This window comes from Kogia breviceps, chromosome 6 (assembly GCF_026419965.1).
Source record: "Kogia breviceps isolate mKogBre1 chromosome 6, mKogBre1 haplotype 1, whole genome shotgun sequence".
NCBI classification, from domain to species: Eukaryota; Metazoa; Chordata; class Mammalia; order Artiodactyla; family Physeteridae; genus Kogia; species Kogia breviceps.
In genome coordinates this window covers 56475666-56619844 of record NC_081315.1, presented here as the reverse complement: position 1 = coordinate 56619844, position 144179 = coordinate 56475666, and the positions used below count along the sequence as shown (strand labels likewise).

Genomic DNA, 144179 nt, shown 5'->3' with positions numbered 1-144179 from the left:
TTAGAAATAGTTAAAGCAAGAGACCACTGTGTTTCTAAGACAAATGCTCTCATCATTACTTCATGTTTGGGTGATAAAATAGAATCATTACCATTTAAATTTCTAAATATTATTTAGAATTTAATATTATGTTAATATTTGGATGATGAATTCTTGTTGTAAGTGCAATTGTCAAAAAGAATATACATTGATAAGGGCTGTCATTAGGGCCTGTAATTGTGGCTTACGAATCAGTCACAGGCCAAATGGCTATGTTCCTTATTAGTGGTTTTAGTGCCAGGTCTGTGATTTTCTCTTTAGTTTTCCACTCTCTCAGTGTGGATGTCCAAACTCTAGGGTGGTGAACAGAGGCTGTCCTTTTGCCTCGTGCCATCTTTGCTGAACTCAAGTGATAAGTGGATGGTAGGTTGGAGGGGTGATGGGTTGGGAAGTGGATCAGGAATGAGGGCAAAGAAGGGAAAGTGGAAACCTTTATACAGTAGAAGTCATCCGCAACGCCTCCTCCCCTCAGTCCACTCTCCACATCCAATCCATCACTTGACCTGGCAAAATAAAGCTCACACCCACCAGTCTTCCCCATCCCACCAGCCACCATGATCTCCCTGGACCACTGTAATAGTTTGGTAGCTATCTGGAGCATCTTCCCTCTTTCATTCTCAACCACCTTGATCCATTCCTTAAACTGTAGCCAAAGTGAACATTTAAAAAATGTAAATCAAACTGTCCTTTTCTTTCTTCAAATCGTTTCATGGTTCCCCACTAAACTTATGATATAATCTAAAATTCTTAGAGTGTCCCCCAAAGCCCTTCCCAACCTGACTGCTTCCCAGACTCCTTTACCAGAGCCCTCCCTTTTCCTCTTTACACTCCAGTCACGTTTTCTTCAACACACACAGGCTTCCCACCTCCAGCGGGGGGCGTGCTGCTCTCTCTGCCAGGATGAGCTTCTGTTCTCTGCAGAGCTAATTAACTCCCACTCCTCCTCCAGGGCTAGGCTTAAATGTCACTTTCTCAGAGGGACAGTTCCTAAATTTATTGATCTAAATTATCATCCTCTGTTATATCCTCACACAATGCTTTTCTTTATAATCCTTATCAAAATTTGTAATGTCATATTTATTTATGCAATTACTGTCTCCCCTACCAGCCAGTGGCTCCAGAGGGCAGAAGCAGTAACCACTTTGTTATCATTAGCACATGTCTAGCATGTGGTAGATTGGCAATAAATATTAGTTGGAATAAAGGTAATATAATTTTTATTATAAATTAAAAAATATATTTTTTCCTGAAAAATCTAACTTTTAGAGGGATCTTTGAAGAATTTATCATGTAAGTCTTCATATAAAAGACATTATTAGATAGTACAACAGACAATGTATGCAGTTTGGATTTATAAGAAATATGGAAATATTCATTAAATTGATATTAAGATTAAATATTGGCTATATTTTAATCATAGAAAGAAATACTTGTGTAATTGTTACCATGAAGAGCAGGACTCTTGGGATATAGTCAAAAAGTATATTTATTTTTTATTTGTCTGTTTAAAATATATTCAATGGAGGAAGTGTTTCCCTGCCCTGGTTTACTTTTACATACTAACAATAAAAAAAAATTGTACAATCACAGCCTCAGTTTCAATTCAGAAATTAAGACATCCAGTTCCAAGTAATGATCTAAACTCTGGGCTCGATTTAAAGATGAAGTATTTCCACTTCCCTGGCTGGTAGTTTTCTTCAGGCAGGAAGGCAGGGAAGGGGAAGTTTCACCCTTCTCTCTCCTTTCCCAAATTGGGCTTCGATCCCTCCTTTTTCCATCCCTCTCTCTTCCCTTTTTGAGAATTCTTGGATGCATATCCTGTGAGGTGGGCAATACACATGTATGTATGGAGAGGGAGGGGAAGAGAGGGAGGGAAGGAGAGGAAAAGAGAGAGAGAGAGTTATTTTAAGGAATTGGCTCACGTGATCATGGGGGCTGGCAAGTCCTTACTACTTGCTGTCTCTTGTCATTTTGATGATAGTCATTCTAATGAGTGTGAGGTAATATCTCACTGCTGTTTTTATTTACATTTCCCTGATGATTACTGATGTTGAACCCCTTTTCATGTACCTGTATGTCTTCTTTGGAAAAATGTCTATTCAGTTCCGTTGCCTATTTTTGTAAAAATAAATTTATTTATTTATTTAATTTATTTATTTTTGGCTGCATTGCTGAGCACAGGCTTTCTCTAGTTGTGGCAAGTGGGGACTACTCTTTTTTGTGGTGCGTGGGCTTCTCATTGAGGTGGCTTCTCTTGTTGCAGAGCACGGGCTCTAGATGCATGGGCTTCAGTAGTTGTTGCATGCAGGCTCAGTAGTTGTGGCCCATGGGCTCTAGAACGCAGGCTCAGTAGTTGTGGCCCATAAGGCTTAGTTGTTCCACGGCATGTGGAATCTTCCCAGACCAGGGCTTGAACCCGAATCCCCTGAATTGGTAGGTGGATTCTTAACCACTGAGCCACCTGGGAAGCTCCCACTGCCCATTTTTTAATCAGATTGTTTGAGTTTTGCTATTGAGTTGTAAGAGTTCTTTATATATTTTGGATTTTAACCCCTTACCAGATATGTGATTTGCAAATATTTTTCCCATTTCATAGGCTGCCTTTTTATTTTGTTGATTTTTTTTCTTTTCCCGTGCAGAAACTTTTTAGTTTGAGGTAGTCCCTCCTGTTTATTTTTGTTTTTGTTGCTTTTGCTTTGGGTGTCCAAAAAAGTCATTGAAAAGACCAATGTCAAGGAGCTGACCCCCTGTGCTTTCTTCTAGGAGTTTTATAGTTTCAGATCTTAAATTTAAGCCCTTAGTCCATTTTGAGTTGATTTTTGAGTATGGTGTAACATTGTAGTCCAGTTTCATTCTTTTGCATGTGGCTATCCAGTTTCCCCAATATCATTTATTGAAAAGAGTATCTTTTTCTCATTGTATATTCTAGGCTCTTTTGTCATAAATTAATTGACTATATATCCATGGGTTTATTTATGGGCTCTCTATCATGTTCCACTGATCTATGTGTCTGGTTTTATTCCAATACCATACTGTTTTGATTACCATAGTTTTGTAATATAGTTTGAAATCAGGACGTGTGATGTCTCCAGCTTTCTTCTTCTTTCTCAAGGTTATTTTGGCTGTTGGGGGTCTTTTGTGGTTCCATATGAATTTTAGAATTGTTTGTTCTATTTCTATGAAAAACACAATTAAAATTTTGATAGAGATTGCTTTGAATCTGTAGATTGCTTTGGGTAGTATGGACATTTTAACAATATTTGTTCTTTCAACCATGAGCACAGGCTATCTTTCCATTTATTTGTGTCTTTTTCAATTTCTTTCATCAGCATCTCATTGTTTTCAGTGTACAGAACTTTCACCTCCTTGGTTCATTTATTCCTAAGTATTCTACTCTTTCTGATGCAATTGTAGATGGGATTAAAAAAAAATTTTCTCTTTCTGATAATTTGCTATTATTTACATATGTCAAAATCCAATCAAAGATTGAAGTCATCTGGATGGGGGTTATAGACTCTAAGCTAACTTGAAGATTAATAATAATATGAGCAAATTTAGGGGATGTAGGTTATGTGGCCTTCTTTTTAAATTTTGGCACCATTAAAGCATTTACTATAAATAGAACCCTTCCTATCAGTATAAGACAAAGATTTAGTCCTATTTAAGTCTGATGTCCTCTGGTTATTAGGAAACTTCAGCAAACTAGGAAGATAATCAATGTTCCTTCCCCCCAGTTATTTGGAATGAAACATTTGCTTCATTGCTGGATATGCTGGCATGTTCTCTTATTCCCTGTTTACTCTTTTTTTTTTTTTTTTTTTTTTTTTGCGGTACGCGGGCCTCTCACTGTTGTGGCCTCTCCCATTGCGGAGCACAGGCTCCGGACGCGCAGGCTCAGCGGCCACGGCTCACGGGCCCAGCCGCTCCGCGGCACGTGGGATCCTCCTGGACCGGGGCACGAACCCGTGTCCCCTGCACTGGCAGGCGGACTCTCAACCACTGCGCCACCAGGGAAGCCCCCCTGTTTACTCTTGAGGCTCATGTTTCTCTTCTATTCACTTTACTTTGTGTTCTAGGAGGTTGAGATCTATCAACTGGACCAACCAGGCTCCTTTCCTTTCTGAAGTGCAGAGGGTGCCAGAGGAGATAGAGGCAAAGTTTTGTTTTTTGTTTTTTTTCCCCATATCTCCCTCCCTGCCAGGCTTTAGGTTGGTAGTGGCCGAGTTCCCTACCAAGGCCACAGTTCCTGTCAGGTGACTGCCCAATAACTACAGGTCTTACTGCACTCCGCTAACTGCTCCATTTCTTTAGACCTAGATATGATAGTCAACCTCTTGTTGCTAGCCCTGTGGTTCTTCACCATTCTTGTGTGTTACTACCACACTTTTGTCAATAGTGTCTTAACTAAACTTTTCTCCATTACCATGTTTGAATGTGCCATCTGTATCCTGCCAGCACCCTAAATGGATTACATAATTGGTACCAGGAGGGGCTCCTATAATCAGCTTTTAAAATGGGTTTCTGGAACTGAGAGTCTGACATATTTGATGAATATATGAATAAACTTTTTCCTTGCTGGGGGGTAATGGGACATTGGTAATCCATAGTATGTGGTGCCAACATGATTACTCAAAGTATCACCAGTAGCAGCATATAATGGAGTACAGATAGAGGGCAAGGTACTGGGAGACCAAGTTATCCAATTCTCCCAACACCATTTATTGAATAACCCTATCTTTCTTATTGATTGAAATCATCTTCTTTACCATAAACTAAATTCTTTTGTGTACTGAGAACTGTTCCTGGACTGTCTATTTTGTTCCATTTATTTGGGTAAGTCTCACATGATCACTTTATTTTATTGACCCTCTATGTGAGTCAAGGACAGAACACTGATTCGTAATAATAATACCCTCCACTTCGATAGTGCTTGTACCAGGCACTGTTCTAAGTGCTTCATGTATATTAACTCATTTCATCTTCAGAACAATTCTATGAATAGAAGCTGTTATTATCTATGTTTTGCAGATGGAAAATGAGATACAGAAAAGTTAAGTGACTGGAACCAGATCCCACAGCCTGAAAGCAGAGGAGCTGAGATTTGAGACTAGGAAGTCTGGACTCAGAGCCTGCACTCCTAACAACTATCCTACACTACCTCTAACCATGAGTGAGGGCATCTCTTTCGGGGACTAAAAGGATACAGTCCAGGTGCACTGCTCCTGATGATTTAAATTAATCAAGTAGAACTTAGATAACCTAGAAAAATTGGTAGGTTATGATATGTCCTAGACTGTCTCTTTCAATTATCTGTTTCTCAAGTAACCTTCTAGTTACTGTCGGACTTCATCTGCATCAGACTAGCAAATCAAGTCTAAAACATTTTATACTTGACCATCTTCCCTGCTGTTCATATCACTGAGTTAGCCAAATAAATTCAATATTTTTCTATGGCAGGTTTCTCACAAATTGGGATTGGCATCTGTATATTTATGAAGTTTCTATTGCATTGCTAGTTTCTCATTGTATTATTATAATAGATCACAGATTGCATTGATCACAGACTGCACATGATGAGACACAATAAACACAGTCCATTTTTGATGGGGTTAAAGTTCTCTTTAATTTTCCTGGTCTATAAAACAAGGATTAGAACAACTGACTCATAGTGTTGGGGTGCATATTAGAAGATCATGTATGTGAGTGCAATTAATAGTGCCTGGCATATGGTAGGTATTCAAGTAACGTTGGTAGAGTCTGAATCATTAGAGGCTACAGTTATAGTGCTCAAGCAAAAAGCAGAGAGGAGACGTGGAGTGAATCATACTTATTGAGCATTTCCCATAGTCCAGGCACTATGCTTGGTGGTTTATATGCATATAGTCTGATATGGTGGAATTGGTAGGTGCTTTTATTAAGATGACATCCCCATGTAGTACAAAATTATGGTCCAAATATTATGTGCTACTTTGACATCTGGTGAAAGAAGAATGCAAGGGGGGCCCTCAAATATCCTAACCACAAGTTCCCTTCCAACTCTACTCCTCAGGTAAGCTTCCCAAACCAAACAACCCTCTTTAATAGCAAATAGACCAAGTACAGTTCCCATTTATCCCCAAGTAGCAGGTTTCAGTTCCTGGCCAGCCCACAGAATTGTTCAAACAGCCAATTGCATCTTTCAATGGGAAACAGAGGGTGCATCACTCTCTTGATACTCAAAGCTTATCTCCCAGACCCCCTGGTTATTCACTCTGTCACTGAGTACAACCCCCATGTGGTCTGTAAGGCATGTGATGTCTTCCTGCATTGGAGCTCTGAGTATATGTGACTAACAAACTGCTGTGATTCATCTGTCCAGGGTTGGGTGTTGGCCAATCCCATAGCCTTAGGACCAGAATTCCTCTTTCACCAACAGAGTGAATAGGAGGTGGTCAAAAACCCTAGAAGAAACTAAGCTGAATGAGTTCCACTGATTGCCCTAGATCATTGCATCTCAAACTTTAATGTAGAAACAATGACCTGGAGATCTTGTTAAAATATCCATTCTGACTTAGTAGGTCTACTGAAGGTCTTACATGGGGCCTGAGATTTTGCCTTTCTAACAAGCTTCCAGGTGATGCAGCTGCCCCTTAGATCACACAGTGAATAATAAAACCCCAAGGGAAAGAGAATCCAGGCCACGGAGACCTGGAATGTTCACTGTATCACTCATCAATGACCTTCCAATCATCTGGGAATCTGTCACATCAAGGAATGACAGATAGTACCTTCTAGGAACTGAGATATTCAGCCTGAGGGATTGGAAACTGACTAAGATCTGTGTAAGATGAAACAATCCACTGGAACCAGAAGAAAGAAACTTCTTAGGGGTCACCTGGCCAGGAGACCCACATGTAGCTGCGAGAAAGGGACTTATCGTCTCCACCTCGCTCTGGCCACTCTGTGATCCAATACTACTGCTATTTTAAAGATGGAAATACTGGTCTCCATAAAGCTTATCAGTGGACTTTTTAGTTCTTTAGGGTTAAAGAACGTTGCTTATTTCTATTAATTTTTTTTTTTTTAATAAGTTTCAGAAAGGAGACAAAGGATTTGTTGCAAAGGGCCCTACTAACAAGCAAGACAGATACTTGTCATTGAGAAGGACAGGAGGAGAAGGAGAGAAGCAGAAGAAGGGCTGGATGAAATCAAATCATGTTTTCTCCAGGAAGCCTGACCTCAGTGAAAACCCCAAAGCAGAGGCTCCCAGGAGACAGTGCAGATTACATTGGTTTTATGCTTAGCAGACAGGCCTTGATGCTAATTTCTCTTGACCTTCTTATGTGATTCTTGTCAGCCTGGCCCTCATTTGTTAAGCTTGCTTTAATTATGTGCATAATGGCTCATTATTTTTTATCAAGGAAACAGCAAAGGAAACAATTATGCAAATGAATGAGGTTTGTTGTTTACCGTAGAGTTGTGGGCTAATTGGGCACTGGTGCAAAAACACCATTGTCAAACACAGTGCCAGAAATAATCCCACTAATCTCTACCTCTGAGATCTCTTTCAGCACATCAGTACCTACAAGATAAACTTAATGTCCAAGAACAAATATGAAATGCCAGAAGAACTCATCTAGTGTATTCAGATAGGTTAGGGGGTCCCCTAAGAGAACCAGACATGGCTTTCTCGACCCAAGAGAAGCTGTTTTGGCCTAGGCCATTTTGGGATCTAAGCCTGGCCACAACGCCTTCCCTTAAACAGGTCTCAGTAATTAATGGCCTTGGGGAGCAAAGGAATGCAGGAACAGGGAAAAGGCAGTCAAACAGGAGCACAGTGATAAAAGCAGAGTCCTAGTTCCGAGCTCATATATACAATAACGGAATGATGATATTGACCCTCCTGACTTCAGTCAACTAAAGCTTGGACTCTGTTGACCTTTGTCCTACTTCTATGTTGAATTCTCCTCTGCTCAATCCCCTTCTCGAATATGCATGTTCCCTTAGCTTAAAACGTCCCCAGTTTTGCTGTTTGGGGAGACACTGCTTCGGGGAAGATCCCTGGTGTTCTTCTTACTTGCTGCAAATAATAAACCCTTCCTTCTTCTGATCTTCGGCTTCATTGTGTCTATTGGCCTGACACCCACCAAGAGGCAAACCCAGTTCTGGGGTAACACTAGGGCAGGGGCTTTAATCAGAACAGCTACTCTTCCTCGCTAAGGCTGAAGGCTTCCCAAGCTGTCCAAGATCACACTTCTTCAACTAGCACCTCTCCTTTTTGGTTTGGTCTTCCATTGTTGTCAAGCAGAAAAGATTTGTGTGTTTGGACCTGGTATTCTTTCTTCTGGTCTTTGCTTTGGAATGTCTCATTCATTCACGCATTCATTCATTCATTTTGCCTGTTTTTGTTCCATGTAGTTAAATGTTTACCCGAAGGCCCCTGCATTTGGCTCCTTCTTGTCTTATCCAATGTCACTTCTTTTTGACAGAGCTCACTCATTACAGGTGGCCTTCTTTCAGCCTTAAATATTCCAACCTTCTTTGATCTTTGTTTTTTTACCTATAATGGATTAATTTCCCTCCACCCTCATGTAACCCCTAATTCTGATTTATTAGATTAGATCAGGAATAGATGTCATATGCTTCCATGCTACCCTGTATTTCTCCCTTAGGGCATTTATAACATTTGAAATTAATTGCTGTTGTAAAATGACTTGGGCTAACTTGGTCATTTATAATTAACATATCTTCTCCAGAACTCACAACCAGCAGGGATAGTACACTGAAGGCAAGTCCTCAAATGGATTCTGCACAACAAATATCATCGGGCAGGCACAAAACACATCACACAGCCTGTTCTGTAAGCTCAATGAAATCTTAGCATTCTGTCTTTTCATGCACCCAGACAAGCTCTTAATTAAAAGGTTCACTTGAGGCAAATGTGAAAATAGTCTAGCAGCAGGACTCAGCTAAATTTCTACTCAGTATTAAATACTGCCTAAATGGTAGGATATGGAACCAGAAGAAATACCAAGGCCTAGGGCATCATTTCAAAGATATAAGGCTACTAGATTTGCTAGATTCCTAGATTTTTAAATGTAATGGTGGTAGAGTCTATACAATATTCTTAGCCATTTCCTAAAACTGGAAGATCATTTATTTCACCAAAGAAAAGTTATCTCCAATATCCGTTATACCAAGTAACATTTTCTGCTGTTGATCAAATATTAAGGTAACTAATTTTATGGTAGCTGTCCTTGGAGTGTGGATTTTGATTAGAGTTTTTCAAATACCACCCCTGGAATGTGTATTTCTGATTAGAGTTGTTCAGATATTAACCAACCACCCCCAGAATATAAATTAAAATGTCCATCTATATATCACACAGTATAAGTAATACAAAGTAAATTGCAGACAATATAGCAGTTGTTAAATTTGCAGGTTCATGTCTGGTTTGCTTACTGGAATATAAGTTCCATGGGGGAGGGGGGTGACATTCATATCATATACCCAGAGCCTGTGCACTTCTAGACCCAGAGCAGGTAACCAGGAAATGTGCTTGGAATAAATGGAGCTCATTTGCCAAACTTTCCCCCTTCCCTCCCAATTCTGCCTTTTTACTTCTCATTTTCTTCTATCATTCTTCCTTCCTTCCTTCCTTCCTTCCTTCCTTCCTTCCTTCCTTCCTTCCTTCCCTCCCTTCCTCCTTCCCTCATTTCCTTATCTCTCTCCCTTTCTTTCTTCTTCTCTCTCTTTTTTCTCCCTTTGGGTCTCTCTCATCTTCCCCTCTCCCTTTCTCTTTTGATTTGTGTGGGAAAGTCACGTGGCTTCTTCAGAATTCTGACTAAGTATTCTGCCATTGAAGAACTAGTGTTTGAAGACTGGCTTTAGCTTGATTTAGTTGCTTTGAGGCTTTGTACTTTCTTTGTTTCCTAATCTGTAAAAGGAGACTAGCAGTGATGGCTCAGTCAGAATGTTGTTTTGAGAACTGGTGGAGTATTGCCAGCACACTTAATTCTCTCCCGCTACCCGCCTCTAATTTAGCCTTAGCCCCCCTTTCTCATTAATGATTAGATTAATTTCCTTAGCCATGATGTCATTCACTTCTTTCTCCACCTGGCCTTGAAAAGGTGAAAGTGTAGCATCTTTGCTGGTTGTGTTTGTGCATGTGAGGTGTGTGGGGCAGGACTGGCAGTCAAGGAGAAATGTTTTGCTCCACTCTTCTTTCTTTCCAAGCTGAGTTCTCTTAGATGAGCCAGTTAATTCCTTTCAGCTTTTGTTCTCCTGTCTGTGAGAGGGAGTTACAATGCCCATCTCACATAGATGTCATGAGGATAGAATGAGATTAGTATACGTGAAGACAGCTGGTCCAGATAGATGCTCAGCAAAGGTGAATAGAACTGAAACAATCCTTTCTAACCAATTGTAACATCAGGCTTCAACCAGGAAGCTGACTTCTCTGAGCTATGGGTAAGGAATAATTACAAGAAGCGGAGCCTATAAATTGTAGGAGGCTGGGGAAGTGACGGTGTGCAGGGTGAGTTGGAGGATCACAGGAGACATCAGTCAGTCAATCTGAGAGCCAGGCATAGCCAGCCGCCAAAGTGAGACTGAAAGGGTTGCTGATGGGAGGGCTGTAGGGAACTATTCTCTCTGGATCCACAACCACGCACCTTTTGAGGAACCTGGGATCTCTGTTAAACAGAGGTGAGCAGTCAGGTGGAAGAGCTTGACCTTGAGCGGAGGAGAGTGACAATAATGTGGAGCCCACTGGCACCTGCCTCTGTCTGTCACTCGTGTCTAAACTTGATGACCTTAGAGATAATGGCTGATGCTCTACTTCCATCTTCCAAATCTCATGCAAATCCCAATTTTGACCAACTCTAACTCTGTATAATACCCAGAATTCTAGGAAATATAGTTTCAGCTTTACCAAGTTGACCTGGAAAAACCACCATACCAGTGTTTTCCATTTTACAGCTAACTCCTTTTGGCTTTGATGTAAATTACTTTTTTTTTTTTTTTTTCAAGAAATGCTAAAAATACTCCTTAACCATGATCTTAAGTTTATGGAGATACATAAAGTAATATTCTAATCGGGTCAGGCCTTCTACTTTGCACTTGAAATGCAATGTCACATAGGAGAAGGATTTTTAATGTAACCTGTATTAGTTCCCTTACAGGTGGGAAAGGGAGATTTTTACTGAGTATAATTTGGGTTTAAATTTCAAATATACACTAGTAATGACCATATCTAGGGTCTGTATATTTTATTCATTTGTTTGTTATTTGTCTTCACCACTAGATTTTAAGTTTCATTGTCTATCTTGCCATCTCTTCTCTGAGCCTCTTGGGACTGTGACATGAGAAACCTGGACTCTTTCAAACCTGTTCTTTTATATCTCCAGTGGGCCCAGAACACTGGGATGTAAAGACTAAAATAATAAGTACCACCTCTAATTTGTTGAAGAGAAATAATTGTTAAGGCTCTTAAGTACTTCAGGTTAGGTCCTCAAAATTTTCTTAATATAATTTTCTTCCCTTTCTCGAGGCTAATAGCACACCTGTGAGGCTGTTTAGTTCAATGTAGTTTAAAGCATTAATCATCTTCCTTGTTAAGCAGTGGAGACTGGAAAGAGGAATAAGATGCTGGCACTGTCTCAAGGGATTTAAAATCTGGTGTGTTTGGAGGGAGGGGGAACAAAAATGATAAGAAAACTTTATGAGTGAGGTACTCTGGAGAAACACATGGCCAATTCTTAGGGAGGAGAGGGCAGAAGCCAGGGGCAGCAAACCAGTTGTCATTCCTCTAAGATTTCATTAAGCATTAAGCACATTAAAGAAAGTAGGCAGGGTGTTTATTCCCAGTAGAGGAAACTTAAGGAGAGCTGAACATTTAATTAACCTTTTAACAGCCCTGGTTGAGTGAACTGAGAAGTTTCATTCTTATTTTAACAACTTAAAGTCTGACAAGCATGGATATGGTAAAAGAGAGAGAGAAAGCAAAATAGAATGAGTAAATGGTTAAGGGAATGAAGTTTATTTTTAGCATCACCATTTATCTTCTGGGGCCCCCAGCTCCCTTTGCACTAGGGTCTCAGTGACCTTCTGCTATCTCTGGTCACTCCCCCTGCTTTGATGACATTCCTTTGACTCACCAGGACCCTTTCCACCATTAAACCTTACTTTACCTTGTCAACTGCATTATTATGAACTTTCATCAAATCTTTAACCGTGGTCATTTTAAAGTCTTTTGTCATTTCCAGACACTTCTGGGTGTACTCTGATGCTTATGCAAAAATGTTCCTATAAAAGCTTTCATCTTCAAGGAATTCATGGAAAAGACTCTGACAAGTACAGGTTTCTGGTAACTGACTATACTGCTGAATTGAATGAAGAAGCATTTTCAGAACTCTAATGGAAAACTGATGAATTCATAAAAGTGCTAACAAAAGATCAAGATTAAAAAAATAATTACATGGGACTGAGTGAACTGATGAGGATGATTATAATTTTTGTGACTTTCTGTTTGAACAACAAAAAAAAAATCCCACAAGGACTCAGAGGCAAAAAATATACAAATCAATTGTCACTGCAAAGTAAAGGAGCTGTTACAGTGGAGGATTACTGGACTGAATGTCAATATTATGACATAGTATGAGTGTGTTTCGTGTTGGGTAATTGCAATCATTCTTGCTTTTGTTGTGGTCATCCATTTACAATGCTTGGTGTCAGTTGATTTATCTCTTGTAAAAGTAAAATACAGGGCTTCCCTGGTGGCGCAGTGGTTGAGAGTCCGCCTGCCGATGCAGGGGACGCGGGTTCGTGCCACGGTCCGGGAAGATCCCACATGCCGCGGAGCGGCTGGGCCCGTGAGCCAGGGCCGCTGAGCCTGCGCGTCCGGAGCCTGTGCTCCACAACGGGAGAGGCCACAATGGTGAGAGGCCAGCATACCGAAAAAAAAAAAAAAAAAAAAAAAAAAAAAGTAAAATACAGTGTGTATGTGAAAAAAAAACAAAATTAAGAACCTTACTTTACCTGTCTTCATCTTATTCTTTTGAAGCTCTGTTTATTAGAGTACCTCTTTACCAGGCACTCACTATCATCATTCAAATACCTTACATTCGTAGAGTTCCTTAAAGTATTCTAAGTGTTTTTAAGTATATTACATCATTTAATCAACTGATTTGAATGGATTAATATATTAACAAATAGGTCTCTCTAGGCAACATATTGATATGTTAACACGGGGCTATTGGAAAGAGTACTATACTCTCCCAGGTCCCTTAGATTTGCATAGCTTTTTATACTTTGTAAACCTATTTTTGATAAGGCTCTGGGGTAGTGGGAAAGGGGCACTGGGGAGATTGGAAGAGAAGGTTCTTAAGGCAGAGGGTCCTTTGGGGCCAGAGCCACCGCATTGCACAACCCCAGGGCGTGCCATTGACGCTGTTGACCCTGGGATGGCACCCTTGCAGCTGTGCAGGGCACTACCTGTGAGTAGTCAGACATAGCAGCTCTGTTTGTGGTCTTCAGTTCACTCCCCTGGTGCCTCTGCCTGTGCCCAAAAAATGTTGGCTTACACCTACCAGCCGGTAATGACTAGGAAGGGGCTGGATGGAGGGAATCCTAACCCTATACTTCCCAGGATGGAATAACTAAAGCTCCCATAGTACGCCCTTCTTCCAGGGGCAGTCATAAAACTATGCTTGGCAGAGACATTTTTCTCTCAATGCTCATAGTAAACCTTCTTGGAGTTACAATTAGAGCAGAGGCCAGACATATAAATCCATATAAAGCACAACATGATTTTTTCCTTTTAAAATACAATCCCATCTCTTAGGTAGCTGTTGTTTACAGCCCAGCTACTACACTCATGTTGCTAAGGACCTGCACACAGGCTGCTGTGATTTTCAATTTTCCTGATGAATTCAGAAGGTACCTGCGCTTTAGAACTAGTTTGTTTGAGGGCTATGTACTGGCTGTTGGAGTCCCTTCTTATCAATCTTTCACACCAAAGTAGTATTTTCAGGGCTTCTTGGTTCTTCTGCTATAAACTTTCTCACTGTGACGTTTCTGCTTCATAGGGCCGGGAGGTCTGAATGGACTCCCCAGAGCACTGGTTGGCCCAGCAGTTTATCAAGAAGTCTTCAGAAAGTGTGACACCTTTATAGGAAAAGGCAATAAACATTTTGTCCATATCTATTTCACATATTTGCAACGTAAGATTAATTATAGGCTTCAGAGAGATCCTTTTATATTCCTAGCAAACCAAAATATTCTAAAAGCATTGCTTGTGTCAAAAGTTCATGTGAGTCAGCTGTCCCTGCTAACAATTGGTTCATCTTCATTACTGTGTTTGTGCTGAGTGTGAATTTCAAAAAGTTTGCAAGCACTACTTCACACAGACAGATCTTGCCCCAGACCACATAAGGACCAAAAATAAATGGCAGAAGCAAGAGTTCTTTAAACATTTAGGCATCCCCTCCTTCCCACACCTCTCTTTGCCCAGGTAGAGTATATAGAGGCATGTGACCTTTTCTTAATCTAGGCTGGAAGCATGGAGACCCACAGAGATAATGTGATAGAGCTATGAGGAGCTTATAACAAGTGGATACAGCAGATGCTCCTCACGTATACTTAAGTGGAAAGTGTCCATAATGCCACTTGATTTGAGGGTGGTTTTGAGAGTTTGAAGGGAGGAGGGTCTGTGGTTGTAGAAGGCTGACCTGTAGTCCCAGGTGCCATAGCCTTGTCCAGAATGGAGATTCCATCCTCCTCTATCTGTTCACAACTGTTTTCTTTGAACTGTACTCTAACATTCAATTCCTGTGAACACTTAAATGGTTTTTACTTAATATTACAGATTGAAAAGTATGTACATATTATCTTAGTCATCAACTTCTGATCAACGTTCTAATTAATGTCATTCTTTGTCATCATCTTAGGTAGTTTACAGAGGTGAGCTTATATTACACACATGTGCATACCTTTGTGCTCTCACACCAAGAACTTCTTACTTTACGCTTGTCACACTCCCAAGCTCTCTATCCACCCCACACCTAAACTGGATGGGAGACCATTACAAACTATTATGCATAGAAAACCTGGCAAGTTGAATGTTTTTCCCCAACCCCTCTTTACAACTGCGTTTTATTTGGTGTTATTGTTCATGTTTGTTATTTTTGATTTTCCAACCTCTCTTTACAATTGCATTTTATATGGTGTTATCGTTCATGTTTGTTATTTTTGATTTTGACTGTTGTGTGATACCTTGATTTGACCAAAATGGTGCAAAGGCTTAAAAGGACTTATCAAAGTATAAATATAACGATAACAATAGCCACGTCGATGCTGTAACTCAGAATATATGAACAGAACTTCTCAACAGAGAAAGTGAATATCATGAACATACACTGTGAACTTCTATCAACCGGGACAAGAAAATCCATGGGAACAATGAATTTTCACACACACAAAAAGGTATTGTTAGAAAGCATAACAATAATTATCTGAAATTGGAGTGCTAATGGACTGACAATTTCCTCTAGTACTTACTGTATTATATATTGAAAAACATCAAATAGAGACATGAAGACATAGTAGCCTTTGCATCTTTTTAAAACAAAGTATTATAATATATCCACTAGGAATAATTTCAGCTGGATTTAAGAAATTAACCCCAAAATAACAGTAGCTTATTTGGAGAGATATTAATTTCTTTTTCTTAAAGAAGTCAGAGGGCAAGCAGTCTAGGGTTGGTATAGTAAGCACATGGTGTCATCAGAGCCCCAGGCTCTTTTCTCTTTATTCTACCATGTGAGTGCCTAGCTCCTGTTCTTATTGTTACTTCATGGTCAAAGATAGCTGCTGTAGTTCCAGACATCACAATCCTACTCTAGCCAGCAAAAAGAAGTAAGGATAGGCACACCTGTTCTCTTTCAAGGAGACTTCCCAAAAGTCCTACACAAACACACCTATTTATATTTCACTGAGTGGAACTTAGTCACATGACCATCCTAGAACGTAGTCACATGACCATCCTAGCTGCAAGGGACATGGGCAGGTAGTCCTCCATCTGAGCAGCATAGTGTCCATCTAAAATGTGAGGTTCTGATACTAAGGAGGAAGGGGAAAATTGGCATCGTATAGCAGTTTCTTCCACAAATGACCTCCAAAGCAAACTAATACATTTTCCAAGGATAAGCACACAATGATGCTTTCTAGTATAATATCAACAAACTTTGTTGATAAAGGCAAAGAAGAGACCAAAAAGGAAGATGAATATTTAAAGTAGTACTACTCATTACAAAAATAAGCATTTATTGTACAAATCACAGGAATTTGTAAAACTAGTCACAAAGTTAATAAGTATTATGTTTGAGGGTTATTAGTAAAATTCCTTTATGACATGCTTCTGTTGTGTATTGCTCAATATCAATAAAATGTAATGTGAAGGGGCAATTACTATCACAGGTGCACAATAATAATAAATATCTTGCTTTGCAGCTCTATAAAACCACTGATTTCAGAGTTTTAAAAAGCTCCTGACATTTGTCACATTAAGGGAAAAGTGAGGGAAAGTAGCTTGACAAGTTTTTGTTCTCTTTATTCCTAAAAATTACATTGATGCTGTGGGCAATTGTAAAGAGAGGTTGGAAAATCAAAAATAACAAACATGAACAATAACACCAAATAAAATGCAATTGTAAAGAGGGGTTGGGGAAAAACATTCAACTTGCCAGGGAGAATTTTGTTCCTTTAGTTAGTAATAACTTTGTAAGTCATGATGTAGATAGGAAAATATACATTGAGATTAGTTCTGAAGGACGACTAGTCATGTTTATAGCTAGTAAAAGAGATGCCATTGAAACATGAAAACACTTACTGTTTTATTCACCTGGAATAGCTGGCCGTGAAGCAGGCCACAGGTTCTAATTTTAAAAAGTAGAGTGGGGCTTCCCTGGTGGCGCAGTGGTTGAGAATCCGCCTGCCGATGCAGGAGACACGGGTTCGTGCCCCGGCCGGGAGGATCCCACATGCCGCGGAGTGGCTGGGCCCGTGAGCCATGGCCGCTGAGCCTGTGTGTCCGGAGCCTGTGCTCCGCAATGGGAGAGGCCACAGCAGTGAGAGGTCCGCATACCGCAAAAAAAAAAAAAAAAAAGTAGAGTGAAAGTCGTAAATACAAATAGTGGCTACTTAGTGCATGAAGTTCAGAATATTACGCAAAAAAATGTGCAGCAAGTAAGACCTACTGACAGCAGGCAGAACACAGAGAGCCTGTTGCGTGTGGTGGCAGTGGAATTGTTCAATGTGTTAACAGTGGTGATCTGGGATGCTACGTAGATGACACCATGACTTTGGCCCCCAAGCAGAGAATCCAACTGGGTCTGCCTGTCTTCCGACCTATAGAACTGGGTGGTGTTTTAAGCTGTTAAATTTATGGTAATTTTTTTACAACAATAGAAAATGAATACAAATGAATACAATTTGTTCCAGAGGGCTGGAGATAAACCCTAAGGAGATTCAGGGGCCCACAGCATCAATGTAATTTTTAGTCTAATGGTCTGAAGCACTCTGGAACATTCTCTCTAGTTGTGGGCAGATTATTGCCTCTTGCACGTCCCACCACCAGGAAAGAAGACAATGCCTGATAGGTGTCTCTGATATCTGGGTGCAGCACACTGGGAATGTTGATTCAGTCCACTTACGGGGTGACATGGAAGATGGCCAGCTGTGTGGGTCTCAGAGCAGACAAGGGATCTACAGTAGGTCCAGGCTCACGGGCCCTTTCACACTGGGTTTGGCACCTATTCCAAACATGGGTTTGCCTTTTCTGCTGGCAAGGCCTCGGCCAGCACCACTGACCGAGGCTTGAGAAGTGCTTGATCCATAAACGTGGCGTCCCACATAAAATTGCATTGGCTCAAGAGACTAACACTATGCAGCAAAGGAGGTGAATGGTGGGTATGTGAACAAGGTGTCTACAGTCCTATCACACCCCCCCACCCCCCCCACAGGCTGCTGGACCGACAGCGCACGGGTGCAGTCTGTTGGAGGTCCAGCTGAGGTGCCACCTTGGAGAGAACACTCTGTGCATATGGGACGCGATCCTCTAAGATGGAGCAGATGCCTCAAGTCATTACATATTATTTGGTGCTGTGTTTGCAAGATGTGGAAGGTATGGATCCTGGAAGCAAAAGGTGAAAGTAGTAGTGACTTTGCTAACATCAGCCCCAGTGGCCCCTTTGGGGGGTTTGTGCTTCCCTTCTCTGCAACTTTGGATTCTAACGTTTCATCGTCTTGGTTCTTAAAGGGGTAATGGGTCCATCAAGGAACACAGCAAGATCCTACTAAGGTCATTAACAGGATTAAGCTCCTGCTCAGTTACTTTAAAGATCTTTCTCCAAGAGGCCAGCAGGAAAAGAGCGTAGTCACCATACTGGCGGGAGTAATTGACGCTGACCATCAGGCAGAGGTAGGGCAGCTAGTGGCAGGAAGACTATATCTGACACTCAGGTGATCCACTTGGGATGCTCTTGGTAACTGTTTGCCCAGTTTTGATGGTAAATGTAGCAGCAAACACAGCCTGGGAAGGTCACGGTGACCAGTGGCCCATGGCCACTCTCTTTTTTAAAAATGTATTTTATTGAAGTATAGCTGAATTACAATGTTGTGTCAATTTCTACTGTATAGCAAAGTGATTCAGTTATACATATATATACATTCTTTTTCATAGTTTTTTCCATTATGATTTATCATAGGATATTGAATGTAGTTCCCTGTGCTATACAGTAGGACTTTGTTGTTTATTCACCCTATATATAATAGTTTGAATCTGCTAATCCCAAACTCTCAATCCATCCCTTCTCCCCGTCCCTCCTCGGCAACCACAGATCTATTCTTTTTTTTTTTTTTGGTACGCAGGCCTCTCACTGTCGTGGCCTCTCTCGTTTGTTCTCTATGTCTGTGAGTCTGTTTTCATTTGCAGATAAGTTCATTTGTGTCATATTTTAGATTCCACATATAAGTCATATCATATGGTATTAGTCTTTCTCTTTCTGACTTCAATTAGTATGATAATCTCTAGGTCCATCCATGTTGCTGCAAATGGCATTATTTCATTCTTTTTTATGGCTGAGTAGTACTCCACTGTATATATGTACCAAATCTTCTTTATCCATTCATCTTTCAATGGACATTTAGGTTGTTTCCATGTCTTGGCTATTGTGAATAGTGCTGCTATGAATATAGGGGTGCATGTATCTCTTTGAATTGTAGTTTTGTACAGACATATGCCAAAGAGTGGTATTTTTTGGATCATATGGCAACTCTATTTTTAGTTTTTTGAGGAACCTCCATACTGTTTTTCATAGTACTGTAGCTGCACCGATTTATATTCCCACCAACAGTGCAGGAAGACTCCCTTTTCTCCACACCCTCTCCAGCATTTGTTATTTGTAGATTTTTTAATGGGGGCCATTCTGACTGGTGTGAGGTGATACCTCACTGTAGTTTTGATTTGCTTTTCTCTAATAATTAGTGATGTTGAGCATATTTTCCTGTGCCTGTTGGTCACGGCCACTCTGATGCAGAGATAAGTGTCTGTGCCATCTCTGTAACCTAGCCACCTAGACCAGCAGAGGTGCTAGTTGAGGGCAGAGAGATTCTAGAATAGGTGGTGGAGGACAGGCAGAATGAGTGTCTGTTACTGCCTGTTCAATGGCAGGGATGGCAGTTTTTCTTACTAACCTTCTTCTCGTAAGATTCTCCCAGGAAAAGAAGCCAAACAGAATACTGGAAGATTTTCTTCCAGAATTTATTATATGAAGCAAGTGGATCCAAGGGGAGCAAGGAGTTGTCTACACAGGATGCCACGGTGTGCCACCCAGATCCCCCTCCAGCTTGTTTCATTCATTCCCCCAGCTGGTAAGAGTGTTGGTGGCAGGCAGCTCTCAGAGAGTTCCCTTTCTGGGACTTTCTACAGGATGGAGAGAGCTGCCTCATGCAAAGTTATGCAGAGGAGAGCCTGTAAATGATACCCCAATTTGAGACAACTTTGGAGGATCATCTCAGCCCCAGAGCTTCCTGTGGGATTGACTGAGACATTTGTTGCCATGGTATTGCAATTCCAATTCACCTCTCCCCGTCCCCAATCACTCCCCAGTAAGCCTCCTGCACACAAATCTCTATCTGGGAGTATGATTATTGGATTTCTGACCTGTGACAGAAGGATTGTGCCAAATTATATCCCACTAGAAATACATGAAATGATAGTTTCATCGCAGAATTTCTGGTATTGGATACCTTGGTTTTTAAAGTTGAGGATTTTTTTTTTTTCGTGGTTATCTAAACTTACGATGCAATATGGTGCACTAGTTTTATTTAGAATTTTAAAAATCACTAGCAAGGTTGAAAATATTCTTACATGTTCATTTGTAAAATGTTTGTAGGCATGACTACTAATGGACCTGGTCTTTATATGTCATCTGGGTCAATGGCCATTTCTTTGTCACTTTCCTACTTCTTTCACGTGGCATACAGCAGAAGATTTTGACGTATGCTGGTCTTGTTTACCATTAAATAAGATACTACTTTGTCCTCCAACTTTGCAAATTCTTAGAAGGGCCAATTCATGAAATTGGGTTGGGAATATGCTCAATATAAATAAGTTATTTATTAAAGGGCTGTAAGCATACCTCATGGCTTCTCTTTGTTTAAGCTTTTCAAGCTTGTGACTTCAACTCTTCCAAGGCTAGGCTATTTTCTCTGGATTCAGGGCTACATATTTTAGGACTAAATGTGCAGACATGTCACTCAGCATCCATGGCTCTGTATTGGGATCCCCTTCAGATTGACAAAAACTTCATCTTTTATCTAATTTCATTAGGAAAGATTAAACAACCTTAGGATATTTAGAAGCCTTTTCAGAAGTCAGAAATACTTTTTTTTTTTTGGTCATATGCGGGCCTCTCACTGTTGTGGCCTCTCCCGTTGCGGAGCACAGGCTCCGGACGCGCAGGCTCAGTGGCCATGGCTCACGGGCCCAGCCGCTCCGCGGCATGTTGGATCCTCCCGGACCGGGGCACGAACCCGCGTCCCCTGCATCGGCAGGCGGACTCTCAACCACTGCGCCACCAGGGAAGCCCAAAAGTCAGAAATACTTTAATAACCCTCCAAACCATATTGACATTTAAAAACTTGATTATGCAAAGAACTTCGTCTCTGGGACATGGGATTACTGACTGCCAAAAATAATTCAGTTGAGACCTGGAATCTTTTTTCTAGCTCCAAGAGAAGCGCTGTTAGTAGGATTAGTTAACAGACCTGAATTCCCATTTTGAGCAAAGACATCATATGTGATTAATGTAATATTTGGAAACAGATACCCCATAACTTAGGATGGCTTAACTTGAGAAGTTCAAATCTTTACAGGCTTATCATAAATAGCACTTTAACCATAATGAACAAACTTTGTATTTATGAATACCTAATAGCTGAAGCTGATGTGTTTTGAATAGACTTAAGTCATTGCAAATAATCAGTGACAACACAATGTGGTGTGCTGATGTGAAAGGTGAAAACAGCTTTTGATTATATGAATTCATGATTGGCTAAAGAGCATGCATGCTCTGAACTAAGCTATAAATTCTTAGCTTATCAATAAGGCATTGGTTGTCACTTTTTAAAAATCTTATGAACAGAGCTTGGGAAACCAAAAGGAAAAGGTGGTAAGTGGAGTAAAGGATGGGTTAGTCATTCAGAAAGATACCTGGCTGGCAAATTTCAGATTTCAGGGGAAGCTGAATAGGCTGATATAAAGACAGGGAAGGCTTCTCTGGAGAAGTGAGCTGTCTTCAAAGATGAAGGGTACCGTTAAGATAGATGCTTCATGCTTTTGAAAAAGGAGCAGGATGATCACTGTAAGAGAAGTCACCTTTGAAACTCCTCCCTTAGAATTGACCATTCACACTCATTCACTCATCAGTGGAAAATTTTTCCCCAAGAGAACCAAATATTGAACATTTCCAGGGTCCCTAGAGCAGTGCAAGCTGCTGATTCTGATTACTAAGAAAATTACCAGGAAAAGACAACATCTTCAGTCCAATTTTCAGGAACCAAACAGCCTATGCCCACCCTCACCCTCGAGATATTTTAAAATAGAGATTTATATTCTTTTCTTTTCTTTTTTTTTTTTTTTCGGTATGCGGGCCTCTCACTGTTGTGGCCTCTCCCGTTGCGGAGCACAGGCTCCAGATGCGCAGGCCTAGCGGCCATGGCTCACGGGCTTAGTTGCTCCGCGGCATGTGGGATCTTCCCGGACCAAGGCACGAACCCGTGTCTCCTGCATCGGCAGGCGGATTCTCAACCACTGCGCCACCAGGGAAGCCCAGAGATTTATATTCTGTGTTTGTTTTTACATATTAAATATGTTTGTCAAAGTGTGTATCCAAAGCGAGGGTTTTTTTCCCATGATTATTTTATATTTTAATTACATGGAATGGATTTTATGGAGTGAAAGTCCAATTCAAGAGTCAACTCTGGGACTCTTCTAGCTGTTATCCACAAACTTTATTGTAAATCATGTGTCAATAATATTTGCATTTCTAATTCCAGTTTGTCATACCTTCTGAGGCATGGAGAAAGGAAAAGAAGAAATGAGGGTTAACAGACATTGAGCAGTGCTCAGTTTGCAGACAATATGCATAAAGGATCTTACTTAGACTTTATAAGCACCACTGCCAAGTAAGTATTATCATCTACGTGTTTTTAGGTGAGGAATCTGAGGCTCAGGGAGATTAAGCAGTGTGTCCAGGGTCATCAAAGTTAGTAATTGGCAGAAATGAGACCTAACTGCAGGTTTATTTTTAGAGGCTGCTTTTACCAATAATCTATCCTATAAGAAGATAAAGACATGGCATTACATTATTAATTTGAAAGTGACCTTTGTGACTTTTACTTCTTTTTATCCAAAGTATGCCTAGCTCCGTGCTGCATACACAGTAGAAGACCAACAGGGGTAGGTGAGGAAATGGATAAAGCATGACATTGGAACTGTAGCTCTCAGGCTCCAGAGCCAACCCCCGGGCTCAATTCCTGGATTCACCACTAAACAAATACGTACCCGGTGGCAAGTCTGTTTATTCATATGGCAAAATGGGATAATAATACTTATCTTTCAGGGTTGTTGTAAGGATTAATTGAGTTGATGCTACTAAATTACTTTAAATAGTGTCTGGTACATAATCAGTTCTCACTGAATCTTAGTTTTTATCACGATTGATCAGATAGATTCTGCCAGATTGTAGGTACGTGAATTTGGGTAAGCCTCAGTTTCCTCATCTGTAAAATATGGAAAAATAATTTGTCTTGCATGGCTATTTTATTTAGCAAGCATAGCTTTTGTCTGCATTCAGCAGGTATTAATTCACTTAACTTTTATAGAAGCCTAAAGAGGCAGGTACCCTTCTGATCCCCATTTCACAGATGAAGAAACTGAGGCACTGAGAGGGTAAATGTTTTTTTCAAGGTAATATAACTGGTTAATTAGTTGAATTGAGATTCAAACCCAGACACTCCAGCTCAGAGTTTGAGTTTGTAATGATGACTCAATGCTACAGATGCAATGAAATAATATTTGTAAAGCATCTGTCCAGTTCCTGACACATAGCAGAAGCTTAGTAGGTATCAGCTCCTCTCCCATCTTCTCAATAAATACCTTTTGAAATTCTCATGGAATGCAAAATGATGTGAATTTATCAGCTGGCCTACTTGCTTTCCTAACATGTCCAAGCCTGTGTGACAGCAACATCTCTGTGCTCTTTGGGGGTACCCAGAAATATGTGAGCATACTTCTCTCAGATTAGGCCCATCTTAGATCATCTTTTCTGTTAACGCGTTAGAGTACCAGGAAGAAAGACATCAAGGTGCGCTCATGCGTGTGCAGTGATATCCTGGAGAGCAGCTGTCAGCGATGACAGTTTGCAGCAGAACAGCTGCAGAGCAGAGCTGATGTTTCTAATGACTGAGAACAAGTAATGGAAGTAAGGCAGCCAAAGAGATGGTGCCCGCAGCAGTGCACACAGCTCCATGCTACTGTTCAGAGTTCCCTGATGAGCAAGCCGTAAGAATTCCAGGTGGGACAATTCTGTGCCGTGCAGGACTGTTCTTAGAAAACCAACCTGGATTATTTCACACGTTGTCAGATTTGTAGCGCTCTTCACTCTCAGATACGAAATGCCAGTAACTCCACTGTCATAGCAATGACTAAAGACCAAAACTAATCTATGCTTCCACACATTGCTTCCCTGCCGTTAAGAGGTGGTGTATCACCTCTGTTGAGGACTGCTTCTGGTCAGGCCTGTGGGGTTCACCTGGGATTAGAGTAGGAGGCTTCATTTTATATTGCCTTGCAGCTTACAGTCAGGGGGCAGCCTGGAAACTTTAGCATCAGCGCCCCCTGGGAGCTTATTACAAATGCAGAATGTATGCCCCACCCCCAAACTATGACTCAAAATCTGCATTTTAACAAGATCCCCTGTGATTTGCATGCACATTAAAGTTTGAGAAGCATTACACTAAATAGAAGATGGGCTTTGGAGTAAGAAGGACAGGATTGAAATCGAGACTGCCTCTTACTAGCTCTGTGACCATGGGAGGGTCATTTAATCTTTCTGAGCCCCAGTTTCTCCATTCTGGAGGAGAAGAGGCCAACAGCCAGGTGATGCTGGGAACCCTTGAAAGGCAACGAAAGTCTCAAAGCTGTGCCCGCATGAGGAGGGCTGCTTGGTGAGCTTGACTGCTTTTCAGAAATGGATGTTCAGGGGGAGACAGCACAACGGCTCAAATAGCCTCTGGGCCTCAGGACCTGAGATTTAATCACCGTTGGGGGTTACTTTTCCCGTATTTCATTGATCACTTATCAGCTCCAGAGCTTGTTTTCGGGGCTCAGCAAACCCGTCTGCAGCCTGGAGTTTCCTCATCGGTGGGAGGTCGATTGGAGGGATGCGGAGGGCAGTGTGCCTGTTGGAACTTCCACGGTGAAAGTGAATAAATTAAAGGAAACCCTGCTCATTCCAGCAGGTCTTTTTATCATGCTCCAGCTTTTGGAAATCTGCATCCTTCTCCTCACAAGACCCCAAGCAGAGGCAGGGAGCTGGGAGCTATCGGTGGGTGGTTGGGGGCAGCGATGGCCATGGCTCTGCCTACAGCAAGCAAAATGCTGAGAGGGGTTTTGAACCCTTTGTCTATCTTCTCCCCCTACCTTTTTTTTCTGTTTGTTGGGAGTGGATGAATGGGCTGGAGGGCTAGTGGGAGGGGAGAGGATTTGGTACATTATATGCAATGTGAGCTGTTCTCTCTCTCTCTTTCGTGTTCATTTAAAATTTAGGTCAAAATAAAACTATATGCATTTTGTGGGTTCATAAAACTTCATTTACTATATCTTTAAAGAAAACAGAAGTAACAGCAATGTATATAAAAGTAATGATTTAATGACTATAAGCAAGATAAAGCAACAGCATTATAAAAAGTGTCCAGTTCAGTAGCTCCCTTTCTTTTCTCCAGTCCCCAAGTTGTACTCACATTTTGACAGAACATCTGCGTTGCCACGTAAAGAACCACGACCAGAGGAGATAGATGGTGGCTGAGGATAAAAGGAGCCTGCGAGTGGGAGAAGAAAGCTATGGACAGCAACGTGTCATGTGACTAGCTGCAGAAAGGAAGTTTTTTGTTAACGAGGCATATTCTCCTCCTTGCTTTGATAGGGATATAGGTATATATATTAATCAGTTCCTTTTCTATCCTTTCTCATGTCCCCTCTAGCCAATATAAAGCAGCTAACCCTATAATCTGGCACTTAAGTCACAGGAAAGCAAAGGAACAGTGCATCTGAACTACGAGTGAATATTCTCGGAGATAAAGTGACATATGGGAGGCAGTGTCTTTCTTTTTCAGGAGCAGGTGAGTGCATCCTCAGTTGTTTAAGGGACAGTTGTATCACATTAGGGATAACATGATGTTATGTCTTCTGGGGGAAGTTCTAATCTGGGGAAAGACGAATGGACTGTACTGCCCGTGTTCAGCTCAGCATTGTTTCCACCCTGTGCTTCTGCAATACAGAGGAGAGGGCAGGAACCACGCTTCTTGCAATTCCCTTTCCTGAAAGGTTCTGGCTAGAACTCGTCCATAAGAGGTTCTCAGGTACAATGTGGAAAAGGCAAGGCCATTCTCCAGAAACTGTTGCCAGCAGGTGTGTGGGCAGCTGCGGCTTTCCCGTGAGCTCCTTAGAACCACCTGCCTCACTGCTGCAGCCTGAGACATTGCAGCCTCCCGGAGACCCACAACGTCAGCAGTTATCTGGCACGGCTTCCCTCACCTCTTCTCTTCCTGCTCTAGCAAAGCTTGTGTAAGACTCTCATTTCTATCTGAAATCCTTAACTTCATATTAAGATTTTAATATACATCCCACAAATTCAAGGAAAAGTGATTTTTGTTCTGTTTTTTTCTCCCCTGGTGAACCCTAGTCACAGGGCTGAATGTCCTGGCACAGGGGCTGAGCTGTGGGCATTTGTGTCTCACACCACCCGACGACATCTGGCTTCTGACTGACTGGAACTTTTCAACACTCTGCCCAGCAGTGTTTGCTGTGGTGGCTTCTGTCCAAGTGCCAAGGGAGACATGGTCAGTGGGAGAATAAGAGGGCAGTCTGGACCATCTCACCGTAGCTGCTGTGTGGTCTGGGGCCTGGGAAGGGTCAGCCTGGAGTCCCCTGCTGTTGATGACAGTGGTTGTCAGGTGGGTGACCTTGGCTGGCAATGCCAGAATCTACACAGAGGCAGCTTAGAGTCTGGTCGGCCGGGTGCCCTAAGGGTGGGCCCCTGGCTACTCTAGAAACCTTCCTATAGGTAGGGATCTTGTTTCTGCAGTGGGTACCCAGCCTTGGCCTCGGGTTGTCCCACGGGGTTCACTGGGATGGCTGGCCCAGTGTATGTGCCAGGAACCTCTGGCACAGAGTGAGGGCTCTCTGGAAGTGGTCAAGAGCATGGACTCTGGAGGTCCACTGGTGACATTTGAACTCTGCCCCACCACTTACCAGCTGTACGACCTGGGGCAAGCTTCTAGACCTTTTGGCCCTTAGTTTTCTCATCTGTACCCATGGGGATATTAACAATATCTCCTTCACAGGGATGTTAATCCGTGTAAAATGCTTAGAACAGTATCTTTGACACAGTTAGTCTATGTGAGAATAAGCATTATTATGACGACACCAAGGAAAGACGAGTTAGTGCAACGATGGAGCCTTCGGACAAGAGGGGGCAGTGACACCAAAGGCAGCGTCCCTAGTCCAGGCTGCTGTGGACTCACATCTGACTCCAGGGGAGAGCAGGGAGGCTGCAAGGGGACAATGAGAGAGAGGTTTTCACTAAAATGCTGGGTGACAGCGGGGGCCTGTGCTCTTGCAGAACTGGGGGAAGGGGAGGCAGTCTCCCCCTTGGCAGAGAACACAGCCCAGCAGGGCAGCAGGAGTCAGCAGAAAGGTGACAGTGCCTGGCAGGGGGTATGTGCTCAGGAGCTGCCTGGGCTTGCTCTGGGCTGCATACCAGGCACCCTCGAGATGGCCCAAAATAGCTGAGGGGGACTTTGCAAGGGATCTGAGAGTCTTAAGACCTGGGTTATATCAGATACCAGTCCCGTGGGTGGAAATGGCTCTGCTGACAGACAGACCTGGTTTGATTCCCACCTCTGTCACTTACTACACTGTAAATGCTTGGATAGCAGGGGGCGTCGCATTCACTGTGGAGCACACAGAAGGATTCAGTCCATGCGTGAATGAATTTAATATCCTGGAACCTCAGTTTCCCCATCTGTAAGATGGCGAGAGTGTAATGACCCCTAAAGCTGATGCAAGGGTTACATTAGACAATTGCCCACAGGCACCTAAAATTCCTAGTGAATATACATTGCTTCTTTTTAGTAAATATTCAGTGTCTTGCTTAAATAGAAACACAATACATTTGTTGACTGGAACGGATTAATGCTATTTTAGTGAAGAAAATGTAGTCCATTCTACACTCGCCAAAGACTACATCCTTAAGAGAAGAGGTCACTCCTCTTACAGGTGTTTTCCCAATTTGATCAGTGTTTTTCAGTGTCATTCGTGACTCAGTCCTTTCTGACAAAAATCAAAATATAGCTACTAGCTATTGGTACAAACTACTGAATATTAGGAGAGTAGAAGATTGAAGATAGGTTACTCAGTGATTAAAACAGATTATGACCTGACTCGGAAAAGCTATGATACAGGGAAAAAATTGATCTGGAACCAATAATTCATAATATGTAAACACTACACATTATTATTAGGCTTTTTCTTTCTATACACACTTAATGTGCTTTCCAACCAATCCTGTTCAGGCAAGCTTGGAATAATGGAGCTGTTACTTGCTTTTGTGCCCATGGCAGGTCTTCAAGAAATGACCGAGGGCTTCCCCGGTGGCGCAGTGGTTGAGAGTCCGCCTGCCGATGCAGGGGTCACGGGTTCGTGCCCCGGTCCGGGAAGATCCCACGTGCCGCGGAGCGGCTGGGCCCGTGAGCCATGGCCGCTGAGCCTGCGCGTCCGGAGCCTGTGCTCCGCAACGGGAGAGGCCACAACAGTGAGAGGCCCGCGTACCAAAAAAAAAAAAAAAGAAATGACCGAATGATCAATGGGAAAGGGTCTGTTGTTTCACGTCTGGTCCTCTTTGTTCATCGTGAGTCCTCCCCAGCAATCCTCCATGCTGTGCCACTGGAAGCCAGGTACCTAAACATATTAAATCTGACCTCAATTTTAAATCCATCATCAAATCAACTTGCTCTAGTTTGCAGGTGGATCCACTGCTCTCCTATGTTGCAAGATACATGGGCTTTGTTATTGCTGCCTTCTTCAGAATCAGAATAGTCTTTGGTTGGCTTCTGGGGGTGGAAATTATATTCTGGATGATTGAAATCGCTTGCTATTTAACTGTCAGATGGATGGGTATGCCGAATTTTTTGAAGGAGAACAAAGCAAGTATCAAATGTACTGCTACTGCCTAATGTGACTTATCATGGATCACTACCTGTTTATTGAATCAGTGTTTATTTTTATAACTATTTTATAAGGTATGGTATATGGTTAAGAGTAAAATCATTACTTGGAAAGTGTCTTCATTTCTGACATCCTTCAATTCTGTTTCAAGATCAGAGAGAACTTCCCACTCTACAGAAAGTATTATTTATTGATGTGGGATAAATTTTCTCTAAGAATAAGCCAGGGCTACTTAATCTGAGCAGTACTGAGCATAGGAACCGAATGGCTTGAATGACAAAACACATCAAAATGTGAATCAACACTGTCAGGTGCAAGCTTTTAAGAACTTTAATTGATATAATTATCATTAGTATGCAATACGTCTTACAACAAATGTAGATACAATGAGATCAAATATCAAAGAAGTTGCAATTTTCCATCTTGAAATGATGTTGGCTAACTCACCCCCAAAAAGCAATCTGGCATTGGTCTCTTGGTTAGCACTATTACCAATATCAACTAGCACTTTAAAAATCAAGGTTGAAATGGTACATTCATTTGCCAAAAAGAGATAAAAGGCAAAGAAGGTGAATCAGCGTGCAAATTAGCATCTGGCCCAGTTGCAAAATTCATTTCCCAGATGCGAGGGATTGAACCATGCACCCTTGCAAGCAAGATAAAGGGCAAACAGATGACAGTAAACCAAAATCAACTCCACAAAGAACTCAGAAAACTTTGGGATGGTAAAGGCCAGGTCTACTGCTGTTAGCGTTCAGGTATCCGTATGTGTTACCGTAACTCAATAGTCTGTGAGACCTATGTCCTGGGCCATCCTTTCATTCAGGGATGGAAACCATCCTTCATGGTCCCAGGAGTCAGGCAGTGGCATTGGGGGTTAGCTTGGAGTTGTAACAGCTGTCTGTATGTAGTTACTATACAGCTGTCGTTTCATAGATTTAAGTAAAAACAACACATCAGTCAAACAAGAAACTGAGATCACTTATACATTTATGTAATACTTAAAATGTCTATAAATATTTTTCTCCAGAAATTGAAAACACTGTAGACATGATTTCATTAATCCTCACAACACATTTGTGAGGTAGCATGGGGTGAGGTCCATAGGACAGCATCACGCCCGACTAAGAAATGAAGACACAGACGTCCAGGGAGGGCAGGAGACTTCATTGGGGCCACGGTAAAAGAAAACGAACTTGAACCCCACTCTGTCATCATTTGCAATCTGTGACCTAGAAGAGGCTGCTGGCCTCTCTCCTGCTCTGACATTCTCTCTAATGCATTATGACTAGTCCGGTCCCTGGAGAGTATATGGTTGTTTTAGATCCACCGGAGCCATTTCCCTTAAGCAGGCCTGAACAGACTCGCTCCCTGAGGTAAAGGACGTCAGTTATTGGCGTATATTTCAGGGGTGTGTGTGTGTGTGTGTGAGTGTGAGTGTGTTAAGCAATATTTGTTGAATGCAGTTGTTAACATTTTTGGCCAACTCAAAAATAGAAAAATGCGCTTGGCAAAATAAGGTTCACCCGGTCGGTATTTTACACTAACATAAACAAGGAGTGTCAGAGTGTTTATGGGAAGCTGTCACCTTGCTGAATGCATCTGCTGTAGGTCCAGATCCCTCTCTTTACCCTAAGGATCTGGCAGTTAATAAGAGCAACCAACCCATCAAGTGTTCTTGTACAACAGCAGCCTTGGTAGGGAAAGATGCTAGCTGAGTCAGGATTCCCTGGGAAGAGGCTGGTCCCTCTCACCCGGTATTTATGACTGAAGCAACACCCAGAAGACCACCTCTCCAAAGGTGCTTCATGGACGTTTTGTCAACACGTCTGTGGCCGAGGGAGGAAAAGGATATATGGACTGTCCTGTCGTTACTGAATTGTCCTTTGCCGAACCGAAAGCCTATAAAGGGCGTGAGGGTAGGAAAGAGGGATAATTATTGCGGCCAAGCATGGTCAGAAGGGGTACCCTTGGTCATTCCTGGCCATTTTTCTGAGAATGTCCACTTTTTTTTTTTAAATAATCAGAGATGTAAGAATTCCTAGAAGCCTACTTCTTATTCCCCACTCCTGTTGTAAAATACCTCTGGAGGTTGCTCATTCTTCTTTGGTACCTCAGGAGTTTAGGAATCATTTCTTTCAGAGCGGGGGATTGGCACATCATGGAAAGTGTCACCGGCCCTCATGTCTCTGCCACCAGAGAAGTTTAGCCCAGCACGGCAGCGGCCGTTTTCATGTCAGTGCTTTTGCTGGGCCACAGGAGGAGTTGAGGGTCAAGTTTCTGGAAACTAAACAGAGTCATGGCAGCAGGTCCAAGTTTAGAAATAAAATATGATGCAGTTTCAAGTTCTTTATGATAGCATAGGACACTATGACACATTCTGAAACAGAACCCAATGTATATTTTCTACTCTATGAAATCGGGACATAAAATGCCGGCTGCTAATCCACAGGTGTTTCAGGAGGACAGGGTTAGAGCCATGAAATAAAGCTATATAGAAAACACACAGAAATAAAAAGGCAACCATGCATAGCAAAAACAACCCATCCGCCAGCAAACTAAATACTTTTAAGATAAAAATTGAACGAATCATTTCATTTAGGTAAAAAGTAAAAACTATCACTAACCTGGGGCGTCTTGTTTTGTCGCAACGACGAGCATCACAATAAATTAGGGTTTCTCATGCTCGGCACTCTTGGCCTGTGTGGCCAGATAACTGTTAGTTGGGGTAGGCTGTCCTGTACATCGTGGGATGTTCAGTGCCTCCATGGCCTCTACCCAGCGGTAGCACCCCCAGATTGTGACACTCAGAAAATATCACCAGGTATTTTCCAACGTTCCCTGGATGGGGCAGGGGAAGCAAAATGACCTGCTGCTGAGAAGCACTGCTGGAAATGGATGCCCACAGATGATCAGCTCTGTCTCAGAATTCGGGGTGCAGGATTTTAAAACTAGGTACCCAGGGGTGTCCATTTATCAAACAGCAGAATTAGTAAGGTAAATGTTTGGGGGAAAATAAACGGATTAATCACCGTGTCTGTACGGAAAAGCCTCACTGAGCAACTGCAGACAAACTAGTGCCTTTAAAAAAAATAAAAGCAACAAGAACAACAACAACAATCAGTTTACGGCCTTTATCCAACAGACAGTAAGGCAGGGAACCAGTTGCTTTGTGGGTAGAAAGCAAGGAGTCTACAGGCTCCTCCAGGCAGTGGATGTCTCTGATGGTTATTGAGGGCTGATCTTACCTTCCCTAATGAGGTTCGTGGTGTATGTTACACGCCCCTTCCCTCCCAGCCTCCTCCACGGCCCCATTGCACTCTCACTTCACACGCCTCTCCCTTTCTTTTCTACAGCTAAACTCATCTCACAGCCTCCTCCTGAGGAACCGCTGAAAGCTTGTGGGCTGGGGTCCCAGCTGCAGTCGACTAGAACAGGCATCCTCAGCAGAGACAGGTATCCTGGAGGGGAGGCAAGGTAGCAGGCAGGCTGAGATCTGACAGCAGCCTGCTATTCTGCCCCTCGGCCAGCTGCCCTCCCCCAGGGCACCTTCTAGGTTCCTCTTTCCTTAATTAGGCATCTAAGAAACTGGCGTCCAGCTAGCAGAGCCGAGCAGGTGTCCTGTCAGACACAACCAGATAAATTGAGATTAAAAAGGAATCTGAGAAACCCCTGCTTCCTTCCCTGCAGGGTGAACTCCTCTCAGCACTCACTGCCTTTACCCTCATTGAGACTTAATGGAATCTCCTAAAGAAAAGTTTAAGAAATACCACACACTGAAAGTTCCCCTAAAAGTAACCGTTGATGACACAACTCGACCCCTCTTCCTGTTTCTTCTTGCAGTGGGACCTGAGCTGGGTACAGACACCTCCACCGTGGCGTCCGGCCTGGACGGCTTAGGGTTGGCCCATGTCAGGTGCATGTCAGACTCCACTCACTTTTAAATAATCTTCTTTTTTCTTTTTTTTTTTTTTTTTTTTTTGGTACCAGAAAGGGGAAGTTGTAGCAGCCAGAGGACAGGGAGGAAAACAAAACAACCAAACCAACAAAACAGGGCTTAGGATTGTCGCTCAATGCGCATCAGGTACTTGTTATTAATTCTACTGGATAAGCACTGATAAATAAAGACAGTTAGTTATTCCTCATCCCAGGCCACCTTCCTTTGTTAGGAGTCGTCGTACAGAGGATTGTTGTAGTTTCCCCAGGACCCGTAGTCGTGGTCATCCAACAGCCTTCCGTAGGAGGAATGCCTGGTGGGAAGGAGAAGAGGGCTGTGGTTATTTGGAGAAGCTGCCCATCTGTGGACAGTCCCGTGCCCTGGGGCCTGAACCGGGGAGAGAAGACACAATTCTTCACTAGGACACCCCTCGGGAGCGGACGCACCAAGCCGGGAGGCCCCAGTCTGCAAACACCTTGTAAGTTATGACTGATCCCCTGGGAGCCCAACTGGCGCCTTCTGTTGAGATCAGCTGGGTCCTTGTCTCTCTCCTTGACCTCCAGTGCTGGAGGAGGAAGAGGCCCCTTTTCCATGGCTATTTAATAAGAAGTAATGGGAAAGGGAAGGTTGCATTCCTGGCATTTTGGCTTAGGTCCTGGACTTCATTTTCCCTGAAATGATAATGACACAACCAGAACCCCTGTTGCTCTCACCACCCCTCCTGACCTTTATATAATGTGTTTTTTTTTTTTTTTTTTGGCAGTACGCGGGCCTCTCCCGTTGCGGGGCACAGGCTCCGGACGCGCAGGCTCAGCGGCCATGGCTCACGGGCCCAGCCGCTCCGCAGCACGTGGGATCTTCCCGGACCGGGGCACGAACCCGTGTCCCCTGCATCGGCAGGCGGACTCTCAACCACTGCGCCACCAGGGAAGCCCTATATAATGTTTTATAATCTACAAAGTTCTTCTATGTTCCGTGTTCACTTGATCCTCAGAATAAAACCATGGGCCAGGTATTGTTCATCCTTATTTCTCCGATGAGGAAAATGGGGCTCAGAGATGTTAACTGACATGCCCAAAGTCACTCAACTGAGCTATAAGTCGAGCCCTCACCTCCGGGATCTGAACCCAGTTCTCTGGGCTCAGCTCCCTGGAGTCTGCTTAGCACCTTAGCTCAATGGCAATATGGGTTTATCTGGCTTTGCTGGCTCATTCTGGCAACCTGTTTCACAATTAATATTTTTCAAAAAGAAACTGAAATCAGATGCTTATCACTTTTCCGTTTGAGGCCTTTGAGTGGCCCATCATCCCACACGGAGTCAAAGCCAAAGTCCCTACGATGGTTTGCAAAGCACTGCAGGGTCTGGCTCCTGTTACTTTTCTGAGCAAATCAGCTACTATGCCCGTGCCTTTTGCTCAGTCCAACCACACTGGCCTCTTGGCTCTTTCCTCTCATGCCTGACACACTCTTGCCTCAGGGTCTTTGCACTTACTGTTCCCTCAGCTTGGAGCAATTCTCCTCCAGATCTCCACATAGCTCATTCCCTCATTTCCTTACATCTGCCCAAATGTCACCTTCTCAGGGAGGCCTTCTTTAGGAGCTCTATTTAAACTTGCAACTCCCCGCCCAAAGCACTCCCTGCTTATTTTTTCTTATGGTACTCATCACCTTCTAACATGCAATACAATTTATGTATTTATTTCTGGCCTCTCTCCTCGAATTAGACTATACATAGGGATTATTTGCCTGTTTTGTTTGTCTTGCCTCTATCTCCGGCACCTAGAGGAGTAAGTCCTGGATAAATGTTTGTGGCAGAAACAGTGATAGGAAAAATATACGTCCTGAATATCCAATCTGTTCACAAGGTGGGAGCTTCCTGGAAAGGATTATGGCGTTTTAAGAAGAAAACCAATGACAGGATTTGGAGAACGCCACAAAATGAGCATCTGGTGCCTCTGAGGTTCAGGCTAGCTTGTGAATTTTGACACCTCGCCACTGGAAATCAGGTAGGCTATCTATAGTACAGATGAACATACCTACTCCCCCTAACTTTTTTCTCAGCTAGATATGAAAATTAAACAAAATGAAACTACAACCCGAAAGGCACAAAAAGCATTTGCTATATACTTCTATCTGTTGCTAAAATAAGCGCTGTCCCTCTCCTAAGCTTATATACATCTGTCAGGTAGTTGAAAAGAGATGCTTGATGCACTGGCTTCAGACTCTTAGCTTTCAAAATTCTGATTTCAGTCCCGAAGCCTGGCTCAGTTGACCCAGTCTATACACCTGGAAACTTCCACAATATAGTTTGTTTTCCCTGAAGACCCACACTCATTTCTGTGGGTGTGAGAAGGAAAGAGGTCACAAATAACACACCCCTGATCTACTGATCGGCAGGAATAGGGGAGGGCAGTGTTGGTAAATGAGGTCCTGCCCATCCATTGCCAACACTTCCCCCACACCTAAAACCTCCAATTCCAGTCAAATTCTTTAATAGGAAGGTTGAGAAATGGAAGTTATAGACTGAACAAGTAGAAACCTAGGGATTACAAGACTGGAGCTGGGCCTAAGTTTCAGCATGACTTACTGTGACAAGTCTGGCCAAAAGGGACCCAATAAGCACCTTCTTTTATTGATAGGATACTGTCTCACCTTTGTATGTTTTCTCACAGCATTTTTATATCTATCATATAATTTGATTCTCATAAAATGTCAGTTGAGCCTACAGATGTATGTCCTTGAATATATTTTTAACTCCCTGTTTCTTCATCTATAAAACGGAGAAACTTAAAAAAAATTGCGTTAGGATTGGTGGGTGGATTAAATGAGGTAATGCATATAAAAGACCTGGCATGTAGTAAATGCACAATAAATGTTGCCCAATATTGCTTTTTAATTTTTATTATAATGAAACTTACACAAGCTCATGGCAGATCTGCAAATGAAAAAGGATACTGAGTGAAAAGTGCGCCTCCCTCACTTTCTCCAGGAACTCCTGAAACTATGCCCCAGGCATAGTTATAAAACCAGCTTCTTATATTATAACTTTAAAAAATTATTATCATGCTAGAGTGGGGTTAGGGGATTAAAAATCTTCTGGGCATCAGGTCTTACTGCTCGTGGTTATTGTAGGCAAGACTATTTGATCAGAGCTATACCTGAATCTGCTGTATTATAAGAGCTGTCTACTACACACACACTAGCAAAATAAAGGAAAAAGATGGAGCTTTCATTTTTCTTTGTCTTCTCATTTGAATGAACTGTGAGTTGAGCAAAATACTGATAAATGAGGGAAGGAAAGCAAGAAATAGAGATAAACCATGTTTGGGAGTGTACTGAACCCGTAGGGCATGTTTTAATGTAATAATGAGCCTAAACAAGAAGAATTGGGTGTGCTGGGATTCAGGCCAGGTTTGGATAAATCCTGTAATACTGTGGAAAGAGGAAGACAAACACATTTTGTGTGTGAGTGTGTGTGTGTGAGATAAGAAGAGAATCATTAATGATCACTTTAAACTCTCTCTCTTGGTCAGAACCTCTTAAATCATGGCATGTTTTAGATGGAAATGGGGGAATTTTTCAGATTGGCATTTGTCAGGTCTAAAGTGGTAAAAAAACTCCCACTCTCGGGGCTGCCCTGGTGGCACAGTGGTTAAGAATCTGCCTGCCAATGCAAGGGACACAGGTTCGAGCCCTGGTCCGGGAAGATCCCACGTGCCGCAGAGCAACTAAGCCCGTGTGCCACAACTACTGAGCCTGAGCTCTAGAGCCCGCAAGGCACAACTACTGAGCCCACATGCCACAACTACTGAAGCCCATGCACCTAGAGCCTGTGCTCCACAACAAAGAGTAGCCCCCGCTCACCGCAACTAGAGAAAAGTCCACACACAGCAACGAAGACCCAACGCAGCCAAAAATAAATAAACAAACAAATAAATAAATAAACAAAAAACCCCTCCCACTCTCAAGATTAAGAAGGTGGGGCTTGGCCCAAGTGATCTGGAAGACTGTCACTGTGACGTGCTGGGAGAGGTGGTACTAAAACTAAGGCCTGTTGGCTCTGTACTGCAAGGCTGCTGCATCTAATTTCAATCTGAAGAGCACTCTGTATGAATGACATCCTCATCATGTCAAGGCAGTTTCATTTACTCCATTTCTTCATAAAGACCGGCACCCAGACAGCCAGCACGGCTAAGTTTTCCATTTGCTGTGCGTTGGCTTCCTTAGACCGTAAACCTTCCGGGGGCAGACTACGTCTTACTTTGCTTCTCATTTTCTGAATGTCTGATATGTTGCTCTTAATGCAATGGTACTTTTATAAATACTTGATAATAACTGCTTACCTCCAGTAGCATATTAACTGTTGTACACAGAGTAAATACACAGAATTTACTTTGTCAGTACCAGCGGAGATTAGTAGGGCCTGTGGAAATTCATTGTGTAATATAACCATGGCACAGTGAAAATACCTTATTAAAGAACAGAAAGGGCCAAAGCCACCATTTTAACCTTAAAGATAGGAAGAGGAAAGAGAACAACTAAATTTCTCCCGTGTGATGACATGGCTTTGAAGCACTCATTATAGGCTAACAGGCCCTGTAAATCAATGACACTGTGCTATTGTCACTATTGTTCTACTGTGTCCTATGATTTAGTTAGCTAAAAGCAGAACCTGAGGGGACAAAATAGGGAATGATTTCTGTGAAGCCCTTGCCTCATTGCTTCCTTCTCAAGTGGTTTTGCTCTAATAAAGCAACACTCCCCACTCCCTGCAGTCACAATTGGTGATGCTTTGTTGGTGACAACTGGTAAATGTGGTGGTGACATTTGTGGTTTGAGGCCTTCTCCACAACTGTGAAAATGTACCTATTTTAAGATAGTTATAGCATCGATATTTAATGGAACTCAATGCTCTTCGAAAATGAATGAGGTGTTTAACTTTTTTCTATGTTGAGAGAAACATATGTTAGAAAACACCTTCTCCTTTATAAGGGTCAACCCCAGTTCTCCAGCAGGTCTCCAACTTTGTTTATTACTGCTCCTTCCAAAGTCCTCTGGTCTCTAGTAAAGTGAGTCTTGCCATTCAATCACTGGTGCTTATTATGTGCTAAGAAGGAGAGTTATAAAGATGAATAAGATATGGCTTAGTTCAGGGAAAACACAACTGAACTTGCAGCTCCTTGGTCATTAGCCATTAGGCCTTAGACTCTTAATCATCCATTAGCGAAGCTAGTTTGGTGCAGCTGTCACTGTCTCCTTTGTTTGTTTTTGTTGGTGGCTTTCTTTTTCTGATTGTCATTTCCCTGCCTGGCGTCTTTCATTTATTCATTGAAAAGTTATCATTGATCAGTCCTTATTGTGGGATTTGGGGAATACTTCAGTGAAGTAAGAGACAGAAATCCCTGTCCTAAGGGGGCTTACATTCTGATGGGGGAAGACACAATAAATAAGACATGAAAAATAATATGGCAGATGGTAATAAGTACAATAGAGGAAAATAAAGCAAGGAAGGGGAATGAGGGGTTCCATATGGGAAGTGGGGATTGTAATTTTGAATGTGGTGATCAGGAAAGTCTCACGAAGATGTCATTTGAGCAGACACATAAAGGAGATGTGGATGAGCCATGGGGATGCCTGAGGCAGACCCTACAGACAGAGAGAACAGCATGTGCAAAGGCTCTGGGGCAGAAGCAAACAACACATCTGTGTGGTAGCTACTGAACTATAATTAAAAAAAAACTTTCTATATTGGGATGGTTTTAGATTTATAGAAAAATTGCAAAGATAGTACAAAGAATTCCCATGAGCCCTTCACCCAACTTTCCTTGACATTAACATCTGACATAACCATGGCCCATTAGTCAAAACTAAGAAATTAACATTGTGAACTACCAATTTGAAGCTAAGAAATTTGTGACCATTAGTGGTGAATTTATATGCCCACAGCTAACCACTGCAAGTTAGTGGCAACAGTTAGAGTATCATAATTCAGTATCTTTAAATAATCACCTTTACTTTGAAGGGTCAGGTAAAATTTATTTTATATTTTAAAATCATCTGCTAGTATCATACTGGTAGACACTCATCACAGAAAAGGCCTGCACGTTGGAACACTTGCCTATTTGTCAACAAGTTCAGAGTCACGAGATAACTAGGGGAAGTCTATGGTTTAACAGATTCCCATCTCTTCCCCTTCTCTAAACCTAGTTTCTCCTGATCTGGAATAAACCAACACTGCTGCCGCACCCCAGACTTTCTTACCCAGAATCATTCACTCAGCCAGCAAGTATCTATAAAGCAACTCTTATATGTCAGGTATTGCCAGGGGCTCTCTGTCCTTCCAGTGGAGGAGACTGGCGGTGGACGCAATGATTCCAGTACAGGGAAGTGAATGGTACGAAGGAGGCTTGGGCAGCATGAAACTCACCGTGGAGAGGGTGAGGGTGGGAGCTTCTCAGAGAAGATCTCTTTTGAGCTAGACAACTTGGAATTAGCCAGATAAAAAAGAGGTGAACCAAACACCTCTGGCCAGGGATCAGCATGTTCAAAAAAAACAAAGACACGAAACAGCAGAGCATTATACCTGGGAAACTTTAGAGCCAAGTATGTTTGGAGTGTTGGGAGCAAAGAGTAGAGTAGGGTTACCTAAAGTCTGGTCCTTCGACCAGCAGCACTGGCATCACCTGTGAGCTGGTGAGAGCTGCCAGTGCATGGGCCCTACCCTGACACACTGAGTCAGAACCTATGGGGCTGAGACCCAGGAAACTGTGTTTTTAACAAGCTTGTCCACTGGTTCTTTTTTTTTTTAAAATAAATTTATTTATTTTATTTATTTATTTTTGGCTGCTTTGGTTCTTCGTTGCTGTGCAGGGCTTTCTCTAGTTGCGGCGAGCAGGGGCTAATCTTTGGTGTGGTGCATGGGCTTCTTATTGCAAGGGCTTCTATTGTTGTGGAGCACAGGCTCTAGGCATGCGGGCTCAGTAGTTGTTGCGCGTGGGCTCTAGAGCGCAGGCTCAGTAGTTGTGGCGCACAGGCTTAGTTGCTCCGCAGCATGTAGGATCTTCCCGGACCAGGGCTCGAACCCATGTCCCCTGCATTGGCAGGTGGATTCTTAATCACCGCGCCACCAGGGAAGCCCTCACCCATTGGTTCTTATGCACACTGAAGTCTTAAGAATCACTGAAGTAGAGAATCAAGTCAACTAGACCTACAGGACGCCAGAAGCTGACCGGAAAAGGTCAACCTGTAGCTAACAAACACTAGAAGATCTCAGACTTCCTGGCTGGCTCTTTATGGGCCTAGTTTTTCAACCTAACAACAACCAGGAAGAATCCAGTTGTAGAAAATGTCATCACTAGAAAGACTTAAAGCAAAACAGGTGACTTCTACAAAGATGTCTTAAGGGCCAGGCCCTGTTGTGTCTATAAATCAAGATCACATTTATTTTTGTGAAGGGAACAGCCGAGTTGTCTGTCTGGGTTACCAGCACACCTAATTATAGCAGCATCCACGTTGCTGGCGATAGCAGATACGGTCTCCTGCCCAGGAGATTATCTCGTGGCTGAACAGTTTTGAGCCAACTTAAACAAAACAGAACTGACTTACCTCATTCTTCAATCATCACTAATTAAAGACAACCTTCTGCTAGAGGCAGGCAGGGCTTTTGCTTTCTTTCAAAGTTGCCCTGGAATAAAGATTTCTCAGAGATAGCTTCTATTAATGAATGTATAATGTGGATGCCACTTCACAGGCGTTAAGAAAAAGCACAATTGAAATTGCCAAGATGGAACATGGAAGTCTGCACGTCAACACGTAATTAGAAAACTGAACTTCTGTGCCGTCTTCCTCCTCCTCCACCTCTCCTCTCTCCTTTGAATCCCTGATGCCTACGGAAGGGGGCTGCTGGTGGCTATAGTTTACTGAGCACCTAAGTAGGAAGCGCATGATGACAATTACAACGAGGACAGCAGTTGGCCCTTCCATGGCCCTCAGTTCAACCCCGGAACTGTGTGTTTATCATAGTTTAATCCTCATAACGAGCCTGAGTTAGGTATTGGTATTCTAGTCCTATTTGACAAACAAGGAAACTGAGCGCAGAGTGATTAATGAACTTGCCCTAGAGTCCATATTCTTTACTACCATGTTATATGGTCTTTCCAGGTCATCTACATTCATTACTCTACTTCATCTTCAAGACAACCTTGAAAGATAGGTGTTATCAGCTCTATTTTTGCAGGTGAAGCAATGAAGGATCAGAGAGATTATAATTTGCCCAAAGCCACCTAAATAGTAAGTAGAAGGGTCAGTATCGAACCTGATTGCAAAGCCCACGTTCCTCCCTCCACCCCACATTGTTGCCAGCTACAGTGCCGGGGTGGATAGTAGAAAAGAGCCTTCGAAGAAGGTTCTGGGCAGTTCATTTTTATAAATTGCATACAAATGTGGCTTAGGTTACAAAGAGATGAGGTCCTCCAGGCTGGAGATACTGTGACAAAACTAGGGGTCATGGATCCCTGAAGAGTAGGAGTGTGAAAATGGATGGCTGATTGGTTTTCCTTTTTTTTTTTTTTTTTTTTTTTGCTTTTTTTTAAAAAAAAAATTATTTATTTTTGGCTGCATTGGGTCTTTGTTTCTGTGAGCGGGCTTTTCTCTAGTTGCGGCGAGCGGGGGCTACTCTTCGTTGCGGTGTGCAGGCTTCCCATTGCGGTGGCTTCTCTTGTTGTGGAGCATGGGCTCTAGGTGCGAGGGCTTCAGTAGTTGTGGCACGTGGGCTCAGTAGTCGTGGCTCACGGGCTCTAGAGCACAGGCTCAGTAGTTGTGGCGCACGGGCTTAGTTGCTCTGCGGCATGTGGGATCTTCCCGGACCAGGGCACGAACCTGTGTCCCCAGCATTGGCAGGCAGATTCCTAACCACTACACCACCAGGGAAGTCCCGCTGATCGGTTTTCTGACGCCTTCAGAGGGAGCTAGAATTTAGGAAAGTGGTGAAACTCCTGAGCCACTGTTTAGCAGAGCTCGCAAGGAGTGCCCTTTTTCTGGTGGTGAGGCTGCCCTTTCAAGCGGATCTTCTTTTGCCTTTGCCGGGACATTGGCTGGGCCTGGGGTGATAGGGCATGGTTGCAGGTCAGAAGCTAATGGTTCCCTCAAAGGCTGTGATTTCAGTCACTTGCTGCTCCAGCCAAGTGAGCTAAAAAAACCACAGACAACATACCTCTGTCATGTTGTTCTCAGAAATGTGGGACAATAGGAATGGAGGAAATTTCCAGCCAAGGCAAAACTCAACCTTAGGCATACACACACACGCGCACACACACACACACACACACACACACACACACACACACACGCACGAACATTTGTCAATTGAGCCAAGTGTATTTTTGATGAATGGTTAGTGGGGCTTTCCAAGAATCTGGCAAAATAACACTTGAAGGGGTTTTAGCACAGCCTTAAGATTCATGAGAGCTATTAACCTCCTTATGTTATCATTTTTCCAAAATAATTAACAGAGCAGCAGAAAGAGGTTTTCCTTAGGGGGTTTCTAAACAGGGGTCTGATCACTTTATCCATCCTTAAGCTTGTAGTGCCAAAGCTAAATAACAATCTGGTACTTATACCATGGGGGCCTTTCTACATTAAGAGGGAGGAACGGGCTTCCCTGGTGGTGCAGTGGTTGAGAGTCCGCCTGCCGATGCAGGGGACACGGGTTCGTGCCCCGGTCCGGGAAGATCCCACATGCCGCTGAGCGGCTGGGCCCGTGGGCCATGGCCGCTGAGCCTGGGCGTCCGGAGCCTGTGCTCCGCAATGGGAGAGGCCACAACAGTGAGAGGCCCGCAAAAAAAAAATAAATAAATAAAATAAAGAGGGAGGAACTACATCACAGGGGAGAGAAACAACAACTAGTTCAATTTAATCATTCACTGAATTTATCTAGTGTTGAGAATGCTTCGAGAAAAAATATAATTTTTAAAATTTTTAAAATTTAAATTAAAAAAATTTTTATTTAAAATTTAAAGTTTAAAATTGAAATAAAATTTTTAAATTAAATTTTATTTAATTTTTTAAAATTTAAATTTAAAAAATTAAAAAATTTTTTAAGTAAAATGTTATACAATTTTAATCAGCACTCATTAGAACCAATTTTAATGGCATGCTAACAAAATTTTCTAAACCCAGTAAGTCCTGAGATGGCAGAGCTGTGTCTCATGACTGATGTGACCCCACTGCTTAGAAGAGTTCCTGGCACATGGCTAATGCTCAGTAACTATCTATTGAGCAGCTGTCCTACTGGCGTTCCTTCCAGCTGACCACTTTGATGATGATGATGATGATGGCAGTGCTATGTACTTGGGAAGCAGCATCCATTAATCCTTCCAACGATGCTACCAAGTAGTTAAAATTACGGTTCTCATCTTACAGAGGAGGGAAGTGAGGGATAGTGAAGCTCTGTTACATGCCCAGGTGATGGTAGAACCTGCTAGAAAGTGGTAGGGCTAAGATTGGAACTGAGATCTCCCTGCTCTTGGAGTCTGAATTCTTAGTCACTGTTCTAGTCTGCCTGTTTATCATCAGTGGTAGGCTTCAGGTGGTGAAATTGAATTCTTGCCTGGAGTCAAGAAGAAGAGTCCTGAGGTTATTTTAACATCACTTCTGGCAAGTGTGTGGCAAGAGGGAAGTGTTTCTATTTTGTTCCATATTCTATGGAGACATTTTTGGTGACATAGCCCTTTGGAACTCACCACTGGTGATTCCAGAATGTCTCTAAAATTTCTCTGTAAGTTCCTTTCTTTGAGCCCCACCCAGAATCTCCCAAACACAAAGAGAAACTCTGTTACAAAGTGGGAATGAGGTACCCAGAGTAGTTCATAAAAGCCAATTTAACTAATAATTAAAATACAGTGTATCTACCATGATAAACTAGTAATTAAGCCAGATGGAAAAGGGTAGCATTCAGTAAGCTATAATTCATAAAACTGTTTGATGCTCAAGGAAATATAGACTTAATGAAGAGAAAGATTGTTTTTTTTAATTTGAAGACCTCTGGATCCTTTCATAAAGGCTTTTAGACACAGGTAATGCCGGCACTTTAATTCCAATTTCTCTTTGAAACCTGGCTTTCCTGTTCTTTGTACCTTAGATAGAGGTGATATTACAAGGCACTCTCATACTTGACACCAGTCATTAGATTGATTTTGTTCATTTGTAGAACAAAAGATGGAGGGAGATAAAAGGGAAGGGGGAGGGGAGGGTTCCCCAGTGGGCGCTGGTCTGGGCTGGGGTGACCGGAGGAGATGAGAGGGGATATGTGTGTAGAGATGAGAAACTAAATACATGAGCTCCACATGGGGAACCAGGACACGCCTCTTGAGGGAGAAGCACAGCTGTGATGAGAAAAAGTCAAGAGTGTGCATGTGTGCACAACGGTGCCTGTGTGATTGTGTGTTCTTACGTTCAGTTGTGCATTTATTCAATTTATCGAGCATCTTCTTTATGCCAGCCCTGTGCTCACAGATAAAGTCTGGGTCCTCAGGCAGCTTACATTCTTGTGGGGGAAAAGAGACAATAGACAAGCAAACAAACATATAAAAAAATAACAAATATAATCACAGACAGTGAAAACAGCCAGGATGAAACTAATTGAGGCACTAGGAGAATAAATAACAAAGGCACCAAACTGGAAGGGAAGTCTCCTGGAGAATGTGACTTGGAAGCCATGTATGAGGAAGAACTAGAAGAAAAACACTTCAGGGAGAGGGACCAACAAGAACCGAGGGCCTGGAGAGACAAAGTACCTGGTGTGTTCTAAGAACTGGATGGAAAGTCAGTGTGACTGCAGCTCAGTGGTTAACAGGGAGAAAAATGTGTGGTGAGCAAGAAGACGCGGCAGGGTGGGTCCATGAAGGAACTCACGCCAAGGTGAAGGGTCAGTTTAATTCTAAGGGCAGGGGGAAAGCCACTGGGGGCTGGGGGCGTTTGAGGGAGGGAGTGACAGGTCAAAGGAGCTTCCACAAAGATGGGCCTGGCGGTTGGGAGGAGAACGCATTGCGGGGTCAGGGACCAGCTGTGCTCAACACGGTGGCATGCGTCTCCTGTCCCTGTTATAGGCACCGGGCAGACTGGGGAACCAGACAGCCACTTGCCTTTTGGCATTTTACAGCTGGAAGGACACTCAGTATGAGTAACGTGGTTTTTGAGAGTTTTGATTTTACAGACGGTAGACGACAAAAGTGGAGGACTCACAGAGAATAGCAACTTTCTCTTTGGCTAAAGAAAGTAAAAACTCAACGACCATCTGTGATCACATTCTTTTCATAAGAGAAAGGATATTTAAAAACCCAAACTATAAGGATATAATCTCGGGGGCAAAAATCCCAATTTTGTAGAAAACACTACACTTTACTTGTATTTTCAACATTTTGCTTTAGAAGCGGTGAGAATCTCCTTCCAGGCTGGGTACACACTCCCACATCAGTGTTCAGAACACCAGTGTTTTGGAACCATTGAGCCTGCCCATCTCGCCCATTTCACAGGTGAGACAAGGTGAGGCTCAGGAGGCATGTGGCTTTCTCAGGGTGATGATGTGAGTTAAGGGCAGAGGGCCAAGGCCCCAGTCCGCTCACTCCAGGTTCATTCTTCCATTACATCATCACGCTGTATAGTCCGGATGATCTCTTCTGCTTTGCCAACTTTCAGATACTGCCCCATCTATTACTGTCCAGGGTGCAGTACGCTGGCCCATTTTCACTTCCCTGCCAAGATTTCTGAGAGCTGAGATACTTATCAAGAAACAAGAACTCAGCAAAACAGCTCACAGCCCAGAGCCTGATAAAAAGGAATTCCATTCTTTATAAAGAAGAGGAAGGTGCTGTCTTACCTGATCTTTAGATAGGCTGCAACTCCAAACACCAGCAACACCACAGCAATGACTGTCACCGTAATGGCGGCGATGCTGCCTGGGAAGGAGAAAAGGCACACAAAGAAGATGAAGGAAGGGTGTTCATTCCAGATCATTCTGCAATGTGAAACCCAGGAGCTTAATTCTGTTATCAAAATGCTTCTCAGGCTAGGCTAAGTTCGGTAAATGGCCAATATTTATTAAGACCTTTTGGCTGGCCTTGAATTCAGAAAACAGTTCACAGTAATATTTGATAATTTTTTTAAGAATACCACCAATCTGTTGCTGCTGCTGCCGCCGTCTGCAGGGGTCGTGGATTTAAAATCTCCTGAAGTACTATTTTCTTCTTCCATATGCTTTAGCTTGTCTTTCTAGCATTTGCAAAATATTGGAAGACCTAGGATGCTTAGTCAAGGGTCATGACAAAATAATGCTGTTGATTTTTTAATAAAGGAGAACCACAGCGCTATGTCGGTAGGTAGTGTCCACTTCAAAAGGGTCATCTTGGTAGGAGATGCACTAATTTCAATGATGCCATCAAATCAAAGCATTCTAAAAAAACACCTCTTTGGGTCATGTGTCCGGTTTTCGGCCCTGAAAGGTGAATCTGATTTTGTAGTGGATAAAGTCAAATTTGGTGTATAAAATAAGGTCAAGTCTGGTAGGTAACGCTATGTTTTGTTTGTAGAAATAACCAGGTACAATTATAAAGTAACATGAATGTTTTATTGTGTAGTTTAAAATCTGCTTCCAAAGGTAACTATTAATGGGCAGTTAAAAAAACAAAACAAACAAAAAACCCTTTGAGCACATAGCCTTGTAAGAATAACCATACTGCTTCCAGAGATTAGTACTTTGGGGCACAATGCTCCTTTTGTGTGAGTTGGTGGCTAATAATGTATATATTTCAGTTTTATTTCACCTCAGAAATACCAAGAATCAATTGGGCTTTTGTCTCCTCATAAAGTGACTTTTTGGCATTAAAGTCGGTACTAGGGACCCCATTTACTCATTCAGGCCACTGAGAAATTATTTTCTACTTCAACAAATGAATGGGACTCTTAAACACATTGGAAGGAGCATCAGATCTGGAGTCTGAATATGCGGATTCAAGTGTGGTTCTATCCTTAGCTGTCTCACTATGGGCTAATTACTTAACCCTGTGGACCCATACACCACTCACCTGCTGTGACAGAGAAAGAAGAGCTGTTCTACCCGCCCACATAATTTGAAGAAAATTAAATGAGGTGCCCTGTGCACCAAGCTAAAGTCCTATCCAGATATACCTTTCTGGACCAGAGTGCCCATATTTCATGAACTACATGGCAAAGGTGATGGATCTGTCCCACATTTTTGGAGATTTACTATTTGTGGATGATTTTGCCACTTCTATTTTTTCCCCCTCTCTTATGAATGGCTTTTGTATATTGTTCTTCTCATTAGCCCTTCCACCAAAGGAATTAGAGCAGAGCTAAGAAGCAAATGAGTCTACTTGTTAACTCTTTAGTAACTCCCGCAAAGGTCTGGGTGAAAGAAGGCTATAGGAGACATGCATGCCCCCGCTGGTTATAATTTCTTTTTTGGCTGTACGCGGGGCTCTCACTGTTGTGGCCTCTCCCATCGCGGAGCACGGGCTCCGGACGCGCAGGCTCAGCGGCCTTGGCTCACGGGCTCAGCCGCTCCGCGGCATGTGGGATCTTCCCGGACCGGGGCACGAACCGGCAGGCAGACTCTCAACCACTGCGCCACCAGGGAAGCCCTGGTTATAATTTCTAAAAGGCCAAAGAGGTATTGCTAATATTGAGACTAAGACCAGAGCTTGATGTATCTACACAGACCGACCATAATGTACCATTTTAGCGCTTCCACACTTCTGGACACTCACACGCCCATCTCTTTGCTCCCAGAGTCCTTTAGGGCCAGATTGGTATAATTATCAGTACAGCTCCCTTTCCCTTTTTACTATTGTCAAGGTAGAATTATGGCACCGAACACTCAAATATGCAGACTGGATCAAGTAGAGAAAGTTTGAGGTCAGTCCCCTTATGGATAACCTCTACTCTGCACTTAGCTTCTCAGCCTCCAAACTGCGCTGAAATTAGAACAATTCAAAGTTCACTGAAGCCTCTTAAAAGCTCTTTTAAGAGCTTGTGAAATGAGGATTATTACTGCAAGGTAAGGTGATGGGGGTATTTCAAGATACAAAAAGATACACTGATTGCAATTAGGAACTTTGAAAACTGACCTTTAAATTTAATTTCCTCCTTTCAAAAAAATGGGAGGAGAGAAAGAGTATAGTTGATTTCTCTATAAGACCCTCCTTTCTTGCCCCAGGATACATTTAATTTAGGAAATCATAGGTTTGTCCTTCAAAGTTTCTTCCCTAACTCTAGGCAGTTGGATCTCCTCCAACTCTGCGATTTACTGGATATATTTAAATACCACCTCTACTGAAGATAAAACAGGCAGTTCCCCAACTCAAGTGCTGTTGCTTTTTTTGTGAAACAGCAAGTAGTAGAATGACCGGCTTCCTCTCCATGTGTCTGGTGGCTGCCTGGCTCTCGGTGTGGACCAGTCTTCAAACAGGGCTCTTCCAGGCCACCCTTCTTGTTCACAAAGGACAGCCGTGCAACAAGAGCTGGAATTAGCAGGTGATTCTCCCCATGGGCCCTTGAGGGCAGCTGAGCGAAGGGGCGTTTCTGAGGGTTCATATTGCCCAAAAGGAGGCCAAAACGTGTGAGGTGAAATAGATGGTACTTAAATATTCGGGCCACCTCCTTAACTATTCTGCCACCCACCAGCTCTTCTCAGAGGGTGCCGCCATGGGGGCAAGGGTCTTCTGGAACTAGAAGGGCTTCATCAGGCCCCCAGCCTGGGAGGGCTTGTGGCCTAAGCTTGCTTTCACCTCCAGGGCAGCTGCCCCCCTCCGAAGCAGCCGGGAAGTTCATGCTGGGAAGTTCCACGCCTCAGGGCATCGCGGTTTGAACATCTGAGGGGTTTGCTGAGCTGTTCAGAAGCCGAGGGTAGCACGACTTTATGCGGGAACCGAAAAGGCCTGATTTCCTCCTTGTGAAAACAAATGCCATTTCCCCCTGAGTTCTGTTTAAAGTAAACTGGATACTTCATGACCTTTTTTTTTTTTTTTCTTAGATTCCATATATATGTGTTAGCATATGGTATTTGTTTTTCTCTGGGATAAGGAGGGTGGGAGGGCGGGAGAGCAAGAGGGAAGAGATATGGGAACATATGTATATGTATAACTGATTCACTTTGTTATAAAGCAGAAACTAACACACCATTGTAAAGCAATTATACTCCAATAAAGATGTTAAAAAATAATAAAATTTAAAGAAAATTAAAATACAACACGGTACTGCTTTTATCTATATTTTCATTAGCATTCAGTCAACTCAAAAAATGTATGAATTAATTAATGACTGCATTTTGTATGTGTCAGTCACAGGATGGGTTATTACTATAATAGCAGAAATTAAAATACCATTTATAAGGAAAAATAAATAAATAAATAAAGTAAACTGGAATTCCCCTTCTCCTCCTACTCCTCCTTCTTTCGAGGCAGGGCAGGGAGAGGAAAGATGAGAAAGGTGTGGCCAGGGCAGGGAAGCTCTGCCCTATGAGGAAGGTATGTACACTGCGCGGGCAGTGACCTGGGGATGGGTGATGGGGAGGTGGCTGGCATTTCTGTCTTCCTCATCTTCCCTGCTGGCACGTGTGAGTTTCAGACTGGGTGTGATTCACGCTGTAAAGCCCTGGAACCAGAAGAAATTCAGAGAGAACCGGAGGAAATTTATGTATTTTCTAAGCCGAGATGCCAGAATATTCAACCGTGCCAACACGTTCTGCCTGACCAGAGAGGGCTGTTGAAGCGCCACGAGCCAAAGCCTCCTTGAAGTCTGTGTCTCTCTGATGGGGTTTCTCAGGGGGCCATTTCCCCACTTTCATAACAACTCAGAACAAAAATATACAGAACAGGATAAAGAATGATCTGTTCTACGCTTGTGGGTGGTTACTTCGATCTGGTGCTGGGCCAAGAACTTTACAGCTCCCATCTCATTGAATTCTCTTTACGAGATGAAGAGAATGATTCCCATTTGATGGACGAGCAAGTAAAGGCTCAGAGAGATTTAAGAACTTGATTCAGGTTTTATAAGCTGGTAAATGATTAAGCTATCATTTGAACCCAGGACTACTTCCTAGGTTTTGCATGTTTAATCATTAATATACTGGTGACATCCCTGGCCCTTTTCTCAGCTTGGCCAGCTCCTACACTTTCTTTATGACAACTAAATATCAACCCTTCTGGGAAGCTTTCCTGACACCCCCCAAGCAAGTCGTAGTGTTGCTGTGTGTTCTCAGCTCTTTGTGTCTGCTTCTCTCTTAAACACTCTGTGTTGTATTTATGAGCTTCCCCAGACAAATTCTAATCATATTCATCTTGCATCTTGTTCCCCTTCTCCCTGAACTCTCCGCACTGGGCACAGTCTCTAGCCCATAGTGGGTATTTAAGTTATTTTTTAAAATGTTGAATGATTAAATGTAATAGTCACAAAAAAAATAAAAAAGATAACTGGCAGTTTTTGAGACCAGTCACTGTGCTAAGAAGGTCCCCAAGCAGCAGTCTCTCCACCTGTCCATCGTGGAACCCCTGCTCCAGGTCTTACCTCAGCATCTACTCCTATGACTCTACAGCTATGGTCCAACCGCCCCAGCATGTGCTTGTGAGTCCCCATGGACAACTGAGCTGGAGGAGAGTTATTATTGGGTTCTCTGTCTGAATAAAGTCAGAAAATATCCTTAGGGTAACCAGGACAAAATCCCAGAAGCCCATGCTTCTGGTTGGACCTGGTCAGACTACCTGAGGGAGAGGGTTTCCCTGGAGGGCATCGCTTGCCCTGCTTTGACTCTGTTCTGTGCCCGTGCAGTCCTGGCATAAACTATGACATCATTGACAGGCTCTCTCCCCCGCCCCCAACACCTGCCTCTCTTTACTACACTCCGGCTAGTCCTTTGCAGACACAGGACGTCCTCCACACTCAGAGGGGACTCTGCTCCTGTCCAGACTACCTCCCTGTCACTTGTCCTAAAGGTGCCCCCCTGTCTTCCTGCGCTTAGCAATGTTCCCAGACCTCAAATGTTCCCCTGGGGACTCTTCTCATTGAGGGATTTCCCCCTCATTTTAAACATGAAAGAAATGTTTCATCTGACCTCTTTGGCAGGATAGTTGCCAATCATATCCAAAAATGAGAATATTAGGATGTGACAGGATGAACCCGAACGACCACAAAAAGAAAGAGCTTTTCTAGGCTCTTTAAAAAAGTTGTTATTGCTCTGAGAGAGCTGGGGACAGGGGAGGTGACGGTGGGGTGTTCTCAGGATGACAAAAGAAGGTGTCTTGCTGCTATCTGTGGATGACTTCTGAACTACATCTCCTTGGAAATTCATCAATCAGGCTTGTTTAGAATGCATGTGTAAATGCTTTGACCAAGTATGCGTGTGTGTGTCTTATCTATTTTGAGAAGTCTTTAACAAAACCTCTGGACTGTTTTTCAATGTTCTTGCTCTTTTCTTTCCTCTTTCCCATCTAGAGAATAGGTAAGAAACGGACAATAGGAGCAGGTGGCCACTTCAGAGAGCGTGGTGGCTCCTTCAGTCAAGGTCACCAAGAGGAAAGGAACATTCTGTCTCAGAGAAATTCTTCCTCTTTAAAAGCATGTGTCTGCGCATGTGCCAGAGGACGGAAGTGGGTGACTGGTGAGGAAAGGGGCTAGAGGGTTGACACCTGTATGTGCCCTAAATCCCTCTTTATTACACTAAGGAAAGGCTCTTCCCTCTTTACAGCAATAGTCTCACATCACAACTCCTTCCTCCAAACAACAATGTAACAAACAACAACAAGAATAAAAATGATAGCAACCGACACTTTACTTGTGCCAGAGACTGTTCTATGAACTTCACCTATTTCAAGTAATCCTCATGAGAGCTCTGTTAGGTAGGTCCTCTTGTTATCTCCATTTTACAGATGAGAAAACTGAGGCATAGGGAAACTAAGGACCCAGAGCCCATAGTTGGTAATTAGAGGGACCTGGGCACAAGGGCTGGCTCCAGAGTCCATGCTAGTACCTGCTGGGCTCTCCGGCTGCCTGGACCCTAGTGTTAGATCCGAGTCCACTTGCAGATAAAACCCGCCACTCTGGCACATCCCGTCTGCCTTCTGCTGGCTGTCCAGGAATCAGGGCCCAACTTGTGGCCGTGTGGGGTTTGGGGTCCTCATACGGGTGCTGGTGAAGGTGGGTCAAAGCTCAATGATTCTGGTTAACTGGGAGGAGGACTAGTTAGGAGCAGATAACAGCCAGTACAGCCACCTAAGAAGGGCCATGTCATTGGTTTCTAGTGTGTGTTGTGGTCCAAAACACTGCTGGGAGTGTCGCCTAAAGCTTACCTCGCAGCATAGGCAATACCACAGGGTACATGGGGACTGTGATTTGCTTTGGGGCGTGTGTCTGTTGGCGTGTGCAGGCATGCATGTGCATGTAGGCTGTGATATGGGGGAGAAAAAGTGAAAATGAAAGTCTCCATTTTCGAATACTGTCACCTAAGTGGATCCTAATTTTACCATTATTATTATTATTATTATTATTATTTTTTGTGGTACGCGGGCCTCTCACTGCTGTGGCCTCTCCCGTCGCGGAGCACAGGCTCCGGACACGCAGGCTCAGCGGCCATGGCTCACGGGCCCAGCCGCTCCGTGGCATGTGGGATCTTCCCAGACCGGGGCACGAACCCGTGTCCCCTGCATCGGCAGGCGGACTCTCAACCACTGCGCCACCAGGGAAGCCAAATTTTACCATTATTGAAGGTCGCTTTGACTTCTGGCCTTGAGTGCTGCTTTGATTTTACTCCTGTTTTTCTTCCCACTCTAGCCCACACCAGAGGAAACTAAGTTTATCTCCCTCTGACCTCAAATCAATCTCACAAGCCTCTCCTGACTGAGCTCCCCGGGCTCCTCTTGAGCTAGGATGGTGCAGGTGGAGAGAAGCAGCAGGCAGGGCTCTGAGGTTTCACTACCCAGTGGCAGAGACAAGAGTCAGGCCTGGGGACCACACAGGGGAGTGTAACATTGAATGGACAGACAGGTGGGTATTTAAGGTGGGAGGTGGGTGGTACCAAACTCTGTATTTCTGCCTCTAACTTGTGGGAGGATGTGTGTCTATAAAAGCCAGAGTAGGGAAGAGGTGGGAGTGAAGATGTTCTCTAAAGGATGGGCTGAACTTGGACAGAGAGCAATGAAATTTTTAGGCAAGAACCAGCTAGATGGAGGTACATATATACAATGGAATATTACATAAAAAAGAATGAAATTGGGCCATTTGTAGAGACCTGGATGGACCTAGAGACTGTCATACAGAGTAAAGTAAGTCAGAAAGAGAAAAACAAATACTATATCCTAACACATGTATATGGAATCTAAAAAAAAAAAAAAAAGAACCTAGGGACAGGGCAGGAATAATAAAGACACAGATGTAGAGAATGGACTTGAGGACACAGGTTGGGGGGAAGGGTAAGCTGGGACGAAGTAAGAGAGTGACATGGATATATATACACTACCAAATGTAAAATAGATAGCTAGTGGGAAGCAGCTGCATAGCACAGGGAGATCAGCTCAGTGCTTTGTGACCACCTAGAGGGGTGGGATAGGGAGGATGGGATGGAGGGAGATGCAAGAGGGAGGGGATATGGGGATATATGTATACATATAGCTGATTCACTTTATTATACAGCAGAAACTAACACACCATTGTAAAGCAATTATACTCCAGTAAAGGTGTTAAAAGAAATTTAAAAATAAAGGACATTAAAAAGAAAAAAAAATAAAATAACTGATTCTTCTGAAAGTGTAGCTATTTGTTAAAATGAACTTTATAAGTAGTTAATGCAAAATTACAACTCCTTTATAAGGCATACAGCTTGCATGCAAATATGATACAGAACTGTTTTTAATTAGCACAATCCAAGTTTGTCTTCGTGTTAGTCATTCTCTCTGCTGCCCCATCCCCTCAAATCTTTAAATCATTAAAGTAACTGCTTAATCATTTCTTCACACAGTGGCAGAGGTAAACTTTATTAAAATTAGTCAAATATGACCACAATTGGAATCTTTTACTTCATGTTTATACTATTTCTTAAAAGCTAGTTAGTTTGCAGGATTGGTCAGTGCGCAGACTTGGGATTCAAACTTTGGGCAGGATCACTAATATCTATACTTTTCCACTTCCTGTAATCAGAAGCCCTGGTTTGGGGACTGGCTTTACTTTTATCTAAAAGCATTTTACCTACTTGGGTAGCATATAACTTAAAACGTATACTAGAAACACAAATCTCTGTGGAGATAATAAAAGATTTGCTTTCACCCAAGCAAGTGTGTGGTTTTTTTTTTCTTCATTTCTCTCTCCTGCAGGCACATCAGCTGTACTTTAAGGATGCAGGGAACACAGGTTTATAATCAATGCCAAACGGGGCACACAAGTCGGCACAGTTCCTGGTTACCATAGTTTTAAAATTTCCTTACTTCACTTACAATCACAATCTTTCCCAACACAAATGAAGCCTCGTTCCCACCTGGAATTTTTTATAACTACCTGTTTAGGTCACCCAACCCTAGCTCTCCTTCGACACCTGTAATGTAAACTAGGCTGGGTTTCTAAGAATAGCAAACGGTGCCTCTCATCCTCTTTTCCTATAGCATCCTGACAAGCTGATGGCCACACAGCAGCTTCCCATCAGCATCACGTCAGGAAGCATTCCTCTCATTCAGTGCTCTCCAGACCAAGAGGAGCCCACAGGGAGTAAGAATTCTTCCTGAAACAGGGGTGACCCCTACATCTGTATGCTATTAACAGACTCTCCTTAAAGACTGAATTCAGTCTTGGCTTAACAATATTTCTCAGGGGACCTCTCTAGTATTGTGCCAAGAACAGTAATAAAAGCATTAAGAAAAACAATCATGGTCATAAAAGTCTCAGCAGCCATCCTTTACTGCGGTTCCCTGTGCCAGGCACTGAGCTAGGCAGAGCAGGGTAGGTATCTCCACTTAGGAGTTTAGCAAAAGCAGTTAACAAAAATCTATTCAACTGGTTAGTATGCAGAAATGGGATTCAACCTTTGAGGCTGGATTCCCCAAACTTATGCGTCTCTACTTTCTGTGACCAGAAGACCTGGCGTGAAGACTGGCTTTATACATGCACTAGCTGAATAGTCTTGGGCAAGTGGCTTTACTCCTTTGCGCCTCTATGGCCTCATTTGTGTCCCTATCTCTACCTGTAAAGTGAGAATTCATTCAATCATTCACACGACTGATGTTTATTGTTTACTATGTGCCCAACTTTGATGAATCACTTGCTTCCTCTCAGAGTGCTTTTACAAATTAAACAGTGTATTTAAAATGCTTTGTCCATCATGAAGTGCATTACAAAGGTCTCAGTCTCTGGGCGTCTCTTATCCATAAAAACTCTGAAGCCAGGAAGAAACTTGAATCCAGAAAAGATCTGAGCCAACCCTAGTATTCGAAATGATTGTGGATCTCAAGCTCAAGTTTTGCTTCCAGCCTGATCATGGCCAATGGAATAATGTAATTTTACTGTTGAAAGGAAATTAAGAAGGTTCATTTCTTCTAACCCCTTCATTTTACAGATGATAACACAGAAATTAAGAGATTTGGTTGCGATCAGACTCCATCAGTGGCAAAGCTGGGACTAGATACCTTTGAATTCCTGGTTTGCCTTCTTTTAAATTTTCTACCTCTTGGTCTTATCCCAAGTAAAAGCCTTAAGGCACTGATAGCTGAGGCAATAAACAAAGACAAGACCCCATCCTCTATGTCACGACAATGTTTTCAAAATTCAAACATCTCTATACCACTCTCATGATTTTTGCCATGTCCACATCACTGATACCATTATTTTCTTAATATATCTTTAAATTAAATTATTTTTCTTTAGATACTGACTACATATAACCACACCCTAAGCCATGATAGCTATGAAATCATGAGTTTGATGTGCTATTTTAGTTTTTTTTTTTCAAATTCATATTGAAACAAAAGCATAGTTTTTATTAGAATAAAAAAGTTTCATCCTCTTGCATACTACCTGTGTAGGGACTTAAATCATACTTTTGCGAACACTGCTCCCACGAACCAAATTTTCACAAAGAAACTCGGGGTGAGATGCTGGATTGGGGGTAGATCACAGCCCTCAGATCCCCTGGAGGAGGCCAGGAAGAATGGAGGGCAGAGAGTCGGGGTCATCAGGGCCCGTGTCAACACCTGTCACTACTTTAGGGAATGTTGCAGCTTCATGAATACTGCTTCTTGGTGGAGGCCAAAACAGGGGAAATGTGGCACAGAAGGGACAGCTGTCCTGACTTACCCAACCCCCGGGGTAGCAACGCAGACATGAACAGAGACTGTATTTTTTTTTTTTTTTGCGGTACGTGGGCCTCTCACTGTTGTGGCCCCTCCCGTTGCGGAGCACAGGCTCCGGACGCGCAGGCTCAGCGGCCATGGCTCACGGGCCCAGCCGCTCAGCGGCACGTGGGATCCTCCCGGACCGGGGCACGAACCCGCGTCCCCTGCATCGGCAGGCGGACTCTCAACCACTGCGCCACCAGGGAAGCCCAGAGACTGTATTTCTAAGACTATGATGCTAACTAGGCCCTGATGATTGTCCCTAAACATGCTTCATGTCAGTTTCTGCTTCTCATTCTTTCCTGCAGGGCAGATTCACAGTGCCTGGCTTTATAAGCCTATCATAACTCTTTCAAAATTACCTGATATAATAAATGTAAATTCAGCCTGGGCTGAATTATAACCTGTTCTGGGCTGAGAGAACCACACCTTGACATGAGTGGAGGATCTCAGCTCTGACTCAGACCTACCCTAGACCTCTTGAGGGACAGTGTTGGAGAGATTTCTGGGGAATAATTTTTAAAAAAGATCAGAGAATCCCCTCTACTGTGTGTCCTGGATGAGGAGAAGTCTGCTCCTCCTCTTGTGAAAATTCTGATCTATAGTGTGAGTGGTGAGCAGTATGATGTTAGGTCATCAAATCCTTTGACTGAAGGACAAAGATATTTCTATTCAGGAGTCAAATCAGAAAGAGGGAAAGAAATCCTGACATCTCTCTGCTATCGGAGTATCTTTAATGCAATTAGCCTTGAGAGTATCAAAAAGATACTGGAGGGCTTCCCTGGTGGCGCAGTGGTTGAGAGTCCGCCTGCCGATGCAGGGGACGCGGGTTCGTGCCCGGGTCCGGGAAGATCCCACATGCCGCGGAGCGGCTGGGCCCGTGAGCCGTGGCCGCTGAGCCTGCACGTCCGGAGCTTGTGCTCCGCAACGGGAGAGGCCATAACACTGAGAGGCCCGCGTACCACAAAAAAAAAAAAAAAAAAAGATACTGGAAACCCTGAAAACCTGGGGGTTTTCCAGTTGGGGACAACTAGCTGTGTGGCAGTAGGAAGGAGGAGGTATGTGTAGGCTGAGAAGTCAGCAGGCTTTTGTAGTCTCTGACTTTCAGCTTAAGGGGCCAAGTTGGGGATCTCAACTCTGAAGTCATCCCTTTGCAAATTCCCCACATAGAGGGGAGAATCATGTATTGCAGGTGCCATTTATCTCCATGAAGACAGAAAAAGAAGGTTTTTTGGTTGCTCTCTTTAGTATGTCCTCTATCTCTTCAGTATTCCAGTGACGAAAATGAGACATGACCACAGATAAAACAATATGGAAGGGGAAAATAAACCAGAAAAATTGGTATATGCCCTTTTTGAGACTCATCTAGTCTGCAGGTGAAGGCTCAGACCCCTTTGAAGTTCATCAGCCTTGGCAAGTAAGGCCTTCCATGCTGGCGTTTTCTTGGTTCCAAGGACACGGCAAGAAGGAAAGGAGGAACTTCTTTGGGCCCAAGACAGAGTCCTAACCCTGTTTGCAATGATAAACTTGCAGTGTGTAAGTTTATCATTTTTTGTCATGGAAAAATGACTCTCGGCCGGGGAGCAGAGAGTCAGTTTCAGGTCACCTGTCTCAACATCTTGACAAAGGGCAGTGACACTATAATTACTGCAGCCCAAGGACTCAGGGATCTCTGCGGAATCATTAGTTAATTTAGCTTTGCCTCCATGGAATTAATCACCTAGGCAAGGTAGGAACCTGCTTTTGGAGACTATATTTTGCCAAACTTTAATTTCTCCCAGACTCAGGATCCCAAGGTTTTAGAGTTAACAACTTTGGAAAGAAAATAATTTCCAAACTTTGATACCAGTTAGGTGAAGAAGGCAACCTCCAGCTCTTAATCCTCCACCCTCAGGTGCAAGTGGAGCCTGGGCAAAATCCTGTAAGCTCAGCTTTTGTATCCTCCCTCCTCCATGATTTACTTTTTCCCGGCTAGAAATCTCTAGCTGTATGCACTCTTTAACCCTTATCTTTGGATTTTCCAAGTTTCATGAAAGTACTACTATTTCCAATGTGAATGAACATAGTTACTTTTCTCTTTCACACTTTTGGATTATCCTTTTCTGTATTGTGTTACAGGCAGGTGCTAAAATGGATCTTGATTACCTAATATTTACAGTAATAATCCTTTTGGGAGTCTTGAAGTGTTGTCACAAACATTTTATTTTTTCAAGTTAAAAAAACCCGAAGTCTCGAAGAGTCAAACTCTTGTTGGTAACCACACTGAGATTTAGGGACCCAACTGTAATAATAAGAGCAGCCAACATTTATTTAGTGCTAACTATGTAAGGGACTCTTTATATACTTGTCTCATTTAATTCTAAAAGGAATCCTATAAGGCAATTATAGCACTATTATTACCCTCATTTTACAGATGAGGAAAATGTGACACTCAGTGATGACTAAACTTGCCAGGTCATCCATCTAGTAAATGGCATTGGTGAGATCTGAACCAGGCAGTCTGATGCCAAAGTTCATACTCCAGGTAACAGTCTTACCCTCCTAGAGCCTGGCCTTGAAATGACCCCCTAATTTCACCAAACAGAAATATGGCAAAGTGTTTCTGATGGCCCACTTCCATGGACTTACTGAGATTTTATGACTTTAACCTAAGTTCACCTTAAATTTTGGGCCTGTGTTCTATCCCTGAAGGCCTGTGGGTCTGATGATAAAAGCAAGATACTGTTAAATAAAACTGAGTCTCTTACTGGCCGATATCTTTCTTTCCCAGGACTGGAGAACAAGGCATACCGAGGACAATATCAACTTAGTATCCATTATGTGTTCTCCTCATGCACTACTCCTGACTCAACCCACTTCAGTGGGGGGAGTTGTAGAACCTTTTCTGAGGAAGACAATAGGTTAGTGCTGATCTAGTCTCACTTTCCTGTTATTATTTTGAACAAAAAAGACATGCTCTTCTGAGTCAGAAGATTACAGTAAGTTCAGTCTGGATATGGAATCGGGAATATTCCAACCAGTTTTCCCAGTGAGCCAACAAGCCATAGATTCATTTATGATATCAGCAGCTGTGCTTACAAGCTAAATTCCACTTTCTCAGTGAAGTATTTCCAAAATCACTTTAGTCATATGTGACTAGTGAAAATATTTGAAGCAGAAAAAAAGAAAGTGTTCCATGGAGACAAACTCTCTAAATGTAATGAAAGGTGAGACAAAGTATGTGATGGAGTTGCATTGCTACTAGATAACAATACCAACGGTAACTAGCTGATTTTATTACCTTGCCATATATTTTTCAAAAGATATTTTGGAAATATTTTAAAACCAGATTAAGATTTAGGCAATAAAAGTAAACCAAAGGAGAAAAAAAAGTAGTAGAGACAAGAATTTAGAATATTTTTTTTTACCTGAAATATTATCTGACAGTTGGAGCTCCTTATGGGAGTTTACTTGGTGTAAGCAAGATTAGAGGTTTAGCTTAAGTTTAAAGAATTGGGCACAGGGCTTCCCTGGTGGCGCAGTGGTTGAGAGCCCGCCTGCCGATGCAGGGGACACTGTCCCTGTCCGGGAGGATCCCACATGCCGCGGAGCGGCTGGGCCTGTGAGCCATGGCCACTGGGCCTGCGCGTCCGGAGCCTGTGCTCCGCAATGGGAGAGGCCACAGCAGAGAGAGGCCCGCGTACCGCAAAAAAAAAAAAAAAAAAAAAATAGAATTGGGCACAAAAGAAAAAATCTGAGTGAGGATTTATAATCCATACACTTGTCAGCCTTGCAGTCCATGTGGACCAAAGATAGGAGCCAGCATGATGGGAAAAGAGAGATATGGTCGGATTATGGGAGCTTTGACATGAGAATGAGAGTGAAGAGAAGTGGGTGAATTTGGGACCTACTAAGAGTTCAAACCAACAGTTCTCAGTGATGCAAGGAACACAGAGAGGGAAGAAGGATTGGACTAAAAGATGTTGGCACCATTCACTGTTAGAGGCCAGGCCTGGGCATGTCATGATTTAATATTTGTAAAACTGAGTCTAGGATAGATACAATTTTTAAATTTTTTTTTTTTTTTTTTTTCCTGTACGCGGGCCTCTCACTGTTGTGGCCTCTCCTGTTGCGGAGCACAGGCTCCGGACGCGCAGGCCCAGCCTGCGGGCCCAGCCGCTCCGCGGCATGTGGGATCCTCCCGGACCGGGGCACGAACCCACGTCCCCTGCATCGGTAGGCGGACTCGCAACCACTGCGCCACCAGGGAAGCGCCACAATATTTGTTTAGGATTATTGCTTTCTGATATACTTTGGGCAATCTGGAAGAATCTGATCAATAAATGTTTAATGTTCTTTTACGTTTTTTTGTTAAATCCTCATTTCCTCCTTTAACATATTTTGAATATATCATTGAAATATAATGGTCATAACTTACTATTGTTTTACTTACAATACATATTTTTTTTTACTCTTAAAATTTTTCTACGTATACTTTAAAAATGATTCTTCCCCCTTTTCTAAGAGTTAATTCATTTTTCAAATCTATATTTATCCTAAGAGTTGGTCTGGAATAAGGAGGTGTTTTGACAGGTGAAAGTCCCTTGCAGGTATGGATGCAGAGAGGATTAGATATCTGTGCCTGCCTGGTGTCCTTTCTTTCAGGGTATTTATTAGCACAGTTCATACTGAATAAATCTGGAGTCAGACTAGCAAATTAAAGTTCAAAGGCCTTTACCCATTTTCACAATTGTGAGTCCTTCTCTTTGTAATGGAAAGCACAGGACAGAATAAGACCAGGGGCCACTTGGATTTTACAGACAAAAGAGAATACCCAGTCTGCAACAAGCCGAGTGACTAAAATTTTAAAGTTTGCATATATAGGAACTGGGGACGATTCGAGTCTAATTTGGTGTGCAGTATCAGTTCATCCCTTAAGCGTTCACACAGCACCATTCAGTTCAGTTCAGGACGTCACAAACATACTGCAGTCATAGCTTCCACCCTTGAAGAGCGCTGATGTAATAACCCAGATGATCCATATTTAACACATCACACCTCTCTCTCTTTTCCTTTAAAAACAAAACAAAAACTGAAAAACGAAAATGAAAACTCGTTTCTTCTGCACAGCTGCTTTCAGATGGCTGCGGCTACCACCCGCTTCTCCTCCCATCGGGAAGCTCCACCCCTCAGGCCCAGCTGGCAGCCCTGGGCATTTGACAACATCCCATGCGGCTCATGTCCACAGCAGGTCTGGAGGCCGTAGGTCCTTCCCAACTTTTCATTTCTACGAATTCTGCTAGGATGGGTACAGTGGAAGGAAGACCTGACTTAGGGTCACTCAGGAGAACTGAATCTGAATCCTGGCCTGGTCACTCAAGTGAGGACTTAAGTCACTAAACCTCTCTGTGCCTGTTTTGTCACCTACAGCAGAGATCCCACCCAGCTCACCTCGCTGGAATGTTCTGAAGATTAGATGGAGGGCTACCTGTGTGAGTCACGAGCCCAGTTTTTAGAACACGTATAGTCTCAGTAAAGCCTCATATGAATGTGAATCTCATTCCTTCTGCCTTGGCTACTTCTAATAAACAATTTTTGTGGTATGATAAGCCAAGAACAACAACAACAAAACCCCTGGAAGATTGTCTCTCTTGTGTTCAGTTTATAGTGAAGAGCACTTAAAGTCAGAGTGGCTAAATGACATGGTCTGTCAGTGACAACGGCCAACCGGAAACCAGGTATAAACCGGTCTGAACTCCCTGCAGTTTATGTACATGTATTCCTGCCAGTTGAATATTCTTAAGTATAATTCTGAACATTTTCTGCCTCTGATCAAAAGCATTTGGTGACTATCAATGGCTTGTCAAGTAAAGTAAGTTGTCTCATCCTGCTACTCAGGGTCCTCTGACACTTGTCCTGAAATCTTCCTTCTGGCTTCTTCTGCAATGTCCTCCTCCACACATCCTGGGATCCATCCTGGGATCCATAGGCTACTTGCCACGCTGTGTACACGCGACACTGTAAACTCCACAAGGGTGGCGACTGTCTCATTCGTGGCCAAATCCCCACTGTCTAGCCGGATGCCTGACTCACAGTGAAAGCTCAATAAGAGTTCTTGAAGACGATGGGTAGTCTTCATTATGATAAACACAGTAACGATGATAACAGCAATCATAATAGCAAAATAATAACAATAATGATGATGCTGATGATAGTGGTAAATAATAGTAAAATAACAAGCATAGACATCAACAGAGTCATTGCTCAACAGCCACTATGCTGTACATAGACCTTTGCCGGGTCTCTCCGGTGAGGGTGTGGTGAGTAGTGAGATCCGTTACAGGGGTATTTAGTTTCTTATCTGAACTAAACTTTTTAATAACCCCATCATTTGGAGACTACCCTTATCCCATTTTATTGGTGAGAAGACCAAGGCTCAGAGAGATTAAATAGCTTCCCTGGTACTGGCTGATTGCCTCTTTCATACATTTATGCAACAAGTGTTATTTCAAGTCTACCATGTGTCAGGCTCTGTCTCAGGGGTTGGGGATATAACCTACATCTTCCCGTTTGTGAGCAACGTCCTTGCTTTCATGGAGCTGACAGTCTAGCGGCAGAAAGCAGACACCTACTCACCAAATAAATGAGATAATGTCAGAAAGTGGTAAGTGATTAAAAGGAAAGTAAAGCAAGATAAAGGGATCCATGGTGATGCGATTACTGTTTCAGAGAGGGGTATGAGGAAAGGCTCCTGAGGAGATGACAGATGAACAAAGTCCTTCCTGATGAAAAGGGGCGAGCCACTGAAGACCCAGCAGGAAAATGTTTCAGGCGGAGGGAATGGTAAGTGCAAAGGCCCTGGGGCAAGAGTGTCTGCGGCCTGTTCAAGAAGCGGTAAGATTGCAGTGTGTTTGCCGGTGAAAGTGGAAGCAGGTGAGAGCATTGAGGCAGGGCGGGTTCCGAGTGTGCTGAGCACCGCAGGCATGACACAGACTTCAGCTTTTATTCTGATTCAGAAGGGCAAGCAAATGGAGTGTTAGAGCTGAGCAGGGACAGGATCTGTCCTGGGTTTTGAAAAGGTCTCTCCGGCAAGGGTGTGGTGAGTAGTGAGATCAGTTACAGGGGTATTAAAGTCCCACATGTGAGAGAGGACCAAGGGGTGAGAGGAAATTGGGTTCTGAGGGACCAGATGCAGCATATATGAGAGATGAAAGAAGTCTACGATTATCCCACAGTTTCTGAGGAAGGACTGGACGGAGGGGTGAGGAAATCAGTAATTCATCTGACCTGTATGACATCTGAAATGCCTAAGAGCCACCCAAGTGGAGACCATGAGTTAGCTGACAGCTGGGTGTCGAAATGTCTTTAGTTAAATGAAACAAAACAGGGATAGAATTTTACATCTCCGGGCTATCAGCATGCGGATGGCATTTTAAGTCACGAGACGTGATGAGGTCATCTCCGGAGAGCGTGCATGTGGAGAGCTGGGGGAGAGGAAGACAATGGGTGGCCCTGGGGTGCTCCAGTGTAGGAAGGTGAGGGGGTGAAGTAAGGTGACAGACACTGAGAAGGGGTGGTGTGACGAACCAAGAGAGAGGTGTCTTGGAGGTCAAGTGGAAACAGTGCTTCAAAATGGGGGCAGTGACCATCCATGTCAAATGCTGCTGCTAGGTCGGGTATGCCAGGACTAAGAATTAACCCTCAGAGCTGGCAATGTGGAGGGTACCAGATACCCCGACCAGAGCAGTTTCCATGCTTGCAACTGCTGGCTGCATTCTGAACCCAGGTATGTGCAGCACACAGGTGCTTGAATCTCCCCTGCCCTGTCTTCTCCTCGGGCCGCAATTCCCTTCATTTCCTACAACTCAGTTCATGTGCTCCCTCTATCATGAAACCTTCCCTAATCCCTCCAGTCAAATCTAACTCCCATAACATTTACCTTGTTTTTGAATTATTTATTGGTGACTATGTCTGGATATTTGTTGAATGGATAAGTCCTTGGATTATAGAAATATGCTATGTGAACTCATATAGAATAAAACAATATGCTCAACAAAAGTGCAGTATGATTACTTCCACTATTTTTTTTTTTTTTTTTTTGCAGTACGCGGGCCTCTCACTGCTGTGGCCTCTCCCGTTGCGGAGCACAGGCTCCGGATGCGCAGGCTCAGCAGCCATGGTTCATGGGCCCAGCCACTCCGCTACTGCCACTATTAAGGCAGCACAAGAGTCTCTAAAACAAAAACATCTGCAGATAGTCACCTGTGAGCACAGCGTCACAGGGTGCTGCCTAGTCTGCTGGGCTGATGGAGGAGCAGTGCGGCAATGCTGGTGCTTAAAGAAGACCCAATGGTGGTTTAAAGGATTTGGGTTCTGGGCCCAGCTTTACCATTAGGCTGTGTGACCTTGGGTGAGTCACTCCAAACAACTGGGATGCAATTTCTTCACCCTTGAAATGAACAGATTGTATCACATCTGCTCAAAGATCCTTCCACCCACCTTGGTTCATTCTCAGATCAGAAACTGAGTGGTGTTAAGAGTTACTTGTGGGCTTCCCTGGTGGCGCAGTGGTTGAGAGTCCGCCTGCCGATGCAGGGGACACGGGTTCATGCCCTGGTCCGGGAGGATCCCAAATGCCGCGGAGCGGCTGGGCCCGTGAGCCATGGCCGCTGAGCCTGTGCGTCTGGAGCCTGTGCTCCGCAACAGGAGAGGCCACAACAGTGAGAGGCCTGCATACCACCAAAAAAAAAAAAAAAAAAAAAAAGTATTGCCAGGAAGAGTTATTTGTGTCCTTTCTTTTTACTTAAACTGTAAAATCTCAGAGGACAGGTCTTATGCTTATTAATACTTCTTTGCCTCAAGCACTGGGGCCTGGTGGATGCACAATAAATATTCTTTGATTTAATAGATCATAAGTGATGAATCCCCTTGGGTCTATGAAATGTACACTGGCCATGCTCAGTGATCTCCCTCTGACCTGTCACACCTTCCTCTCAAGTCAATCAATCTTTCCTTCATTCATTTACCCTGGAGTTCTTACTGGGGGCCATATTCCCTAGAACTATAAAGTTCTGGCTCATGACCCAGCTCTGTCACTAATTTTGTGTCTCTTAGCCCTGCTGGCTTTGAGTTGAGGAAATCAAGACACATGGTCTAAAACACAAGCCAGAACAGCGGAACAGGGCTGTCTTGGATAATCTAGCCCATGAAACTGAGGGACTTGGAAAAGTAGTAGGTTACGCCACATTAGGGAGTCTCTTGCATGCCAAGCTCAGAATTTGTGCTCAGTATATTGATCCACCATGTCTACGGTATCCTGGAGGGGGCAGAGGGTGGAGGAAGGGAAACCAGTTAGAAAACTGAAAAAGTATTGCAGGTGGTGGTGAGGTCTGAACTAGGAAAGAGAAGACATGGGGCCACTGCCTCAAGCCTGTTCTTGGACGGCACCTTTGTTAGGGACAGACCTGAGGACACTGAGTCAACACCCATTCTCCTCCAGGTACTGAGTCCATTCTTGAGATATTCCCTGCATGCTGGCAGCACGGAAAGTATCAGACAGAAACTGGGGATGTGGCAGAAAGTAAAGACAGAAAGTACACATCTAAACACAGCGTGCTAAGTACTGGGCGCTAAATGGGGACAAGGCTACGCAGAGGAAGCTATGTTTGGACTGTGAGTGCCGGATTCCCTCCTTTTGCCTCTCCAGATCCACTCTCCACCTTTCTCCACTTTGCTCTCTGACTTGCCCTCCAGGAGGTTGAACTGTATGCGCCACAATGGGCTTCCTTGTCCTCGGCTTCTGGCTGCATATCAGAGTGGGGAGGCGGGGAGAGGGAGGGCAGAGTATAGATTCCCTTCACTCCCAGAGGTTAACCTTTAGTTGTGTCCCTCCCCCAAGAGTTCCTACTCCTCCCAAGGTGTTCTATTCTACAAGACCCTCCTTCTGGGTTCTGGTTACTATTCTGTCCTCCTAGGCCTGACTCATGACAGCTCTGCAATTATGATCCCCTGTGGTTTTCTTATACACCAGCTGCACCTTTGTAATTCATGCCTTTATCCAGGTTTGATTGTATCTCTCTCTCTTGTTGGGACTCTCACTGATATACACTGGGCCTTTGAAATAAGAATTTGCAATTCTTTGGGACCTTATCCCTTAGTAAACTGTGAGCTCTTCACAGTTTACTAAGGAGGAGTTATGTTTTGTTAATCTGAGGAGTTATGTTTTGTTAATCTGAGCTCTGTTTCTCCCCACCTCCACTGTTTACCAGACTTTCCATTCATAATGGTTATCAATTATTTGTTAAAGGAAGTTAATTTCTCCTCAGTCACAGCCACTTCTTTGACCCCAGCTGGTGCTGTGTGGCTCAGTCCCAAATATTCCCCTCTGAGTCCATGGCAGGCGAGGGCCTAAAGCTCCATTTTCCCCTTCACCTGCTGGCTGCTTTCACCTCACTGTTTCTTAATCAAGAGGCCAAATGTTCCTACTAAGGCCTTTTCCTGCCCAGTGCCCTAAAGTCTCCAGACTTCACCTCAATGTCAGATGCATGTGACCTCAGAAAAGACCCTAAATCTCTCTCTATCATAATTTCCAAGACTGCAAAATCAAGATAAAAATAATACTAACTTTACAGGGTTGTATTAAAAACAAATGTGACATTCCATAAAAGTTATTGTCTTTCACATGAAATATATCAGTGACTCTAAAGAATAAGCACATTCTCTCCACACACCCCCTACTTTCTTTGACGATTTCCATGAGGTAAACACTGCATTAATACATCGAGCAAAATCGTAATAACAACTGACATTTCCTGAGTACTTACTCTCTGCCAGGAACTATTCTAAGCACTTTATATGTCATTTCATTTAATCCCCACAAGAACCATGTATGATACAGCTTTCTTTTATCCCTATTTTACAGATGAGGAAAAATAAGGGCACCCTGATGAAGTAATTTGCCCAAGGTCAGGAGCCAGAACTGAAACCTAGGAAGCTCAACCCAAAGCCTTTGCTTAACCAGTCTCATTGGTTTACATACATGAAGACATACGTGAAGACGAATTATAAAGATTGGCCACAATTAACGAACTATCATGGGGAAATTATTAAGAGACTAAAAGTAAAGTTTGCACTTGTGGAAATTCTTAGGAATTATAATTCAGCTAGGTGTTGCACTCCAAAATTCAAACTTAATCCACTGTGTTTGGTTAACTGAACGGCATGCTTCGCACCTCAGTGTCATCAAGGCCACGTGTTCTAGCCAGAGACTCACCTGAACTTAGCGCATGCTCTACTTCCTGCATGATCACCCCGGTGGAGGCAGTGGTGGTCTCCGTGTCTATCAGCATACAGGTCACTCTGGGGGGCACAGTTGCTTGGGCCGTGGTCTCGGCGGGCACTGGCTCGGCTGGGGCATGTGAAGTGGCTATGTGGCCAGAGCTGTGCTCCTCCGCTGGGGGCTCTGATGTGGTTAGAGCTCCTGTGGGCTTGGTGCTGGCCTCAGTGGAGTTCTGGATGGTGCTCACAGAGGAAGAGGGAACCTCCGCTGGTGGTGAGGTTGATGGGGGTGAAGGTGATGAGGCTGGCGCTTGAGGGGAGGTGAGTGTGGGAGACTCAACGGGGGGCGGCGACCCTGTAGCTGGCACCCTGGCCTCGGGAGTATCTGAAGTGTGTTCCTCGAGCGTGGGTGTTAAGTGGACCCCACCGCTTGTGGGTGAGGCCTCTGTGTCTGTGCCCTCCCAGTTGGAGGCTGGGCTGGCGGGTTCCTCTTCTCTGGGCTCTGTGGAGACGTTCTTGGCGGATGGAGATGTCCGGGCCGATGCTGTATCTGGGAGGACCGAGTTGCTGGGTGTTGCACCGGTAGGGGAGGCGGGAGGGCTTTGCGGAGAGCTGGTCCAGAAGGCCGTTGGTGGGCTGCTCTTTGCCGGAAGAGAAACAGGCGAGAGGGCTGATGTAGACGCGCTCTGTAGCCTCAGTCCTGTAGAGGAGCCAGGACAAAGGTGGTTAATGTGTGAAAACCTGCGCGGCGAGGCCGTTTTACAGTATTTTCACGTCTTTCTCATTGTACACTGTGCCTCTGTCATTGTGAAGGTGACTTTAAAAATACTTTCTTCCACTGTTGCTCTCTCCTCCCTTGGTGACTATCAGTAGGAACCAGCCTGAAGGCTCAGCAGGAGCAATTAGTGGATCAGCCAACACAAGTCCAGCCAGTACACAGCATGAACTAACCTTGTCTTCTGCTTGCTGAGAGCCACGCCCTTAAAAACCGAGACACTGCGGCACTGATTTTATGAGAATTGATCTGGACAGTCGAGGGAGCTGCTGCACAACGCTTGCGGGGATGCCCAGCCTGTGTGATGGGTGTGAGGAAGGCATGGTTGGTGAGTGCAAAGCCAACCACTCACTGATTGGCTCGTCCCTGTCAGAGGAGCTCATTGATTGGCTGTTCCCTGACGTAGGAGCTCACTGATTGGTTGATCCCTGTTAGGGTTGTGAGCTCCGCAACCTTGCACAGGGATTGCAAGGGTTACGGGCTTCTCCACCGGGGTGAATAAAGCTGTGAGCACATTTCCTGTGGAGGAGTAAAGGGGGTGGTCCCAGATTAAAAGTTACGAGGAAGAAGTAATCTGAAGTTTGGAAATATTTTCTTAGACTCGAACCTAGTTCTCCCAAATTCTAGCCTGGTGTCTTTACCATCATGTCATTTCGCCAAATAGTCTCTTTCATATTTTGTAAAATTTAGAGTTAGTTTCCTTTCTTCATTCCTCCCTACCTCCATTTACCCATTCAGTTTCATTCATTCATTCATTCATTTATTCATCCATTTATTCATTCAAGTATTTAATAAATGGCTTCTATGTACTAGCACTCTGCTAGACCCTGAGTTTATGATTTTACTTTTTATGTAACACATCTCTTCTTGATTGCCTCTCCACATCCCTTACCACTCCCCAACTAGCTTTTCCTCTAGTCATTTCCATCTCAGTGGATGGCAAGACCTATCAGTTACTCAGTTAAAAACCCAGATGTCATCCTTAATGCACCTCTTTCCCTCACTGCCCCTCCTCCATCCAATCCATCAGCAAATCATGATGACTCTACCTTAAAAAGATATCCCAATCCAATCTCTGTTCATCACCTCCCTTATTATCTCAACATCACCTGAGCCACCAGTCATTTGTCTAGACAACTGCCACAGTCTCTTAATTGGTCTTCTAGCTTCCAGATTTCTTCCTTTCAGTCTACTTTTCACATGGCAGCCAGTATAATATTTTAAAGTGGCAAATCAGATTAACTGACCAAAACCTTCCCAAGGTTGTGCTTAGAACAAGATCCAAAACTACTCCCCTATGTCATCATCCCGTGTTCTCCTCATCATTCTCGTTGATCTCTACTCAAATGTCAGCTCCTCCTCAGGAGCCTTCCCCAGACAGTCCTAACCAAAGTCATTCCTACTCCTTCCCCTTGCTTATTTTTTAAAAGATTTTTTTGATTTTTATTGTTAAAATATACATAACATTTTAACCATTTTTAAGTGTACAGTTCATTGGCCCTAAGTACATTTTCACTATTGTTCAACCATCACCATCATCATCTCCAGAACTTTTTCATCTTCCCAAACTGAAATCCTGTACCCATTAAACAATAACTCTGTATTCTTCCCTTTCCCCAGCTCCTGGAAAGCACTATTCTACTTTCTATCTCTACGAATTTGACTGCTTTAGGTACCTCATATAAATAAAATCATACAATATTTGTCCTTTTGTTTCTGACTTACTTCACTTATTAGCAAAATATTGTCAAGGTTCATCCATGTTATAGCACATGCCAGAATTTCCTTCCTTTCCAAGGCGAAATAATATTCCATTGTATGTATACACCACATTTTGTTTATCCATTCATCCACTGATGGTCACTTGGGTTTCTTCCACCTTTGGGCTATTGTGAATTATGCTGCTCTGAATATGAGTGCACAGATATCTGTCTGAGACCACGCTTTCAATTGTTTGGGGTCTATATACTCAAAAGTGGAATTGGTGGTTCATATGGTAATTTTATGTTTAATTTTTTGAGGAACTGTCACACCCTTTGCTCATCTTTATTTTTAATAAAATAAAGTAGTTTCTTCTTGAAATTACATGTTATTTATTTGCCTATTTTACCTCTCTTCTACCAGAATGTAAGCTCCATGAGGGTACAGGGACCTGGTCTTATTCATTGCTGTTTCCTCCAAGCCTAGAAGAGTGCCTAGGTCATCATAATTGCTCAATAAGTACTTGAGGAAACGAGGAAGGAAGGGGGGAAGGAAGGAAGGAAGGAAGAGAAGGAAGGAGAGAGTAAGGGAGATAAGGAGGGAGGTAAAGAGGGAGGGTGGAAAAATGAATTAACTTAAGAAGTTTATTTAAAACAATACCCCAGTATTTCTCTACTCCCTTCTACACATCACTTAGTATGGCCACATCCATCATAGCTGCCTGGGGGCTGGCTGCCTACCTGGTGTTACTTGAAGGCAGGAAACTTGCTTAAAATGTCAACCTCTGTCCTTCCACCACAAGATACACTGATGCCTGATGTCTTGTTAGGTCTTCAACTATTTAACTCTCCAAACTCTGAGGAGATTTCCTTGGGGGTAGCATATAGGTAACAGCCAAACAGGATCAAGATTCATAAGGGAAAAAAAAATGGGCTAGATTTTAGCACAGAGGAAGGGAGAAAAGAGGAATGTAGAGGGATGTAAGCATTTGGGGTAAGATCTGCTCATTTCTTCATTCAGCTGCATGACAGACTCAGTAGCTGATGGAAAACTGTGCTATAGAATTTAACCTGAAAACAGAGTTTTCTCAATAGTTAACTGAATTTAACACTTGGATTGTTATCAAAATGATTGGTTTAATTTTTTTTTTCCAAGAGGAAGTTACATTTTAATCAGTAAGTATCACGACAGAGTGACATCTGTTAGCTAATTCATGATATCTGTGTATAAAGCAACAGTTTCCATCCATCCATGGGATCCTGAAAAGTTCTCTGTGTACTGACTGTATTTTCCAGTCAGTACCATTTTCCAGGCAGTATCATTTTAGTGATGTTGTGTGTTCATTTCTGATGAGCTTTCACCTGACCCCTGCCAAGCTGATTGGTTTAATTTTATTTAAAGGTGTTGGTCAAGACCGTAAACTACAGGAAAGTTACTCTCCTAATAAACTGGGGGCACACCTCCCAAATTAGGCCACGTAATAGTCCATGTTTCTGTGGTTGAATTTTGGCAGCTGTGAAGTGTCAACAATTTCAGGATGAATACAGGTCAAGAGGTCTTAGAAATATGGACAAAACAACAGTTGGGACAAATGTTATGAAAACATCAAATCTTCATATGTGACCTTAGAGCATACTGGCTTTGCATCCTGGTAGCACCCATGACTCATTAAAGATTCTGAGGTCAAAAAAACCAAAACAAAACAATGTTTAACTACTGTTTATAGTATCATATAATAGGTGGGCAGATGTAGGTAGAGAAAGCCTTAGTCTGGCAGCTGAGTCAGAGTCTTTGGAATTCTGGGATGAATGAAGAATGAGTCATATGCAAAGGAGCAAGACTTCATTCATTCATTCAAGCTTTTATTGAGTAACTTCTATGTCTATGGCCTTACCCTCAAAGAGTTCACTATCTAACAGGACAGAAAGGACACACAACTTTCTGTAATATGATGTGATAAGCACCTTATGGATTACAAGCAAGTTGCAATGGGGGCCCCAAGGAAAGATGAATAAATATTGTATGGGGCCTGTGGAATGCAAAAATATACAAAGTCACTTTCAAATGACATTTAGAAAAGTCACAGAAGAGATGACATTTGAGTTGGTTCTGAAAGGATGAGACTACACAAGATGCCATTAAAGCGTATGATATTCAGGGCGACAGCTGCATTGTCACTTCCAGTGGAGCTAAAAGCTGTGCTATGGAAATCATTATAGTGCTGAAAATGACATGCTGCAAGAATTAGTTTTGTGGCTGGAGACATCCATTTTCTTGTTTAATTCTGACTCGTATACTTTTATAACTCCTACCCTTCCTGCTTCCAAAGAGGACTGAGGTGGTCATTCCCGTGGCTACCTATTTAGTACTTATTTAAAGTACTTTGCAGTCTCATTCAGATAATTCTGACTCCTAACAAACAGCAATGCATAGAAATTGTGGGACAACGCTGCTCATCTTCACTTGAACAAGGCATTAAAAGCCTCTGCTTTGCCTGTTTGATGATACATTCCATATTGCTCTGAGTACATGAGGGTTGGTCTTCCTGAAGATATCCAAGGATCAGGCGCCATGAAGATATCCAAGGCTCAGGCACCATGACTTTCATCATGAAGATATCCAAGGCTCAGGCGCCATGACCTTCATCATGAAGATATCCAAGGCTCAGGCACCATGACTATCCTAGAGAATGCTTGCTGTCCTAGTTGGCTCAGGCTGCCAGAACAAACTACCATAGACTAGGTGGCTTTAACAATAGAAATTTGCTTCTCACAGTTTGGAGGCTGACAAGTCCGATCAAGGTGTGGGCCAATTAAGGTTCTTGTGAGAGCTCTCTGTTCCTGGCTTGTAAAGTGGCAACCTTCTAGCTGTGACCTCACGTGGCTTTTCCTTGGTATGTGCTTGGGGGAGGGGGTGGTGAAGAAAGCCCTCTGGTGTCTCTTCTAATAAGAACACTAATCTCATGATGTGGGCCCCGCCCTCATCTAACCGTAATTACTTCCCAAAAGCTCCATCTCCAAATGCCATCCCATTGGCTTCAACATTGAGAATCACTGAGATAGCCCGAGGAAATATCATTTCTGCTTTAGCACAGGTAGGACCCCAGTTTCCACAGGACTACCAAATTGATTAAGTCAAACAGCTAAGGATGTATCCCAGGATTTCAAAAAACTTTTTAGAGCTAGAGAGGGTCAAAGTGATGCACGATTACAGCCCCTCATTCGATAAATGAGGGAACAGACAGGGAGGGGAAGTGATGTAATTGACCTTACACATCTAAGAGAAGAAGTTGGGCAGTGTTGCCTGGAAAGAATCATGTAGAGACAGGGTCAGAATTAGAATTCCCCATCAGCACACTGTGCCCAGAAAGGCCGGTAGAACGTACTTTAGCAACCACCATTATAGAATAAGCAAGGAGGAGCCCATGTGAGACTGCACAGCTAAAGAAGTTAAAATAATGTACGAACAAGGACCTACTGTAGAGCACAGGGAACTATACTCAACATTTTGTAATAACCTATAAGGGAAACGCATCTGAAAGAGAATAGGTATATGTATAACTGAATCACTTAGCTGTACACCTGAAACTAACACAACATTGTAAATCAACTATACTTTACAAAAGTCATTAAAAGTAAAAATAAATAAAACCAACCCCCCCAAATAATGTAGTGCCCCATGTACCTTCCCACCCAAAGTAGAGCTACTTTCTGAAGAAAAGAATTAGTTCTAATATTTCCTTGAGAAAATGGCAGAGTAAATAGAATAAAGAAATTGAACCCATTAACCTCTAAATTAGAGGTGACTTTACCAGACATGGTGTCCCTGCCCAGGCAGTGACAGGCTCACGTGCCTGAAATGGAGTGACTCAAAGAAGGAAATCTCTCAGACTTGGCCCAAATGAGAGATCTAGGGGTATAAGGGCCAACTTAATCTGAAATTCCTCCTTGTAAATTTACAAATGGAAGTCTTTCCTGAAGTTTGGTCAAATTAAAGCTTTTATGTTGCAAGAATAGCTGACAGATTGTTGCTCAGAAGCAAAGCAGATCCTTAGGTGGATAGAAAACTATTTGTTTCCATGTGTATTATCCTTTGATATGTGAAAAAAAAAAAAAAAAACAGGTCTGGCTTGAGAGCCCGGGTTTCTTGCCTTGCTAGGAAGAGAGATTTGGGGGCTGATGGCTGGGACAGGTAAGGGAGTTCTCCCAGTGCTGAGGGGAGTTACAGGATATCCCAGGGTGGAGAGTCTGCATTCTGTGCATGTGCTCTTGCCTCCTGCCCAACTGGGTGTCAGGAAGATAGGTCTGCAAGGTTGGCAGCCGGTGGACAATGAGTGCCCTGAACTGTCACTTCTTCCTGGGTTTTGGGAGCAGCAAACTGCGTCAGTGCCAGAGTCCCAGATGGCCTGATTACCTGTGTTCCTCACCTGTTCTCTCCCCCTAATCCCCCACAGCATGTCCTCTCCTGCCCTTGGCTTGTCAAGTGCCTGAGAAAACATGTGACAAAGCTTTGGCAAATTCGGTGAAATTCGATCAAAACACCGTCAAGCGCTCCCCTGGGCGGCCAAGTCAGCCCGAGTGGTGCCTTGGCCTGTGGTCTCAGGGGATCATGCCAGGCCTGCCTCGCAGAGGCCCGACAGCTGCTGAAGGTCTGCACGCTAAGGAACCGCTAACAGTCAAGGCCAGCTGCACCATGTCACACTCCCCTTTGAGGGTGGAGGGGAGGAAAGGAAGCCTGCACAGAGGATAAAACTTCACATCCCCACTGAGCCCTAGAAGGCTCTTTGGGATCCAAGCCCAGTGTTGCCTCTTCAGCCTTGCTTCCCACCAGATCCCAGAACAAACCAGCTTTTTATTGTACTCTAGTCTTTCCGCCTAAACAGCTCTCCCTCTTACGCCTGCCTGAGTTACTCCTATTCATCCTTCCAGTGTTAGCTTAAGGGCCTTTGCTGATTCTTTTGCTAAATCCACTCCCCTCCTCCAGCCTCAACCCTTTATGTGCTCGGAGCATCTTGTATCTGAACTTCATAGCACTGAAATTGGCACGTAGCTATGTCATCGCTTATGGGAAGCTTTGTTTAATGCATGCCTCCCCCTTTAGACTCTAAGATTCACATGGAGCGGGGACTGTAGTGGATTTGCTCACCACATATCCTCATTGTCTGATCCATAGTAGGAATTCAAATATATACCTATATATGAATGACAGAGTGAGCTGGGGACTCTAGGAAGGGCATTGTGCTGACCACTTTCTATGCATCATCTCATTCAATAGTAATATCCATTGTTATCTTGGTTTCACAGATGACAAGACAGAGGATCAGAAAAGTTAAGTAACCTCCCTAACGTCACACAGCTAGTACCTGGCACAGCTGAAGCTTGAACCTGAAACTGTCTGGCTCCAGGCTAACCTTATAACCATCCCACTGTATTGTACTGGGAAATGCAAGGGTGTTTTTGAAGTCTGGGCCTCATGTTTGTAAGGCAATCAAGCACCAGTTTTCCTCTGTCTCCTATAATATATTCTCTCCTCTAGTGTGGGCCAATAGAGTGGGCTTTAAAAAAAACGACCGGACCATGTAAACGCTTTTATTCCCTTTTATCCTGCTGCAGGCTCCATAATGGCCTCAGGATAAATTCAGAATTCCTTGGTTCAGCACATAACACCTTTTATGATTTCCCAACCCCACCCTTCATGAGCCTTGCGATTCTAGCAATCTGAATCAGCATGCATTCCTGAATTATCTGCTGTTTCCCCTCTCTGCCTTTGCATCTGCTGTTTTTCCCACCCTGGCTCCCCTCTCCCCAGCCCAGTCCTGAGAACTCTGGAGCCTCACCTCCTCTGTGAAGATTCACCAACTCGAAAGAGCCCTTCTTCTCTGTGTGACCACAGCACTAATCGTAGCACACATTATCCTGAGCCATTTCTCCTCATGCTTGTCTCCTATCAGGCTGGGAGCCCTAATAACAGGGACTGCAGCTTATTGTTTGGGTCTTAGTGCCTGGCACAGAGAAAGTGCTCCATAAATATTCATTCAGTAAAAACATGGATTTTTCTACCCTTTGAAAAACAGGGCTTATATGCTGGGCCATGATGGAAGAAATGCATCTTCCCTTTGGTATGTCTGAACGTTCCATAAAAACTACCAGCTAATAGGATATTTTGGACCGGTCTCTAAACATACTTTTGCTATTTTTGCTCGCTTGTTTCCACTATGGAAGCTGCAGGGATTTCTTCTCTCTGTGCATGATATAGACCAGAGTCACCAGCTATAGAAATGCTGGCCATCACTCAATTGGCCTAAACACAGGCGGGACTTACCATCCCTGCACTGAATGGACTTAAACTTCAGCAAGTATTTAAGAGAGGGAGAGAGTACAAAATAATCTTAAAATGATATGTATAGTTGAACATAAAAGCTAGGTCTTAATGTTGTTTAGGTTGAGTGAAGCCACTGTTTGGGACCCTCACACTTACCAAAATTCCCCATGTTGAGTTTGGTTGGGCTGCTAAGGGCACTCCAGAAGGTTCATCTAACATCTGTAAACCCATTACTAATCAGAGTCTGGTCCAACCATATGGAATTTGAAAGCCCTCATAGGTCTAGACTGAATGTGCATGCCCCAAAGCCATCAAACTGTGTTTAGGAAGACACTTGTTCAAAGCAGAAGAGCCATATCCTCCTGAGTGTTTTGTTGAATGGAAATGAGATCTAATTCTAGTCCAAAAAGAGGAAAAGACCTTCTGTTTTCCAGCCATCAAATCAGAACGGGCAGAACTGATGTATGGCTCAATTTCTCTGTGGGTGAAATCAGGACTCATGATATCATCAGGCTCCCTGTGGAGGCTGTGAGTACTAATGAGAAAATAACATTTGTGAAGAATGTTGTACTTCCTGGGGAAAGGAAATACACCATTTTTTTTCCTTTTCGCCAGAAGCAGCATCTGTCTTTGTCAGTCAGATGCCCCCCCAAACTCATTATCTTTAAGTTGGAGGCTGACTGTGGTGGTTGGCCTCAGGAGGAGGCTTTGCTGAGCAAGGATGCCAGCAGATACCCGACATTCTGGAGGAACCATATTGGAGCTTCTCTGGGTGGGGCAGCGAAGAGAAAGAGGATATAGGGAGAGTGAGTACCTTCTCTTTGGCTGCTTTGAGGTTAAAGCGGATATGGGCGGGGCCATGGGTAGTGAGATGGGAGAAGAAGATGACCTAATGCCTCCTTCACGTTGCAGGGGATCTTCTGAACCAGTGTTAGGTTTTGCAGTGGGCCCAGTCCCAATGTGTATGGGGTCCAGGGCAGGAGTGCAGACAAAGGCCCACACGGAAGATGTGTAACTGTTACAGATTCACAGCCTGTGCTCCATCTAGGGCCCTGCAGCCTTCGGAAGAGGAGGAGTCCCTCTGGTGACTGGAGACTAAGGGGACCAGGGAAGTGCTGGGGCGGCGCAGGCCAAAGCCGGTCCTGGGACCACCTGAACCCAGGATGGAGACGGATCCGACCCGTTTCCCAGGCAGACTCGGTGGGCGGGCTCCCCTCCCCCAGGCCTCAGTTTTCTGGCAGGATTCTCAGGCATTCCTAAGCAGAGGGGAGGGAAGGAGTGCAGAGAGCACCTTGGGTGATTCGTGGTGACAGACTTTAAACAAAGGCAGCCCCTCCTCTGGTGACCCACAGCTGAGGCTGTGATTCTCTCCTCCTCACACTCATGGTGTGTTTGAGGGCCGCAGGCCCAATCCAGCTCATCCCTCTCCTGTTTGCTTAATTGGTTACTGAAATTTCCAAAAAGTTTCTCATGCGGGTGAAAAGGAAAAAAAAGGCTTTGTGTTCGGCTGTCATAAAATGCAGCAGTCTCTTGCCCGGTCGAAGGTCACACCCCTTCCTTCCACTCTACCTCCCACAGGCCCAAATCACAATCAAGTCATTTCTTACACCCTGCAGCCCTGGAAAGTACCAGAACTTAAGAAAGTCCATAGTATCGGTCTGCTCTGACTCTGAACTGTTTCCTTCAGAGGATCTTTTTGAAGCTTAGAATTGCCCAAAGGGCCTGATGCCTTCTCAGCCCCACTGCCTTGTCAGCCTAAATGCCCTTGTCCATTTCTTGCCTCATTTTGTCTCCAGCTCAGTGGGTACACCATCCATGCCCTCGTTCCACGAAGAGCCGGAGCTCTTTAGGTGGTCAGCTCCATGGAAATCTGCCTTTGGCAGGACAGTTCTTGGGGGCATTCCCAGGCTGAGGCATCCTGGCATTCTGACTGGTGAATCTGTAGGCAATTTGACTACTAACAGGATAAGCCCATGAAATGCTGAGAGATGTTGTATTCCTGTTTGCCTCACCACCAAAGTCCACCACTGATCGCCTAGGAGTCAGGCAAGAGGGCAGCGATGGCTCCAGTGCAAACACATCTCCAAGACTGGGAATATGACTCAGAGGTTTCCTGTGCTGCAGGAGAGGGCCACGGGGGCTTTCTGAGAGAAGACGAATGACCCATGATATTGGTGGGCCTCCTTTCCCTTCCTGCCAACATTTTCTTCTGAGGGTTTTCTGCAGAGGTGTCAGTCAGCATGAATGGCTATGGTTACGCTTCCTAGTTTCTTTTTAAAATTTTTATGTCCTTTTAAGATAGAGTATAACATATATAATAAAATGCATACATCTTAAGTGCACAAATCAATGAATCAATGAATTTTACATGTGTATATACCTGCATAACCAGAACTCAGATCAAGATATAGAACTTTTGGGATTGACGTGTATACACTGACGTGTATAAAATGGATGACTAATAAGAACCTGCTGTATAAAAAAATAAAGAAAAAAAAAGATATAGAACTTTTCCAGCACCCCGGAAAGTTCCCTCATACCTTCTCACAGACGTAATCCTCTGAAGGAAACTCATTCTGACTTTTATCACTACAGATTAGCTTTGCCTGTTTTTGAACTTCAAATCAATGGAGTCATATGGTGTGTACTCTTTCATGTCTGGATTACGAGACTCACTCACTGTGACTCTCTTATGTTGTTGTGTATTTTAATAACTCATCATTTCTCATTGCTGGATAGCATTCACTTGCATGAATATACCACAGTTTATTAACCCATTTTATCAATGGTGCACACATAGGCTATTTCCACTTTAGGGTTATTATAAATCAAGCTGTTTGCTTCATAGCTTCTTAGTTAACACTTTTTCAATGCTTATTAAAAGCCAAATCCTGTAATACTTTTCAAGTATTAGGTCACTTAAATCTTTACAATAAACCTAGGATAATTATTATTATTATCCCCATCTGACAAGTGAGCAAACTGAGGCAGAAAGAGGTTAAATAACTTCCCAGGATATATAACTAGAAAGTAGTACAACTTGGATTCAAACTCTAGAAGGTAGTCTATCTCTATAACCTGTCTTCTTAACCATCTTGCTAGATAGCTGCCTGGTATAGTTAAAGCTATTAGCCAGACCATTTATTTGCTGCATGACCTTGGGCAAGTCTCTTAATTATTATCTCCTTGTTGGTCAACTTAGGATAACAACAGTACTTCCATTCATAGAGTTATTGAGAGGATTAAATAAGTAATCCATATAAGGCAGACACTGTTGCTTGACTAACCCAATAGCCATTCCCAATCCCCTCTTGCCAGTCTACCTACAGAAGCTACAAAAGCTAAATGCTCCTTTTCTAGCCTCCTTTGCACTTAGAGGTGTCTATGTGCCCCAGTTCTGCAATATGACGTTGATGGGATATAGGCTAAGGGGTTTCTGGAAAAATTTTGCTTCCATATAAAAAGAATATATAAGGAAGAGAAATTCTCTTAGTGCCTACTTGTCCCTCCTCCTTCCTACCTTTAATGTAGATGTGATGTCTGGCACAGTGGCAGCCATCTCGTGAAGCTAAGGATGAAAGTCAACCCACTAGGGATGATGGAAGTGAGAGAGAGAAAGAACCTTTCTCCTTGATGATACTGTTGATCTTGCCAAGCCAGGACTAGAATGCCTGACTTCAGACTTCCTATTAAAGCAACAACAAATGCCTTTGGGGATTAAGGTATTGTTCAGGTTTTCCATTACTTGCAGTATAGATGACAGACCATGTAGAATGCTTATCACAATGCCTGGCACAAAGTAAGAGCTCAATAAATACTAGGCTATTATGTGGATCTCTGTCTAATTGAAACCTGGGCCCAAATGCCTTCACCTTCTTTAATTTGCTAATGATTTGCAAAAGGCACTTTTCAGGCATCATTAAAGAGGAACTATTCCTCCTCCTGGCATCAGCTGTGAGCCTCCAGGATGGAGCGCTCCCCACATCCTCCGACAAAGCCACAGGCAGCTGGACCTGTCAGTGTTCCTGGCGGTATATTCTCTAGGCTGATGCCTACGAAAGCTGAGCCTCCTCCCACACCCACAGAATGCATCAGAAAGGAAAAAAATAAAACACCACACAGCTAAATAGGATTTGTGTTTCTCCACCTTATTAAAAAAATGTTCAGAAACGTCGTGGGGCAGTTTTCACCACAAGTCTTGTTAAGAACATGCGTGGGGCTAGGTGGCTGCAGCAGGCTGAGGGAGGAGAGCAAAGAGTCCTCAACAACAATTAGGGACCAGGGCCTTGGTACTATTAGACAAGCTGGCCTGCCTTGGTCAGAGCCATGAGGTGTAATTCATGAGACACACTCACTAGAATGGCATCCTACTCTCGTTTTTAAACTTTAAGCATCACTTAGCAGTTTACTTTTAAAATATTTGCTTAGACTTTTGTTTGTCTAGATCCAGTTCAACAAATACGTATTGAGTGCCTGCTCTGACCAAGGCACCCAGGTATCTAAGTGAATATGGAGGAAGGCAGACTGGAAGAGAGAGAAATTTGTTTTATATTTCATATAGCCTTTCCATGGACAGCTGCAATTTGACTCTGTTTTCCCCTCGTGTATGTTGACGCTTAGGGCCTTTTGCACCTGACCTTTCCAGATAAAGACTTCTGATACTGGCACTGTCATGTTCCTCCTCTACCACCTCTTCTCCGCGCAGATTGTCTGTTTTGTCAAGTATGCTGAAAGGCTGGTGCTGTGGTCTGAATGTTTATGTCCCCCCCCAACTTCCTATGTTGAAATCCTAATGCCCAGTGTACTGGTATTAGGAAGTGAGGCCTTTGGGAGGTGCTTAGCTCCTAAATGTGGAGGCCCCAGGAATGGGATTAGTGGCCTTACGAAAGAGACCCCACAGGACTCCTAGCCTCTTCTACCATGTGAGGACACAGAGAGAGGTTGTCGGCTAGGAAACAGGAAGAGGGCCTTCTCTGGAATGCGACCAGGCTGGTGCCTTGGTTTTTGGACTTCCAGCCTCCAGAACTGTGAAAAGTAAATTTCTGTTGTTTATAAGCCACCCAGTTTGTGGAATTTGTTACAGCAGCCCCAATGGACTAAAGACAGAAGGGAATAAACAATTAGGTGAAAGGGATTAGTAGGCTATTAAGTAAAACTCTAAAGTAAGATACTCATTAATTATCATCTCTTCCCTTTAATCCTCTTTCTGCTTTTTAAGCTAACTCCTAAACAACAAAAACTACACTAAAATTGTAAGTTTACAAACTCATGTGTCAGGCAAAATTCCTAGAATTTGAAGATCACTGTCCCCTAAGACATGGAAATGAGAATGAAGTTGTTACTCACTTGAGTCAAGTTCTAGGCTGGAAGTGCAAAGGTAGAATCTGCAGCCCTGAAGTCTACCCGGTTTGGTGGGTGTCGAGGCCTTCGTTCCTTGGACAAGCTGCTTCTCTTTAAGACTCAGTTTCCCTGATTATTAACCCGCTTCCCCATAAGGGACCCTCAATGCTGTGCTTGGCCTCTCCGCTGAGAGGGGTCATTTTCAGAACTAGGACTGGGTGGAAGATGACAGTTATGGAACCATGCACAGCAAGACCCGACTCATCACCAGAGACTGCAGGAGGGACCTTGTGTTTTACTGTCTCCCGGAATGTGGTCCGAGTCTTGATACGCGGTCAAAGATAGATGGACCATCCCTGGAGACTGGGAATCAGATGCCCATTTGTTCCCGAATAAAGTGAAGGGGCCAGGAGAACAGGAATCAGCCATTAGGAAGTTCCAGGTACACGTGCAAGCTAAGAGCTCACACGAAGATACGAACAGTACAAGCTGAGGGCAGACAAATCTTGTTTCTGGTTTATGTGTGATAAGAGTAACCTAGTAACTTTGTAGGAGTGAATTTTCTCTGCAGAAATGTTCCTCATAATGAACAGAATCCATTGAAATCAATATGAGGAACCATGCTTTATGTAAGAGATGTTGTGGGTAACGACTTTTAATCAAGTACATTAAGTGACAAGGGGATCTGGCTGTTTGAAGGAATTCCATGGTGAATCCTCATTTAATGTGATTAATTACCACCTAATTTGTCACCTGTGTAAAGCATTCTGTTGCCTAAAAATCTGGACCCGCTTATGCTCTTGTTCCCTAAGACATTCACGACTCCAGAAGGCAGCAGCTTGCTCTCCTTACTCACAGAATTTGCATCTCAGCTTAAAATAACATAAATCACTACTCTACATACAGCCACATAAACATCATCTTCAGGGTTTCACTTGTTAACCAACCTCCAAATGCTGGACCCTCAGTATCTCTTAAATGCCTGCAGGGCAGCCTCCTCTGCTAGGAAAAGTGTCAGCAATGCCAACTGGGGAGCTGCGTTGTCATTGACGTACAGCATCTTCTGATGAAAATCTTTGGGACCCATTAAAATACTACTCCACAGCCACTGCTGACAGATGCTATTGCACACATCAATCTGGAAGGACAGACTCTGGCGACGCGAGCTGAGTTGGGTGAATTGCAGAAGCTGGATGAAAATTGGCTCTGCTGGGAGCTCAGCTTTAAGAATGATTTTGCTTTGGGTCTACTTATTTAGAATAAAGTTATAAGTGTTGCTGCTTAGAAAAGAATTATTCAAAAAGTAAAGTTGCCCATCCTACACCCCATGAACCACATCTTCCATCTATCCCTAGGTTCCCTCTGGCCATGCTGGGATTAGGCAGGGACCCTCGAAACGTACACATGCTGAATTTGAGGCAGAGGCAGCTCTACCTCATGGCTTTATTTCAAAAGTAATTTCCAGGTCTAAATAACCAGCCTGGCGTTCCCTCCTGTGTTCCAGTCCTCTGACTCCAAATGCCTTTTGGGTTTTGCCCTCAAAGTCAGCAAGTCTATCAACTGGTTTTTCTTTCCCCATCCAACCAGATCCTCTGGGTTTTGTTTCTGTCATCACTCTTCCCCTTATCCAAGTTCTTTTTATTTTTAAAATAAAAATTGCACATATTTAAGGTGTACAACATGATGATTTGATAGACATATACATAATGACATGATTACTACAGTTAAGCTAATTGACAGGTCATCTCCTCACATAGTTACCATATTTTGTGTGTGATGAGAACACCTGAAATCTACCCTTTTAGATTCTAGCAAATCTCTCTTAGCAAATTTCCAAGATTCAATACAGTATTACTAACTATAGTCATCATGCTGTACATGAGCTGTCTAGACTTATTCATCCTATAGAATGGATCCTATAGAACTTTGTACCCGTTGATCAATATCCCCATACACCCCAGCTCCCCACCCCGGTAACCACCATTCTACTCTCTACTTCTACTTTTTTAGATTCCACATATAAGTGAGATCATGTAAGTTTTTTCTTTTTATGTCTGGCTTTTTCCACTTAGCATAATGTCCTCGAGGTTGATCCAGGTGGTTGTAAACGGCAACATTTTCTTTATCCATTCATCCAAAGCCACACAAAGCAAACCTGGTGTTTGGGCCTGGGTATGTCTTTCCTGTAATCCTTCAGGTCCTTTTGTAAGGAGGATCTTATTCCTGTAGATATGGAGGCTACTAAGGGAAGCACTTTGTTTGCACTGTGGTGAAACATTAAGCTACAGATTAACACACACAGACACACACACACAGACCCCTGCACCACTACCACACCCTTCTAAATGATCCATCAGAAAGGAAGAATTTTTTCTGCCTAGACAAACATACAAACTCCTCACATATCTAACCAAAAGAAAATGAGTGGGCCGTTCCTTAAGTCCATAGGACAGATGCCCTCATGTCCTTCGGCAGGGGCTATCTGCCAGCTGGGCTATGGGGACACCTCTCTCTAGCTCAGAGGCTGCTTTTAGCAAACAGATTCACATCTCACCCTAAAAGCACTTATCAACTGTTAGTCAGGTCTCTGAAGGCTGGAGCAGAAACACTTCACCTTGGTAAGATTATGGGGCTGTAACTGCATTCACAAGTCTTCATCCAGAAAATCCACTTTTTATTAAGTCCTTCTCAAATAATATATAGAAAAGCCAAACTTATTCTTCATAGGATCAGGAATATCATTTCTATTTGCTGTGTAATTAAATCCAGAGCACTTCAGCTTTGGCTTCTCTCTCTGAAATCTACCCTTTCATTCACAACCTAAGCAAGCAACAGCAGAATAAAAAAGATACAAGCAAACTTTCTGAACAGTACAGAGAAAAGTAATTCTCCTTTCTATGTTATGACTGTATACACAACCTAGAAAGGAATATGCCAGGTATTAATTTTGATTTCTGGTTCCACCAGAATAAAGCCACAATCAGTCTAGCTAAATGCTACTGAGCAAAGTGAGGAAAGCAAAATTCTCTTAAAAAAAGTGGTAAAATTAGCAAGTCTGAATCTTCCAGCCTCACAAATGAGCCCCGATTCCATCATTCCAGCTGCACACAGGTCGTTTCTTCTTGGATAACATTTTATCACCAAATTCAACAGGTCCCAATCTAAACTGAGCAACTCCAAAATAATTCTCTTAAATGCTCCCTTGATGCTCCCAATGGCACTAGTTATGTTTAATGTATTAAAAGAAAGCTTGACATAGATACAGTGGGTACAGTGTAGTGGTTACCAGAGGCAAAGGGATGGGGGTGGAGGGCTGGGTGAAATGGGTAAAGGAGATCAACTGTGTGGAGAGAGATGGAAACTAAGTTTTTGGTGGTGACCATGCTGTGCAGTATACGGAAGTAGCAATATGACGTTGTACACATGCAACTTATATAATGATATAGATCTATGTTACCTCAATAAAAAAGTCTTTTCCAGGGCTTCCCCGGTGGCGCAGTGGTTGAGAGTCCGCCTGCCGATGCAGGGGACGCGGGTTCGTGCCCCGGTCCGGGAGGATCCCACGTGCCGCGGAGCGGCTGGGCCCGTGAGCCATGGCCGCTGAGCCTGCGCGTGCGGAGCCTGCGCTCCGCAATGGGAGAGGCCACAACAGTGAGAGGCCCGCGTACCGCAAAAAAAAAAAAAAAAAAAGTCTTTTCCAAAAAAAAAGAGTTTGATTTTTAACATCCTATTAAACTCATTCCTTGTTTATCCTTCAATTAAAAAAATTATCTGGAGTCCACTATGTATTTGATACCATGCTAAGTGTTGGGGAGGAAAGAATGAACAAGGTCATTGACCTCACGGAACTTAATATTCAGTGGAGTAAGCCAATGAGCGATGGTACAGGGCAATGTCCAAGCATGTCAGAGAGGGCCTAAGGCACACGTGGTTCAGGGTGTTGGAGCACTTCTGAGCGAAGTGACCTCTCAGGTTGGATGTGAGGGGTGAGTAGAAGTTAGTCCGTGAAGAACAGGGAGGAAGGTGGAAAGGATGGGAAACATTTTAAAGGGAGAGAGCATCATCTACAAAATCCCAGAATGAGAGAGTATGAAGTCTTATGTCTGGAACCTAGAATGCAAAATGATCCGGGACCAGATTATGTTGGGCCTCAGAAGGCACATAGTAGCTCTGGACTTTATCCCAGCGATTTTGAAGAGAAGTGTGATGGGATCAGCTCTGGGCTTTTGGTAGATCACCCGGGTGAGGGTACAGCATTGATTGGAGGCTGCATCCAGGGAAAACAGTGTGGAGCCAGGGAAAACAGCCAGAGGCTGTTTCAGAGAAGAAGAGTCACTGTCCTGGACTCAGGTAGTGGCCATGGAGACAAAGAGAAAGGAGGGACTTGGAATGTGCCTTGGACTGGGCTCCTTTAATGTCCCTCTCAGTGTCATCACGTGGCCGGCACAGAGTCAGTGCTTGAGGATCTGCAGAGCAGACACAGAAGCCCGTGTATGAACAGGCCAGATGGCTCTGTTCAAACCCTGACTCTGTTCCTCATTAGCTTTGTGACCATGGGTAAGTTATTTAACTTCTTGGGGCCTCAAAGGTAAAATAGGGATACTAATAGTGTATATTCCATAGTAAATAAACATGAAATGCATAGTTAATACATGTAAGCATTTAGAATGGTGCCAGGAATATATGAAGCACTCAACAAATATTAATTATTATTATTATTAATGTGTTTGGTATTGTCATTTCCTTTATTCACAATCTCATCAAACTTTACCCAATCTACTCCAAAATGGCATCTAAAATAGCCTTCTCGCCTCATTCTTCCCTTACCTAATTCTACTCTGTACATGACTTCTAGATTAATCTTCAAGACATCTTTCACCATGTCATTCCCCTTTCCAGATTTTATAAGCCTCCCAGATAAGTCCCAAATCCTTAATCTAATGATTAAAACTCTTCCTTATCCTGGTCTTATTTATTCTTTTCTAAGCTGATTTGCCATTATAGTGATACTCCAGGGTATGCCATTTTGGCTTATGAGAATCTAAATTTGCAAGGGATTTCATGTAATATGTTCTCTGGCTTATGATGCATTTATTTATGTTTATGGGAACTGCTTTGGATGATGTGCACCTCCCAAGTAGCTGAGAGCCAGGAAACAAGAGCCCCATGAGGTCATCTTTCCAGCAGTGAAGTATTTCCAGTATTTTTGGTTTGCAAGTCTATAGCAGTGACAATCTTATGCACCATTTGCATTGCTTTTATTGATTTATTTTGTCTCTTGTGGGCTAAAAAAGGACAGTAAAGGTTTAAGGGTATGGTATAGAATAGTTATAAATGAACTGGATAAAGGCATTCAGCCTTATCACAGGGTAATTAATGAAGGGAAATTGCCTTGGAAGGCCATGCCATGACAACTAATGTCATCTACTGAAGTGAGAGTGTTCATCTTAAGGGGATGTGGTGTTGTTTTAATATAAGTGGCTTAATTTCAGGGCTCAGGAAGTATCAACATCTCTTGAAATTAACAGTAATCATGTTTTAGACTTTATAGGAATTTGCCTTATGGAGGTTTTCCGGAAGAAATTACCCTGGAAAGACAGAGGAAGACTGTTTTCTTCAAAAGTCATCCTCTGCTTAATGTTGGGCATTGACTTCTTCTCCTCCACACACATACCAATTCCTGCTTCCTGGCCCTGCTGGCACTCTCCCCTCTGCCTCAGCCCCTCCCCATCTTTCTTCTACCATTTTACCAAAGCCTGATTATTGCTAGGTCCTCTGTCCTCTGTGAAGTCTTGTAATAATTACAACTCACATTGATGTTTCTCTTCTCTAAACTTCTGTTGTCTGTTCTTTATACTTTTATTTATATCTTTTTTGAGTATATAAATAATGTATAATTAATGTACAGTAAACAGTTTATATTTAGAGTATACAAAACTGAGATTTGACATACATATACTCCTCTGAAACCATCACTGCAAATTAAGATAATGAACATATCCATCACCCTCCAAAGTTTCCTTATACCCTTCTGTAAGCCCATTCTTCTTCATACCCTGCCTTGTCCCCAGTCCACTAGAACTATAAAATTGCCATACAGTTCATTTTTTTATCTGTTATAAAATCAAAATCCATTGTAGATATTCTTGCCTTAAACACTCAATTATCTTGTAAAGACGTAAAAAAAATAAGGGGAAAAGTATTTTATATTTATCCCCATATATATGCCACTTCCTCTCTCCTGATGTATCAGCTACACATCGTTGCATAACAAACTACCCCCCAAACCAAGTAGCTTAAAACAACATGTATTATTTCACAGTTTCTGGGGGTCAGAAATTAGGGTGCAGCTTAGTCAGGTGCTCTGTGTCACCTCACAAAGCTACAAAGTGTCCAGAGCTTCAGTCAAAACAAGGCTCAAGTGGGGAAGGCTCTACTTCTACATTCATGCATTTGCTGGTTGGCATGATTCTGGTGAGCTTTTGGACTGAAGACCTCAATGTCTTCATGGCTATTGGCCAGAGGCCAGCCTCAGTTCTTTACCACATGGGCCTCTCTATAGTGTAGCACACAGCATGTTAGACTACACCATCTGAGGGAGCAAGAAGAAACAGAGGAAGAGTGTGAGCAAGAGGGAAGTCACAGTCTTTTACAGTCTTCTTGGAAGTGATGTCCTAGCACTCTTGTTGCCTTGCATTCGTTAGAAGCAAGTCTCTAGGTCCATCTCATACACAGGGAAGGGAGATTATACCAGAAAGTGGGGATCATTGGGAACTACTATAGAAGCTTACTACTACTACATGCAGGGGGGCATATATATTATACAGGGCACAACATACTGCTATCATTTTTGTTTCAAAAAGACAATTCCTGGAGCTCTTCATTCCTTTGTTTAGATCCAGTTTCCATCAGGCATTATTTTCCTTCTGCCTGAAGGAGTTCCTTTAACATTTCTTACATTGCTTGTCTCTTGACAGCACATTCTTTAAGCTTTTGTGTCTGAAGAAATCTTTACTTTGGCTTTGTTTTTGAAAGTTATTTTTGCTGGGTACAGAATTCTAGATTGACCGTTTTTTTCTTTCAGTACTTTAAAGCTGTTGCTTCACTTTCTTCTCATTTGTGTTGTTTCCAATGATAAGTCTGCTGTAATTTTTATCTTTGTTTTTTTATTAATTGTGTCTTTTTTTCTGGCTGCTTTAAATTCATTCTCCTTTTCATTAATCTTAAACATTTCATTAATACAGTTTTCTTCTTGATACAGTTTTCTTCATTTTTCTTTTGTGTGGGGTTTGTTAAACCTCTTGGATTTTCTAAGTGTATAGTTTTAATCAAATTTGGCAAAATTTCAGCCATTAGGTTTTCAAGTATTTTTTTCTGTACTCCTCATTTCCTTCAAGAACATGTATATTAGGCCACCTAAACTTGTCTCACAACTCATTACTGCTTTGTTCATTTATTTTTAAAGTCTTTTTTCTCACTCTGTCATTTTGGAAAATTTCTATTGCTTTGTCTTCAAATTTACTAATTTTTCTTATGCTGTGTCTAGGTTCTGTTGGTCCCATTCAGTGTATTTTTCATACTAGACATTGCAATCTTTTTCTATAGGTTTGATTTGGCTCTTTTAAAAAATCTTCCACATCTCTCCTTAAAATGCTCATTTTTCCTCTATCTTCTTGAACATACTGAGTATATTTATTATAATTATTTTAATGTTATTTTCCATTAATTCTATCACCTGTATCATTTCTAGGTCTGGATCTATTGATCACATTTTCTCCTCATTATGAGTAGTATTTTATTGCTTCTGTATATGCCTGATAAGTTTTGATTAGATGACAGACACTGTGTCTTTTTATTGGGCCGGCCAAGAAGTTCCTTTGTTTTTTTAAGTAAAAATAAAAGACACATTTTTCATATTCACCAAGAACTTTATTGAACAACGTATTCACCCTTTTGTTCCACTACCTTCTGCCATTTTTCAGGCAACTTCATAATTCCACCTTCCCAAAACTTTTAATCTTTTTGAGCAGAGAACTGCTCCAGGTGCCTTTTACAGTCTTGCAGGGAATTGAAATTTTTTCCGTTAAGAGATTTTTTGTAAAGACTGAAATAAATGGAAATCCTAAGGTGCAATGTCTGGTGAATACAGTGGATGAATCAGAACTTCCCAGCCAAACTCTAACAGTTTTTGCTTGGTCGTCAAGGAAATACGTGGTCTTGAGTTATTCTGATGGAAGATTATGCGTTTTTTTGACTAATTCCAGGCGCTTTTCATCTAGTGCTGCTTTCAGTTGGTCCAACTGGGAACAGTACTTGTTGGAATTAATCGTTTGGTTTTCTGGAAGGAGCTCATAATAGATGACTCCCTTCCAATCCCACCATATACACAGCATCACCTTCTTTGGATGAAGACTGGCCTTTGGTGTGGTTGGTGGTGGTTCATTTCACTTGCCCCATGATCTCTTCCATTTCACATTATTGTACAGTATCCACTTTTCATCACCTGTCACAACTTGTTTCAAAAAAGGAATGTTTTTGTTACACTTAAGTAGAGAATTTTATGCGAAATACGGTCAAGAAAGTTTTTTTTCCCTGCTTTATTTATGTAGAACCCAAACATCAAAGTGATTCATATAACCAACCTGGTGAAAGTGATTTTCAATGCTTGATTTGGATATTTCGAGTTTGTCAGCTATCTCCCGCGTGGTATAACGTTGATTGTTCTCAATTAATGTCTCGATTTGATTGCTATCAACTTCAACTGGTTTACCCGACCATGGAACATCATCCAGCGAGAAATCTCCAGCATGAAACTTTGCAAACCACTTTTGACATGTTCAATCAGTCACAGCACCTTCTCCATACATTGCACAAATTTTTTTTTGCATTTCAGTTGCGTTTTACCTTTCTTGAAATAATAAAGCATAATATGCTGAAAATGTTGTTTTACTTCCATCTTCAATATTAAAATGGCTACACAAAAATTCACCAATTTTGCTAAGTTTTTTTAAAAAAATCCACGCTGATATGACAATTGTCACAATACAATCTAACAAGATTGGATGAAGTTAAAGACAACTAAGCACTACTAGAGCCAGCATAAGGAAAAAACGAATGAACTTTTTGGCTAGCCCAAAAAATCTGGTCTCTGTTCCTTCATCATGTTCAGAAGTAGAAATCTGTTTCATATCCTTTAGTAACCTATAACACAGTTTACCCTCCCAGCCCCAATTTTCATATATCCCCTGTGCTCACAAAAAACGTGCTCCTGGAGGTCAGAACCCATATCACCTGACTTCTTTTGCACCATGAACAGCGCTGTGCACGTGTTGAAAATATATATTTCTCTTTACATAGTCTCTTGGAAGGATCGGCTGTGAAGTATATTCCCTTTGCTTTTATAATAGTGCATCCTTGTGGTCCTTCTCTTACTTCTGTCTTCTCCATATTTAGTCCTCTTTCCACTCTGTAAATACAGGAGCTCTCCTTCACAACGTCACCCAATCTGATGGCTTCAGCTCTTATCTTTGTCAAATACTTAGTGGCAACTTTACAACACCAGAGGGTTTTAAACTGGAATTTATGTGCCAAATATTTTAAAGGTGAACAGAGGTGAAAAACTGCCATCTGGCAAAATTAGTCTAATTATTCTAATTACTATGCTTGGCTGACCCCCATTATTTAGGCCAACTCCTCACCTTCTGATCCTAAGCTCACACTCTCTGCTGTGATTTTCAGTGTCTGCCCAACTCAGCTGGTAGTAACCTGTGACTTTCCAAGACTTTCCCTGGATGGTCCTAAGTCCCTGTCTCTTGCATCACAGACAGAGCCTGAGGTCCACTTGCTGTTTCTAGTACTGTTCCTGCATAGCTAAGTTTCATCTCTGGCTAGATCTGTATTGTGCTGAGGCCAACATTATTCCGGAGGCACTCACTAATCCCTATTTATACCGCAGTTGCAAAATTCTTCCTCCTTCCAGCAGGAAAAACTGGTTTTGTAGATGAAGAAATCAATGAAATTACTATCTTACAGGTGAAAGTCACTCCCTTAAGGACCTATTGCAGTGACTTCCAGACCTTATATCCTTGTATTAAAAACCCTACCAGGGCTTCCCTGGTGGCGCAGAGGTTGAGAATCCGCCTGCCAATGCAGGGGTCACGGGTTCGTGCCCCGGTCCGGGAAGATCCCACATGCCGCAGAGCGGCTGGGCCCGTGAGCCATGGCCGCTGAGCCTGCGTGTCCAGAGCCTGTGCTCCGCAACGGGAGAGGCCACGACAGTGAGAGGCCCGCATACCACAAAAAACAAAAACAAACAAACAAAAAAACCCTACCAGTGCATGTGCTACACATTTCCATGCAGATACTCTGCTCGCACCTCAAGTCTAGTATATCCACCCTTCCCTGCTAATCTGATCCTTCCACTGTGGTTTCCATTGTCATTAATGGTGCCTCCAACCGGCTAAGCTCAGGAGTCATCTTTGACATCTTGGTCTCTTAATATTTTTACTTGACCTGTTTTCTAGTTCCAAGAGTTTTACATTTATGATGTCTCCTGTATGTTTGTTTCTCTTATTCATTTGTTTTCTATACATCCCCATTTTCACTTATCCCTGATGCCCTTGCCTCTAGCATCACCAATCCATCCAAAACAGCATTTCTAGGTAAATCCCCTTCAAGGACAGCTTGCTTATGTGAATTTCCTTTTCAAGTTTCAACAGCTCTTCACTGTCTACAAAGCTAAGCCCAAACTAATCCTCCAGCACTGAAGGCCCTCTCCTCAGTGATTTTGGCTTACATTACCTTTGTAATCTTGGCCATTGTACCTCCCCCCACCCAATGCTGTCAACTCCAGTTTAATTGGACTTGTAGCTTCTCTTGGCATTCTCTCAGGCCCATTGATGCCTGCTGAAACCCATGAATGTGAACTTCAAGGTTCAGCACACATGCCAACTCCTTCATGTCATTTTCTCAAAGTTTGTATCCAGAAGTAATAGCAATGTGCTTATGCTCAGAATAGTGCCTGGCACACAGTGGGCACACAAGAAGTATTTATTTGATTAGTGAACCACGCTTTCTCTTTTATACTTTCAATAACATTTTGTACTTGTTCAATAGCACTTTTATCATCCTGCCTTGATGCACTGACTAGCTCATTCGTTCAAAAAGAAATGACTGAGCACCCAGGATGTGCAAGGTTCCACACTACAGAGCTAACTGAATAATGGTGGTCTCTTTCACAGCAGTGTGAACATGCCCACTGTACACACGAGCACCTCTCTCAAGGTGGTGTGAGTCTGTCCACTGTACACACGGCCGTCTCTTCCACAGTGACATCCCCAAGGGAACAGACCACATCCTACTCCTCTTGGCTTCATGCACGCACCCTAGTGCTGGGCCTTGTATGACACACAGTAAATGCTGAATTGAAAAGAAATGAATTCTCTTCTGAATTAATAGAATAAACACAGCTCATACAAGAGTCGAGATGCTGACATTCTGCTTATGTCTCAAATAATTGAAAGGAGGACAAAGATGATTTAATATCCCAGGAGGAAGTAGGTGCTGACTTGCTTCTTTGTATTTGACTTTATTCCTTTCAAAACGGAACAGTCTGTCCTTATTGATCAGTCATAAGAGAAAACCACAAACACAAAATCTGTCAAGTTCAGTTTCTTCAAAAGGTGATCAAGCTAATTGAATGGCAAATAAAACTTTACCATTTCATCTCCTGACCTTGATGTAACCTGGTTAGATAACACCTCAAATGTTTTAATTTTTAATATACAAAATGAATATTCTTGTAGCTATTATTTCAAATTTTAAAAAGTCTTTACAAATAATTTTAGTGCATGATATTCTTCTGTACCATTTAAGATAAGGTTTGATTTACACACTTTTCCTTAATATAATTACTGTTTTTTTTGTTTGTTTTTTTTTTGCGGTATGCGGGCCTCTCACTGTTGTGGCCTCTCCCATTGCGGAGCACAGGCTGCGGACGCGCAGGCTCAGCGGCCATGGCTCACGGGCCCAGCCGCTGCGCGGCATGTGGGATCTTCCCGAACCAGGGCACGAACCCGTGTCTCCTGCATCGGCAGGTGGATTCTCAACCACTGCGCCACCAGGGAAGCCCTATAATTACTGTTTTTATAGATAGGACTACTAGAACATTCATTGGCTTTCAATGGTACTCTCAGTATTTATAGTGGATGTGAAAGTGTTATGAAAATGCTATGTCTCTTCTAGGAATGAATGCCCCCACCTAACAAAGAAGTGGTCTCTGCAGTCTCACCCCAACACCGTGGTCTTGTTTTCTAATCACAGCTGACCCAGTGGGGTTGCAACTTGACTCAAGTTAGACCAAGCAGATTCCATCCTCCAGGAAATTGTATTTGAGACTGACACATTAGGTAGTCTGCCAGAACTACTGTTTAAATTGGGAGGGCATCTTCCCATGTGCATAAAGAAGAAGGGGAAGTCAATTTTTTTTTTTTTTTTTTTTTTTTGTGGTTCGCGGGCCTCTCACCGCTGTGGCCTCTCCGGTTGCGGAGCACAGGCTCCGGACGTGCAGGCCCAGCGGCCATGGCTCACGGGCCCAGCCGCTCCGCGGCATGTGGGATCCTCCCGGACCGGGGTACAAACCTGTGTCCCCTGCATCGGCAGGCGGACTCCCAATCACTGCGCCACCAGGGAAGCCCTGGGGGGTGGTGCCAATTTGCAGATGAAAAATAATGTAGCAAACATGAAAGAGAAACACAAATGACATCGAGCATTTAGTATGTGTCAGGTACTATCTTATTTAATTCTTACAGAACTTAACTAAACTCAAGTGCTTGCAGTTGAGGAAACTGAGGCAAAGAGGGATGAATGAAAGTGGCAGAGCTGGGCTGTGAATCGAAGAGTCTGACTTCAGAGCACAGCTGGTTAGCGTGACATTCTCCTGCCTTGAAGCTGCAGAGTAGGACGAATGACCTCGAGACTCCGGAGAACAGAGCCAGCTGGCTTCCTTCTCGAGAGGTTTACTGGTCTGCCCTGAGACTTGTCTGAATTGTCTGCCTTTGGGTATAAGGAAGACCAATTTCTTTCATTAAGTTCTCCCCCTTTGCTTGAACAATTTCAGAGGTTTCAGTTACCTACAATCCCAAAGTCTCATACTAGAGCTCTGCCCCCTTAATTTATATTCATTGTCAGACCCAGCGTTGTAACTGTCATTGAAGTTCACGTGCCTATGCTCACATTCTTATTTCCAGCAACCTCCTCTGATGTTTGTGTTCCTTTTCCACACACAGGGACACATGCACAGCACGTCTTTGCACCTGCTTCTATGTTGTACATACAAATCAGTTACTTGCTTGTGGAAATGTAGGGAGGATAATGCAAAGGGTTAGGAAGATATCTGGCACTTTGTTTAATTGATGGGCCTGGTGAAATTATGTGGGAATATTTTATTGTGAGTCGCTGTTCGTAATATCTGCAATTAATGCTTTTAGTGTAGTTAAGCAGTTCGAACATTAGGGAGAGAAGGGTAAATAAATCTGTGTTTTGTCTTTCATAGTGCAAAGGAAACCTTTCAAAACAACTGGGAAAGGTAAAACCTAGCCAAATCAATTTTTTTCCAGGAAAGTTCCTGGTAAACTTTTGCTGGTATCTAAACATATGTAAATCTTCAAATGGGTTGTGTATTGCAGGTCCCATGCATTGTAAAAAAGCCAACTTTCAGCATTATTGTTATTAAGGGAAGAATTCAGGTATGTAATTTCAGGCTAGTCCTTGTGGTTCTTGGCTTTCTGCTGAATAAGATGAGGAAAATTTTATGTCATTTGGGCTCTGCATTCAGATAGATCAGGGTTAAATCATTGGGTTCAATCAGATCAGGCTTAAATCAGACCAGGGTTCAGTCACTGCTTACCACCTATGAGCTATGCAACCTGGGGCAAGTCACTTTTGAACTTGGGCAAGTTAATATGTTACTCTCTGTCCTCTGAGCCTCAGTTTCCTCATCTGTAAAATGGGATAAGAGTTGTGTCTCCTTCACAGGATTGCAATGAGGATGAAAGGGACAATCCATTGTTGAGAAAGCAGCCTGCCAAGGGCCCAAACACCTGTGCATTTCTCTGCTGAGTATGCCAAACTACAAGCCATCACGGCCATCTGACACTGAGCCATTTCTGTAGCTAGTCACCTGGCTAATTAAGTAGGTCAAAGTGACACAGAGTGACTACCATCTGACTACTGGCTTCTTGGCTTGTTCACTACTTGCTATAAAAGGTGAGCCCTAGGTCCTGGATGCCTCAGCTGCAGCACAATTGCCTGAATTGGCGCCATCTGGGCCCAGTGTGCCATGTGGGATTTAGTGGCAGAGGTACGGGCCCAGCCATGAGATGCTCCTGCTATTTGCTGTGGTGTAAATAAAAACCGTCTTGCTCTTATTCACTGAGTCTCATTGTCGACTCTCAGCCACTTGGAGTTTTGGCGAGCCAGGACAAGGACATTTGTAAATACTGGTACCGAGTCACTTTTGACTCCATTCATTGAATTAATTAGATTAATCTGGTTAGGAGAGGCAAGCAAATTGCACACCAGACTCTGTGTAATGAATGCTCCCATAATAACTTGTGTATAGTTTTCTTTTTCTTTTTTTATAGCTTTGCATTATTACAGTTTATATATATATATATATATATATATATATATATATATATATATATATATATACATATGCATACATGGTAGAAAATTAGAAAATTCAGACAAGAAAACTTAGAAAAAATAACAACTTCCTCTTAAATAAATATGGAAGTCTAAAAATCTGGACAAGTCTTCTTGGTGTGATTCAACAATTTCCAGTAGCCCATCCTCCCAGCGTCATATCTTTACTATGTCAGGAGGGAGCCATGGGTCCCAGTGTCCTGAAATCTGAGGGAGGTGGCCTGAGTTCCCTTGGCCAACACCTCAGGAACTTGTGTCAGGAAGGAAGAGACAGCCAGAATCTACAAAGTATGGACAGTATAGTTTTTTTTACACCCGAAAAATGTATATTTAACTTAATGGCCAGCTAGAAGCTTGTGCCACTGTAAGAGGGTCCAGGGGGAGAATCTGAGGTTACCCAGACCTTCAGGGCAGGATTTGGTCTTCAACTTGTACTCCCTTCCAGGACTCAGATGCAGGTAAGGAGACCTGACTCTCCAGTGGTCCAGAAGAGATCATGTCCCCAGCTCTACCCTGGGATGATGATTTAACACTGGAGAAGTGCCCAGTGTTAAAGTTTTCAAAATGCTGAGACCTTTAGGGGGAAATAGAAGTATTTTATATGCTGAGGTCATTTATTCTTTTAAACCCTTTAAAATCTGTTCATAGTTATTGGAAAAAAAATGTTACTCTCTTCCACATATATTTTTCCAGCATCATCTAATTGGCAGGTTTTGCTAATTTTTCTCTTTCAAGTTTACTCTGCATACAACGTGTACCACCCTGAAGACACCCAGGTTTTACACTTTGCTGACTGAAAAACAAAAACAAAAATCAAAATTCAAACCAGCAAAATCATAAACAAGGTTTCTAAAAGCAATGCGGAAGTGGGAGGAAGAGGTAAGTTTAAATACTACTGCGTAACGGGGATTGTAGAAGGTACATTCGTATATTATTTTGTTTAATCTTCAGAATAACACTGTGGGGTATTATTGTCTCCTCATTTACAAATGAGAAAATGAGGCTCAGAGAAATAAAATTCACATAGCAGAAAAGGGGCAGAGCCGATGTTTTCAGCTGCCACCTGCCTGAAACAAAACCCATGGCTTCCCCTCTGTACTGGACCAGCTTCCAGACGCCCTCAACCCTCCTATGCCCAAACTGTAAATTTCATTTCATCTCGCTGCCTGGAAACATAAAGATGACATCATTAGGGACTTCCCACTGGAAATAAAATAATCCAGAGAACACAGAGAGGTCAGCTGATAATAGGCTCAGATCGATCTGTTACTGTCTTAGGGTCTCTGCCCATCAGAATAAGAAATCATGGAGTACTACTTTGTGTATTTACCAGAAGAGTTTTCACAAGGGTGTGAAAGTAAAAGACAAGTCCTCTAAATGGAACTCTTGATTCTAGAATCTATTTACAGCAGAATGTCAGAACTCACACGATGCAACTAGAAAGCTGCGCTCCAAACATGTTGAGAACATTCAGATTCAGCTGGGATGTTTACAAAGGCAGAGATTTCAGAGAGATTTTAACTTAGATTTGTGTTTCTCTCTGAAGTTATCCTGTTGTTATGAAACAGACACACACACACAACTCGATACTAAACGGACTAACTGGAGCGTTCTGAAAGAAACACACTGAGAGGTTTCAAAACCAAGTAAGCAAATGTGGTGGAAAGGAAGTGTTGTCACAGGCTTTAAAAATAATCTTTTCTACATTGTAAAAACCAAAACAAAACAAATCCAATGTTTAGGGCAAAAAAGCAGGGATCCCTAATGGTGGAATGAGGTCTTGCACATGATGGGGAGGTTCCAGGGCCATGCAGCCCTGCCTCTAGCTCCTTCTCCCTCCATCTCTGGAGATGCTCAGGGAGCTGGTGCAGACAGCACTGCTCCTCCAGGTGTGATCCGGGATCTTCAGGGTTTTCACCCCATGTCCTGCTCAGAGCCGGGGACACGCATGTTATCAGTGCCCTGGCTCACCTGTGCACAGCCCCAGCTAGACCTCCACTGCCAGTGACCTCGAGGAGTTGTATGTGAATAAAGAAGCATCCCTGATATCAAATTCTTGTGCTTGTCTTCTGGTCCTGGGGGGTGGGGGTGGGGACTGGCTCCATCCTGCTCATCGGTGCTGCAGAAAGAATGTGTCCCTACACCTTGGACGTCTCAGCAACCTTCAGGACTTTCTCCTGGAAAGAGGAGACTAGACCAGGCTGGGAGAAGGTGGGATAAGGTCATTAAAAAGTTAAGCCAGGTCCTCATTAGCCTCACTGGTGGAGAAAGGCCCCGGAATGGACAATTCAGGAAAGCAGCCCCCGGAGCCTCAGAGCTCACCTTGCCCAGCTGCTACATTGTCAGATGAGCAAGCCCAGCACAGAAACACAACCTCAAAGGTAGTCAGTCATTCTCAGCCGCACTGTTATTTCATGCACCATTAAGAGAGGTGAAATGCTGCCGATAAACTAAGATAGGCTGTCGACTGTGAGATGCATCCCAGTTTCAGAGGTGGTAAACGTAAAGAAAAACAAGTGGGTGTCTTAGAATGGTTGAGATGTACTAAGCCACTTGCCTCCAAATGCTCAGAGCTCAGTCCTTAGGGTTTTTTTTTTTCCTCTGCTACACTCTGTAGCTGCATTCACCGACAAAAAACTCAAAGCTCAGAGCTTAAGTGACTTATGCAAAGTCACTGAGCTAATAAGGAGAGAGAGGGGCAGGACTCGAACTGGAGCCGGAACTCCTTCAAGATGGCTCCCATGACTCTATGTGGCCTTTGCTCCAAGGGATTGATCTCTGGCTCTGGAAAACTAAACTGAATTACTCGGCAGAACATTTGTCTCTGGATTAGGTTTTGCATATGATAATATAAAAATTAATAACTGCTTCCTTGAACACATGCAGACAGGTTGAGAGCAACCAGAGTAAGCATTTGCCAGTGGGGAGGACATCGCCTCTGGATTTACAAGGTGCTCAGGAAAATCTATGGAGTAGATAAACCGCAGGTCTGGTAATGAAAGAGCTACTTCTGGCAGTTAGAGTTGATGTTTTATTAGGTCTTACTGGAATACAGGAGAGGGGTGAGAACAATTTTATTTTCCATAGGCCTAGCCCTTCCCTTCACCCCCAAAGCTAGCGTGCTAAGATTCCTCCATAACTCCCGTGCCCATGAGTAAATGACGAAAGCTTACCCTGCTTGTCACTAAATGCTCCAGGGGCTGATGTGTGAACTCCCCAGCCCCGGGTGACCCAGAACGCCCTCAGACTTGAGAAGAGAGGGACAAGGCCACACTAGAGGACAGCTCCCTCCTCGGTGTCATCTCTGGCCAGGCTGGCATCAAGGCACGAATTAGGCTTGGAAGAGAATGATGTGGAATGTCTCAGCTGGCTGGCTCCCCAGATACTGTGTACCTCCTGTTCACACATGGTCACTTCGAAGTTTAGCTTAAGGAGGCACGGCCTCTGATTCCTCGTATAGGGACAAGATTCCTTTAACTCAGAGTTTTCCAACATCTGGATTACAGGTGAACATAGTCCCTGGGCTGGTGTGAACTGCCTTGATTTTGATTCTTCTTTTTTTTTTTTTTTTTTTTTTTTTGCGGTACGCGGGCCTCTCACTGTTGTGGCCTCTCCCGTTGCGGAGCACAGGCTCCGGACGTGCAGGCTCAGCGGCCATGGCTCACGGGCCCAGCCGCTCCGCGGCATGTGGGATCTTCCCGGACTGGGATACGAACCCGCGTCCCCTGCATCGGCAGGCGGACTCTCAACCACTGCGCCACCAGGGAAGCCCATTCTTATTTTTTTTTAAACATCTTTATTGGAGTATAATTGCTTTACAATGGTGTATTAGTTTCTGCTTTATAACAAAGTGAATCAGTTATACACATACATATGTTCCCATATCTCTTCCCTCTTGCGTCTCCCTCCCTCCCACGATTTTGATTCTTATTGATATTGGACCTTGAGTACTCCAATGACTTGGACAATAAAAAAGGTTGCATCCGGACTCACTTGGCCCCTGTAAGGTGCCCTGCCAGCTCGGGCCCCAGATTATCTCAAGATGAGGGTGCAAGTGCACTGTGATCTCAAAAACAGTGGGAAACCAAACCACGCTTGCTGCCGGCCTGGTACCAAGGTGTTGGGGAGTGCCCCAAAGAGAAGGAGCCGGGGAAGGAACAAAGGTATGGCCTTCTCAGGAGGTGTTTGGTTCCACTGCCCCACCGCCCAGGCTTTTGGCCTTTATTTTCTTTGCTTTCCCGGCCTTGTGAAGAAAGGCAACACTCTCAGAACTGCACCTTCAAACAAGCTGCTTGAGAAAACGTTATCACTGCTCTTGAGACACTGTTTGCACAAGCAAGATGGGCACTTTAGCTCTTGTGTTGCAATGGGAGGCCGCCTGCCCTCTCTGTCCTCTTCCGGCTCTGGAGGACCACTGTGCGGCTCTGGAAGGTGACACGTGGGTGCTGGCACTGGAGAAGATGTGGTGGCCACTGCACGCAGATCTGGTGTCTGCTTGTCAGCGACCTGGACGATACAGCCTTCTGGGTGCCAGGCTGTACGCCCTGCCTCTGAGTCCCTTCTTGTATGTATGTTAAGCAAGAGTTCTGGTTGGGGCTTTCCCTCTGACTGCCTGCAAATGCTCTTTAAGTGACAGCCAGGAAGGCGCCCTGGACCCTCCAACACGACCACCAGGGCCTGTGAACTTGGTTTCTCTGGGCAACTCCTGAAAGTGAGACAGAACAGCCGGAGAACGTCAGCTGTTCCTCCCCACCCTCTTCCTTGTCGGCAGGAGAAGCCCTGTGTCCACACACCATGGCGACCTGGACAACATCCACCTGCAAGGAGAGACGGGCAGCCCAAACACAGTTTACTGCATACGCGTGCACAATCGCGTCTGGGTCTCTGGGAGGTTATTTCTAGTTGTGAACATGAACAGCGTTGCAGACCAGCTCATGCTAGGCTATGATTGTCTTTCACAGCCTTTCTTTCTCCTTTCTCTTTCTTTCTTTTCCTTTCTCTTCCTTCCTTCCTCTCTCTCTTTCTTTTTCTTTCTCTCCTCCCTCCCTTCCCTTCTGTTTTCCTTTCTTTCTCTTTCTTTCCTTTTACAAAGAAATATTTTCTACAACTGTGGTTTTCACTCCTGAGTTGTACATTACAGTGATGTTACAAAATTACCAGCATTCAAGCTCATCTCCAGTTTCAGGTTAAATGCTCTGGGGTGGGGCAGTGACACTGGAATGGCACAGTGTCAAACCTCAAGACACGAATCATGCAGTTGGAGACATTCTCGATTCCTCACAGCCTTTCTGAAACATAGGAAAACACCACGACTCTTGGAATGAGCAGAAACCAAAACTCCTACAGAATTGCCTGTATTTCTAGGATACCATTTTAACCTTCCCAAACTTAAGCTTGGTTTAATTCTCTCCAATGAAATTTCACCATGTACTTTGCTACCTTTGAGTAATGAGGAAACAGAAGTACATGAGTAATGAGGAAAAGAAGTACATTTCTTTTGTTCTGGGAAAAAAATTGGATGCAAAATTGGCAAAAGAAAACACAGCAGACAACTGAGCCTAAAGTACCTTTTCTCTCTGTAGTCAGCAGGACCGTGGCAGGGGGTGGAGGCTGGTTCCACAATTAAATTAGTTTCAGTTAATTTAAGTGCCAGTATTATTTCCCCCCACCTTTTCTTCTTCCATATACACTGACGAATAATCAGGGTATGACATGTAAAAATTTCAAAACTCATTTGAAGTTGAGGTGGTATAGAATTCAGGAAGCACAGAAGTCTAATTACAGAATACAGTACCCACACAAAGGATGAGGCATAAAACCAGAATAAATCGACTTTCTTATTTCCTGACCTGTACAAACTAAATTATCCAGACCTGATATTTTAGTAATCTGATTTCCAAACGATGCAATGCTTTTTTCCTTAATTTTTCGTGAGACAAATGCTCTAATTTTATATGTAGTATTTGGGGGAAAGTAAAGTTCAGTGTCTAATTTTTTCTGATCTATTTAGAGCTGTTTTCCTCTGCTTTTTAGGAGACAAAATAGAGAAACAGAAATGGGATCAAATTCTATAAATAAATTATGGTTGGCTTGTCCTTAAATATTATAAACTGCTGAAAAGCAATGAAGTCATAGACATATATTAATTTTATTTTGAAAGCTGGCTAAGAGATGACATTAAAATTAAAGAGCTTTGCAAGAAGGAAAATGACAGGAGGGTGAAAAATACCCTGCTGAAGACTTCAGAAATAATGAAACAGTTACATTTCCTTGCCAGCCTCTTCCAAGACATCAGGATCCTATGTTTGCTGCTTTATCCACTGTGCTGGTGTGATACTTAAGTAACCACCAAAGTTGGGTAAAACCTGACAACCTGTCAGTGTGTTGCTTAATAATGGTTACATTTTGCCCAATATTCTAGCCACTGTTTCACCCTCTCCATATATTGAAATATCCCCTAAGGAAAAAACCACAAGTTCAATAACAGCAGAACAAGAGGACCTTACAGGTAGACATGGATTTGCTTGGATTTTATGAACTTCTTTCATCTCCTTTCAGAATCTAAGAGTTAGGAGAGTCAGAATGTGTTAGCTTATGAAATTTAGTTTGGAACTGAAACCAAAAAAAAAAAAAAAAAAAAAAAACTTGAAACTTAAGTTTTCACCAGCTCAGCCCATGTGCCAGTGTCAGCCTCCATCAGCCCTCCCCACAAGCTCTCCCCATGACACAGTCTATCTCTCTGCAGACCGAGCTGTAAGCTGCCCGCAGCCAAAGTCAGGTGGAGAAATGGGGCTATGTGAAGATAATTTTAGGTCGGAATACAGGCCAAAAACCAAAACTGGTTCTGCTTGATATTGCCTGGCTGTCCTCATTTCGTCACTTGGCTTTACATGGAAACACAGTGCTCTAAAACTTATCCAAATTACAAACCACCATGACATTTTCCACCAAGAATAATGCAAAGGGGGACTGAGCTTATCAATTTTTGCAGACCTGGATATGTTAATGTGAATGAATGTGCTGGACCAGCCCAGAGGGAAAGAAAGCCCTCCTGTAGTTCATCCCTTGACCTCAGCTGGCAGATGTATGGGATTTGCGTTTGCACTATAAGTAAAGTTCTTACATCTGCATAAGGATCTTTTGACTGGAAAAACGACTTCTGCTCTGGGAAAGAACTGCCTAGTGGATTCTAGGTACCAAACCATCTGTAAAATTAGATGCCAAATCCTCAAAGTTTGCTGTCTCCAGACACACAAGCCAATCAATTTGGGAGGAAATTGGTTCATATAGCATTAACCCGGTAATGCCAGAGGCCAAGATCCAAATGCTGCATGTGAAATCACAGGTGGAATCTGCTCCCGGGCTGCACCATGCCAAGACTATGGATGCAACCAAATCATCTGGATAGGAGTCAAGCAGAGTGAACGCTGGTAGTAAAGGCGCCACTCAAATGGGAATCAGATGGTATTGGCATGACTGACAAAGCCTCTCTCCACTTTAGTCAGGTTTCTCTGAGCCCTCTTGTCTGGACCTCAACCTTGGGGCCCCCTCATACCCTTCTCCATCCTGTCTTTGGCCTGCCTAGCCCAGTCTGAGCAAGAATCCTGCTAAGTCAGTTTAGTGAGAATCTCCCCACCTTTGATTTCTGATCACCTTTGATACTTGACCAAGTTCCACATCCCTCACCTTTGATGTAAAAGTTCTTGTCCTGCTTTGAGCAAGCTTCCTGCTAAGTTGGTTTAGCCAGAATCACCCACCCCTTGATATCTCCTCTTAGTGATTTTCCATCCACTGACCGTTTCACCCTGCTCCTTGGGGGATCCCCACTTGAAACTGTCGTGTTCAGAGCTGAGCTCCATCTCTCTTCTCTATTGCGACAGCCTTGACTCCTATTTCAGTGGTCTCAAATAAAGTCTTCCTCACCATTTTAACAAGTGTCAGAATTTTTTTGTTTTCTTTAACAGTGATGACTGTACTGCATTAGGGGCCGAAACCTTGACCTTTGGCGACAGTGACAGTGTCAACAAATGTCACTGTCTGCTTAGCAGGGAGTTTTCCTTTTTGTGATTACTTTGTTTAAATAAACTTCTTTTTAAAACTTCAGTCGTTTATTTTACTGCCTTCCCCTACGAGTTTAACAAAGAGCCAATACTGACTATTTTAGTTTTGAGGCTTTATCTTTAAATAAACTGCTTATTTTGGAATAATTTTAGATTTACAGAAAACAGTGGCTATTTTAGTTATGAGGCTTTACCTTTAAATAAATTGTTCATTTTGGAGTAATTTTAGCTTCACAGAAAAGTTGCAGAAATGTTAGAGAATTGCCATTTACCCTTCACCCAGTTTCCCCACTGTTAATATCCTACTAAGAAATTGTCATTGATACATTACGATTAAAGTCTTAAATTTAATTAAAACCAATATTAATTAGACTTTATTTGGATTTCACCCATTTTTCCATTCATGTCCTCTTTCTGTTCCAGGATCCAATCCAGGTACCACAGTGCATTCAGTTTTCCTGTCTGCCTAGTCTCATCTGGTCTGTGACAGTTTCTCAGTCTCTGTTTTCATCACCTTGACAGTCCAGAGGAATATTGATCAGGTGTCCAGGAGAATATTTCCCAATTTGTGCTGGTCTGATGTTTTTCTCATTAGACTGGGAGTTTTTGGAAAGAATATCACAGAAGTGTCCTTTTCATCACACGATCAGGTTTTTGTGACTGTTTTGCTTGTTCAGAGTTTTGCAAATGTGGCCCCTTTTGCTGGTTAACCTTAAAGCAAGACTCTTCACATTCCACATCTATCCAAAGGGAAATCCACTATCCAAGGTATCAGTGAGGAATTTTACTGAAGATTTTTTCATGGTGGAAGGTGGGAGAAGGTAAGGAGAAAGTAGCATGGCATGTAACACAGCACAAGTTAATGAAAATCCCCACTAATATTAATGTTTCCCCTTTTTGCACAGGAAGTTCAGCCCATGTGGCCTCTATTTGCCTGGAAGCCCCCCAGCTCCAACCCATCCACACCCCAGAGCCCTCCAGCTCCTATCTCATCCATCTTTATACCCATCATCTTGTTCAGCAAAGGCCCTACTGAAGACCCATCTGCACAGAAGGCACCTGGAGATAGTAAATAAGAAAAACATTTTTTCAGTCACAAATAGCTTTTTTTCCTTTACGTAAAAGAAAGTTTTAAAAAAAACTTTTCTACCTACTCTCTATCAGACAAGAAATGACTTCAATACAATGTCCCCTCATGCAAGATGAACTGGAGAATTGAGCAAATTGTCTTGGCCCTGGTATCTGTGGGATGGGATGAGTGAGTAGGAGCTTACTTTGCCTAAATGTTCAATATTGCCTTTCTTCAAAGTCACACTGACAAGGCAACCACAAATTCACTCGTTACTTTGCTTTCATTGTCACTCACTCTCGGCTGTGTCCCAACTAGTTTTGAGGCAAGACTACCCCTAAACCTTCCAGAGAAGGAGAAACTAACATAGACAATTATTCTTTGTGTTTAGTTGCTAAATCAGCTAGTGCCTACCCGTAAAGCAATGTTTCTTTCATTTATTTTTTTAAAATTAATTTTTATTGGAGGATGGTTGCTTTACAATGTTCTTTCATTTATTTATGTTTTAATTCAACAGATATTTTCTAAGCTCCTACATAGTGTCTTGGACTAGAGCCTAGGAGTGGGTAGTAAGTACAATAGACACAATCCCTATCCTCATGGAATCTATAGTCTAAGAAGATACATACTAAACAAAAAATCATAAACATGATCTGTCATTTCAAGCTATGACAAGAATCATAAAGAAAACATCAAGGAAGGAGGCAATGAGACCTACTTTGTGTGTGTGTGTGTGTGTGAGAGAGAGAGATTTGCAGGGTGTGTGGGGAGGAGCTGATTTGTTTTTCTGAGAGTGGGGTGTCAGGGAATGCTCATCTGAGGAATAGCTTTTGCAGGAGACCTAAGGGATGGGTAAGAATGAGCTAAGCTGACTGAAAAGCACAGTTCAGGCTGAAAGGAGAGCCTGCAGGAATGTTCTAGGAATTGCAGATGACAGTGTGTCTGGAGCACAGAGATGCGTATGACCTCAGCAATCACACCAGGCCAGGTTAAGACCATGTTCAAGTTGGTGAGCACCGTCCTCCACACAGGGCACGAAGGCAAGCGCTCAGGTGGGCAAGAGTTAAGTACCTTGCTTACTTCACAGAAGAGAACTGTGACAACTGAGAATACATAAATGCTGGCTGACCTGCCCATGCCTCCCTCAGCTATGCCCCCTGCCCCTCCCAGGCCCCACACACTCACTGCTCAGGAAGGAGGAGAACGAGGCAGCAAACATGCAGGTCAGCTCCCCGACACCATGTGCCCTTCCTAACCAGGGTCTGCTACAGAGAAGGGCTAAAGTTTCTCTTTGCAGAGGAAGGAAAGGGCTATGTTTGTAGACCAGGTACCACAACAGTCTCCCAGCAGATCTGCCTTTGGGTTCAAGGATAACCAACTACACAGGCCGTTGCAAAGACTTGTGTCTGCACCTGATCATTCCTCCTTAACGAATGATCCAGCTAAGTGAGTCGTTCAATCACCTCACAGTCCAAGGGTAAAGAATTCAGGCTCATATTTTGTAAATAGTAAAAGAAGGTCTGTATTTTTGTTGACACTTTGGTTTAACCACCAGGCAAAGTAACAAAAACAACAACAAAAATACTCCAGTATAACGACAACAAAAAAGTACTAGCTATGAAAACAGCGTTCTGGGCATTTTGTACTCAATGAGCTATTGCCAATACATAATGTTTTCCATTAGCATTTGTCAAAATCAGGGACTAAAATATCTGTCAGTGAGTTTTGGATTATTGGGGATTTATTGGGTGCAGCATTTATATTAGAAAAAAAGGACCAGAAATGTACATGGTAGGGAAAAAAGAGGTTGCTGACAGTGACAACAGAAACCATGACGCTTAGGCAAGATGCTTTCTAAAGTAGAGAGGATAATCCAACCAAACTTCAGGATAATAAGAGCCCAGGCCAGGAAGCCAAAAGACCCACTGGGTTCTAGTGCTAAGTCTATCATATCCGTGTGACCCTAGGAAAGTCAGTTTCCCTCTCTGAGCCTCCATTTCCACAATTGTAAAATGGTAGTGCATGGGGGGAGGGGAGAATGAGGAAAGTTTATATCAATCTCTAAGGTCCCTTGTATTCTAAACATTTTGTGATTCCACGACTTGACACCTCCACTGTCTAATAGAGTAGCCATTAGGCACGTGTAGTCATTTAAATTTAATAAAATTAAATAAGATAAAAGTGCGGCTTCTCAGTTGCACTGGTCACGTTTCAAATGCTCAATAGCCAGATACAGCTAACGGCAAGTGAACTGGCTGGTGAAGAAAGAGAACATTTCCGTTATCACAGAAAGTTTTATTGGACAACCCTGTTTTTCTTTATAAAAGACACTTGAGAAGTTTAATAGGAACACTATTCATGTTTTCAGTTATTGATTTTACTGTAAAATTAATGATTGCTATGACGAAACCATTACGAAGAGTTGACATTTCTTCAGCGCTCTACTATTGCTGGAATTGTAGCAATTAGTCTATTTTGATTTAATCCTCACAACAACCCTCTGAAAGGTACCATTATTTTCTGCATTTTATCAGTGAGGAAAACAAGATTCGGAATGACAATGTGCGTTGTTCAGAGCCACATCTCAGAAGTGGCAGAGCTAGGCCTTGAGCCCTTTGGCTGTTGTAAACCAGACCCCCAGTGTTTCACCCTGGCCCCAAGTTTGGTCTCTGGCCTTGATGTCTCATGGCCAAGCCTCATGGATTCCTCACAATCCCCCTATTGTGGACACTGGGTCTTTGTACATGCTTTGTCTATGATGCCTTCCCTTTCCTCCTTTCCTTTGCTTGGGAACTTCCTATTTACCTTCTTAAAATATCTAAATATTACTTCTCCATCTGGCAAAATAGTTACCCTGTCTGCTTTAGGTTTCCATTACACTCCATTCATACCTCAAACATGGAGCCCACCAGGCTGCATTATAGTATCTTTTTGCAAGTCTGGTCTGCCACTAGACTTAGTGCATTCAAGATGAAGTGTGTGCCCAGTACTTACAGTTTTAAAAAGGTGCTGAGTCAATGTTTGCTAAATGAAAATGTCAAAATCTCCTTCTAAGATTAGGTCACCACTTTTTCCAACCACTCCAGCTTATCTAGATGCTTTCCACTTTCCCTGGAATTTGCAGTTTAGATGCATTCATTATCTGCAAGCAGAGGGCTTCAGGGCCTTCAGGCAGGGAGCAAAGTTAAATGCATACATACATACATAATCATTTTGCAGACATGTAATTCTTCCCGAGTCTTTCTGCAAGCAGGCTGTCATCTACAAGCAAGGAAATCCGACACTTCCTACCAATTCTGGTGAAGTTTTGCTCACATTTTCTACCACATACCAGGCCTCGGCAGTGCACTGGGCTACCTGCGTATAGCGACAGAGGCCATTCAGAAGTACTGCAGGCCAACAGGGTGTAGCTTGGCTGCTGTCTTGCTTCAACCCTTCCCCAAAGCAACAGGACCGCAGCAGCTTTATAAAGTGATGTTAAAATTACTCACAAGGGTCTTGATGCACAGTTAAAAAGACACCTGGTCACCTCACACGTTCTCTCTGGGACCAGACGGCACCAGCCCACTCCCTGCCCTGTAGCTATTCACCCCAGACAGAAGATGGAAGAAAAAAAAAAGTTATTCCTGCCTTTCCTGTCCTCTAAAATCATACAGGTACCTCTATTTAGAGTGATCTTTTTGCTTCTGCATTTTAAAAAGAGCTGAGGTAGGTCAAAACCTAAAGTAAAAAAGCAAAAGGAAAAGAAAAGGAAAAAAAATCCCTAATTAATTGACCAAACAAAGTCAGAATTATTACCAGAACAAAGTGTGGGAAGAGAAATACTATTTATCGAAGACCTTCTGTATATCAGGATTGTTCTGGGTAAATTAATCTCTTAAAATGCAACAACCCTAAAAGATATCTTTAATGATCACATTCTACAGATGGAGACATGGAAGTCCAGAAAAGAGGTGCTGAATCATTGAAAGCGCACGGGTTTAATGGCCCAGAGATCTGGGTTCAAATTTGGAATCCATCAGCTCTGTGGCTTTGGAGGAATTACTGGACCTCCTCAAACCCATTTTCTCCTTCAGAAGTAGAAACCAATAACACCAACCTTCCAGGGCTGTTGTAGAGCGGGAAAAGAAAATGCCTGTAACGTGCCTAAACACGATGGCAGGCACCTTACTAGGTTTCATGTTAATTTCCCTTCCCCCCTGCTTGTCTGCTAAATGGCAGAGCTGGCTTTCAAAAGCAGGATCATGGGTACCAAACCAAGGTCTTTGCACATCTGTAATGAGGACTATTTTGAGCTGCTCCTCTACCACTGTGGTGACAGAATCGAACTAGCCGAAGCTGAGCCATTCTTAGCTTTGTACTGGCAAAACACTCTCTATTGTTTTATATATCTATGCCCAGATGTAAATCTTTCAGAAGTTAAAATCAAAACAAATAAATCATGTATCTCCCAGTGCATTATAATGCCCTTTCGGCACAACCTGATCACAAAAATATCTCTTCCAGCCACTTACTGTCATATAACTACTTAGGAAAAAAGGTTTAACATTGGCAAAAGATAATAGAATAATTATTGGGTTTCGGTTCCTATGGAATTTGCAAAAAGCCAGTAAGACATAGGGAGAAATAATAGCTTTTTTTTGTCCTAAATCTTCCTTGTAGTCTCCCAACTTTGAAGTAGGCTATGTATGCTTCTGGGAAAAAAAAAAAAAAAGTATATATGTATAACTGATTCACTTTGTTGTAAAGCAGAAACTAACACACCATTGTAAGGCAATTATACTCCAATAAAGATGTTAAAAAAAAAAAAGTCCACAGAAAAAGTTCTTGTAAAAAGCTGTAGGCTGCATTTAGAACTGGGGAGGAGTTCAGTCTTGGTATTTTCTTGCTGGTCAGAGATATATTTGTCCTTTGCTTGGTATGGAGAAAGATTCTGAACTTGTAGAAAATTCTTCAGATCTGCACTCCAGGAAACGCACTGTTTATGTTACCACAGAATTTATTTCGCAGACAGCTTTCTCGCCAATGCACAAGTCTATGAAAATGGTCGGACCTGACAACATATTTCCCAGTCTGTGCACCCGTCGCCTACCCCCAATGCCCTGAGAACACTGTACAGACAGCTGTGCTGCCACGAACAGGTGCAAAGTTGGAGTCGTGAGACCAGCCTGGAGTTCTGACTCTGCCCCTTTGTCTGTGGCTTTGGGTTGTGTCACCTCACTTCTATGAGTCTCAGTTTTTCTCATCTATATAATGGGGGTGCTGGCTGGCTGCCAAGAGCTTGTGAGTACTGAGTGTCAGTATGCGCCTGAAAGCTCTGTGGAAACCATAAGATGCTATGTGAATGTTTTGATTAGAATTTAAGAAGCAGGAGCCTAAAGAACTGTATGCTCAGGGCAGTATTTTCCATTTTTAGATTGAAATTCATACTTGCCACTAGTCCAATTAATTTTGGATCATTTTTTGGGGGGGCCTAGAGTTTGGAGACCTTAAGTAACACAAGTGGCTTCCAAAATACTGAGCTCCGTGCAGGAATATGTAGCTTTTATGACATTCTATATAACACACTGTAATGGAAAGAAAACCAGTCCAGGAAGTCAAAACACCCATGGCTGACTCGCCAGGCTCTCACTGACTGCCTCAGTGACACATCTCTGAGCCACTTTGCTCTTCCCCTCCCCACTTCTATAGCCTTAATTTGAAAGGACAATCTCCACCTTTGCGGGTGACCCAAGGCGAGGTGAATGCATGTAATAATAACCTGTACTTTGAAAGCCACAGCCCAAATAAACATAAGCCAGCACTACTGCAGTGTAAGGGCACCCTCAGGCGCCGCACCACCCCTAGGTACCTTATGAATTGCCAAAGAAAGAGTAAATCCTTTAAGGGTTAAATGAATCACAGAATGAATATTAGATGCTCTTAAATTTATTGGAGAGCCAGAGTTCAAGTACTGGATGCAATCTATGGAACGTCTCCCAAGAAAAAAAAAGGCACATAAGTTCATTCATGCAATGTTGGATACGATGTTTTGTGAACTTCCTGGAGCTCATTTATGGATCATCTAAATTTGGTAGGTCTCAGGTTAAGAATCTGTTTTAGATCATAAAGAGTAGATGCTAAAGCTCATCTCCTTTAATCCACTTATTTAACAGATGACAAATGGAGGCATGGAACTTATCAGTGACCTTACCATAAATGTTAGATATGGTTTTAAATATGCTGGGTTTTTTCCAATTAAAAAAATCAGCAACCCACATAAGAGTACAGAGAAAGCTCAGTTATTTGGACTATTTCATTTACCAGAATATTTACTTCATCATTCCTGTTAAATCAAGACCAGCTTATGCATATCTTATCCATTTTCCATACCATAAATTGAATTTATACCTTGAAATGATGCCGTGTAGCAAGGAAGCACAGACTGAATTAATCCAATGTCCCACTGAAAGCCAAACTGCTAATGCTTTTAGAAGGATACTTTATCCAGTAGGGCTTAAACCTAAATTCTTAGATGAATTCAGATCTAACTGCTAATCAGGTTTCCTGAATTTACACTTCTGGCTAATTGCCTGTGTTCTGCCAGAGCCCTCATCAAAAATAACAATCAAGTGTTGCTTAAGTCTGATGCTAAGAAAAGTGCATTTTTATAAAAATAAAATCAAGAAAACATGTGAACTATATAATTTGCACATTTAGGAACCTGGGTAATGAGGGCCAACATTCCCATTGCAGATTGGGATTTAGTGCCTATTTTTTATTCACTGTCAGTACAACCAGTGGGAATGGCTCTTTTTTGTGGTTGTTGTTGTTTTGTTATTGTTGTTGTTTTGTTTTTTTGCCGTACGTGGGCCTCTCACCGCTGTGGCCTCTCCCGTTGCGGAGCACAGGCTCCGGACACGCAGGCTCGGTGGCCATGGCTCACGGGCCCAGTCGCTTGGCGGCAAGTGGGATCTTCCCGGACCTGGGCACGAACCCGCGTCCCCTGCATCGGCAGGCGGACTCTCAACCACTGCGCCACCAGAAGCCCGGAATGGCTCTTTTGCAGGTGCAGCAGGGTTGGCTGTGTCTTCTGAACACAATGTTGGGACAGGCCATCAGCATCACAAGTGAAAAGAAAATGGGCAGGTAGAACCCTTGCGTTTACAGCAAGGTCCAAGCGCCACATTGCGCATTGTAATTGCAACACTGCAGCATTTCTTTTGTTGGACATTTTGAGTCAAACAAGGTCACATTTGGGTTGTTAAACACCCGGCAGTAAGTGCTCAGCAAAGAACATAGGTGCCTTTTCACAACCAGCGGTAAAGTTTCATCAGTATGGCTTGGCACAGCTGTACGGAAGATAAATGATGTCACTTTGGCTAGTGAAAAGCTAAGTACAACTGGCACACGCCAACGAACCCATCTCTCTAATTCAAGTTTTATGTGCCTTCCTAGAAAGCCAACCCTGATTAATTCAGAGGGAAATTTAGTCTTTTCCCTAGAATTCCTGTCCCTTCATACATCATCTCAGAAGGCTTTGCGTTTTTCCTGGGTAGTTCTTGTTTTTTTTTTTTTTTTTTAATTGAAGTACAGTTGATTTACAATGTTGTGTTAATTACTGCTGTACAGCAAAGTGATTCAGTTATACATCTAAATATATATTTTCTTTTTTAATATATTCTTTTCCATTATGGTTTATCATAGGATACTGAATATAGTTCCCTGAGCTGTACAGTAGGACCTTGTTGTTCATCCATATATAAAGGCTTCCGTCTGTTAACCCCAGCCTCCCACTCCATCCCCCCAACCCCCTCCCCCTTGGCAACCACCAGTCTGTTCTCTATGTCCGTGAATCTGTTTCTGTTTCATAGATAGGTTCACTTGTGTCCTATCTTAGATTCCTCATATAAGTGATATCACATGGTATTTGTCTTTCTCTTTTTGACTTACTTCATTTAGTATGATAATCTCCAGTTGCAGCCATGTTGCTGCAAATGGCATTATTTCATTCTTTTTTTATAGCTGAGTAGTATTCCTGGGTAGTTCTTGATTAAATAGTGAATGATCTCTTCCCAGTGATTCTGAGAAGAATTTATTGTGGGTATTGAGCCTTGGCGCTTCACAAGGTATATTCCAGATCAACTCCTAGTTTCTGCCTCATGTGCCATGGATTCTCATGCAGCAGCCATGCTACCCTCGGAGAGGAGGTTTCAAGGTGGCCAGGCCAGCTACCATACAGTTCGTGGCCTCCAAATCTGCCAACTTGACTTGTCAAGGGAAACAAGCTGTTTCACCAGATGTGACCCACTTTCCTTCTTCTTCTTGTCAGGTCCCTTTGGGGTTCGAGCCCCAGCTGGCTCATCTGCTTTCCTTAGTCAAATGTCTCTGGAGAGGCCAGGATGCTCTCAGATGTCAGTAACGGTGGGAATCACTTTTCAAACTTTCATGTTTCTTGTCACTTCTTTCATTCTGGAAGAATTATCCTAAAGTCCAATCTTCCATGGAAAACTTTGGTCTTTCCAAGCATGTGCCCCAAACCAGATATACGAGCTGGTTGACCTGCTCACCATTATATAACCTCAGATTTCCTGATTAACTCCTTTAATCTTAATTGTTTTAGAAAAAAATTCAAAGCTTCTAAAGCTCTTTACTCCTAGTCTCTTGGGCACTGACATTGGCTCCCAGGCTGTCTTACCACATTGCTTTGGTGAAACAATGGCTCTCCCTGGGATTTTAAAAATATAATGAGGCTGTTCTCTTGCTTTGTAACTTTTTATCTCAGCATGAACTCAGCTCTCATCAAGGAGCTGTGTTTATAGTGTCAGAGCTTTAAAATTTTTTTTTTATTCTTTTAAGAATAACCCAAATCAATAAAGGCTTCAGTAGACCTCTTCGTTTTCTTAGAATATTTTTCTTGCCTATATAAGCAAAACTATCTAAGTAATTAAATCTCCTATAAGTGAAATTATATTTTTTCCAAGGGAAAGACTTTCCAGTGTTGATTTTCACTCTGATTTATAAGGAAAGCTATAATTCCAAAAAACCATTGAATAGGTAGCTACAGAACCAAATAAATGCCCACATTCTACCTAATTAATATCCTAGTTACTAATCAGAAGACACGGATGCACATGATTATGGCTCTTCCATGTTTAGGATAACGTGCTATTTTATGGGAAGTGTTGAATTTTGCATATTACAGAAAAAGTATGAATCCACTGAACATCAATTTTCCCTGAAAAAGACATTCTTTCTATGCTACTTGGTCTCCTCCTTTTAAAATTCTTCTAAATATCTTAGTAAGGAAGGAAGCAGGTAAGAACGGAGGGAAACACACATGCTACCCACAAATACACACACAAACACACACCGCTACACACTCTTCACGTTGGCAGACAGAAATCCACTGTTCTACAATGTCACAATTTCTACATTTTTTTCCACGAAAGATTCCTGTGACCTCCTGTGGCCCACACATCCAATAATACATTACTCAGAACTGAGGAAAAGAGACTTTTTAGGGAGTGGATCATACCCTCTCTGCACAGAGGGGAAAGGTATGTTATCTATAAGCAATGAGCTCCACCGCGAAGAGCAGAAACTATTTTCATCTCCTGGCACTTTTTGCTCTTTCTATTCTCTTCCTGAGTCTACCTCATCCCCAAGTTGCACACAATATAGTTTTAAGCGTGGCAGAGAAAAAGTGACACAGTGCCTTCCAAATAGGACACATGCTACTAGCCAAGTCCAAATCAGAATGTTCCTGAAGCATCTAGAGGCCTCTCAAAGTTGGCAGACTGGCTGAGTAAGTTCTGAGTAGAAGAACTGCTATTGCTTAGGACAACCCATTCTGTGTGGGTCTCTAAGGAGGGCCATTAAAAATCTCATTAATGTAGACCTTTGGTTTTCAGTGAGCCTGATAAGTTTAGAAATATGTGAAGGCATTTCCCTCCCTCCTTCTGTTCTTCCCTTCTTTTTTTTTTTTTTTTTCTCTATTTTTCTCTTATTTTACTTGTCACAATTCCTATAAGGTACTACTGTGATTTAGCATTCAAGGCCAAGGGATGCTATCCACGTGTTATATCCCCTCCAAATGCCCAGAACACTCTGGTTGAGAAATACCTGATTTAAACAGTCTCAACCAACCTTCTACCATCAAGAGCAATAAATAAATAGATAAGTAAACAAGTAAATAAAAAATACGAGGTGACAGCAGCTGCTATCTTGAATAAAAGTAACTCGTAATTGATTAGGTTATTAACTGCTCCTTTTATCAGTGGAGGAGGGTCTTTCATGAACATGGCTTAGATGTGAAAATAATATAGCCGGAATGGTTTGAATTGTGTTCCTGCAAAAAAAACATGTTGAACCCCTAACTAGGGGGTACTTAGTACCTGTGAATGTGACCTCAGTTGGAAACCCGGTCTTGGCAGATGTAATCAAGTTAAGATGAGGGCCCTAATTCAATCAAGACTAAATGACTAATATCCTTATGAGAAGGGAATCGAAACAGACTCAGAGGGAAAGAGGCCATGTGAAGAGGCAGAGACCAGAGTTAACACTTTCACAAGCCAGCGAACGCCCGGGGCTACCAGAAACTGGTAGAAGCAAAGATGGATCCTCCCCTTGAGGCTTTGAAGGGAGCGTGGTCCTGCTGAAACCTTGATTTTTAACTTCTAGTTTCCAAAACGGTGAGAGAATCAATTTCTGTTGTTTTAAGCCATCCAAGGTTGTGGTAATTTGTTATGGCAACCCTAAGACAATAATAGCTAACCTGTATTTGTCCCAAGCTTGGAAAGTTGGCGTAGTTCAAGGAAGCAAGGAGTTTGCAGCAAACTGGGGCGAGTAATGTTTGGGGACAGACACTTACTAACCAGCAACCTCTGCTGGGTAACTGAAAAGCCAGGAGAAGGTTTCCCTTTCTATCCAGGAAGGTACGCTACCTTTTAAATTCCTCTACCTGCGAATCCTTTAAAGACAATCTTCACTGGATTCACTTAGTCAGAGTGAAATTTTATTTCATAAAGACGTGCAGGTAAGGGTGGGACCCCAAAGGTAGCAAGCTTGTCTGGAAGTTGACTCTCATTCCGTTCCAGATTTCCCGTGCTGACGTGTGATGGCGTGAAGCAGGCTAACTGGATCTCCTCTCCTTCTGTGCTACCCCTGGGGCTTTTCGGTGTTCAGTGCATTCACCATGCCTCGCACTGTGCAACTCCTTATCCAGGTGATGTCTCAGCTTCCAGGCCACTTTCCACTATCTCGAGGTATCTGTCCTCTAGGCCACTCTCTCAGGCTCCAGGCTCATCTACACGCCAGCGCATGGCAATATGGTGATCTTCTATTTCCACTATGCCGTCTTCGTTAGCTGGAATACTTGTATGGAGACAGTTATCCCATCATCTAATATGTGGTCACCCAGTGTACACCTCATAAAATAAATGCATAAGATCAATCAATCAATCGAAACAATTCTTTTATCTATTATTTTTCAAAATAATGTGTTGGTTAATTAGCATCCTCTAATGGAGATCAGTGAAGTTTTGTGTAATCATTGATTTGTTTTTGGTACCATTATGAACTCATGAGCTTAAACAATGTGATTCAGTCCATTGAAATTATCCTTATGGATGCTCCAACTGTTCTATCTTTGGCCAGTGGGAGCCTCATTAAGTGGTTCTGAGTCCTTTTGACAGGAGGCTCATAGTCTTTGATAACATCCCTGCTGTCTGGTATAACAAGATCCTCCAGGCTCATTTTATACATTTCCTAACCCCGACCTGGAGTTAGCCATTTTTCCTGGAGACTTCATTCCTTGTACTGGAAATAAAATTTAGCAACCACCATCTGAGCTCCTGGATGACTCTTAGGCAGATCTGAGTCTGCTTCTCCTTCTTTGGAGGGAAGCAAGCAATGTGGCCTGGCTTGACTGAGTCCTCACAGACTGTGAGAAAAGAAAGTGTGACAAGTGACCATGTGGAGTTACTGTAACAGTCCAGGATAAGATGATAAGGTTCTCAACCAAGGCTGTAGCTGTGGGGATGGCGAAGAGGATCAGAGTTGGGAGAGATTCTAGAGACTAAATTTCCACAAGAGGATTTATCAACTGACTTGGCAGTTCAAGGCAAAGGATAGCAGACCTGGGTTCCAAGCCTAGCTCTGTCGCTCACCGACTGTGAGATCTGCATCTCATTACTCAACTTCTGAGACTTAAAAACCTGAACTACAAAATGGGAATAGACTGCCTATCTCTCGGGGTGGTTGGAAGGATGGGATGAAGTTGCAGATGAAATGAACATAGCATAAAGTGTGATAACTATGGCAGCTAAAAATTAAACGTGTGAATTTCCCCTCTTCCCAACAGGCCTCGATTTTTCTACAAAATGAAGGGGTTGGCCCAGATCACACCAAAGCCTCTTCCAGCCCTGTCTGCTCCAGCCCCCTCTCTCTAGTACTGTTCTCTGATAATGCCATGGAGTATTAATAATGGATCTCCCAGCATTTACCTAAACCTCATTTTATTGAAAAGATGATACAACAAATTTAATGTTGCCAAAAGGAAAATAAATCGTATATTCTTCTGAGGGCTGTTTTTCTTACTTGACAACAAAGATGACAAATTTCATTTTAGAAAAACTTAGAGTGATGTTTTAATTTAAAATTGCTTCGTTACCTCAGAGCTTCTTAAAATACTTTCCAAGATGGCTGTCCTGATCAATGATTTATGCAGCACTCTGGCTTTAGAAAATATAATATTACTTTGTCAATTCCTTCCCAGAACCTTCCTTGCCCATTAAGTCAGTGATATCCTATAAACTTCTCTGAAGTTATTTGTTTTTCTAAGATCTTATTTTTGAGGACTCTGTTGGAAGGATTTTTGAATCAAGATTTTGAGGACAGTAGTAGCCATCTAGCAGTTACTAGAGCCACACTGACTGTTGATAAAGAGGGATTAAAATATTGATTACAATGTTACTTTTTAAATTGTGAAGGCAATACAAACATTAAAATAAACTTCAGGCCAAACAAATGAGCATAAAAAGTGAGACTGACCCAAAACTCATTTGACGGAAATAACCAGTGTAAACTTCTAAACTCTTTCCTCCATAGGCACACACATGATGTTTTAACTATTTTATCATGAGGTACATTTTATTCCTTCGCTCGCTCTTTTGATATGTTGTGAAATATAAAGTTGCAATATAGTAGTTCAATATATTGTCACCATTTCTACCTGTCATTACGTAAATGAGCCACCTCATTCTTTTAAGCGATTGCTGAATATTGCCCAGTTGAATAAACATGGAACTGCTCATTATGATCTGACTAGTACTTTATAATTACATATTTACATTGTTCCCAATTTATTAATATTTTTTAAAAGTTCTTTGGGGATTGACATGTATACACTAATATGTATAACATGGATAACTAATAAAAAAAAAAAAGTTCTCAACCAAGACAAACAAATAAGACTTAATCAGGTCTGGACGGGGGATGAATACATTCTTGTCAATTTCTGTGTATTTTACAGTTTCCATAATAAAAAATGAAAAACAAATCAGTGCTGAGTGCAACTTTGAAAAACTGTTATAAAATGAGAGACAACTGTCACTTTCGGACATTCAACTTTTTTTAAACAAAGACTTGGCTGTAAACTTCTGAAATGTCAAAACCCCCATCTCCCCTCTGCCTGATAACTCTCCAAACTGAAACCCTATCCTCGGTGATGCAGTAGTTTTTGCTCTTTTAGCAGCCACACTTGGCTTTGAGATTTTGGGTGTCACAAGCCTCCTCTTGTCAATGTCTGTTCCTTTTCCTTCCAGTGGCACTCACGACCCCAGACACAGTTCCCGGTCGGTCCTGCAGCACAAGGGCCGGCCTCCCCTCCTTGCCCCTTCTCTGTTCACGGTCCATCCTGCTCTTCAAGATGGTGGAGCAGCTTCCCACCTCAAGAATGGACAAGTGACCTCACTGAACAAGCAAGGAGCATGTTTTTCATATAAAGGATCATCTTTTCCCTTCTTTGGTTGGTTTATAGGTTGCTCTTCAAGCTGATATCATCTTAAATTTTACTATTATCCCTTAGGCTTCAAGACCAGTATGTTGTTCTTTTTCAAGATCATGTTCTTTTGGCAGCTGCTAAATGAGTAGATGTTTTTATTTAAGCCAGAAAGTAACGCGAGTCTTTGTTGGGTGATGAAGCTGGGGGATATGCCAGCCTGGGTGACTTTAACACCAGCCACACCAAGGGGTGTCAGCCCTGCAGGGTGGGGAACAAGTGCATACAGGATACAGGTCTGATTTTAGTCAGGACTTCCCATCACTTCTATCTATCGCTTGGACTAAAACATAATTCATATTTCAGAATCACCAATGAAGAGAGAAAGAGTCTGTAAGGCCAGGGAATCTCCTATTCTGTCCTTCAGCTTATTTGTGACTAACTTACACCCTCAATACTCAGCATTTGAATTGACTTAACTTCCTCAGACTTACTGGGGACATTGCCAGTCATGCCTCCCTTTGACTTAAGTCACTTTCATCACCAGGCTCTTTTTAGCTATTCAGAAAATTCTCAAAAATGTTCAAATAGTAGAAGTATATTTATCTTCTCTAGCTGAGCTCAAAGGTGACATTTTCTTAATTGGTCAGAGAGTTTAAGAAGTTTCAGCTATTTTCAAGTGATAACCATGGTAAAAAATAAAAGGCTTACATTGTTAAAAGAAGTGTTTTATATGTGCATGGCTTTTAAAAAGCTGATTTTCAAGTTTAGCTTTTGTAACCCTTAATGAAAATGAAAAGCCTGACTCTTTTAAAAACAGCTATTTGGAAACACTAGACACAAGCACCTGATGGTAAGCAAGTTTGCCAATGTCTCCTTTTGGGGGGGTGAAATTTAAATTGTCTTAATTGTGCCAGCCCTCAAAAATGTATTTTAATCCTTCAGTTCAACAAGTATTTTGAGTAACCCCCTTAGTACCACACAGCACCGGGGATACCACACCAAACAAGAGAGACAAAAATCCCAGGATGGGGGAACTAGGGATTAAGGAAGAGAGACATTAAAGGAAAAAGTAGAGGCAAGAGGCAGATGAGCGGTGATGGAAATACGGTGTCGGCAGGCAGAACAGACTGCAAATTTTAAAATGTTGGTCAAGAAGAAGAAAAGAAATCAAAGAGCAAAAAATGCATGTTCTAGGAGGCCCAGATTAAGAAGCATTGATGAAATTGACCAAAGCAAGCCTTGCTCTTTTTAGTATGTATTACACATTTTCTTAATAAGATTGTCCACATGATTAATCTCTGGTGGCTTCTGAGTAGAAATTCAGGATAAAGATCAGGTTTCCAGGACTGATCGTAAATATGTTCATCCTTTGGGAACACAGGAAAGGAAATCTAATGATGCAGAAATAATCATTGAGCAGCCAGGAAAGAAAGAGACCTGAAGGGGAAGTGCAGACTGCACGCTACAGCCAAAGAGCCTGGAGTCAGTAATCAAACACCTCCTCAAAGTATGCTTAACAATTTCAAGGGGTGGGGGAAATAAAAGAGTAACTGACCAAAAAAAAAAAAAAATGTTGGTAAGGTAAGTCTCACTGAGAAGGTGACATCTGAGTAAAGGTTTTAGGAAGGTGAGGGAATTAACCACATGTATATTTAGAGAAAATGTTTTCCAGAGAGAGGAACCAGCCATGGCGTGCAATAAGGAAACTAGTGTGGCTGGCGCCAGGGGAGCAGAGAAGAGGTAGAAGCCCTGGTCCAAGATGAAGGGGGAGCAGCTCAAGTGGGTCTGGATGGCTGCTTTAAGGACTTGGGCTGGGATTTCACTCTGAGCACAACAGAAAGCCATTGCAGAGCTGTGAACAGAGCAATGTCATCATCTGATACATTTCCACTGGATGCACAGCTGCTCTGTAGAGACTAGACCTTAGGAGGGAAAGGGTAAGAGCTGAGAGGCCCGAGAGGAGGCCCCTGCAGGATTCCAGCAGAAAGAGGATGGGGGCTCACACCACAGACAGCAATGGAGGTGGCAGAAAGTGTCTGACTTTATGTATTTTAAAGGTAGGGCAAACAGATTTTTTTGAAGCATTGGATGAGGGGTGTTGAGAGAAAAAGAGACTCAAAGATGACTCATGATTTTCAGCCTAAGCAACTGGAAAGTTGGAGTGGCCATTAACTGGGATGGGGAAGGCTTCTGCTGGGGACTATTTTGGGAGAAAAGTCCAAGAGTTCATATTTGGACGTGTTGCGTTTAAGATGACTGTGAGATAGATGGTCAGCTACTGATTTTCTTCTTACCAAGTTAATCGCCCTCAAAGAACATGAGTTCCCTGAGGGTAGACTTCTATTTTGTTCATTGCTGTATCTCCAGAGCCTTAGACAACACATGAAGATTCTCCATTAAAAATTAATTTAACAGGGACTTCCCTGGTGGTCCAGTGGTTAAGAATCTGCCTTCCAATGAAGGGGAAATGGGTTTGATCCCTGGCTGGGGAACTAAGATCCCACATGCCACAATGAAGATCCCGAGGCTGCAACTAAGACACAACCAAATAAGTAAATAAATAAATAAATAAATTTAAAAATTAATTTAACAAATATTTGCTAGGCACTCATTACATGTCTTGCTCTGTTCTCCATGCTGGGGACATAGCTGGGACAAAACAGCTAAAATTCTCATGCATCTTATATTCTAGGAGTGTGAGGTGGACGTGCAAATGAAGTAAAATAAAATAAATCTGCTATGCATTGTTTAATAAACTTTTGTTGAATGTTTACTCACATGGCACTTGATGTGTATTATCATAACTCTACAAGGAGGAGACCAAGACCCCAGAGTTGGCATCACACCAGCCTGTCTTCCTCCAAAGCCTCTTCCACCATACCATGTAGCCTCTCAGAGAAAGTAACACGAATCCCATCCTCATCGGGTAAACACCAGGGTTGTGTTTCTCTTCAAATAAGCATTGAACGGGGAATCTGTTCAAAATAGGATTCTTCGTGAAGAGCAATCTAGGAGGCCAGCCCGGAAGCAGGCAACCAAACCATGCAGCTGAATTCCTCTTGACATTTCAGGGCATTTTCTTATTCTTCTGCCCCTTTCACAATGCTGAGGGTACGTGAATTACCTGCCATTAAGAGCTGTCACATCGTTTCCTCTGAAAGGCTCAATCTGCAACCTTTCACAAAACTAGAAAGGTGTACTACAAGAGGCTTGATGTGCGTATACATTTGAGGAGGAATCTCTTATGTCCTTCACCTAAAAATGAAACTTGATGAATTTTCCATTCCCAGTAGCAGCATCAAGGAGGTGGTTTGGTCTTTAGTAGCCCCCAATAATTTCAAAAATCACTTCCCCCTCGTTCAGCCACCTGACATTCTCTCCATCTCATGCAACAGACCACTCCCAGCCACTTCCACATATCCTACGCAGAAATTCTGAAACAGCCATGGCCCCTGACCTCTGTCCATTTCTTATCCAGTTTCCACATGGAATGTGATATCACACTTCTTTCCCCTCCCACATTTCCTAGAAGGTAAACAATGAATGATCATTTATCCTCAAAAACTGATAATTCTTTCTCATGCTCAGACCTGTCTGAACAGTTCTTCAAAAAGGACAATTCCATGGCTCTCTCCTCTGGAACGCCATCTCTGACAACATTGTAATTTTTAAGACCAAACATGCTGAGTTCCCTTTGGTTGGGTGATGGCCGTATTCAGCTTGATGTTACCTCTTACGCAGCTGACCCATCAACAGCCAAGAATTTCCACGACCAGCCGAGTGTGTGATCCACCAATAACTTGCTTCTTTTCCCAAACCAACAAAGAGGTGTTCAAGTCCACCAGATATCTTTAGGACCCTCTCATGGACAAATGGGCTTTGAGACTCCCTCATGTAATTCTGAGGTGTACTTAGTCCTCTCCTAATGTGACACATTACCTTAGCTCAATAGAATGACCAGAGTCTCAAACATTTCCCTAAACACATATAGCTTTTGCATGGTGAATAAAGAGGACACCCTTTTATCTTTACAATAATTATTAACGTTCTTCCTAAAGAATCTAAATTACAGTACAAAGCAAGAATCATATAGTGTGGAGGGTTTAACAATGAAATAACTGTTCAATGCCAGTATAATGGTATCTGCCTGTTGCCTATCTGTGGATCACAAAAGCTTTTCCAATGGAAAATGAAAAGATTTTATAAGGGGCAGACAACCCCAGTAACAACCCATTGTGGATAAAACAGTGGGTGAAAAAACTCTCTCAGGAATGAAGTTATGCTTCTCGACTACACAAGCTGGCAAGAATATCATAATTTTAAAGGTAACATATATTTTAATAACCCCATACAGGGAAATAATATGTTCTATCCAGTGAGAAGCTTGAATGATAGCTTTAAGTTTACAACCATGGCCAAAAAAATGAAAAATCAATTAAACCTTCTCTCCTCCGATTCTTCTCATGTGCAACACCTGCCCTAAAGTTTCTGTGCCCTTATTTCCTCCTTGATGGAAAAAAAAATCAGGTGTCAGAATTTGGACTGTAACTGGAAGATATTATCATCAAAGCTGTATTCTATCATTCATCTTATTTTGTCTCGAATAGGCGTGTTTTCTAAATATCACACCTGGTAACTTTCCACAATTTTTTTTCCACTTAACAATTACCTAGTCACAGATTTGGCCTTAAGTATAAAGGTGCAAATTTCCACCACAGTCTAAATGCTGAAAGGATTTTTTTCCCCCCAATCTGTCTTGAAATTCTGTCTAATATGCTGCTTCAGGCTCCATATAGCCACAGATTTCACGTGATACCTATAGACCTATCCTGCAGGAATTATGCAAACCTTATATAATAATTGTGAAATGTGTTAAGATCCTGGCACAGAAGACAGCATTGAAATCCAAAGCTGTTCTATTAACTTTCTTTTTTAATCAGCTGCCAGCTGGATTCTGGAAGGTTCTTAGTTCCAGCTCCTATGCAAGAACACTGTTATCATTTCAAACAGTATACTGTTTTTTTTTTTTTTAAAGGAAAGGTCACAAAAGGGTAAAGTAATGTAGCCTCAGGGAGGCTACAGAAATCCCACCGATTGTTCAAAAAAACACAACAGTGCACAGTAAATGAATATGCAATCCCATTCAAAATGTTCCATTGGAGAGCTGTCTCTGAATCCTAACGTTGTAAGTTGCTTTCAGAGAGACAGAGCTGCTTTGAAATCTCCAAGTCGTCTTCCCATGAACAGATTGTGATGAATGAATGAAATGGAGTGGGATGGCTACAGCCGGATGGGGCAGGGTTCAAAATAAAGCCAATCCTATGTCAAACCCATTGCACCGATGAACCACACATGGAAGGCCAAAGGTAGATTTGCTAGAATACAGGATGATCAGTTACATTTGAATTCAAGATAAACAACGAAGAATTATTTAGCTTAAGTGTGTCCCAAGTACTATGTGGGATAGACTTAAAATTCACTATTTATTTGAAATTCAAATTGGACTGGGCAACCTGTATTTTTAATTGCTAAATCTGGCAACACTAGCCAAAGGAAAATTAACTTATTTTAACTCATTTCCAATTGACATTATACCACCTTGCACCAATGAAAAACACAGACGAAAACAATTATATAATCGCCTATTTTGTTGTAACGGTTTCTGTTATAAAATGGCAGAAGTCTCAAGGTTTATAAATGATATTAAAACAGGTAAAAGAAATGGGCTATGCTGCTGTAAAGGATCATGAAGACTATTTAAAGATCCACACATCAGAAAATCTGATGTTACATCAATCCCCATCCTTTAAATAATTTAAGCTGTGACTACGAAATGTAATGCCATGAACTACATACACAAATCTGTCTTATTTTATAGTAACCCCACTTGCACATTAACTGGATGATAACCTATTAGCCCTGCATTTCCAACTAAAAAGCAATCGCTGCATAAGGCAGGTACCCACTATTTGCCTACCTCTTTTCATAACCACTGCTGTCTTCTAAATGAAACATTAATTTTTTCTAGGCAACTGTTTTATTCAATACCTTGCTAGCAAAGCAAAGATGGCCATCTCTCTGTATCTGTGGAATCTGCATCAACCTCGGGCCGAAAATACTGGGAAAAAAATTCCAGAATCCGAAAAGTAAAACTTGAACTTGCTGCATGCTGGCAACTATTTATACAGCATTTACATTGTATTAGGTATTATAAGCAACCTAGAGATGATTTAGAGTATACAGGAGGATGTGCGTAGGTTATATGCAAATACTATACCACTTTATATAAGAAACTTGAGCATCTGAGGATTTTGGTATGGGGGCCAGGTTCTGGATACTTAGGGATGACTATATTTGATTCCTAAACTAATGTATCCAATTTCAGTAACATAATTTCTAAAAGGGAGAAAACCATCGTAAATGTTACAGCAGGATTCCTTTCACCGGGTGTTAAAACAGTCAATCCACTTTGAAAATATTTTTTAAATGTCCCTCTTCGTTGTTTCCAGTGTATGCTGTACGCCCCAGCCCCACCCCTGTCCCCCCCAAAATTGTAGTTTAAGAAAATCTGCTCAAACAGTGTAAATATTTGGCCAATATTTTTCTTATAAAAGCACAAGCACAATGAAAGCACCACTAGACCAGGACCAAATGATCAAGTTAAATTAGAGATCTGGCCATTATTGATGTTTTTGGATTCTGGAGAGAGCCACTCTGCATCATTCATATGCCATGAAATGCCTTTTCCTAAGTTGTTTGATCTGAATTATCCAAAATTTGTGGCTCTGGGAACCTGACCTTAAGGGTTAGCTGAGTTGGGCTTTTGAAACACACCAGTCTGCAAAAGACTTTGTGGAAGAAATAACATCTTCCATGAGACTTTACTTCTGTTTGTTACTGAGCGTTTTTTGGACTGTTGTGCTAAATTTGAGCTAGCACATTACTAACCTTTTCAAATTAGGCATTTAGCGGGCTCAGCTGAATCTTTTCTTAATTTGCACATGAGTGTTTGCCAGAACAGCTGGTATTGTGCTGGAATATTAGTTTAAATCGTCAATTCACATAGTCCAAGCACAAACACATAAACTTTGGAGAGGATGACCTAACTGGTGCCAAACACAGTCAACTTTATTAATAAGAATAATAGCAACAACAATTGCTAATAGTTATTGAGCGCTTACTATGTCCCAGGCATTATAGGTATATTCAGTTATTTACCACTTTTAACAGTCTGATGAAGTTTTATTTCCCCATTTTTGTAGATAAGAAAACTTGAGAGGTTAGATTATGTGTCCTAAATTATACAATTAGTAATTAGTAAAACTTCTAGTAAGTAGTAAAACTTCTAGTAAGTAGTAAAACTTCGCTTTGTACTGAGGCAATCTAGCTGCAGAATCTGCAGCTGTGCTTCACCACTTCGCAACACTGTCTCAGTAAATCTATCCCATAATAATGGAGAACTTCCACTTTCTCAGGTAGGTTTCACAGAGAAGGAGGTGTCACTTTGTGACACAGACTTCAGGGGAATAGGAGGTAACCTGGCTAAAGGGATGCAAGCCACACTTCACCTCCACTCCCAACCAACCATAGGCAACCTTGCCGTTCCCATAAATGTGTGTGAGTTTTTTTGGTTTATTTTTAACATGTTTATGATAAGATTTATCATATGGCTTTAATATGCTTATGATAAAGTCCTGCCATATATCAGGACCTATACCGAGAACAGAGCCATAAATGTGTAGGGTGGGGTCTTCCTTTGAGGATAAGGACATACGAGAAGTTAGTCACTTGGAGAAGAGCTAGCCGACAGGCCTGGGATACAAATAGGCTCTCTAGCTGGGTGGCAGACTGGAATCTAGCTCTGCTGGTCTTGATCACCAAGGGGCCAATAAGTCAGCTTGGGTAATGGGGCAGAATGCAGTACTCTCCCTAGGGTGGGGCAGACAGGACAGAACCTAAGGCAGGAAAAACTGGGTCAAGGGACTTTTGCCTCTCTTACCTATGCTTGTTCCCCCTTGAACTCCTTGAATGATTGGAAAAGGACTCTGGGAAGTTCCAGTATACCTCAGATGTCTCAGTGAGGGAATTTTTTAATATACTGAGCCATAGAGCACTGGAGAGCAGCAACGATGGTGGTGGGAATGAAAGAATTGAATCTAGAGAGGAGAGGGAGAGGGTTCAACATGGAAGCTTCCTGTGGCCTGCCATCCTCGCTCCCTTCTTGGTTCTGCTGCCTGCCCTTGGAGGTTCTGGCTTGTAATTTAGAGGCAGTACTCCTGTATGCCTCGAGTATTGGCCTTAGAGGTGTTTGGGAACGGTTTGTAAAATAGCCATGCTAATTTTCTACCACAATCAACTATGAGAGAACTGAAGACAGCCCAAGGTTTCTCTCTTCCTTCTTTTTAAAATACAAGTGAATAAGTGTAGAGATCTACTTTTGCTGTGTTGTTGACAATGCACAGGTATTTACAAGTGTCCATTATACAGGCTGAGGAAAACACTATGTATATGTATTGAGTAGATTTATTAAGCTAAAAAAGTCCCCTGCATGGGCTACCCTGGTGGCGAAGTGGTTGGGAGTCCGCCTGCCGATGCAGGGGACACGGGTTCGTGCCCCGGTCCGGGAGGATCCCACATGCTGCGGAGCGGCTGGGCCCGTGAGCCATGGCTGCTGAGCCTGCGCTTCCGGAGCCTGTGCTCCGCAACGCAACGGGAGAGGCCACAGCAGTGAGAGGCCCGCGTACGGCAAAAAAAAAAAAAAAAAAAAAAAAAAAAAGTCCCCTGCTAAGCCCCATTCTTGGCTCAAGAAAGTATCACCTCAAGAGTTTTACGGAAAATTTCCAGAATCCTCTAAAGATGGGGGGGGGGGGTAAGCAACTGCCTGATGAAACTATCTAGAGCTTTGCCAAGGGAGCCCCGGGATGATCCACTGAAACACGCATGCCACTTTCATTCAAGAACCCTTGTCCCTCTCTCCTTTACAACTTTTTCTAGAAAAGTTATATTTTAGTTTCTCAAAACACCTTACTTTGGGACGTAAACAACCTTGTACGGTATTTATGCCTATTTTAATATTATTTTCCTGATAACTTATTGCAAGTAGCTCTAACAACAGACTGACCCCCCGAAGAGATACCTTCAGGGGCACAAGCTCAGAGGAAAGGACGCTTCATCACTCTGTTAGGGAGATGTACTCAGAAACATAACTATGTCTTCCGGGGTCAGGGGAACCCCAGAACTGGGAGGCTGTGATCCTCTTGGTTCTGACTTCGACACATATATGCAGGGATGAGTGAGGCTGCGCAGCGGGGTCCCCAGCTACCAGCCTCCTCAGTCTGGGCCGTGAACAAGGTCAAGATTCTTGCCGCAGCAATAGCGAGGCTAAACTCTAAAACTGGCCAAGAAAAAAGAAAAAAATAATATATATATATATATATATATATATATATATCTTGAGCTCCTTAGGGAGAAAAAAAACCCCACAATACACTGCCTTAGTAGGGTTAATCTCGGCGTTGCCAACTGCCAGAGTTGTTAAAAAAATAAAAATTAAAGACAAGCCACTAAATAAAATTAGCCAACAAACCTACCTACCAGCTCCACTGGCTCACTGAAGGTTTTCTGAGCCTCAAGGCTCATGAAAGGATTTCTAGAGAGGACAAAGGAAGGCACCTTTCCTGTCATTTCGTAAACGTCTCGGGGCTAGGGAGTCAGCTGTCACACTTGGGGATACAGGCGCTCCCAGCCTGGCCCAAGGCTGTGCAACCAAAGCGGCAGGAGACCGGGAACCCTCTGCGGCTGCGGCTCCAAACCTTGCAGACACCAGAGAGAAAAGGGAGCTTTCTCAGGCGTTCAGCAAGTAGAGGAAAAAGACCCGCTCTAGCCTCAAGTTGGGAAACTTTTCCTCAAAACTGCATTATCCTTTGTGAGCTGCCTGGAAACCCCTAGCTTCTTTTCAAGGGATCGTAACGACTTGTGTCCACAATTACAGGAACCCAAGCAATTCAGGAGGAAAAAAAATACACACACGGACTACATGCATGAGTCAAATGGCTTGTGTATGTGGCTTTGGAACATTCTTATCTAAACACGCCAGTGTCCCCGCACTCGGGCTTCTTTTTCCACCAGGGCCTCATCCGTAGTCAGTTGTCCCTTTTCTGCCTACATTTTCTGGAAAAACTGGATACCCCACCCTCAGACTGAAAGCGCTGTTGTGAATCTCTCCTCTGCACCCACCAAGCCGAACTCAGCCCTCCGGCTCCTCTCTCCCCAGGCCCTGCTTGGAGGCCGCTGCCATCCGTGGTCCTGAGGCCAGCGATGCGCGCGTGGGGAAGCCGTCCCGAGGGTGAGTGTGTGTAGGGGGGGGTGGGTGGAATGGGGAGGATGCTAGTTCTGGCCAAGTTAACAGTTTCTGCCAGGGCACATATTTTGGGGGAATTTCCGGGCCACAGGGTAGAATTGCAAATCCCCGGGGTGATCACGAGCTCGAGCCCGGTCGGAGCAGCTGCCGTGAGACTGTTAAGGCCACATCACCCCCACGCTTAACTAGGAAGGGTCGCCGGAGACCAGAGACCACCAAATCTCGGGGAACGCAAACCAGCCCCGCCGGGTGCGCGGCCACGGCTTAAAGCTTTCCCAGATGCGATCCCCCCTGCTTCTCCTTCTTATCCCTCCGAGTCCAACCGCGTCAAGAGGTCTGGTGCCCAACTCTGGCGGGCTGTGCTCGGAGACCCGAGAAGCCTCTAGTCTCAGTCAGTGTCGCCAACCCGGTTTCAAACGCATCGTGCAGCCACCTGTTTCACAAAGCCCGGAGTTTGTGCGGGCGCAGGCTGCGGCCGGAAGAACCCTGTCATCCCCTCGGTCCGGCTCGGCCCAGGATCTCCAAAAAACGCACGTCGCTCTAAATCCAAGTGCGCACGCAGCTCTGCGAAACGCTGGAGGCTCGCACCCCTCCGGCCCCCAGCGCGCGGCGACTTATTTCCCGGTCTCCCCGGTTCAGCTCCCGCCCCCAGCGCTGGTCGCTGGGCCAGCCCTCCGCCAGATCGGCGCCCCAAAATACCTGCCGTGAAGATGCAGAGAGCGAAGAGAGTCTTGTAGACCATGGTACCCTGGTGCTTGGTGCCGAACCCGGCGCGGGCAGCGGGAGAGTTTGCCGGGACTGACCGGGCGCCCAGAGCGCGGGCAGCTCCTCCTCTGTCCGCTGGCTGCGCTGGGAGCCGGGCGACCGGCCGGCTCTAAGGGAAACTAGGCGAGCGCCGCGCGGCTGCGTCAGCTGCTTGTACTCCGGCGCCCGGCGCGCTTCTGCTCCATCCCAGCCGCCGGGCCGCCTCCGCCGCCGCGACCGCCGCCGCCAAACCCCGCCCACCCGGGTCCCGCGGAGAAGACAAGGCCCGCCCTGGCCTTCCCTCTCCCAGCCCTCGCGTCCCGGGAGTCGCGGCCCAGGGCGGCCTCTGCTGGACAGTCAGGGCGCGAGACCCGAGTTTTGACCCGGTTCAGCAAATGTCTGGGGCGGCTAGCACTGTGCTGGGAACTAAGGGGAGGCAAAGAAGTGGGAGCAGATTTCTGCCCTCAGGAATTTATCTCAGCTTCTCGTACAGGAGTAATAACCTTTAAACACGCGACCGTGTGCCATCTTAGGTGTCACCTGGAAGAGCCAAGACCCCACTACTGGAAGAGAACACACCTCTCCAAGTATGAGAACCTTTTCTTTTTCTTTCATTTATCCAAACGTTCCTGCGTGTACATTAAGCCCTCACACACATTCAACCCCACTGCATTTCTTGGTGCCTGAGCCAGGATGTCTGCCATCCTACTCAGCTTCTTATGAGAAGAAACAGTACTAATGTCAGGTAACAGTGATCATGCAATAATTATGAGTCAGGCACCCTACTGGGTGTTGTATCATGATGTTTCTAACGATCTTATGACATAAGAATTATCATTTCATTTTAAAGATAAAAAAACTAAGGCACAGAGAAGTTAGGTAATGTGCTCAAGGTCACATAGCTGGTAAGGGCTGGATCCCATAACTGAAGAGTTTGCGTACCAGGGCATAAAAACAAAGGCTGACATTTCCTGAGAATTGCTGTGTGCTAGGCAACATTGCTGTACAAGTATTAACCAAGTCACGTTCTCAGAACAATTCTTTGAAGTGGGCATTATGATAGCTTCATTTTCAGGGGAGAAAATGAAAGCATGGAGAGGTTTAAGTACTTGCCCAAGGTCACACAACTAGCTAATGGTACAGATAAGATGCCTGGGGTCATCTCTGTACTATACTGCCTCTTCAAAGCCCAAGGTTTCTGTGTGTTCACACAGATCGAAGCTGATCTTTCACTTAATCCTCTCCACCACCTTAGACTTGCTTATTTTCTACACCTCTGTCAGACCAGATGCTAGATCATCTTCCAATATCTATGTTATTATGAGCCTGGTGTTCCCCTAGTCACTAGAGCTGGGATTAAGGAGCCTCCCTAAAGAATTGATTTTCTCAGGACCTAGCAGTGCTGGAGAACAGCTTTCTTTCTTTTTTTTTTTTTTTTAAAATTTATTTTACTGAAGTATAGTTGATTTACAATGTGTTAATTTCTGCTGTACAGCAAAGTGATTCAGTTATATATATATGTGTATATGTGTGTATATCTATATATATTTTCATATTCTTTTCCATTATGGTTTATTACAGGATATTGAATATAGTTCCCTGTGCTATACAGTAGGACCTTGTTGTTTATCCATTCTATAGAACAGCTTTCTTGTTCTGTGACTTCTTTCTCATATACCAGCCAGAGCCTCAAGTTGTATTTTCTCACTCCCTCGGGCCTCATGACTTTATCTGTGATGATGTCAGTCCCTCTTCCTGACCCCCCCATCACCACTTGTAGAGCTTGTCATGCTTCCACAACCAGATTAAACTGAGCTCATGTTTTCTCTTTTGTCTTGGTAAATTTATTGATTCTTGTTGAAATGAGAAGTCAAAGATATTACAACCAAATGCCCAACCCCCTTTCCTCCTCTCTGGCCAAAGGAATTGCAAATTTATTTTATTAAACAAACTCTCTTTATGCTTTTGACCTTCAGGTCCTTCTGGTTTCTAGGGTAACCTATGTGATGATGAAGAATTACTGCATCTGTGTGGTGACTGCCATGGAGGAAAGGAATTTTGCAAGCACGTTCTGCAAGGCACTGATGCCTTTAGGTAGGGCCATTGAAGTAAGTGACCCTATGACAGAAATAAAGATTTTCAGAAACACTTCACAGAAAAAAATTGTTCAGTTGAAATTCAACAGACGTTAATGGAGTCCCTTAGTAGTATAAAGCATGTGTGACAGGCTTTGATATCTAAGATGATAGTTTTGTACCCAAAGAATTGTGATTCCCACGTATGAATCAGTTAAAATCTCCAAAGCTTTTCGTTGTATACAGAATGGAGTTGAAAATAATTTCTTTAACTAAAATAATTCATTTTTATTAACAATTAAAACTTCTGATTTATTAATTTAGCGAAAACATATTTGATCACTTACTAGGTGCCAGACCTTATACTAGGCTGTGGGAATGAGAGAGGTTGTAATAGTCAAGGTAGGTAGGTTATGCTGCTGTAATAAACCACCCCAAAGTCTCAGAGGCTTAAGCAATAAACGTTTACTTCTCGCTTATCATCATCTGCTTTGGATCCAGGCTACTCCCCAGAGTAGATATCTTCTATATCAGGATTCGGTGTTATATACTCCATATCAGAAACTGCTTCTATACTCAGGAAAGAAAGACGAGGAGAGTTATGCACAGCATTTATGTCTTCCACCTGGAAGTGACGATTCTTTTCTTTTTAAAATTAATTAATTAATTAATTTTATTTTTGGCTGCGTTGGGCCTTTGTTACTACACTCGGGCTTTCTCTAGTTGTGTCGAGTAGGGGCTACTCTTCGTTGCGGTGCGCAGGCTTCTCGTTGCAGTGGCTTCTCTTGTTGCAGAGCATGGGCTCTAGGCGCGCGGGCTTCAGTAGTTGTGGCATGCAGGCTCCATAGTTGTGTCTAGCAGGCTCTAGAGCACAGGCTCAGTAGTTGTGGAGCATGGGCTTAGTTTCTCCGCGGCATGTGGGATCTTCCCGGACCAGGGCTTGAACTCGTGTCCGCTGCATTGGCAGACGGACTGTTAACCACTGTGCCACCAGGGAAGTCCAGAAGTGACGATTCTGCTCATATTTTACTGGTTAAAGGAAGTCAGTGGCCATGCTTAACTTAAAGAAAGCAAGGAAGCACATTCTGCATGGTGGTTATGTATGCCACAGTGGTTAATTGTCCCAGCCATCAGGAAGCTTATATTCTAGTAGTGAGGAGTCAAACATTGAATGATCCCAAAAATATATGCAATAATTTATTATGTTAAAGTGGTGGGGGATGGGAGAAACGGGTGAACTGTTTTATAATTGTTTGTTAAAATAAATTGAATAAAAAAGCGTTCAAAATATATGCAATACTTTATTATGGGAAATGCTATAAATAATAATACCCACTAACATGTATTGAGCTTCTGCTCTATGTTCTGTTAGGGATTGTTTCAAGCATTTTGTGTAATCTGTAAACTTTACACTCTGTAAGTTTATCCCAATTTTGCAAATAAAGAGACTGAGAGATACTTAACAAAAGTTTAAGTATGAAGGAAACCAAAAGATGCTAAGATATTATGGCAGGGGGACTTGCACTCCTCACTGGGGTCAGGAATGGAATTGGCATGTAACCTTTTGGTCATGCCTTATAGCAAAAGCCAGTTTCTTCAGAGATTTCTTGGTTCTTTCATAATGCTCCACTGGGATAAAATCTAAGATAGACCTGCCTTTTACTGACTGCCACTCTTTTTTTGATCACTGATTAAATGAATTTCTAGGGTTGTAGACGTTCAATATTTTTTTAAAAATTGCCCTTGGTTGACTTAAGCTTTCGACATCCTGAATTTATCATAATTTATAGATAAAGTCGGGTAATACATTTTAGGTAATATGGAAGTGTTAACTCTGGACTCTTGGATTCATCATGGCCTAGGAGAGACAGAGTAACTCGGTTGAGAGAGCTGGGTGAGTAAGGCAGTCTGTGCAGTGGTTAGAGGCTGAGTTCTGATGTCTATTCCATGGTCCCCATAGGCTGGGTTCGAATCCCCCCTCTTCCATCTACTAACTGACTTATTACTTGGTATCTCTATGACTCAGTTTCTTCCTGGCTTCATTGGGAAGATTAAATGGATTACATATGTGAAAGGCTTGGCATGTTCTAGGTGCCAGTAAATGTTAGCTGTTATTAGAGGAGAAACTTTGAGGTACATTTAAAACTCATTTGGGGATCTAAAGTACAAGGAGAAAACATTAATGCCTGCTGTAGCTATTTCTTCATATAAAAGGTTACGAAACTTGGACTCTCCCCTGGGCAGTTCCACTCCTGCTATATCTGAGCTGCAGGGGAAAGCTCTAAACTGTCTCTGACAGCTCCTTCCCGAACCCCTCAGCCCCAAAGGCAGGAGTGCAGCAGTCTCAAGACCCTGATATATTTTGTCTTGGCTTCATTTCTCTTCCCAAGTTGCACTGCAAAAATATCTCCGTGGCTTTTGCTATATACTTAATTACATAACTTTGTTTCTCTCTTAACTCCAATTTCCTTTTAGAAATATTCATGGTAAAAAAGATTAAAGGCAGTGATGCAATATGAGAAAATGAGGAAATTTGGAACTTTGCCAAGAAATATTTGTTTGAACAAAGGCAGTTTTAAAAGCATATGATGAAACATGATTGTTTCCCTGATTTAAATAAACTTGTTTGGAGCACTTTGAGGCCACTAAACCACATGTCACTAATTTTTATTTTAATTAAGGAGGAAACCCTTAAAATATTTCAGGAAGGAAGAAACTGGCCTCTTGGAGGTGATACACATAATGAAACCTCTTTTTAAACTTGATTGAGTTGATACTGTAGATTTGCATTGTCCAATAGAAGTAAAATACAAATCATGTATGTAATTTTAAAATTTCTAAAAGTCATATTTTGAAAAAGAAGAAAGAAACAAGTGAATTTCATTTTAATGCTATGATTTATTTAACTTGATGTATCTAAAACATTTATCATTTCAGCATGTAATGAAAAGCAAAATATTAATAGGATATTTTACATTCTTTTTCTCATTGTAAGTCTTCAAAATCCAATGTTTATTCTACATTTATACAACATCTCAATTCAGACTAGGCACATTTTGAGTACTAACATGGCTAGTAACAAAACATGGCTAGCAGCTATCATAACGGGCAGTATGGCTCTAGAGCACTGGGCCCAGTCTCTTGCCTTGCCTCATGGATATCTTCTGTAAAAGTACAGAGCAGTGCTGGTGGGACTTTCTTAACTGACAGTGGAGTAGTTGGAAGCCTAAGGCTTGCTGATTGCGTGGACTCTAACCCGCATTAACGTCTCTAAATCTGTTTTTCCCTCTATGAAGTGAAGACCATGATAATAATTACACCTTACTTCAGAGGATTACTGTAAGGATTTATAATCCTTATATTATTAATTAATGAATGAGTGCATGGAAAACATTTAGAACAGACCCTAGACAGAGCAGAACCTTAATAAATGTTTACTTGTTATGTTTGGTAAGAATGGTTATGATGATGATTACAAAATGAGTATTAATAGTAAAACCTTCCCAATTGTCAGTGTAGTATTAGCGATTCCTTACCACTCAGAGGCACTGATGATAATACTGCTTGTCCCTAGAAGTCTACTTTTACGTAGTTTAGAGCAGCATTTATCAAACATTTTGGTCTCAGGACCCCTTTGCACTTCTAAAATTAGACCTCTGAAAACTATTTGTTTAAGGGCCCTTTCAGGTAATTGCGGTTTTTGTTCTTTTATATTGCAACAAAACTCAATAAACAGTAGTTTCTTAAAAGTTAGTAGCAAGGTGGAATCTGAAAGCATCTCAATAAAATTTTCATATTCTGTTACATTAAAATCCATTGGTCTATTTTGCACTTTGGATGTGTCTTTTACCCATGTGTGATTTTGTAACATCATGCATTGATCATATAGAAAATATTGGTTCACTGAGTTACACAGATCTTCCGAGTTTTAACACATTTTATTATACAACATCAAAAACTATACTTGTTAATATCTCCTCTTATATCATCAAAAAAGTCTTTAAATATTGGGAAGCTATCAAGTTAGTGGTACAAATACAAGTTTGGCAAAATTCTAATTTTCACTTGAAAGCTTGGTTGCTTTCCTTGAAGTGACATCTAACATCACAGAAAAAATGCCTGACAAATATCCAAGTCTGAATAACCATAGTTTGTCTTTTAGTTGTTCTTTTAAGTAAAAATTGTGTTCCACAAAAAAATGGTTAGTTAAGCTTGTGACTCAAGTAATCACATAAGTGCATTTCCTTGAGACAATCACCTCCCTTTGGCATGCAGCAAACATGCTTTATGCATACTTCCCATTTATTTACATAAAATATGAAAAAATATACATATTCAAAATCAAGATTTAACAAAGTTAACAATTTTTACTCTTCTTTAAGGGAGTTCTTAAGTGAAACATGCTTTTTTACCCTTTAAACTCGACATGCATGGCGTTAAAGAAAACAATGACTACGAATATAATTTGGAGCCACTGCTTCATTTATTCTGAGGCACCAGACATTTTCCCACAATTGCTTTTGCATCATCAATGCAAAAATTTTAAAAAAGGACTAAAAAATAAAAAGGGTAAATAGCATCTTAGTATTATTATGAAAATAGTCTAGACTTTGCAGACCTGAAAGGATCTTGGGGACCCCAAGAGTCTGTGGACCACACTTTGAGAACTGCTGTTTTAGCAAAAACATCTTAGAAGATAAAACATCAACTGTTTTATCTGTCCAGAGCAGCCCTTTCTTCAGAGAAATTCTCTTTTCCCGTCTCCAAGCAGGTGGTTCCAAGGGTGGTTGCATCTTCCTGTGGAGCCTGCCTCTTTTTTCACAGTGATTGGTATAGGGTGGATATCAGGCTGTTTGTCCTACTCAGTGCACTTCGCCAGGATTTTCAAACTTTGGACCAGAAAATAATAGTTGCTCTCTGAGATGAAGTTATGGGGTTCTGGTACTCTGGTGGACCACTCCAGCATGTGGAAGGAACTGGTCTGAATTAGGATACAGAAACTTGATTCTTGGAGAGAAGTAGAAATGGGAGAAAAAATGCCTGGTGGCATTCTAGTCCCTAGTCACACTAGTCCCTAGTCCCTAGTCTCTAAGGTTCAACCACATCCTTGCCCTTCCCCACCACCACTCTGTGAGCATTTTCATGAATTTCCCCTTTTCGTCCAGCTAGTTCAAACTGGGTTTCTGCCACCTGCAACCTAAAGCAATTGGCTAATGCAGAGGGTAACAAAAGCTAATTTCCAAAGTCACTCAGTGTTGAGTAGTAGTGACTGAGGATAGCTCTTCCCATTCAGAAAAAATTATCAGCTCTGGGCTAAAAATAATCATAATAAAAACATACCACCGCTACGTTATTGAACTGATGTGTGGTAGAGCAAGTCAGGATATTCAGCTTCTATTTCTGAAAAAAATTCATGTAAATGAAAATGGTTAAGTCCATGAAAGCAAGTGAGGTTCACCATTGATACTAAAGATTTAATAATACATGGTAAATTTGAATAATTTCCACAAATATTTGTAATGAAAAATACAATGAATAACCTGGGCTTTAAATACCTTACTTTTTCACAATATTTGTGAATTTGTCCCATAAGGCCTTTCTTCTGCTCTACACATATTTTTACCACCATCAATTGTAATACATCTTAGTAGATTCCATTTCAGGTTGTACTGAATTGATGGTTTTTTTAGGTTCCTTGAAAATATTCTTGGACTTCCCTGGTGGCACAGTAGTTAAGAATCTGCCTGCCAATGCAGGGACATGGGTTAGAGCCCTTGTCTGGGAAGATTCCACATGCCATGGAGCAACTAAGCCCGTGCGCCACAACTACTGACCCTGCACTCTAGTGCCCACGAGCCACAACTACTGAGCCTGTGTGCCACAACTACCAAAGCCAATGCTCTGCAACAAGAGAAGCCACCGCAATGAGAAGCCTGCACACTGCAACAAAGAATATCCCTTGCTTGCTGCACCTAGAGAAAGCCTGGGCGCAGCAATGAAGAGCCAATGCAGCCAAAAATAAATTAATTAATTAAAAAAATATTCTTGACTCTAGTTTTACTCAGAATATTCATTGGGTGAATTTTTCAGTCATTTCAAACTTGGTATTGAATCCTCAAATAAATACAACAGAACACTATTGGTAACATCTATTGATTCATTAAGAAGTGAGGAAAACCATTAGAAATCATTTTGGTTGTTGTTGTTTTTAAGTTGACTAGTAATATTGCTTCTAATGTTCTCAACTCAGAACAACTGTTCTCACAGAGAGCCTAATAGTCCAAACAAATTTATTTCTCTGGAAACTTTTTTTTGGCCACTGCAAACAAATACAATTTAATTAACTCACAATGGTAAACCATTTTTCTTGCTTAGTTAACAAATGAGCCACTTGGAAAGTTATGTTGATTGTAACTTCATTTTGATTTTTAATTTTTGTGGAAAAATTCTGGTCTAGTGAGATATTTGTTTTAAATTTTCTAATTTTTCTGACTGTTTTGGGAAATTGTGCATTGGCAAGAGTGTGACAATTATTTAGTTTGGTAATATTGACCTATATTTTATTCTCTTAGCATAGCAATAGCATAATTCTTTGCAGTTTAGGTAAAATATTCACGTTCCATTGTGCCTTAAAAGTGTGATACTTGGAGTATACATTTCTTTTCATTTTTCTTCTTTGTTTCTTTTGACATGATGGGTATGCAATAAAAAAATGGTGGTATGGTGCTATGTGTGATACTCAAAATGCTTTCAAGCTATGACCTCATCACTGTGATTTGTAGTGCACTGAGCAGCAGTGTGAGGCCATGAGAGTACCACATGCAGCCTCTGTCACAGCTAGTCAACACCACACTGCTGCTGTAGTGTGAAAGTAGTTGTAGGCAATATGAAAAACAAATAAGAGTAGCATGTAGCTGTGTTTCAATAAAACTTTATAGACACTGAAATTTGAATTTCATGTAATTTTGATTTGTCATGAAATACTCTTCTTTTGATTCTTTTCAAACATTCTGAGCTCACAGGCAGTACAAAAACAAATTTGGCCTCTTGGCCATAGTTTGGCAACACCTGCTCTAGAGAATATTTGCATTTGATTCTGCTAGATATCCTGGATTGGTTCAAACCTATATCAATTTCAGCTTGTTAACCTGGGTGTTCCTGAACTGAGTCATGTATATTCAAACTCCATATTCATGTGAGGTTAGGGCTATAGTTCTGACTTATGAGGGAGATCCTTCTTCTTCTTTCTTTTATTTATTTTTTTCCTTTTTCTTCTGGAGCTGAGCTGAGGCCCTGATAGACAAATCACATTTTGTGTCTCCTTTTACCATCAGACATGTATTTTATTTTCTAGTTTACCTTTTTATTTAGGTTGTAGTCATCCTTCAAGGACCCTTTCTTTATGCAAAAGAACCCTAATCCCATTACTGCTATTTATGCAAATCAAGCCCTTATCTCTTGTTCCCTATGTGGTCATTAAACCTGGGGCATCTACACCTTCAGAACTGCTGACCACTCTAATAACAGCTTCATTCTCTGTCTCTGTGGGAAAGAGGGACGGGATTTCCTTTGCTTTGTTGTGAGTCCAGGTATATATTTACAAATTTTATAGTAGTTTACCCAGCATTTTAAAGTTATTTTGCATCAGGAGGTGGTTTTTAAGAATAACTAGACCTACATATTTACAGATGTAAAAGTTCCTTGTATTTTCTTAGTCTTTTTCCCCTCTTTTTCTTCCCTTTACTTTCTATAACTCAGTTTCTATTTTAAGCCTCCCAACTCATTAGGCTGGTGAAAAATTTTAACCCTAGTCATTCTGACTTAACCCCAGCTTCCTGCATTTTTTTTTTTCCCCCATAGTTCCAGAATCTTATGGAATGGTAAAGTTTGGAGTGAGGTGAAAGCATCTGGTTCTTGAATTGTCCATCTATTTTCAATCCCAGGTTACAATTGAGAATCAATCATTCTCTTCAACATGGCTCTTCATATCTAGGGGCTCTCTGCCAGGGTGGGGTGTAGGAATTTTGGCAAGGCTGCCCAGATTCCCACAAAGTTAGTCATTTCATTACTGAATTCTTTCCACTTCTCCAGTGGCTTTGCCTAGAAAGTCCCCTCTGTATTTACGCCCTCAGACCTCTTTGTTCTCACTATGCAACCTATCCCCTAAAGTCCTGGGAATTTCATTCTTGTTTTAGGGAAATCATTTTCCTTTTACAGTTGTGGCCTGGATGCTTTGTGTATACCTTAATCTTCACCCAGCTTTAGGGATTAAGCTCTTGGAAACTAAGGCCTGGAAGATTACAAAGCTACTTCTGATTTTTCTCTGCTATAGTCCTTCCCTTCCTACCAAGCTGACAGTGAAAACTGGATTGACTATTTGTTTGAATGATAGGAGAAGAAAGAAATACAGCAATAATAATAATAAAAGATTAATAGTTTAAAATATTTTCCTGCCATGTGTTTGAAAGGTGATGGTAGTAGTTATGATAAAAGCTGTTGGTGGTTGGACTAGAGTAGTGACAGTCAAGATGGAAAGACAAAAACAGAGGTAAGATACATTTTGGAGATAAAAGTAACAGGGCTACTAACTAATATCACGATGTGGGGTTAAGGAAGAGGCTGGAATCAAGTGCAACTTCCAGATTTCTGCTGGACGAACCTGGTGTCCCATTTACTGGGCTGTGGAAATCTGAAGAAATAAAGAATTTTGAGAACTTTCTCATATCCATTTTTCTACTTGAATATAGAATCCATCCTCATGGATTCTGTCAGTGTGATTTTTTGGGGGTGGATTGTTTTGAATATGAAAATATTTTTCCATTTAATGAAGTTACAGATTGTATAAGACAATGAATAAAGATGTAAAGAACTAACCCTCACTGCTATCTTCTGCCATTTCTAATCCTCCACAATGTTGTCTTGACAACTCAGTTTATGTTTGAACTGAGGAATATTTTGCAATGGATAAAAGGGATTACTGAATAAACTTTAATTGGAGGAGCCCCAGGATGTACAATTTTGTCTTGACTATTTTACAACTTTGTAGAACTGTAAAAACCTATAGAAAACTCAAATAATATAAATAATTTTAGGCCATAGAACTGCAAATCTTGTCCAGTGGAGTGAAATTGACTATCACTTTGTGGATATTGACCAGTTTTGCCAATTTTGCATCCATTTATAAATTCATCTCATCATTTTTTATTTGCTTAAAAGGTATGATATTTTGAATTATTTGACTCAGTTGTAACATCTTACTGGTTCCCTCATTTTACTAAGGAGTTAAAATCTTTGATATGTATTCATTTGATGAGTCATGATTTTTCCTTTTAAAAATTTTTAAAAGATTAATCATAATTTATATTTTATTTATTTATTGGAGTAAAATTGCTTTACAATGTTGTGTTAGTTTCTGCTGTACAATGAAGTGAATCAGCTATATGTATACATATATCCCCTCCCTCTTGGACCTCCCTCCCACCCCACCCCTATCCCACCCATCTAGGTCCTCACAGAGCACTGAACTGAGCTCCTGTGCTACACAGCAGCTTCCCACTAGTTATCTATTTTACACATGGTAGTGTATTTATGTCAAACCTAATCTCCCAGTTCTTCCCACCCTCCCCTTCCCCTGCTGTGTCCACATGTCCTTTTCCTATGTCTACATCTCTATTCCTGTCCTACAAATAGGTTCATCTGTACCATTTTTCTAGATTCCACATATACGTGCTAATATATGATATTTGTTTTTCTCTTTCTGGCTTACTTCACTCTGTGTGGCAGACTCCAGGTCCATCCACATCTCTACAAATGACCCAATTTCATTCCTTTTTATGGCTGAGTAATATTCCATTGTATGTATGTACCACATCTTCTTTATCCATTCATCTATCGTTGGACATTTAGGTTGTTTCCATGTCCTGGCTATTGTAAATAGTGCTGCAATGAACATTGGGGTACATGTGTCCTTTTGAATTATGGTTTTCTCAGGGTATATGCCCAGTAGTTGAATTGCTGGGTCATATGGTAGTTCTACTTTTAGTTTTTTAACGAACCTACATACTGTTCTCCATAGTGGCTGTATCAATTTACATTCCCACCAACAGTGCAAGAGGGTTCCCTTTTCTCCACACCCTCTCCAGTATTTATTGTTTCTAGATTTTTTGATGATGGCCATTCTGACTGATGTGAGGTGTTACCTCATTGTAGTTTTGATTTTCATTTTTCTAATAATTACTGATGTTGATCATCTTTTCATGTGCTTTTTGGCCATTTGTATGTCTTCTTTGGTGAAATGTCTATTTAGGTCTTCTATCCAAGATTAATCATAATTTGTGATATTTCATACCTTTATTCTAAATTCTTTTTGAATAATAGAATAGTTATAATAATTATTGATATAATTAATTAATATAATTAATAATTATATTGAGATTTGGAAAAAACCTTGGAGATATTATTGTCTATTCTCTTCATTTCACAGATGAGAAAACTATACCACAAAGAAGTTAAATGATATGTCCCAAACTGTAGTTAATTTTGTTCAGAGAGAAACTTAGACCCAGTTCAAACAACTTCTAGTTTGCTACTCTTTTCGTTCTACCCTTTAATTGAATGTAATTTCTCCTGTCTTCATGCACATAGGTAATTCATGAGGAAGTCATAGAACAGTTGTCTCAGGAGAATAAATTTAAGCTCTAGCTGCTTTATAAGATTACAGGAAAAATCACATATTTGGAAAGCACAGGAGAAGTTTAACTCTAAGGCTGAGAAAAAAGACTTGATCAAATAATACATTTGTATTATGTAGGATGTAAATAATACATTTTATTGTGTGTAACACTTACTGTTAACATGGCTAACAAAACTGGCTTAGAAACTAATGCCTCTCCCTTTACCATCCATCCTTATGGATTCTGTCAATGTGCTTTTGGGGGGCATTGTTTTGAGTATGAAAGTATTATTGTATTTATTGAAATTACAAATGCTGAAACTTTTATATTCAGCTTACAAATTTTATTCTATTTATTAATTAAATTTTATATATCATTTTTATCTTATTTTATTTATTTATTTACTTTTGGCTGTGTTGGTTCTTCGTTTCTGTGCGAGGGCTTTCTCTAGTTGTGGCAAGTGGGGGTCACTCTTCATCGTGGTGTGTGGGCCTCTCACTATCGCGGCCTCTCTTGTTGCAGAGCACAGGCTCCAGACGCGCAGGCTCAATAGTTGTGGCTCACGGGCCTAGTTGCTCCACGGCATGTGGGATCTTCCCAGACCAGGACTTGAATCCGTGTCCCATGAGTTAGCAGGCAGATTCTCAACCACTGCGCCACCACGGAAGCCCTATATATCATTTTTAAAGTTTGGATAGGAGTTAGCCTCATATA

At 42.5% G+C, this 144179-nt stretch overlaps 1 protein-coding gene across 1 annotated transcript; it reads right to left on the bottom strand.

The window, feature by feature from the left end:
- Positions 1-29398: 29398 nt before the first annotated feature.
- PARM1 (prostate androgen-regulated mucin-like protein 1) lies at positions 29399-130967 on the bottom strand. Its single transcript, XM_059065812.2, has 4 exons — positions 130673-130967; positions 67653-68357; positions 45898-45976; positions 29399-33336 (listed from the first exon to the last, which is right to left on the bottom strand). The coding sequence occupies exons 1-4, from the start codon at positions 130713-130715 to the stop codon at positions 33252-33254; spliced, it is 912 nt and encodes a 303-aa protein (XP_058921795.1). The 5' UTR covers positions 130716-130967; the 3' UTR covers positions 29399-33251.
- Between the last annotated feature and the right edge of the window lie 13212 nt (positions 130968-144179).

Bases quoted from the DNA above. Each gene is read 5' to 3' on its own strand.
- PARM1 (XM_059065812.2), bottom strand. From the start codon at position 130,715: ATGGTCTACAAGACTCTCTTCGCTCTCTGCATCTTCACGGCAG. The intron at 68,358-130,672 runs GTATTTTGGGGC...GCTCCTCTACAG, and splicing joins TCTCTGCATCTTCACGGCAG to GACTGAGGCTACAGAGCGCG. The intron at 33,337-45,897 runs GTAAGACAGCAC...CCTTCCCACCAG, and splicing joins GCAGCCTATCTAAAGATCAG to GCATTCCTCCTACGGAAGGC.